At 42.3% G+C, this 125,672-nt stretch overlaps 3 protein-coding genes and 2 long non-coding RNA genes across 10 annotated transcripts; 2 read left to right on the top strand and 3 right to left on the bottom strand.

The window, feature by feature from the left end:
• Positions 1 to 491: 491 nt before the first annotated feature.
• GON7 (GON7 subunit of KEOPS complex) lies at positions 492 to 2,381 on the bottom strand. The gene is made up of 2 exons (XM_083440675.1): positions 2,103 to 2,381; positions 492 to 983 (listed from the first exon to the last, which is right to left on the bottom strand). The coding sequence occupies exons 1-2, from the start codon at positions 2,287 to 2,289 to the stop codon at positions 871 to 873; spliced, it is 300 nt and encodes a 99-aa protein (XP_083296801.1). The 5' UTR covers positions 2,290 to 2,381; the 3' UTR covers positions 492 to 870.
• A 174-nt stretch (positions 2,382 to 2,555) lies between these two features.
• UBR7 (ubiquitin protein ligase E3 component n-recognin 7) lies at positions 2,556 to 16,701 on the top strand. Of its 3 annotated transcripts, none has more exons than XM_083438677.1 (11): positions 2,556 to 2,929; positions 4,842 to 4,975; positions 6,013 to 6,073; positions 9,477 to 9,572; positions 10,419 to 10,472; positions 11,422 to 11,527; positions 12,060 to 12,232; positions 13,136 to 13,267; positions 14,142 to 14,304; positions 15,032 to 15,093; positions 15,546 to 16,701. In XM_083438677.1, exons 1-11 carry the CDS (start codon positions 2,747 to 2,749, stop codon positions 15,636 to 15,638), a joined length of 1,257 nt encoding a protein of 418 aa, XP_083294803.1. In that variant the 5' UTR covers positions 2,556 to 2,746; the 3' UTR covers positions 15,639 to 16,701. The 3 variants fall into 3 exon arrangements, with proteins under 3 accessions (XP_083294803.1, XP_083294804.1, XP_083294805.1); XM_083438678.1 differs by having other exon boundaries at positions 13,139 to 13,267; XM_083438679.1 differs by having other exon boundaries at positions 2,567 to 2,929; positions 12,090 to 12,232.
• On the bottom strand, positions 7,215 to 9,477 carry LOC310677881. The gene is made up of 2 exons (XR_014511490.1): positions 9,037 to 9,477; positions 7,215 to 7,979 (listed from the first exon to the last, which is right to left on the bottom strand). It is a non-coding gene; the product is annotated as an uncharacterized lncRNA (long non-coding RNA).
• A 2,259-nt stretch (positions 16,702 to 18,960) lies between the features above and the next one.
• On the bottom strand, positions 18,961 to 97,206 carry BTBD7 (BTB domain containing 7). Of its 4 annotated transcripts, none has more exons than XR_014509812.1 (12): positions 97,032 to 97,194; positions 65,607 to 65,795; positions 58,666 to 59,745; positions 37,693 to 37,901; positions 36,176 to 36,251; positions 34,718 to 34,878; positions 34,332 to 34,475; positions 32,368 to 32,557; positions 28,736 to 28,914; positions 27,229 to 27,657; positions 21,368 to 24,421; positions 18,961 to 21,143 (listed from the first exon to the last, which is right to left on the bottom strand). XR_014509812.1 is itself a non-coding variant. In XM_083434621.1 (12 exons), the coding sequence occupies exons 3-12, from the start codon at positions 65,686 to 65,688 to the stop codon at positions 23,606 to 23,608; spliced, it is 3,366 nt and encodes a 1,121-aa protein (XP_083290747.1). In that variant the 5' UTR covers positions 65,689 to 65,795; positions 96,030 to 96,267; positions 97,032 to 97,201; the 3' UTR covers positions 18,961 to 23,605. The 4 variants fall into 4 exon arrangements, 3 of the variants coding, with proteins under 3 accessions (XP_083290747.1, XP_083290748.1, XP_083290746.1); XM_083434621.1 differs by adding an exon at positions 96,030 to 96,267 and having other exon boundaries at positions 18,961 to 24,421; positions 97,032 to 97,201; XM_083434622.1 differs by adding an exon at positions 96,030 to 96,322 and having other exon boundaries at positions 18,961 to 24,421.
• Positions 97,207 to 114,171: 16,965 nt separating this feature from the next.
• On the top strand, positions 114,172 to 121,324 carry LOC310677800. Its single transcript, XR_014511462.1, has 2 exons — positions 114,172 to 114,598; positions 116,414 to 121,324. It is a non-coding gene; the product is annotated as an uncharacterized lncRNA (long non-coding RNA).
• The last annotated feature ends 4,348 nt before the right edge of the window (positions 121,325 to 125,672 follow it).

The raw sequence follows: 125,672 nt of genomic DNA on the forward strand, positions 1-125,672 counted from the left end.
CTCTAATGAGAGGATTAGGATATACATAACCACATGCAGGCAGTTTAGCGCAATCAGCTGGCAATTGTGGACACCATTTTCTACTGGTATCTAATCCATCTTGGGAAATTGCTAGATTCTTTGCTACAGCAGTTTCCTACTGGAAATGAATTCTATAGTTCAACTTTTCTCAAGCTAAGTGCAGCTACTGGAAATACTGTGATTCAGCTTCCCCATTTCAGGAAGAATTTGCTCTAAGTGACTTAAAATAGAAGAGGCTCTTTTCTATTTTCCCCTTTTCCACCCCATATATCGCAAAGTATTTTTTACTCATAATTTCTTCTCCCGTTCTTCTTTCATGGTCATACCTTGTTTCCGCTTCCTGTTCCGAAGTGTCATTACTTCCATTCCTCCTGCCTGCTCCTTTTACATTCACTTCTTTCTCTTTTAACAATCTTTCCCCTCTATTACTTCCTTACTTTCTACTCCCAGTTTATTTATGAAGAAAGTCATGAAAATAAACAACTCTTTCTAATTTATTTCAATACCACTACTGGCCCTTTCCCCTCAGAGAAGGGAGATCATTCTTTCTTATATACATGGTCTTTTACTTGGTTGCTTCAGTATTTCACATAATACTCCACAAATGAGCTTCCCTTTTGATTTGTGGTAACGGTAAATAATAAAAAGGACAGTGCATTTCTAGTTTAAAAAGTAGCCCAGAAGTTTCCTCGGGAGGAAAGTGTCTAGAAAAGAAAACTCAAATTCCGTAGAAAAAAACCTGCAGTTTTCATCAGGACTGTTTTAACAAAACATCCCAGAAATTTTCCCAGAGGGAAAGTGTGTATATGATTAAACTCAAGTTCAGTAGAAAAATGTTTGTAGTTTTCATCAGGACTGTGTTTTTATTCGTTTTAATGGTGGTCCGTCAGCACATGCTTTGGCAATGACATGATTTTCTTCTTCTTCATCATCATCATCATCCTGTTCATCATCATAATCACCTAAAAGAAAAAGATTTCATATGAAATCTGCTAAGATAGCTAAACTATTTCCCCATGAATGCCTACACTTAACTTCTCATTCCATTTGCTGAGTTTAACATTTTATGAGGCTGGGTAGCTCAGTTGGTAGAGCACGAGGCTTAGTCCCATGGTTGTGGGTTTGAGCCCCACATTGGGTGTAAGATTCCTGCATTGCAGGGGGCTGGACTAGATGAGCTTTGTAGCCCCATGCAACTCTACAGTTCTATGATTTTCAATTTTTTTATTTTTTTATTTTGGTGTTGCTTGAACTGGGTATAATAAGTCAAGAGATACTAGAATTTGAGTGTACTTTTGCAAGAGGCATGTTCAAGAATTAGAAATGTATATGCAAAGTGTTCGTATACAATGGATGGGAAACTTGTGTGGCCTACCAGATATTGGACTACAACTCTGATCAACCCCACTGATAAGACAGTTTTCTGAGACTATGGTAACTAGTCCAAAGCTTTAGGTCCTCACCAGATCATACAAGAGGTATATTAGCATAGACCTGGTCTGCACATGCAGAATTACATGTTGAGAATAAAGTGGTATAGACTATTGGAATTCTCAAATGGTATTGAACTTAAAGCTCAGGGTAAACCCAGAGACATCAATGTAAATTAGCTAATTATGCCTATTCTACATTTTTATTTTTTTGATTTCACAAAGTCATAGAATTGTAGAGTTGGAAGGGACCCTGAGGATCATCTCGTCCAACCGCCTGCAACCCAGGAATATGCAGCTGTCCCATTACAGGCCCTGAACCTGCAACCTTGGCGTTATCAGCACCACGCTCCAACCAACCCATTGCCCTTTCACCGATTTTATTTATATGCCTCTTTTCCACAACGAGCTGTGCCCAGACATTCAAAACAGAGGACAAATATACAAATACAAACATGGAGACATGTCAGTAAATTCAAAACAGCCAAAATATGAACCGAAAGGCTTTGTTGCGGCATCTGAGGAGGCTCCACCTGCTGCTGATTTCCAAATACCCAAAGGGGCTCTTGGTTGCTAGGAAGCAGGACGAGGCCTCTTTCCTCTCCTCTCGGGCGAGGCGGGAACTCGTGGCCGAGTCCGGGGCCTCCTCACCTCCAGGCCCGGCTCGGTCGCCGGCGCCGCTCTCCTGTTGCACCAGGGGACCAAGCAGCGTGGAGACCTGTTCCCGCAGCTGAGCTAGGCCGCTGAGCAGGCCCCGCAGCTCTCCCGGCGGCTCGCAACGGACCCTCAGCGGCCGCTTCAGCCCGTCGCGGCCCGTCAATTCCGCCCGCAACTCCATCCTCCGCTTCCCCTCTGCCTTTCCCCCGCCCTGGAAACAAGCAGCCAATCCCTAACCGAGGCGGCGGCTTTTCCAACCGCCACTCTGGCCCCGCCTACCCGGCGCACGCGCCTCACTCAACGGCTTACGAGCCCGTTTCATTGTCTTCTCCTCCCGCCTTCGTCTCCTCCCCCTTTTGTGATTGGCTTCCGGAGCTCACGTGGGCCTCGTTGGCGTCGCGTGAACCTCCCTCCCCCCCCCACGCCCTACTTCTCCTTCCTGCTCCTCCCCACCGAGCGCCTTTTATCTCGTAGCGTCTGGGTGGCGGCGGCGCAGGACAGCGGACCCCTCGCTTTCCGCTTCCGGCGTGCGCCGGGCGCTCTCTGGTGGCGGTTTGGCGTTTTCCCGCCTTTTCCTCCCCCTCCTCCTCCCCTTCACCGACCAGGGAGGGAAAGGGAGCTGCGTGCGTTAGTTGAGGATGGAGAAAGAGGCGGCGGCGTCTGGCGCCGGCCTACCAGGCGACGAGGGCGAAGAAGGCGAGAGGAGCGCGGAGGAGCCCGTGGTGTCGCTAGCCGAGGTGCTGGCCGAGAGCGAGGAGCTCGAGAAGGAGGCGCGCGCCGTGCTGGGCGGGAGCGACCACGAGCGCTGCAGCTACTCTCAGGTGAGCCCCGCGGGGGCGAGGAGAGAGGGGCGGGGCCCCGCCAGGTGGGTCTTCCCTTTGCGGCCCCGGAGGGGCTGGGGGGGGCGGCTGAGGTGGTTGGGGGGCGAGGGGAAGCGGGGGCAGAAGGAAAGAGGAATGCCCGCTCCTCTTTATTTCGTTAGTTATTATTTGAAGTAACCCCGCTCCATCGTCGTCATCATCATCATATTATTATTATTATTATTATTATTTATTTTATTGCTTATACTCCGCCCATCTGGCTGGGTTTCCCCAGCCACTCTGCTCAGCCTACTAAAGGTTCATGGACTTTCCGCTCAAATGGATCCCAAAGTGGCTGACAAACAATAAACAAGAGCCTCGCAAGTGCAACGTAAACCCTATAATGCAATTTTTAAAAAGCCATCCGTAGGAACGCATCCGCAGTGGTCAACAAGATGGCAACACGGCGGCCGAGCTCCATTCAGCAGCTACCGAATGTCTTGGTGTTTTTCTCTTCAGCTGACCTCGTGCTTTTGTTAGTTTTGCTTGTTCTTTTTAAAACCCTGTTTGGAAAGGTGGGTGGGATAGGACTCTGTTAACAGATGTGCTTGGATTATAAAGTCAAAGAGTGTATATAGAAAAGGTAGCTAGGCTTTTACACCCGAAAAAAGGTCTTGTGGAGCAATAGTTTCTTGCAGGGCAACCAATTGCGGGGGATCTTTTCTCCATACTTTGGTTTGTTCTTGTGGTCCCATGGTGATCAGACTTGTGGTTAAACGAAATGAAGGGCATGGAATGGTCACTGGAATCTTACTAATGTCTTCTAAAAGATTACAATAAAGGTAAAGGTACCCCTGCCCGACAGGGCTAGTCGTGACCGACTCTAGGGTTGCGCGCACAAATGCCCCCTTTTGCCTGCTCCCTTTTTGCTACAATTTTGAAGTAACTCCGTTCTCACTGCTCCAGGAGTGTATTCTGGCCAGTGATGATCATTCTGAAGCTTGTTGATCATCTGGCTGCATCTCTTGTTTTTCCTCATATTGGCATGCTCCTGGAAAAAAGTTAGGCGTCACATATCTTGGTAGTATCTTGCAGTAACCTCAAGCCGTCTTGCAATAGCTGAAGCAAGGAGGAGGGTGTGTGGGTGTCTTGGTATGTTTGAAAATAAACTGGGATAGCTTTAGACTAAGGTTCATAGACTTAAGATTTAGACTAAGGTTCATGCCTGGCGTGCTCTGGTCCATGGGGTCATGAAGAGTCAGACACAACTAAAAGACTAAACAACAACAAGGTTTATACACCTAAGGGGTACAGAAATACACTGGACAGCGATCCTCATCTGTACATGGTACTCTTTATATACCTTGTTCATTAGGGAAGAAAACCCTGAAATATCAAAATACACTACTTATACATTGCCTGTGAAACAAGGAAGAATTGTGTAAAACAGCAGTGAATGATGGTTGCCTCCTACTGTTGATTAGGCAAGGGCAATTTTGTCCCTTTCCTCTTATTTTGTCTGACTTCCCCCTCCCACCAGTAGCTTGTTATCTAGATAATGAAAATATGGGATTATTTGGAAGCTTATTTATACTGCAGTGCACTTATACAACACCATGTAACACCCTGGTCCTTTTGTTCCCTTTTCAGAAACAAACTTGGCATGGAGTATACAGCATTTTCTGGCTGCCAGTTATTTTAGCTGCCTAAGTGAAATTTCTAATGTGGACACATATTATTGGCTGAATCTGAAATAATCAGTCCTAAGTTGTAGGATACAGCTGCTTGAGAACATGGGAGCCATTATGGAATCTCCTTTGAAAATGAAAGCTGGATTTGGTTTCTGTACACAGAATTCAATTTTGTTCAAATTCAAATTCCCAGACTGGCATTCCCCAACATCTCCATTTTTATGCTGCTGTCTCTTTTCCAGGGAGCTGTAAAGAGGCAAGCCTTGTATGCCTGCAGTACGTGCACGCCGCCAGGAGAAGAACCAGCAGGGATCTGTCTAGCATGCAGTTATGAATGTCATGGCACCCACAAGTTATTTGAGCTGTATACAAAAAGGTAACATTAATTGATTGATTGATTGATTGATTGATTGAATTTATATCCCACACCCTGAAGGAGCCCAGGGTGACAAACAGATCTACAGTTTTAAAAACAGATCTACAGTTTTAAGAACATTATAAATCAGTTTAATTTTTTTAAAAAAACAGTTACAGTTAAAACCTTCTAAAATCAGTTATTCCATCCAGTGATCTCAGGGTTGCCAGCAATAGTAATACCGAAAATCAAATTTGTTTCCTCTACTGTACAACATTAATGCAGCTAAACTAAATGCAGGCTGCATTTTAATGTTTTAATTATTTTAATCTTGTTTTTAAGTTGTATTTCAATCAACTTGTTTTTATTATTGGTTGTTAGCCGCCCTGAGCCCGGTCTTGGCTGGGGAGGGCAGGGTATAAATAAAATTTATTATTATTATTAAACTAGAATTGCCATTTTGTTGCCACTGTAACTCTTTTATACAATCAGTGGCGGAGAGCAGGTGGGGGCATGGCTGGGGCGTGTCCTGGGGGCATGGCATGCCACCTGTGGGGGCATGGCGTCCAGCACGGGTGGGGGGGGGCAGCTGCGATGGCACCCCACCGGGATCGTGCTGTCGGAGGCAGTGCGCTCCCCCACACTCCTCTTCCTCTGCCAGTGTATACAAGAATGCTTTGAAACTCAGGATTGTAACTGCGAGAAAAATGTTACTGAGGTTTAGCAGACATAGAAAACTATTGGATATGTTAGGTTTAAAAGAAAAACCTTTGGCTGCAGCTGTTTGTTTATTAGCCTCCAATGAGACAACCAAAATAAGTAGTGCTATGGGCTCACCAAAATGACATGTTCTTGTTCATGATAGTATAATAATCATCAAATTTGTAAATCAAATGTCTGCTTTGATAAAAACCTTTTTGGGTGTGGTTGAATGATCCTGGTCAGAAGTAGGGATTTTTCATCCATTTATTAATACAGTTAACTTTCCTGAGATATAACTGATGTTCCTAAAACTAAAAAAAGCCCTGTCGGAACTCTGGCTCTTTTTCTCCTCTTAGAAACTTCCGCTGTGATTGTGGAAACAGCAAATTCAAAAATTTGCAATGCAAACTATTTCCAGTAAGTATAATTCTGTTTCCTTTTTGGAGTGTAATTGTAGCTAAACTCTTGTTTCTTTAGTGTGAGAACTTTTACTTGTAATTTCTTTTCTCCTCCCTCTCACAAACATGCATTTCAAAAGTGAGATTGAAATGAATTTTGCAAAGTTCTTAATAGCTGTTAGCCCAGGCTAGCTTTATTTAGTGTCTAGTGACCTTCATGGGTCAGTTCATTGCAGATGTGGACCCACATCCAGATGCCCCTTCACATCTGGATTGACTCTGCATGGAAATGCAGATTTCATTTGCTGGCTTATAAAAATGGTGCCTACTAGGGCTGTGCTATAAATCGCCATATTCTTGAATATAGTGTATTGAAATAACATTGTGATATGTGTTTCAACAATGCAATATACTGGTGAACAAAAGGTGGAGACTTAACAGCTTCCCAGGGGGTAGCTCAGCTGAACAGATACTTTACAGATACTTTGCAGATAATTTGCTGGCACCAACTCTTCAGCTTTGTTTGCTCTCTCCCTCCTCCCTCCTAAATGATGATAAGCCCTCACACAAACCAGCAAACTCTTTCATCTTCACAGGTATCTTTCCACTTAAAGGTAAAGGGACCTCTGACAATTAAGTTTAGTTGCGAACAACTCTGGGGTTGCGGTGCTCATCTCGCTTTACAGGCCGAAGGAGCCAGCGTTTGTCCGCTTCCACAGACAGTTTTTCTGGGTCATGTGGCCAGCATGACTAAGCCGCTTCTGGCGAAACCAGAGCAGTGCATGGAAACACCATTTACCTTCCCGCAAGAGCGGTACCTATTTATCCTTGCACTGCGTGCTTTCGAATTGCTAGGTTGGCAGGAGCTGGGACTGAACAATGGGAGCTCACCCCGTCGCGGGGATTCGAACTGCTGACATTTCAATTGGCAAGCCCATGTGGCACAGTGGTTTAACCCACAGCTCCACCCAGGTCTTTCCACTTAGGGCTCAGCTAATTATGCAGAGCCTGCCAACAATTTAGGAGGGACCACCTATGGCTAGACAATGAAGATCCAGCAATCAAAGATCCAGCTGCAAAATAAAAGAAAGTAAACAAAACTAGAAAGCACATCTTTTTTCCTCACATTCCCTCCCCCCCCCCCCCGGGAAGAGTTTTCATTTTTATTTTTTAGTGGTGTTTATGTTGTTGGTTCCCCCTTAAATAACTTTCCTCCATATCAAAAAGGAAGGGTTTTTTTTTTATTTAAAGGAAACTGTCTTTTTGCTTGCTTGCCCTCCCTCCCATTGATAAAAAGAGATTGGTGGGATGAGAGCTTTTGAGGATTTCCTTCTGTGTGGGGGGTGGGGATGGAGGGGAGAAGATTTAGCTGGCTGCCTTGTGCTGAAATGGGAGAATGATGGGGAGGGTGTTTTTCAGTAACTAGTGCAAGCTCATGTGTGTCTACTCACAAGTAAGCCCTACTGAATTCAATGAGGCTTACTCCCAGGAAAGTAGAAGTAAGTTCAGTTGAACTCTGTGAGGCTTACACATGCATAGATTCCACTTAGACCTCTGAGTGGGGTAGCAGATTCAACCTGAGTAGTAAATCACTTGAATTAGTTGAAAATTATATGGAAGTGTATTTAATATTTTTATTAAAACTACTACTACTTTACATTTTAAGGCCCTCCACCGCAGCAGGGAGTCTCGTCAAGGCCCTTGGCTGCTGTGGGGAAGCGTGGCGCACCCTCCGCTGCTGCAGGGAGGTTGGGCGGAACCATTTTCCAACAAGGTCCTCCTCCATCGCCAATATATGTTGGGATATATTGAGATACAGTGATATTTAGCTGGTGATATATTGTGATGTTAAAAATCAAATATCGCCCATCCCTAGTGTGTACACTGTTGTCTGTAAACATGATATTAATGTGCTTTTTATTAACCTGCTGGAGGAAGAAGTGCAAATGCCATCCTCAGATTATTCAGAAGGAAAGGAGCTGGTTTTCTCCCGATGGCCCTAAAAGTTTTTCAGGCAAAATCCTTAGCTCAACTCCTGTATGGTTCTCAAATTAGCCCCTCTGCCAACCTTAAGACCCTTGAAACAGTACAATCAAAATTCTTAAGATCATTATTTGCTACCCCAAGGTGTACACCTAATGCAGTCTTAAGGCAAGAGGCAGGACTGCCCAGAGTGGAATTAAAAGTCTGGGAGCAAGCAATATCCCTCTGGCTGAAAATCCATTACAATCCTAAGGGCCTGTTACCTTGCTACCTGGCCGCAGTTCCCTATCCTCCTTGGCTTATGCAAATAACTAATAAGATCAAACAAATTGGCCTAAACCCTGAAAATCTTTTTATTGGAACTCTGAATAAGGCAAAAGCAATTATCACTCAGAGACTTTACGATGTCGAATTACAACAGGAAGACGCCCTACTCCCAGAGACGTATAGATGTTTAAAAACTTGGCCTAATTTTGCAGCTGCCCCTTACTTAACCAACATCACTAACGAAGCTTATAGATGGGCTTTCTCTAGAGCCCGCTTTGAGACAATGCCCTCAGCAGTGCTGTACGGCAAATTCACGCGGGTACCAATGCATGCGCGTCTCTGCCCCTGTATGTCCAATAAGGTAGAATCTGTCACTCACATCCTTCTATTTTGCAAATTTTATAGTGAAGAACGAGTTCAACTTATCTTGCCGCTTTTATCAAAATTTATACCCCTACAACATTATTTGGAATCCTCCCCCGAAACTCTACGAAAATACCTTCTGGAAGATTCCTCAAGCTCAATATCATATGAGGTGGCCAAATTTTGCACTTTAGTAATCAGGAAGCGTAAATCCCCACTGTTGAATGACACACTGCGAAGTTCTTTTATGTAATCCTTTTTTCTTCTTTTCTCTTTTCTGATGTCATTGTTGATTTCCTTTTGTCTGATCTTATGGTGTTTAGTGTTACTGGCTTTTGCCGCAATAAAACTTGGAAACTTGGAATTAACCTGCTGGACTCAAGTACTTGGAGAAATATGAGTGTGCTTTTTAATGTAGGACACAGCTTGCAATCCAGAGATGGCATCTGAGTCAGATGGGCACATTGAGTCTCCATTAACTTCAATTGAGGGAACTCTATTCTTTTTCTTTTATTTGACTCTGCCTTCAAGGAAAAAAACAGTTCATCCTCTTTCTCTTCTGATTACCTCAATTTCTTTCCCTTCCAAAATCTCAAAGGTTTATAGAGTATATAAATTTTTCAGGCTTGAAGTGAGATTCAATAAGGGACATGTGATATGCATTTAATATGCCTGGACATAATAGCAAAGTTTAGCTTTCTGGGATGGCTAAAAGTAAGATACACACCATAATTTAACGGTTTTTATTTCTAGAGTATTTGTTTTCCTCTTGTATTTTGTTTAAGACATATGTCCTAACTTATTTCTAGGAGAAGGCAATGGTGAATCCAGCAAATAAATATAACGATAACTTCTTTGGATTATATTGTGTTTGTAAAAGACCTTACCCAGATCCTGATGATGAGGTAAGATGCTGACGTCTTGTACATGCAAATATTTTTATATGCGTGCAGTTCTAGTAAGTTTTAGTAACTTTACTATGTTTTAAAATAAGCAAAAAGAGATGTTTGTCAGAGGTAGTTGGTGGAAAATAAAGCTCCGCAATATGTACAGTGCTACTGATCATGTGCCATGACGCAAGAAATTGCACAAACTGGCAACATCAGGGTATTTTTTATGCAGGGAATTTCATCGTGTTCTCTAGGCTTACCCAGTGCCAAATTGACTTTTCATAATGTTGGAACTTGGAGCCATCCATTATAGCTAAATGTTGGAAGATTGAAAACAGACAGAATAAGTATTACTCACACGGTGTTTAGTTAAATTATGGAGTTCACTACAGTGGTACCTCGGGTTAAGAACTTGATTCGTTCTGGAGGTCCGTTCTTAACCTGAAACTGTTCTTAACCTGACATACCACTTTAGCTAATGGGGCCTTCTGCTGCCGCTGTGCTGCCACTGCGCGATTTCTGTTCTCATCCTGAAGCAAAGTTCTTAAACCGAGGTACTATTTCTGGGTTAGTGGAGCCTGTAACCTGAAGCGTCTGTAACCCGAGGTACCACTGTATTAGAAAATGTAGTGATGGTAGTGTCCCCTAAGGTAATTGGGACCCTAACAATTTAAGGCTTTAAAAGTTAAAACCATGGAAATGAATCTGCAGGCAGGGCAGATGTTTTAATATAGGTGATTGAGGAGATTGCTATCTCAAGCTTCTCAATAAGCAAATTACAGCACCATTTTGCACTCGTTGAACCATCTTCAAAGGTAGCCTGACGAAGATAATTTTGTAATATTTTGGCTCTATTTTTAGATTCCAGATGAAATGATCCAGTGCATAGTTTGTGAAGACTGGTTTCATGGAAGGGTAAGCCCATGTAATAAAATCACTTCATTAAATGGAAAGGGTTGGAAATGTTAAAGTGATAAATTTAACCTGTCAGACCAGATTTTCTAACTTGGACAGGGCTCGCTTCCTCAGCCTCCTTAATTCAAAATAATTGCATAGATCCCTCAAGCAATACTCTGGAATAATTGAGTTTATGTTGCAAACCTATACACTTAAAACTGTTTACAGTTGGATAGTTAAATCTCCTCCTTATTGGAATAGGCAATGTTTAGATGAAGTTTAGGCATTACATGTTCTAGTAAGGATGAAAGATTGTAAAATAAAGTTAACCCTTCATTTACACAAATGCCTGGGTCACACTGTATGCCATGGGCAGAGGTAAGATTAGGGGTGCTCTCTACATTAAATATGGAGGAATATTTGATTCTCAATTTCTAATTAGATTGCTGAATTTCTGGATTCTAAGCTAAGCTCTTCTTTCTCCCCCATCCCTCCCAGGGGGAAATTAGGAGTGGATTTTTGTGTGAAAGGACTGTGAACTCAGTTGATATTAAAACAACTCCTGAGCTGAACATAATATAATAATAATTTATTATTTATACCTCTGCCCATCTGGCTGGGTTTCCCCAGCCACTCTGTGCTCAGAGACACACTGTTACTTAATTTGGAGTGCTACAACTCTCCCAACAGTTTGACGTCACCCCCAGAGGCGCACTCCTCCATTCTTTCCCGAGACAGATGAATGCCACCAGTTCACTCCTATGGACTATTTTGTACCCAACTTCGTTTCTAATAAAACACCAACTTCTAAAGATTCCATAAGTCTGGGGTCTGTTCGTACCTAGTTTAGAGTGTAAAGAAGAAAAAAGATGTGTTCCAGTGCTTGAGGATCACTGGTTTCCCATTTTGTTGTTGAAGAATAATTTGTTAATATGTGTTTCCCGTGTGTTCTCATTTCCACCTCCAGCATCTTGGTGCAATCCCTCCAGATAGTGGGGACTTTCACGAAATGGTGTGTCAGGCTTGCATGGATCGTTGCCCTTTCCTGTGGGCATATGCCTCAGAGATAGCAGGTGAGGAGAATAAGGGCAGCTGTTGTGCTAATATTTTTAACCTGCAGCAGAAGCTCAGCCTCGCTAATGCAAGTTTTTGATTTTACCCATCTTAGTTTCATTAAAATTACCGCAACTTGGACTTGTTTAGGTTGCAGCAGTTTTAATATTGGCTGAGTGAATTGTGCTCTGAGATTTCTTAATGTTAGGTATAGTGTATCACCTGACCTTTTTTGGTGGGTAATAAAAATTAATAATTTTATTATTTATACCCTGCCCATCTGACTGGGTTTCCCTAGCCACTCTGGGCAGCTTACATAATATATAAAACATAATAAAGCATGAAACATTAAAAACTTCCCGATACAGGGCTGCCTTCAGAAATCTTCTAAAAGTTGTATAGTTCTTCATCTCCTTGACATCTGAAGGGAGGGTATTCCACAGGGAGGGCGCTACTACCGAGACAGAAATAACGTTTCATGTTTTTGAGAATGAAATAACATTTTGTAGCGCAGGCATGCCAATATTAGGTGTGGGTGTCTGTCTTTTGCAGTTCACACTGTGACCAAAGTTACTCCTGCAGCTGAAGATCAAGTTGTGCTGAATGTTGAAGAAACTGAAGAAATAAAAAAAGAAAATGGTATAGATAATCAAATAAAGACGGAAGAAGAAAAAGCAGCACACAATAATGAGCCATCCACCAGCTCTGCCTCTGAGTGTTCTGAGGTAAGCTTTGCATTTATTCTTTTGTGGTTTATGGTCAAAATCTTTCTTTTGTTTGTGCTCAGAGCAAGAGAATAATTGTTATTTATTTATTTTGTCTAGCTGGTTATTACAAAGATAAAATATATAAAATAGAATAAAAATGGAATAAAATGCTTCACGCATTGACTTTCTGTTAAGGGACAGGTCTTCCTACAGCTCTGAAAAATTGGCCTGTTTTACCCATACAAAGGCAATTTTTAGGAGAAAGGTTTGTGTCAAAACTATGTGAGCATGTAACTCTTTGTGAAGCATGTAAATTCATGTAATTCAGCTAATTACCTGCCAGACAAACACACCGTTTTGTGTGTATGAGCAACCTAGTGTCCAAGCCATCCGGGAACTGCCTGACACCAGTAGCTACATGTGCAACTGGGCAATGTAACAGGAACCCCAGACTCAAAATAATTATATGTTGTATCCAGTGTTTGTAGACCCACTGAAATTGATGGAAGTAACTAACATGGATCTGTTAATTTTAATGGGTCTTTTCTGAGTAGAACATAGTTGGATACCTTCATAAGTGGGTCTGAAATGAACAGAAAGATTCATGTCAAATGTGCCTGTAGAGTCAGAAAGCAAGTATTAGAAGGATTATTTCCGGTGCTACAGTGTTTGTGCATTTTTTGGCTGAGAAAACGAGAACTGTGAGCTCCTCTTTTTGCAGGATTTATCCAAATGAGGTTTTTTTTCAATACAATGTCTAGGAAGAACATGAAGGCTAATGTATTTTGGGAACCTCAGGAGGAATAAATGGAGTTAGGCTTGGTGAGGTATTTGCTACTCTGCTTGTTTTCCTGGTTCCCTAGACTTCAATTCAAGTCTGACCCTCATGTGCATATTCCATTTTTTCCTTTCATTTTGCAGCAGACAGTTAAGAAAGAAGAATCCACCTGCAGATTCCAAGAACTTAAAGCCAAGCAGTATGTACAGAAGAACAGGGCCACCTTTTGGCCACACAACTGGCGAAGCAAATTGTGCACCTGCAAAGAATGTATGGTATGTATTTTTGAAAATCTCCAATTTTCATGTTTGCTTTAGAACTATCTAGAATGCAGTTCACCTATGAACTTGCAAGTGGCTGAATAAAAATGGAAGGAGTGGGAAAGCGTAAACCTGCGAGACTTAACCTGTTTTTGTCTGAAAAAATATAATGAATTATGTCGGGCAGGTTACAAAAAAGAGTGATGCTTGCTTGTAATTTGTCTATTCATTTGATTCACAATTGGAGTCTCTCTTCTAGTCCTCAAATTTCAAAGCTCTATGCATACATGTGGGAAGAGGAAGTAGAGGAGAAATGTCCCTTTTTTGCTTTTCCTCTTCTACAGCTGTTCTTGTCCTTTAATTCTTAATCCTGTGTGGATGTTTGCTGGCTTTGCATGCAGATATGTTTGCTGGCCTTGTATCCCATTACCTAGGTTTCCTTGCCTGGCTCCATTTGTCACTTCCACCTTTTGTTGGCTTGCGTTGAAATTTGCAAGCTCCAGCTGCACATTGTTACCTCTTCCTTTGAGGTATTTGGAAATATTTAAGGTGGTAGTCAAATAAGTTTGAGCATAACTAATTTAGGTTCATGAATTTCAGTGGGTCTAGTCTGAGTAACACTTAGTAACTTTTCCCCCCAAGAAGGGAAGTGTATATTATTGATAGATTGCACTTGTACACCAGAGGCTCCCAGAGTGGCTTGCATAAACGGGTCAGGAAGGGAAGAGTAAAACAAATGGAGCTGGACTGTCATAGCAGAGGTGATAGAGTGAGCCCTGCTTCCTATGTATCCCATTCATAGAATGGCTGCCCTGAGGTGCCGGTTGAGGGAGAAGAGGCCAAGGTGTTCAATTCATTTCTGTATTTAAAATAAACCTTTGCTTTTTAGAGAATGTATTGTGACTTGGAAGTCCCATTTCTAACAGAGGAATGTGATACAGTATTAGCCTATGAGAATAAAGGGTCAAGTGACCAGGAAGCAGACAGAAGAGATCCTCTAATGGACACACTTAGCAGCATGAATAGAGTCCAGCAGGTGGAGCTAATCAGTGGTAAGTGATGGATATTTTATACTTTTTACCCAATGAGCAGATGTGGGAGGGCACCAGGTTGGGGAATGCTTAGGCAGAATGTTGTGCAGAATGCAGCAGCTTGGTTTTAGACTGCTGGTCATAGAATCATAGTGTTGAAGGGAGCCCCAGGGTCATCTAGTCCAACCTCATTCAATACTGGAATCTCAGCTGAAGCATCCATGACAGATGACCATCCAACCTCTGCTTAAAAACCTCTAAGGAAGGAGAATCCACCTGCTGAACAGCTCTTAACGTCAGAACGCTCTTTCTGATGTTGAGTTGGAATCTTCTTTATTTTAACTTGAATCCATGGTTCAAATCCTACCCTCTGGAGCAGGAGAAAGGAAACTTGCTCCATCATAAGGCTTGGTATTCCAGACCCTTGATCATCTTGCTTGCCCTTCTCTGCACGTGTTCCATCTTGTCAATATCCTCCTTAAATTGTGGTGCACAGAACTGAACACAGTACTCTGTGTAGTCTGGCCAATGCTCAATAGATTGGTACTGTTACTTCCCTTGAATGGAAAATCCATGCTGAACTAAGTTGATATGTTGAGCAAAAAAGCAGACCAGAGGAGCAGGGAGGTAGAGGAGCAGTATGAGTCTTGGACCATATTTGGTTGCAATTAGTCAGCTAAATGGGAGAAAAACAATCCATTAAGTAAATTCACAACTACAGTAACACAGTATTTTTTTTAAAATCCAGAATACAATGACTTGAAAACAGAACTGACGGACTATTTGAGAAGATTTGCGAATGACGGAACAGTAAGTATATAACTCCATAGCGATTCTCTTTTGTTGATTTACAGATTAATCATACTCGGTTGTAACAGGATTGGAAGGTAATAAGGCTTTTAGGCTTAGGTCCTCAGTTTCTCAGGTCACTCATAAAGCTCACTGGTGACCTTGGGCCATATCTTCCTCATAGAAGTGTTTTAAGGATGTTAATGGAGGTAAGAGGAATTTGTGTATTAGCTATCATGAGCCCTTAGGAGGAATTAAGCCATTTTTCAGAACAGACTCTAATTCATTTTAAAGTGTAATGTCTCAAAATGACCTTTAGTAGTTTGACTTTCAAAACCTTGTTTAGCATCCCAAATAAAATGCCTTGATTTCTGCCCTATTAGCGACCACCATGCTTTTCATCCAGGCCTTAACTTACATTTAAAATGTGTCAATTCCATTATTTTCTTCCACCAACTTTTACTTGCCACCAGGTTGTTAAGAGAGAAGACATTCAGCAGTTTTTTGAAGAATTTCAGTCTCGGAAGAGGAGGAGAACAGACCGGATGCAGTACTACTGTAGCTAGACTGGCCTGGAAATCGAAGGACAAGTTTTTTGCTACCCCTTTTCATTCTTCCCTCCCTTCTGATTTAATTCAACTACCTGTTCATCTTGGCTTTTGTCCTATAAGGCAATGCTTGCTGCTTTACAGCTTAAACATGTGCTCTAATTTCATGGCAGCTGTGCTGAAAATTAACAAGATCATGGTTGCATAAAAATGCCAATTAATTTGTGTTGAAGGAATTGGGGATGGGGTTAGTGTCCAAAGGTATATACTTAGAAAAAGATTAACAAGCCTTCTAAACAGCTGTAGGTGATGAATCATTCTTCAATTGGTTAAAAGAAAAACCTAAATCACTGACTGAAGTTTACAGAACAATGTTCTTAATCAGGGTACCCCTTTTTCTTGCAGATCTGTTTTTAAAATAAGAATTCATACCTGTTCAATTTAAGTACACCCTCTTATTAATTTCTAGTACAAATCATGTTCTGTAGGCATTTTGCTTGTTTAAGAGAGTGAATATGGGATTAGAATGTGGGTTAATGAACCTCTCATTGAATGAAGTATAAATTCTAGCTAAACTTTGAAATGAACAGACTGACACATGCAAATTCCAGATAATATTTCCTTGATAACTCCTACTGTATAGCAGCTTTTTACAATGAAATTACTGTAAATGTTAATTTCCTGCCCCCACAGAATGTAAATACATTGGTTGCTGCAGGATGCTACTAGGTTATCATTGTACTTTTTAGACTGCAAGGAATCTCTGGCTTGGAAGCTTATATAATGTAATTGTTCTAGTTTGTATATGTTTCAGAGGGGTAGCCTACAAAGGTATTTACCCACCTGTAAAATAATGAACTTGTGATCTTTTTGTAATAATTTTAGATAATAAAACCAAGGCAAGAATATTGTAAATAATGTTAAAACCAATGTTCAGAAGCAGTTTTCTTATTAGTGCTCAACTTAATGATCTAATTATTCAAGCAAATCTTAAATGTGTGTATTCAGAACCCTTAAAGCGATGTCTTCTTCTGCCACCACTTGGTTTTTTTAATCTCAATAAAGCAGTTGGTTGTCATTAGTGATGTTGCTAAATTTTGGAATGATTGTGCCTGTTCAAAAACTTTTGCAAATATGGTTTACTCAGAGTTGCCTCATTTTCGTTCCAGCAGCCTGAAGAGGATAGTTCCTACTCAGTCTGGTTTGAAACAAGATAATGGTAGGCTTGCTCTAGAGATTATGGGCTCCTAGAGACATAATGCAAGATTTGCTTATGGCAGAGCAAGCAGGTGTTTGATAGCCACGCTTCTAGTCTCATCAATGTTAGTATGCTATTACTGTATCAGCTAGTTGAATGCCAACATCACTTGTCTTTGCATGTGGCTTGTGGCTTCCCTCACTTGGCTCTGCTACCCCCCCCCCCAATAGTAGCTGCTGCAGGAAGCTGCTGCAGCTGCGGAGAAAAGGATTAACCCTCCCCCCCTTCCAAATATGTAGGCAACAACCTTCCATGGATAACTGTGAAGATTCCCTTGCCCAAGCACGCTGTTGCAATATGTCTTATGCTCAAAGAAGGGAGGCAACAGTGGGGTGGGGTAATATGCCCATACTAGAGCAGTTTGCTTGGGGTGACTAGGCTGCATTGTGAGAGAATTTAAAGGAATGTTAAGTAGGAGAATGGGGTACATGCTAGTGATAGTGGAATGGCTGTGGCCTTGCTCACTTTTAGATGCAGCCTTGCCTTTCCACTGGCATGTAACCATAATGTTTCCCATGGACAGCACACACCCTTCTTTTTTATTATTATTATTATTATTATGATTAATAATAATAATAATAATAATAATAATAATAATAAATTATAATAATAAAAATACCCCGCCTATCTGGTTGGGCTTCTGTTGGGGATGGCCCCAACAGAATATTAACTAGGGTGCCAGTGTGTTGTTTTGCATATTCCCTCAGCCAAAGCTCAGGACTACATGGGTAACTTGCACTGTAGTTGATTTTAATCTTGAAGCTGTTACACTACCTGTCTATGATGTGCTAAATGAAATAAATAACTTCTGTTCAGCAAAGGGTCATTGGATGCACATCTTTACCCAGCCACATTGCTGTAAACAAGGGAAGTAGTGCAATACATGAGTCAGATCCATCTAGTTTGACACCGATTGTGGTTTTGCATTTCGAAAAGCACTGTAGGAGGTGGTGAGGAAATCGATATACTAAGTATTTAATACACAATACTCACAGGGTTTGGGTTGGTTCATGTGGGGAAGAGGTGGTCCTCAGCCACATCAGGCTTTGCAGGTCTTACAGAGCACAGCCTTATTAGAATCAAGTAAAATGTATCTGACTACGGAGCAAACTTTGGCATAACCTGAAACCTGTGGGATAACCAGCCTCAGATAACCAACATACTTAAGTCTCATTAATGAATGAAGTGGTTAATGCCATAGAGTAAGCTGTCCTGCCAGGCGTAGGTCACTCCTGCTCACCTTGGGAGTAATCAAGCCTATTGTACCTCAGTCTGCCTGCTCAGCTCAGTGCAAAGAGGTCTGAGCTGATTCCTCCAAGCTCACACCCCATGGCTCTAACAAGACTTTCTTGCGTTCCTATACCAGTCACCTAGGAACTTTCACCACTGTAACTAAGCCAGGTTTTACTGCCTGTGTTTTATGACTGATGCATAGAAAAATCACATAAACCTAACCTTCAGAGAGTTTGTAAGTAAACCATTTTTAACCTACCAAATGTGTGGTCTTTTTCTATGCTAAGGGAAGAGGGAAGTTTTGGAACTCACAAGGGCATATTTTAAAGGGGTAACAACATAGACTTCCATACTTTAGTTTGCTGGGATTCTCTCACCAAAGAGCACTTGCCCCAAACTGGAACCTTGGCATCCAGGAATTCTCCTTTTACATACCAATCTTTTCCCCGCCAATAAAACCTGTATTGTATCTACCAGTCTAATTCTGCAAAGCACCTCCTGTACTCCTCCTTTTATAAACTGTATTCCTATCCTATCCAGGCTTTTCTAACTTTCCTGCCTACCCCTTTGTTTCTTTTTTATACCTAACCTGAAGAAGAGTTACAAAGCTACTTTGCAATATTTTAGTTCCTAATAAAAGTTATTGCCTTGTAGCCTTGAGATTTTACTGACAAGTTGGTACTTCTTTCAAGACAGGAAATTAATATAATCGGAAGGAGTATGCTTTGCAGCCGTGCACAGTAATGTGTTTTCGTCTCAGACAGGAGGAAAAAATGTTACTATACGTTAGCATGCTGCATGCAGAAGTTGTCTTTTATCGTGACTGAATCAAATAAATTTTACACAGGATTTTTCTAGACAAGCCATTTATTTGAAATGCCAACTATATGTAGGATAAAGTCAGTGTTAACATGCTTCTCAGCAACAGTAGAAAAATAGAACCAGTGAAAACCTTTTTACAACTGTAATGGTACTCAAAAGAGAAATGTATTGTTTTACAATGCATCACACAAGACTAGAATTCAATTCTAGAGGTACCTAAATAAAAATACTATATTTTCTTAAAAAACCAATATGTACAATTGAAGCGTAAACAAGTTTTACAAAGTACTGGTTATGCAGGTTGTAGAAAAAACACTTGCATAGGACATGAAGTTGTTGTAAGAAAATTTCTGAGCCTTTAGTATTGAAGGCACTTGACTTTATACCAGTAACAGCACAAAAACAACGCAACATCATGGACACTTAACACCTTCCAGAAATACAAACATGTACGGAAATAGCATCCCCTCCCCCTCCAGCTTCCTCTAGCATTCCACACACAGCCCCTCCACCATTTGAAAGCACAGTCATTGGGAGAAGCTAGAATAATTGTTCCATCCATAGCCCGTTTCAAAATATGTTACATAAGAGATGAAAATATGGTTTGGAATAACAAGCAAGAGCCAGTCTCTTCATTTTCTCTCTTTTTAAAGGCAGAAAAAAAGAGATCAAAGACAGGAATTAAAACATGAAACGTAGATGGTCACTGTACGGTAGTCTTACAGGATAACAAGGATAACTCTTAACAGTATACTTTCAGAAGACTTATTGTAAACACATTGGCTGGGATACAAAATGGCATGTCTTACATGGTGGTTTTTCCACTTCCTTCTCCTGGCAGTTCCCAACCCACACAGCCCTTTGCACCTCTGGAAGTTTAAAAAAAGAGAACAACCCACACAAGGTAGATGCATGGAAACACAATGTGTTTGTGTGTGCACATGCACACACACACTTCTAGTTCCCAATCATGGATTAGAACACACAGTTTTTCCTAGCAGGATAGATACCAAACCAGTTTTGGACACGACTCTTCTGTTGCAGCAGAAATAGCCAAGATTATAGTTTTAAATTTCCATACTGAAGCATCTTTCATCGGTTTACCAGTTGTTCAGTAAGCAATTATTTCTCTTTCAAAGCCACAGCTGTATGGTTACTGAATACTTGGAATTTCCTAAAATGTATTCAAAAGTGCTTCATGCAAACAAAAGATTATTTATTTAAGCTGCTAAAACTGTATTGTGCGCATTGAAGATGCCAAACACACAACATAGTTGTCAATTACTGAAACACTGAATAGCTGGGATTTGCTCATGAGTCCTGATTTTTTTGGAGGACAAAGGGACCAAGCGGTTGAAGTTCTGAGTAAATCATCTGCCCAGCAGATTGTAAAACTAATTTCAATTATGGCACAATACATGTTTGATCAATTTGTTGCCGGGCCAAGTTAACACCCAGACAAAACCGCTGCATTGCACTGTTCCTTTTTGGAATGGGGGGTCACTTCAAATTTTGGGAGAGTGCTGGTGGCTCGAGTCACAAAGTGCCTCCTAAGGTGGGGGTCATGGCAGAACACAAAATTAGACAAGCACCCTGACAACCTTATGCCTACCACAGTCAGCTATGCCCTGATCATGGAGATCACACTACTAATCACACGTGCACTGGTGCTGTCGCTGTCTAATAACAGGGAGCATTTGTCAGTGTCAAGAAAAATATACAAGGTGGTCACGTCACGTTCACTTTCATTTCACAGAAATCACTTAGAAGGTACCAGCACATTTTGCCCCGTAAGTAGAGACTTGCCTCTTTAAAAAAAAGAAAGCTTGGGAGTCTTGGGAACCTGCCCAGAGGCACAAACAAAAGTCTATGTGGGCAACACGGTGCCCAATGTCGCCAGCTTGGCGACTCCTGCTCTATCGAATCATGGATATTAAAGTTTGGCTTTAGTTGGCCAGTTGCTCATATGCCGTTTACAAAATATAGATATCAAAATACGCCTTTTCCTAAGGAAGTGCAAGAAGAGTTGAATGACACTGGATGAATAAATGAGCTACCCAGAGGTCCTGCTAAAACTGCACCAAACCCAATCTGACCACTGCTGGGAAACGGATCTAGTTTAATAAGCCAAAGAATCCGAGAAGAGTTTTGTTGACACATTAGAAAAAGCAAGTTCTTAATTAAAGCCATAGAGGTAAAGAAGCCAGTTTCTTGCCATCTCAAAAATTTCTCTGGGAACATTTGCACCTCCCTTTCTGACTTAATACAAGTTGTTTTACATTGTCTAAATAACTCCGTTATCTCAAGGTATGCTACAAAATTCTGTCTCTTACAAGGATTTGCTTTCATCTAGAACGTTGTCCCATGGTCTGAAATGGCAACTACCTGACTTCAACAAAACGGTACGTTTTGTTCGCTGGGAGCCAATATGCACCTAAATAGCTTCACACAAAGCTTATTCCACAGTAAAAACCATGTGTAAACTAAACCTGGGTGGATTATTTCAGCCAACTCTACAGCCACTATTGAGATCAAGAATTTACCTCTCGGGTAACTCACAGACAGAGCTAGCACACATTACACTACTAACGTACTGAAGCAAACAGGCTCTGTTTCAGACATGGACAAAATGACCTACTTGAAATAACAGAATATCTAAAACCTAGAATATGGACGTTTCTGTGTGCTCTTGTTTGGGAGAGTGGGTTTAAAGATATATTCAGTGTGCATGAGTAAGTGGGTCAAAGGTAAGTCTCGTCCCAAAATTCTCTGGAAGGCAAAGCCAATCTCACAAACTTCTCCTATACCATGAAAGACAGCTAAAAAGCACTAGACAAGATGATATAGTAGATTCTCATCTTCCCTTGTCCTCAAAATTAAAAAGGCAGAGGATAGAAGACTTTATGCTTTATGCATTTGCACCATTGTAGCAAAGTTAATGTAGTGTGAAAATTCTGGACAAGATACTCTCTCACTCATACACACTATCCATCAAGGATCCAGAACTTCTGTTTGCTTTAACAGTGTTTGCCCCCTAAAAGAAATAGGACACAGCAACTGAAAGGCAGGAGCTGGTCCTCTTGTTAGAGCTGAAAACAAAAGTGTGATTAAACATTGAAAAAGTGTACATTTAAAACAGTGTCAAGTATCTAAAATCAAGAGTCAGATTTAAGGTTAGAACAGCCTTTAGTTAATATTCTGACTGAGGTCTTCTGGTGATGGAAGATCTGCATTTTAGAGCTGGCCACCCTGCCAGGCCTGTATTAGGAGATGCCACAGCAGCACTGGAGCTTTCCCCCAATACTTGCATGAGAAAAGACATGGTGGGTGCATACAACTGCTGACAGCCCAAATGGCCATCATTAGCAGCAATCGGCGTTTCTAAGCAATCGGCCCCGTCTCTTTACATTGTGTTCATAAAAGCACGGAGTCCCCAGAGTCTTTTTAAAAAGACAAAACCAAACGCGCACACACGGAAGAGGTTGGGATGAAGAAATTAAGTGCTAAATTGCTTACAGCTAATTTAAGCCTTAGGCATTCCTCTTCAGTTTGTGATTTCCGTCCACAAAGCAAGAGACTCACGGGGTCCAGGAGCCCTCAGTGACATCACTAAGGTTGAAGCCCTTGGTTGCTTAATCACAGGTGGAAGAAAGAAGGCAGAAAGCACTCCTTTGGGTGCCTCTACTGGAGACAGGCAGCTTCCTCTAAGGAGATGGAGCGCTAACACCAAAGTCAGGTGTTATGCAGCATCTTCTCACTGTCCTGGGTTGGTACAAAACCTTCCCATACCTGCATATCCTTACTCAAAGGAAAAATTGATGAGAGTGTTTACAGTACTGTCACAATTTGCAGTACCAGGTGTATTCCAACAAAAGGAGTTAACTAAGTGCTTCTCAGAGGTGTTATGTCAGCCCCCAAGGCCTGCAAGAGAGAGAGAGAGAGAGAGAGAGAGAGAGAGAGAGAAAAGATTTCAAGGAACCCAAAGAGAGTTATACTCCTCACTTCCACAGAAAACCTTGGCCACAAACATCAGTGAGGGCTTGCTACATCAAGATGAAGGCCAGCTGCCATGGACTTGGTAAACAGAAGAAACGTATTAGGCTGGATTCTTGCAATAGTGGTAGACCAGGAAGGCTTGAGACTGAACCAGAGCAGTTACTTAGATGTGCTGTTCTTTGGAATTCCTATAGTCATTCAAAAATAAAGACAGACATTGTCACCATTTGATAAGAAAATACATATCTCAGTGCGCAAACCCAATGCGCACAGGAAGCCGGAAGGTGAATTCTTTTTTTAAAAGCCACCCAAGAGAGCATGAACATTGTCCTTTAAATATAACAGCAAGTTTTAACATACTAGTACAAAAACTAAATAAAATTAATGTACAGGTGCAAAAGGCTACCTTTCATTTTTTGTTAAAGGTGCCGGCTATTTTTAATTTTTTTTAAAGAGGCTTAACAAAATCTGTTCCGGACACAAACTCTGGAGCAGCATTCCAAACAAACTGGTAGCATGCCATCTCTAAGGAAGCCATGTATGTACAAAAATAATAATTAAAAAAGTGATGTGGCAGCTGGCAATAAATGAACTTGCCCAACCAAAGTCAGGCCAGAGGTGGCAAAGACTGGATATTTCATGACTCTTAGGCACAGAGAAGAAGTGGAGGTGGTTTTCAGAGGGCAGATTTTTTGTACAGGAAGTCTGGTTTGCTGGGAGACCTCCTTCCTCTGCTTACTGCCTCTTCCCTTTCCAAATCCACATTTCTCTGTGCTTCGTGCTCCAAGGGCTCGAGGTCTGCCAGCCTCCGGCCGGACTGCTCTTCATGGATCTCTGAGCTGTATGCAGGCAGAGAAGGCCGGCCAGAGGTTAACCCATAGGTTAAGTCAGTTTCTATTTTTGTTCGCCCCCTTGCGTGAACTGGGCCATTTCCAGCATTCTCTTGGGCAGCCAATGCCAAGTCCAACCGCTGGGGAGGTTGTTCTAAGACATCGAGGTGTATCGGTTCATTCTTTTGTCTATGCGGATGCCCTTCTTGAGAAAGTGCATACTCCCTCCGAGAGTCTTCAAGCTTTTTTGGAGAGATGTGGTTAGGTAAGTGGGTGGCCTTTAAGCCGCTGGGTGATGCTTTATTGTGGCTGTACAAATCTGGGCCAAAATAGATACCTTGAGAAGGTGAAGGAGTGTGCCTGCTGGGGGCAGGAGTAGACGGTCTGCATGCAGCGTTGGAGAAATCGTAGAAATCTGGGTATTCCTGTGGATTCTCTCTCGAATCCAGTTTTTGTTCAACTGAATGTTTTTTCCGGGAACTGTGCATGTGCCTTGTCTGAAGACATGAAATGTGCTGGGCTGCTCCTGGCCCAACTTCCAGAACAGGCTGGCTCAGTTCTGTGTCAGCAGTGAGCTCTGGCAGCCTCCTGTCCTTCAGAGACATCGTCGACACACCCATAGCGATATCTGGCATCAGTTCATTGAGCACAGGTTGAGTACCCTGGAAAAGAGAAGAGAACACCCATTTCTACTTGTGCTATTTATTCCCCTGTGTTCCAGCTATAAGCAACATACTTTCGCCTCCCCCAGAACTATTTCAGCATAAGAAAGTCCAAGCTTGCCACAGGCCACAGCTACATGTTAAGAGCACATGCTCCCTTAAAAACACTATTTACGTGGGTTTTTTGTACTATCAGCATGAACAGATGGGTTTAAGATAGGTTTCCAACTACAAGAGTTTTATTTTATTTTCCGTGTTTTCCCATGTATAACACACATCCATGTATAAGACGACCCCTACTTTTTGGAATGGCACCAAACATTTTTTTGGGGGGGAGGGATTTGGGGGGGCAGCTTGCCCAGTTGTGGAGCTTTTTTTGGGGGAGGTGTCACCGCTCTACAGCCCGCCTGCCACTGGAAACAAACAATCACACAACAAATCAGCACTGCCTATCTAATGAAGCTATATAATGAAGGAGCAAGATGAACGCAGAGTCCGGGTCAGTTTATATGGAGAGGCGCGGTCCTTGAGGTGCTGTGGTCCTGAGCTATAAAATCTGTATAGGCCACTCTTGGGGCTTACAGTGGCCAACTTTAGAGCAGTTTGATATACAGATTAGCTTCCAAAACCAATTATTTGGGACATTTAAACTTCAGCGACATAGTTATCAGAGACGATTGACAACAAACCTAGAGACACTGATATCAGTTCAAGAAATCTATGTAACTGAAGCATATACAAGACTCAAAGCTAGATGAATTTAACTCCATGAAGGACTTTTGCAACTGGGCCATCTAATAAACAAACCTATTAGTGGAAGAAGCAGGAGTCAATGTCATCAGAGAAACTGTTTTCATATGTGTGGGCTTGTACAGAATTATTTCCACCTGCTGTAGCAATGCATTTCGGACTGATTATTATTGGTAGGAGTTGCATACTGGATTAGCTAACTCAGATATGAAAATCAAGTTCTGTAAAAAAAATCTTCAGCGCAATTTGTTAGAAATTTAGGCTGCAATCCTATACAAAATTACTTGGGAGTCAATCCCACTGAACGGAATGGTGCTTGCTTCAGCATAAGAAACAGAACATCAGCCCTTCTGATACAGAGCAAACACTCGCCAGGCTGTTAATAGAGTAGACCTCTGCATGTTTCTTTTCCAAACACTATCAACTAAGTGCAAAATAAATCCATGGAAATAAACAATCCTGGTTAATCACCTCCCATTCCATTCCGTGTTTCTGATTTGACCAAAGCTATGGAGTCATCAGAGTTAAGCAATATTTAAACCTTCAGACTCCTGAAAGGGGACAATGCAGACTTTTCAGCTGCAGGGTGCACAATGCACTCAGAAGGTCTAAACATGTAACGACAGATCATTTCCTTCTCCAAATGATTTAACAACAGCTGGATTCCAAGCCGGCTACCACAAACATGCAGCTACAGTCAGCCTTGTCCAATAAAATATTTATCTTGTTACTCAGACCAAGCAAACAATATGGATTTAGCAGGAGGAAATGATCTAGACTAGAACACAGCTTTCTAAAGAATAATTACAAAGGAGACAATTCTTCAAGGAAAGGACGGGAAGTGAATTTGACCTATTTCCATTATGGAAGATGAATTGTTAACTGAACAGATCCTACTTTCAGTGTCGGAAATTCACATTTTGCTCAAATGTTACCAGATTCAGCTGGCTAATGTATCAATGGCCTTTCTTTTCTAATTTATTCCAGACCAGCCTTTATTGTCTTCAGTGTGTTTTATATAACAGCAACCAAAAGCCACTGCGACATATTTATAAAACAAGCCTGTTTTAAATGTTTATACTGGACAATGTATTTTCCTTGCTTACAGCTCAGGTTTGGTCTGTATAAAACAAACAACAACAACAACAAACAGGCCTTAACCTTGACTCATTAAGCTATGCATTTTCTCTTAAGCCTATCCCATCTCTTTAGAACCTTCCCATGCATTATTCAGCTGAGCACAAGCTGATTTAAAAGTATGATCATGAAACAAAAATCCTCAGCTTTGGATGCCATCTATGCTGGTTTCCAAAGCTTGAAAAACCTGATACGTGCAGTAGGAAAAATCCACTTCTGTTGTACCAGAGTTTTTTGTCCCTTGACATCTAAAGGGGGTTGGAAAAGAATGAAACCCTAAGAAGATGGTTTCTTTTTAAAAATAAATTATAAAGGAGAGCAAGAACTCCTTTCACTACCATCTATGCTACTCTGCTTTCACTACCATCTACGCCTTCCATTTAAACCAAGGGTGGATTCTTACTATGCAATTATTTGCTTTATTTTACGCATATGGGCACCATGCATGGCAAATGCCAGAGGGAAATGCACAGCTCAGTGGAAGAGCATGTGCTCTGTAGGCAGACGCTCCCGGATTCAATCCTCAGCAGATCCAGGCAAGGTTGGGAGAGCCTTCCGTCTGTATCCCTGAAGAGCAGCTGCCAGTATACACAACACTGAGCTAGCCAGGCCAATGGTCTGAATGCCCCTGTGTTTATTACAAAGATATTCCCAACCGGATGGTTTGTTGGGTGAATTTGTAACCCACAAAACAAGACAGAAGCTGCAACATGGTTGCACGTGAATGCTATGGAATAACCCATAGGTAGACTTCCAGACAACTACCTAGTTGCTCAGTGACAAAGCCGGAAGCCTTTCGTACCGGCAAATTCCAAACAGCTCCTGTAAACACAAAGTCCTGTTTGCTTCACCAGGGCAATGCATCACTCTACCTTAACATTCATGCATCTGGAGTTTGTGTATGTCTGTGGCATACTTACTACTTGCTTTTCAGCAGCCATCACAGCTGCTGCGGCAGCAACTGTTTGTCTTCCCAGTCCTGTAGTGTTAGTGCAATCGGGAGGTGTGGCTTTGACACCAGACAGGTAGATGGGAGGGGGGCCTTTCGGCGCTGTTCTGGCATGGAACAGGGAATGGTTGCAGGGGTAAGAAAAGGAACGCGAGGGGTGCTGGCTCTGCGCCCTTTGCTTCCAGCCGACTTTGAACTGATTGTGGATTGGAGTAGCCGGCGGGTGGTAAGGAGGTGGGGGAGGGGGCAGCGGTGGATGGAAGGCCACAAAAGAGTCTAATTCTGTAAACATGGTTTCCGCTGTGGGTGTGCTGTTCACGCGACACCGCCCCGGCTGCCTCAAGGTCAAGAGCGGGCTTTCATCCCCAAAGTGCTCATCTGGAAAGAACTTGTGAGGATTCTGCAACAGTAAGAGAGAACACAAAAGAGGCTGAAAAATCCATAGGAACTTCTGCTACAAGGCCTGGGCATTGCTTACTCTGCATTATCTGACCCTGCCATGTGCGTGTGTCAAAAAACAAATAAAGGTGCTTTTCTGGAGTCCTAGTCTTCAGCCCATATTGCAGCAGCAAAAAAAGTTAAGTTAGGCATCCTAATACATGACCACTTTTGCTAATGCAGCTGAATTCCTAAGTTACAGATCTTCCACGTCAGCAATCAGGTATGGAAATAGAGGTTTTGCACTATATAATTATTTTGCAAGCAAAAATACACAACATGTCAGTTGCAATCATTCTGGAGCATATGGCCACAGTTTTGAAGAGTGCAAAAATATACTCGGCTGTGGTGCTCCTGTTCCGTTTTTAAACAGCACAAAACTCTTCTGTACAAATCTCTATTTTGCAGAGCACCACTGGGTGGCTCCCTCTATGATTTCTTTTTATAAAGTATGTTTTCTTAAAAACAAAAGCTCCCTCACTTTCTTGCTTGGAACAGCAATCTTTAGATTTTAACTTTTATTCCCCCCCCCTCTCCAGAACCACATTTTTTTGTTTGGCAAGGTCAGGAGGAATGTTGATGTGACAATGCAGGCTTTAGACTGAGATTCTCAAGTTTGTTATCCTTCTGCAGGCCTGTGGTTTAAAAGCTCTAGAAAGCAGACTTATTATGATCAGCAGCAATTTGCATGCTGGGTGTGGGGTTTGTTTTTCTGAGGCTAATTCATTTGGAACATCCAGGGCAGAGCAGCACCAAGAAGTACGAGGAATAATCTCCTGGCTTCTAATTAGACATGAAGAAATTTGGTGGGCGTCTGTCATCTAACACAGCCTCCTCTTTCCTTGCCTAAAAATATAGCAGCAATGCTACCTAACATTCCCATTATCTCTTCCTCCACTCACGCCTAAACTGCTGCACACTTCATCTTAAAACAGGCTTACATATACAGTCCCGTTTTCAAATAAATCATCATCATCATGATAGCCGATCAACTTGAGGACGGTCAACTGTCTGCTGAGGCTACTGTCCGTGCTTCATACCTGCAAGAGCTCAGCGGCAGAATCAGAAAGTCCAAATTCCCGCAGTACACGGATCTGAATCTCGTAGCTGACAGTGGCCCCTTCTCCACAGTTCAGAGCGTAAGCTCTTTGCACCTGCTCGGTATGGCGGAGCTCCTGCAGCCGCTTGACCATCTCTTTCACAACAGGGAGACGAGGAACTGCAGAAACAGCAACAGACAGAAAACAACCCAAGCTGAAATGACTTCCTTTGCTATTCGAATGAGCAGCAGCTGATTCCATGGGCCAGCAAGATAAGGCTTTTAAGGAACTGAGCCGGGACTTGTTTGCGCTAAGTAAAGCCATGCAGAAAAGTGGGTTAGGAAGCGCAAGTGCTTGGGATACTGAGCTCTGCAGAGGTAGGTAAGGCAGGGCAGCAGGACCCTATCTCCTCCACCAGCCCTGCGTGAACAATGAATAACTGATGCTGAAAGGCACCCCACTTTCCTCTGCCTTGCATATCTCATGTTTGCTGAATTGTTGATTTCTCTTGTGAACTACCCGTTCACATTTTCATAGTAAGTGGGTGCCTGTTGTAAGCCGCTTTGGGCACTTCTAACTGTGGAAAGGAGGCATATAAGTAAACTAAGTCAACCAGCCAACCAATCATCTGGTTGGCCACTGTGAGTACAGGATGCTTGATGTGCCTTTGGTTTAATTCAACAGGGCACTTCTTTCTTCCAATCTAGCTGCTGCGTTAGCCCAGTGAAAGCCTGACACCTTCCCTCTGCCTGCCAACATGCCCCAAGAGCCCTCTTTGCTCCTAGTCCTCTAGCTTTGTCCTTCCATAATAATTTAGCCTGCCCTTCTTTCAAGAGTTATCTCCCCTCCTTCAGCAACCTCCCAGTTAACCCCTCCAGTCAATCTTGCCTTCTGTATGTACTACTTTCAAATGCTTGCTGAGAGGATGGGAATTATATTTGATGGTCGCAGCTTTCATTAAGACACATTTCCCCTTTACACACACAAACACCCCTTGATCACTTATTCCTTAAAACACACCAGCAGCAGAAAAAGCATTTGCTTGGAATGCTGATTTAATAGCATTGTAGAACTGTAGAATTGGAAAAGACCAAAAGGATAATCTAATCCAACCACCTGCAAAGCAGGAATCGCAGCTCAAGAAGCCAGATGACCATCCAACATCTGTTTAAAGCAATATTCTATTTGCTTCTATGTCAGCAAGTTATCTTTGTGAATCCCGCTTATCATGTCCTTATCAAATGTTTTGATGCAGAGTATCTTAAAATCTCAAATTTACACTTCCTCCGGATGGAACCAGCCATCTCCAGATTGGTTTTATTGGCACACACTTGATAGGTTGGGTTGAAGGCTGAAATCACAAGACCACTGGAGAGTCAGTAATAACTTCAGAAATTTTAGGTTTTGTTTTTTTAAAGAACATGCAACTTCTAAGCCAATAGAAGCTTGGGGAAATTCCACTCTTGTTAGAGAACTCATCTGATTTTGACTCTCATTGGAAGAGATCACATGAAAAGTTAGTTAGACACTCTATTAAGATGTCCCAGGAAAATTCTTGACAAGCGCTTATCAATGCTTTGAGGAGCAGCATTTCTGAACCCAGAAGGGACAAAGGGAATATTTATGGTTGTGGAATTAGAAATCAAAAGTAAAGTATTTGTGTATGCATTGTTTTATTTGTTTTAATCCCAAACCACCTTCACCAAAAGCAAGAACAGAACCCAACAAGACATTGCGGATTGAAATATCCAGTTAAAATATATCAGAGAAGAAAGAAATTAAAATGACTATACAGCTGCCTATTTCCCAACCATGAAAAGTGAGTCTGGTTTTACTGCACTGCCATCAAATATTCAAGTATAGGCTATGTCAACTGTCCAGGGGCAGGAAGATCTCTTGCTGGGGAGATGCTACTTAAATGTCTCTTTACATGCCCTTGCGATTAAAAATTGACTCTAGGAGAATACAATGAAAAGAGCAAACTTCCAGATAGTCATCGAGAGCAGTTTCCCATAGGGCACATAGCAAATGGGTTACAGAGGCCATGAATGACCGTGCTGCTAATTCATGAACAGAAAAGAAGGTTCCCGGCTGAAACTGGAGACTTGAGCTATCTCTGTAATGTTTAAAAAACACATTCCAATGTTCCTTTGGAAAATAACTTTCCTCTTTCGACTAGCCTTCAAGGTGGAGACTTTTAATCCTAGTCAGTATCTAATGGAATTGTTTTTCTATGTGTAACTGTTTTAACTGGGGTTTTTTTACATAGAAAATACACACAATTGTTGTACATAAATTTGATTCTTTTGTAAAAATTGCTTCAATATGCATTTCATTTATGAATTGCTTCTAGGAAACAACAGCAGCAGCAACAACAAAAATAACAATAGAAAAAGACCAACCAAGCTGCCCTAGGCCAGGTGTGGGAAACCTTTGCCCCCCAAGATGCTGCTGAACTACAACTCCCAACAACCCCCATAAGCATGGTCAAAAAGGCCAGGGATGATTGAATCTGCAGCTCAGCAACCTCTGGAGGACCGAAGATTCCCCACACCTGCCCTGAGCAATAACCAGCCTATACAGCTTAGCTGACAGGTCATTTACCAGTTCTTTTTAGGTCCTATTTACTGTGGGGAAAGAGACATTGATTAGAATGCAATAAATAAACGCAGCTGAAAATGGCATGAATTAAATTAAAGGAAGAAGGCCCCTCTATGCATTTTTTTGACATCATTAGAGCCCTTGAATAGTATCAACTACTGACCAGAAAATGTGTCCTTTCCCCCCTCTTTTTGACATAGCTCTCGTTTTAAGTGCTTTAAAGCGATTTGTAACTTTTAAGACACTTGATTTTGAGGACACACTTTATTTCAACATCAAAGCTGAAGCCAATTGACCAGGACAGCACAGCTTCACTTCTTCACGTTAACAATCACTGCAGCACTTTTGATCTAAAGTGTTCTTTTGTTTTCATTTCCACTAGTGCCTTCCACCCTCCTGTAATTTAGCTGGCTGTGATTAAAAGCAATTTGCAGTCCATTTCAATTATTGTGTCAGATGCCAAGATCCAACTGGTATTCATGTATCTTTTATTCTACAAAGGTTTTATTTGGAAATGGAGACCCTTGAAAGCAAAAAATCTTAAATCTGTCACTGATAAAACCTTGCAGGTCACGGGGATCAATTATTTTATCATCACATTTTCAAAATCTATTCGTGTAACATATGTGGGATTAGTCTGTTGTTGCTTTTTTAAGACTGGGCGCTTGGACAGACTAACAAGAATTCACAGATTCACACATCAAAGATTCACAAATCAGCATGTTGACACCCCTCATCACAAAACACACCCACCCACCAGAACTGCTTTCCTGTTTTAGATGTTAGAAACAAAAGCATGTTTATCATGTCAACACTATCAACAGGGCTCTGTTGGTTTCTAAACCTACACCACAGTCAAAATGCTCAGTTTCTTCCTTTGACAGCATGAGGACTAGGTTCTGCATAAGGTCCTGGACAGCATCTTATCACTTGCTCGTGAAACTCTGATCATGCGGATTCTGAGCTATTTAACAACATTTTTAATATTGATAACGATAAGCAATTTATTATGGATCAGCTTACAAACTCACCTGGGATTTCATTGGCTACAACTGAAGGAGCGCTGGATTGGTTACTGTTTATTTGCTGGTGACTTATCATATGACAGCACTGTGGAACGGCATTGTTTACCATGTAGAGAGTATCTGGCACATTGGACATTCTAACCATCCGTAAACGAACCAGGTCAGTCTGTTCCACCATCATCTCATCTAGAACCGACTGAAACAACACAGGTTGAAACAAGAGAGTTTACTTAACATTTTCTCTGATTTCCTGTCAACATAAAACAATAAATGCCATCAGTGTGACACTGCATTATCTTCCTTTTCCAGATACGAAACACATAAAAATGACCTGACCATGTTCAGGAGCACATGTTCCCTTTAAAAACATCAAACATTGTGTTCTTTTCAGTCACTGATCCTCATCCATGCTCATAACTTAATCAGAATAATGACATAAACTCCAAAAGCCTCAGCCCAGCACTAGTACTAAAAAACAAATTAATAATAGTAATAAAAACGATCCACTTCTACTGCTGCAAAACTCCACACCTCATTCCCACTTGAGCAAAAGCTGAAGCAGCTCTTAAGTACAAAGATTGCTGGAGGCTGCAATGCTTGCCTTTAACACATCTGAATACTTCTCTGTGAAAGGAAGAGGGGTGCACAATCATCTAAGGGTCTTTCTCAGTAATAGTCCCCCCTTTGTGGAATGCCCTCCCTAGTGAACTGCATCTGCCTCCCTCATGTATTGGGTTTCAGGGGGAATTTAAAAATATTCTAGTTTATACAGGCATTTGATGGCTGAAAGGTAATGTTCCTGGCAAACCTGAAACCACTGACTGAGAGGGTATGATTGCTTTTAGCTGCTTTTATAATGTTTTTACTGATATTGTCATTGATATGTTTGCCACCCTGGGCTACTTTGGGAGGAAAGGAGGGATATAAATCACCACCACCACCATCATCTACATATAAGACCACAAGTAGCATGTTCATACAGTTACTGCGGGAAAAGGGAACCCTAACTTCATTCTCTGTGCTCAAGGAATAGCCCCCTTGTTGCTTCCAGCCCCTTTTTGTTCACCTATGAGTTTCCTAACATATAAACATGAGTCACAGCAGGTAAGTCTTTTTGTTTAGAAAGCAAATCTGAACTTATGGCCCAGGAGAAAAAAACTCAGGGAAACCCAAAGAGGAAATGAAAAACAATGTAAGCCCTTTCAATGTATGTACAAGGGGGCAGCATAACAGGCATGGAAAAGAGAGCTGAAACCTTCTTCCGCTGGGGATAACTGCACTAATGTATCGGTGAGTTACATAGATGGAAGGACTTTTGTCTTCTGTTTGGCCAGATGCCCATATTCTCTGCAGGTGCAGCCAATGCAGTGCCTTCCAGATGTTGGACCGCAACTCCCAGAACCAATGGTCAGGTTTTATGAGACATGTAGTCCACAACCTCTGGAAGGCACTGGAGTGCTTTTAGACACTCAGCTCTTTTTGAACACCATTATGCATCCGGAGCATAAGGACGCAGGTGGCGCTGTGGTCTAAACCACAGAGCCTAGGGCTTGCCGATCAGAAGGTCGGTGGTTCGAATCCCCGCGACGGGGTGAGCTCCCATTGTTCGGTCCCAGCTCCTGCCCACCTAGCAGTTTGAAAGCACGTCAAAGTGCAAGTAGATAAATAGGTACTGCCCTGGCGGGAAAGTAAGCGGCGTTTCCGTGCACTGCTCTGGTTCGCCAGAAGCGGCTTAATCATGCTGGCCACATGACTCAGAAGCTGTACACTGGCTCCCTCGGCCAGTAAAGCGAGATGAGCGCTGCAACCCCAGAGTCGTCCGTGACTGGCCCCCGGTCAGGGGTCCCTTTACCCTTTACCTATGCATCCAGAGCACCTTGTTCAGACGCATTACAAAGCAAGGTTGTTAACTGTGAGGTGAGTTATGAGGGACACATTATCAGAACCTACTAAGTAGTAAGTCTTATTACCTTAGCCTCCTCCACATATGGCGAAAACAGCCTTGGCCTCACATAAATGCCCGCATTCTTTTGTCGCAGCCAGGCATTTGACTTTCCACCTTCCGCTGTCGGCAACATATCCGAAGGAGGAGTGCTGATGAGACCTCTCTTCATCTTTAACAGAAAAAGATGGCATCTTACAAAAGAGTTCAGGAATGTTTATGTTCTTTGTAGACAATAAACCATTTGCAACATATATGGGCAAGCTGGCGAATAACAACCAAGCCCGAATTAAGCTTTTTTCTACACCAAATTTGAAGGTCTGCAGTAAGAGTCATCTGCAACATCCTCAAAAACAAACAAGACATTTATCTGTGTGATATAATGGCCCACAGTGACCTTAAAGAGACACTTACAGAATCAGTCAGGACTTCACTGTTCATAGGCAAAATATGCTCAATGCGGACAAACGGTAGGAGAGGAGAAAGGATCTCTTTCAGTTCTTCAATGTCAAGATCTCGCCTCTTTACACCTCGCTTGTTCACACTGTGAGCTGTGCCACTCAGCAAATTGGGCTCTGCAGGAGGGGAAATAAGCAGACAGTTCCACCTGAGCATTTTAAAAAAATCTATATCTCTTCTACAGCAAGGGATGAAAGCTAACGAGAGATTCCCATACGGTTTGATATAGCTGGCTTGTCTACCAGGATTTTAAAAAGCAAGGACACATATCTCACAGAAAGTCATCTATTGCAAAACTATTTTTCTATCTGACTGGGGTTCTTACTGAAGCTGCAGGTCCATTCTTTAGAGATTCTTCAGGGCTTTACATTTGCACATCATCCCAGGATTTTTTAAGAAACAATAGTCTTTTCCACAAAGGAAATCCTACCATGTGCTTAGGAAAAGAAAAGGAGTGCAAGTCAACAATGCATCTGTATCTGTCGTGTGCAGGGAGAGCCCTACCATAAGCCACTTTGCACACATGGCAGACTGGGAGGGGTGGCATATTGTGTGTCCCTGCTACCCTGTCCACCAATGCTGCCACTCTCTAACTTGTGATGCTTCCTCAGCGTGAGGAACTGTGGACACGGTTATGGAAAGAGCACCTGTAACCTCTGCTTTGCTTCCAATTACTATTTAAAAACCCCTAAAATGATTATAATTTTAAAGGTAATTTTAAATATCTTGCCACTGCTGCACCAAGGGAACAGTGACACAGACTCTGCTCTCTGAGCGGCCACGCTCACAATGCCTTGCTTTGAGGAACTGCCTTTGATAAGAACAGTTTTATTCAAGTGGATTGCCTCATTCATCTGAGTGCAGCAGGCACCTTCCAGTGCTCTTATCTGAGCTGCTCCATCACCATCCATCAAAGAGAATGGAGGAGTTTTTATGGGCAGAGGAGCTCTATGTGAACACTGGAGTTCTTATGTCTGCAAGGAATTTGTGAGAGCGGGGCGAATGAGTTTAAGGCTCAAGATGCCAGAGAGATGTCATGAATTTCGGTACCGAGGCATAATCCATCAGGAACATCTCCCCAAATGGGGAAGAGGTGCTAAAACAGAGACAGGGATAGCCATAAATAACTCAGTGGTAGAGCACATGTTCTGCATGCAGAACAGTCCAGACAGGTTCGCTCTCTGGCATCTCTAGTGAAAAAGATGCCAAGTTAAATAATTAGGAAATCTCTCTCAGACTCTGGAAAACTGCTGCCAGTTAGTGTGGACAAAGCTGGTAGTACAAATCTGGCAGCTTCATATGTATTATACATCTCTACAGTGAAGGATCCAAGGTTTGTTCAGCTTTTTAACTTACAGCTATCAGTTTCTCTTTTAATTATTAGTTTAGATATGCCCGTTAAGAAGTACTTACCTCGGTCTGCTATTCTTTTCATCAGCTGATGTTCACCCCATTTAACAAGATACTTCAGGACATCTTGCTCACTCGCCTATCAGAGAGACATTCAACAAATGAACATTGGAGCATCTATGAATTACACCCAACCAAATTGCTCAATGCAAACAGCATTTATTACTCCTGCTCACAACAAGAGGGACCTCTCAGAATTCTAGATAAACTGTATAAAAATGCAGCAAAAATATTATTCCTATAACACAGAAGAATTATACATGGGTGGTATTCAACACCAAATTGTTCAATTTAAATTTAGACTTACAATTTGCAAAATGACCATTTTTGGAAAAATAAAGCAACAGATATCTTAAAGCATATCCTTGCTCATATCCTTAAGGCTATAAACTTTTGGCAATAGGTACTGAAGATTATAAATAAGATTATACTGTTACCAAAATTTTCAACATCAAAACATGCTTCATGGGGTATCTGAAAGGCATAGTAAATGAGGAAGATCTGAAACCTAGATGACCACTAACCTTGGTCACTAACCTTAGTGATCCTAAGCCAAGACCACTACAGCTAGATTACACCATGCTAATACCATGAGGCTGATTCCCCCCCCCCCCCACATTCTGAATCTGCCAAAGGACAGCAGGGAGGGAAAGGGCAAGAACTGACAACAGATACTGGTCTACGAAGACCAGTAAAGATTTGTGGGCCCCTAACTCTACTTTAAGACATGTGTCTGGAAATATTACTTGCAGTCTGCCTTTCTAATTAAGGATGCTCAGGTATTCTCTTCTGGCATAAGCTAGTTGTATGGACCAAAACAGTTTCCCACTCCTCATGACACACCTAGAACCCAAATCACATAAGCATGTATTGAAATTGCATCAATAGTAGGTAAGTAAATAAATAAAGCTCATTTGAGATGAGGTAACACACACTAATGGTGTTTCCTCCATTGATTAAATTGCAGAATGGGGCTGTGGGGGGCGGGGGGGGGGAGCGAGCACTGAGTAGTTGAAATCAAAGGGATTTTGTACAGCTCCTGCAAGAAAAGTGTTTAAAGGATGAGCTAGATTTTCCCTTTTCTTCCCCAAGACATACGTTTTTAGCGTGAGAACTACTATATAATTTCCATAAACCTCTGAACAGGCAAGGCAAAAATTAAACCAAGAAGAGTTTCAGTTAAAGTAATTTGCAACTGCTTCTAGACTATTATTAGGCTTTCAAGAAATAGTTTATACTGCCAGTTTGGGTTGGGTTATGTGCCAAGAAAGCAGAATAGTTTTCTTAATCACTACCTCTGCTAGAGGCTTGTGTGTACATATGCCAGAATAAAGAGAGAAAGAGTCCATTCTGTACACACACACACACACGACTCCCCCCCCCCCTTGCAGTTAAGATTGAAGATCAGCATGCTTCTGTTCTGTACTACTGGTAAGTGATTAACAAAACTGGGTTCAGGACATAATTGGGTACAATTTGACAGAGAGAGAGAGAGAGAGAGAGAGAGGAGAAATGATTACCTGTAAGTAGTCAGACTGGATGGCAGTTTGCAGGTGGTCTTTGCCGAGTTCATAAAAGACATCTGAAGTCATGACCTGTGTAAATTCCTCACAGAGGAAATGCAGTGCTTGGCGATGAACCCACTTGGAGCCGTACGGCTGAGAACTCCACTTGAGAATGGCAATAAAGGTGTCTAGTGAGATGCTCTCAGCGATAATATCCTCACAGCCTACAAAGAGCAGAACACCAAATACCATTCAGTGAGGTTCAGCTCCTCAGGAAGGAACACGAAGTGCCACTGTGTATAGAACTACGCCTGCCTTTTAAGCAAGATTACAAAGGGATTTAACTACCAACATCTACTTAGTGTTTAACACAGTTGTGAATGGAGTACAAAATTTCAGCCTAAGAATCCAATTCATGGGATGTGTCGTCCTGTAGTGTAAATTATGTGGGCAGCAATTCCCCAATCTCTTGGTCTTTATAACTAGAGATCCTTTTATTGAACTGAAACTGAATCTGGGCTACATACATTCAGAGAATGCACAGCGAATTATGGCTTCTTCATGTACACTTCAGAACTCTATGCTGTAAGTGCCACTGATCTTTTAACAATAAATGTGTCTGCAGTTCACTTTCCACTGAACTGAATTAAGCATTCAGTGTAAATTAAGTTACCTTCAGGTGCTTGTGCTAAAGTGGCACATACCATGTGCAAAGAACTCAGAATTGCCTTAACTATTTTGTATAAAAGCTTAAAGCTTTGGTACTTTCTGCAATGAACTCAAGTACCTATGTTGTCACAAAGTGTTTTAAATGCTATTTTTGTCCAAACTTCAGTTAAACTTCTTAGAATTATGCCTAATCTAATTATTTGTTGACAGTCCTGCAGTATCCTAATGATACATTTGAAAGCTTTTATTAAACACATATTTCAGCCACAAATAGTTTGTCAGACAATTGTTATTTGGAATTCACAGCTGAAGAAACATGATTACTATACATTCATTATGCATATATTTTAGATAACAGGGAATACTATTCAGAAGACCACATCATTTTCTTCAATTGCAGGCTTGAAAAGTGCCAATAATTTTACAAATCAAAGAAGCTCAATCCCTTAAGTATTTTAAAGGACTCAATTGTGAGAAAAGCAGTGAGATCATGAATACCATACAGGAGATTGTTCAAAAGACACACAGAATATATTTATGAGAACAAGGAAGTATACTGTTTTATTTAATCCATTTGGGCTGGTGTATAATGAATTAAGCGGAATAGAAAGGCAGGACATTTTTAGCAAAATCACATGCAGATTTTGCATAGAGAACGGTGTGCTCCAATACAATGCAAATATTTTACACACATTAGTCAGAGTTTGAAAAAAGAGTCAACATAAATGCTTACCCTCTAAAATTATTTATTAGCATATCAGTATCTATGTTAATCACACATGGCATATCAATTGCCTACAAGCCACCTCATTTTCAAAATCTTTCCAGCAGATCATCAGAAGTCTAGCCAGCAAATTTACATTACAGTAGCCAAAGTCACAATGCTGCTTGTAAGCACAAGGACTGCAATAGGTTGTTATTTTCCTTCTTTCAAGAACCGATACAGTGGTACCTCAGGTTAAGTACTTAATTCGTTCTGGGGGTCCATTCTTAACCGGAAACTGTTCTTAACCTGAAGCACCACTTTAGCTAATGGGGCCTCCTGCTGCTGCGCCGCGCTGCCGGAGGCCGATTTCTGTTCTTATCCTGAAGCAAAGTTCTTAACCCAAGGTAATATTTCTGGGTTAGCAGAGTCTGTAACCTGAAGTGTATGTAACCTGAAGCGTATGTAACCCGAGGTACCACTGTATAGCATAGTCAAACCTTGGTTGTCGAACATAATCCATTCCGGAAGTCCGTTCGACTTTCGAAATGTTTGACAACTGAGAATCAAAGGGCGGTCAGCAAAGTCAATGGAGAAAAAAGAAAAAGAACGCCCTGGAAGCCATTTGGCTTCCAAAAATCGTTTGAAAACCGGAGCAGTTACTTCTGGGTTTTCGGCATTCAGGAGCCGAAACGCATGATAACGGAGGTGTTCGGGAGCGAAGGTTTGACTGCATACACCTTCAATGACTATGCCTCTACCAATGTACCTCTTATAGGTATCAATGAAGACAGTGGGATGCTTACAAACATGCTGGGCTTCAAAGTCAAATTCGAGTCCCATCCATCCGTCACAGAGATTATATTCTAGACAAGTTAAGCCACTGCACAACACAGAAATATGATAAGAGAATAGCAGGGTTTCAACGGTAAAGAATCACATGACAGCTTGTCAAACTGTAGAAATGTTGATCTCACAGTCGGATCATTTCAGCATTAAGCTTGCTGACAACTCAAGGTTTCACCTGTTCAGTGGCGTAGCATTGGGGGGGGGGCACAGGGAGCGGTTGCCCCAGGCACAAAATTGTTAGGGGTGCAAAATTTCAACACCCAGCACTGCCTCAATACAGCTTCACACTTCCATCATCGCACTCCACTGAAAACGGTTTCTCCATGCGAACTAGGAAGTGACCTCTCCAGACAATGGAATGACTCTTCTTATCTCTACAGCTGCAATCTCCTGACACAAACGCCATTAGGCAGTTCAATGTACACACATACTCCATCCATTTCCCACCTCACACTCTCCGCACGGCCCTGGCAACCCACGCTACACCACTACACCTGCTACTTGCTTTTTCCAGACTACATCCAACCAATCCAACTTCTGTGTACAAACTGCCAGAATGAGCATACCTCATGATGAATAGAGAATGATTTCTAATCCTCATAGATGGGCTGGAACCTAAAAGAATATCCTGGGTCCACTAGACCAGTAGCCTTTAACCTTTTCAGTCCTGGGACCTAGCTTTAACACAAACATGCCTTATGGGATTTGTTTCTTACACCTTAGATCAGGCTATGACCCACCAGTGGAAGAACAATGGACTAGAGCAGAGTGACATTATAATTTGCTAATTTCAGTTGACAAGGGCATGTCTACTAGTTGTGAAGCTCAATAGATCAGCATTAGTTCTATAAATAAGAAATTTCTTCAGCTTTAAATTCTCATGATTATTATTTTTTGGCGGGGGAGAATCTGACAATAGCAGCATCTAATTTATTAACCCTCAACTAATTAAAGTACTTCCCTCTTGCTAACTATAGAACAGGCACATCCAACTTCCAAGAGACAGCAATCTACTCCCACTATAAACAAGCAGTGATCTACCCATTGGATTGCCCAGAATTGTTGAGCTTTGTGGGGGGAGGCTTCATCAAAGATGAGCCAAAGTTGTTAAGCTTTTTTTTTGGGGGGGGGGGGTGGATCAGTATTCCATGGTCAACCATGACCACAGATCACAATCATCTGGTTGGACATCCCTGCTATAGAAGAAAGCTCAGCTCAAGGGAGCAAACTCATAACAGGTCCACATCCTTTCAGCCCCCCAATAAAATATTTGAGGGTGCCAGCCCCCCACCAAGTTTATGGGCATTGCCATTGCCCCTCCTCTGTGAGAAAGCCAGCACTCGTTCGCACACTCCCCAGCTCCCTCCCTCCCCACCGCCATTCTGTTGCCAGGCTTGGGGATGGGAAGTGACACTAATGGAGGCAAATGGACTGTCTGCAGGGACAAATGATCAGGGTGGGGCTTACCTGCCCAGCACTCAATATTTTATTCAAGTTGCTATCTCTGGCTCGTCTCCTATTTTCTCTGAAAAAGAGGCTCTTCAACTTTATTCTAAAATACTCATTTTTAAAAAAAATCCTAACCATGATGCATAAGGCCCAAGAAACCACTATGACAAACTACACAACCTGCTCCTCCACTGTAACAGTCCTTTTGGCTTCAGGGGGGAAATATCAGAAAAGCTCTACTGGCAAGTGCGATACAAGACCAGCAGGGCCCAGGAGGAGATTTGTCCTAGTATGTTTGAGGAACAGATTAATGTTTCTAAACAAGGCAAATGAATTTTCATCAAAGGCACGATGCTGCATCTAATCTTGCATAAGGATTCTCTTTCTGCTTAATTCCACTGCAATTGTGTACAAGCTGGTTGTAAAACTGTCGTGTTCGCAGGCAAATAACTCTCAAGGTCTTGAAGGAGACAGATGAAAAACATATATTTTTGGTCACAAGGAAAGGAACAAACAGCTGGTCAAAAAGAGAAATCTTGCAACTGTTCTAAATATGTTTGTTTTGAAGTGATTAAAATGGGGTGGCAATTTCTCCTGTGCTAAAAAGCTGCTGAAGAAAAAGCCTCAAGAAAAAGCCTTTGCCCACAATCAATTGCTAACAGGGAAAAATCTGTACTAATGAAAAGCTACTAACCAGCTAATATGTCTGATATGTTTTTAGTAACCAAGAATGTGTGGCAAGGCTCACGTTGACAGTTGACTTCCAAAAAGGAAGATGCATGATAGATGAACCCCAATTCAGCATCCTGAGAACCTCAGCTTTGTTTTTTCTTAAGCATAAATTTCTAGATCTTATGGCTGTGATGGCAGGCTTGAATGCACTCACCCAATATGTGATGACTTATCAGGAGGTGGTGCGGAGAACTAGGTACAGCCTTAAAAGTATCAGTGTCCATCAGAGCCCCTTCCTTCCCTCTCTCCATGGCCAGGAGACCAAGTTGACTAGAGTATGCAAAATGAGCACAGGGAGGGAAGCCATTTATTTCACTTTCGTAATTTATACTGGCACATAATTTTAATATTTTTAGCATATGCTTTGTACATCCTTGACAAACATTTGTTGCTAAAAGAAACTCAGCTTTTGTTTTGCTAACAGAAGCCTCTGCTATCCAATCATGGACTTAACTCTGCTGGGAACAAATGTGCAATCTACAACCCTCTGAAAACAAAAGCAAAGGCGCCTGTTTTAAATAATCAAGCAGGACAGCACCCTTCATTTATGTATAATATCAAGATATATTACATGACGGCAGATTCAAAACAGAGTAGACTTGTTTAGAACTCCAGTTACTGCAGACTTCAGCAACTGGCTTCTTTAACATGCTATGCCTTCTAGCTATGCATGCAGTAATGACAGTGGTGAGGAAGAAAAGTTTATGTAGGTTTTTTTAAAAAAGGTTAGCCCTTCACATGTAGCTCTGAAGCATCTTGGTCATCTTCAAGATCCAGAAGTTGCTTTGATCCTATTAGAATTCAGTAGAACACCCTTCCCACAGATGAGTTTTGCGAATGCGGTAATTCAAAATGGAATGCAACATACAAGAGACTGAGCTAGTTTACACATCACACGAAGCCAAAGCTCTTTAGCCACTAACAGCTCATGGTTAGCGAGGAGAGAACTTAACCACAAGCCAGGGGTTGGACAAAAAGACCTGGGGAGAAGCAAAGTGGCTGTGAGTTCCTTTCCAAGAACTTGCAAGTTCTCATATTCAAGTCGATAAACAATGGTTTATGGGCCCAAGGTTATTGTGTCTAAATTAGGCCTTAGCTTGAGAACTGTACTGCTGCACCTTGTATGAATAGGAGCCCTTTCTAAGAAAGGCATTCAGATTTTTAGTTCCTGCACAGCTTCCACGTGTATCACTCTTCTGGAATCACTGCAACAACACCCTTGTGGAGGAAAGGGTGTGACAGAGCAAGCCCTTAAGTTTCCAACATCACAATGATCACCACCCTCTGCATGAGCTAAATAGGGGGTGGGGAGAAGACCCAGGTAACTACCAACTGGTGCTCTTGATGTTTATACTGGGAAAGGTATCAGATAATTCAACAGTCTGTCTGTGACACTTAGAAAAGGATGCTGCGTCTACTAAGAAATTCAGCATGGATTTCTCAAAAACAAGTTATGCCAGATTAATCTCATTTCTTTTTTTGATGGAGTTTCAAGCTTGGTGGATCAGGGAAATGCTGTGGACATGATTTATCTTGATTTTAGTCAGGTTTCTGACAGTCTTCCATGATATTCTCATGGAGAAGTAGGTAAAATGTGGGCTGGAACAAGGTAACCGTTATGTGGAGTTGTAGCTGGTTGAACCCAAAGTGTGCTCACTAATGGTTCCTCAACATCCTGGAAAAAAGGGACAACTGAGGTGCCAAAGGCTTCTGTCCTAAGCTCACTGTTGTTCAACATATTTTATAAATGACATGGAGGAAGGAATTAAAGGAGTGCTGCAGATAACAGATTGGAGAACTTGGACTACTGCAATGCGCTCTATGTGGGGCTACCTTTGAAGGTGACCCGGAAACTACAACTAATCCAGAATGCGGCAGCTAGACTGGTGACTGGGGGCGGCCGCCGAGACCATAAAACACTGGTCTTGAAAGAACTACACTGGCTCCCAGTACGTTTCCGAGCACAATTCAAAGTGTTGGTGCTGACCTTTAAAGCCCTAAACAGCCTTGGTCCAGTATACCTGAAGGAGCATCTCCACCCCCATCATTCAGCCCAGGCACTGAGGTCCAGCACCGAGGGCCTTCTGGTGGTTCCCTCACTGCAAGAAGCCAAGTTACAGGGAACCAGGCAGAGGGCCTTCTCGGTAGTGGCACCCGCCCTGTGGAACGCCCTCCCACCAGATGTCAAAGAGAAAAATAACTACCAAACCTTTAGAAGACATCTGAAGGCAGCCCTGTTTAGGGAAGCTTTTAATGTTTAATAGGTTATTGTATGTTAGTGTTTTATTGGAAGCCGCCCAGAGTGGCTGGGGAAACCCAGCCAGATGAGCAGGATAAAAAAATTAAATTATTATTATTATTATTAGATAGGAGAAAAGGATCTAGGGGTCTTAGTAGACCACAAGTTTAACGTGAGTCAACAGTGTGATGCAGCAGCAGCAGCAGCAGCAAAAGAAACCCTAATACTATTCTAGGCTGCATCTACAGAAGTACAGTGTCCAGTCAAGGGAAGTAATAGCACCACTCTATTCTGCCTTGGTCAGACCACACCTGGAGTACCGTGTCAAGTTCTGGGCACCCCAGTTTAGAAAGGAAATTGACAAGTTGGAACGTATGCAGAGGAGGGTGACCAAGATGATAAAGGGTCTGGAAACCAAGCTTTATGAGGAACTGTTGAGGGGGTTGTGTATGCTTAGCCTTGATAAGAGGAGGCTGAGAGAAGAGATGATACCAATCTTTAAATATCTCAAGGGCTGTCACATGGACGGAGGAAGCTTGTTTTCTCCTGCTCTGGAAAGCTGGACCTGAACCAATGGCTTCCAGTTACAAGACAGGAGATTGCAACTAAACACCAGGAAGAACCTTCTGATAGTTAGAGCTGTTGGACAGTGGAATGAACTCCCTTGGAAAGTGGTGGACTCTCCTTCCTTGGAAGTTTGAAAGCAGAGGTTGGAAGGCCATCTGTCATGGATGCTTTAGCTGAGAATCCTGCATTGCAGGGGGTTGGACTAGATGACCCTCAGGGTCCCTTCTAACTCTACAAGTCTATGATTCTATGGAAATGTTAAGAGTGGGCAGAAAAGAAGGCAGCAGAGTTAGCAAACAGGGACACAGTCTGTCGATGATCATTAGTATTTGTTTGAAGCCCTGCATTCCTAGAACACAAACAGGCTGCTGCAGGGGGAAAAAATAGGTCATTGCTTTCAAATTGCTTCCCTGCTGGAGTTCAATTTCTTTGAAATGTCAATTATAACTTGACTGTGTAACAGGCCAATCTTCCATTCTCACTGCATTAGTGTATTTACTGTATACCATATTTATTTCTGCATCTCAAAAGATAAGCAAACGATTAAAGCTAGCAACTGGCTTGAGACTAAGTGAATAAAGGAATAAACAGAAAAACAACTGCCTTGTGATATGTGTCCTTTGACTATTTCAGTATTCATGCTCCAGTGATCTACAACTTTGGCATATATCCATTGTTCTGAAGCCAGCACCATGATTCAGTCTATAAGCTTTTCTGCTCTGGGATATCTAACGTTTGGATGTTTCAATCACGGTGAAATCCAGTGAGTTTTTGGGCACAGGATAATACATGCATGCAAATGAACATTTGAAATTGTTAATGCCTCAGAGGAAACAGATACAGCAGGAAAATCATGAAGAATGATTAATGCAAACAACATCGGAATACCAATTTTGAATTCATTTTAATGTTTGGAATACTAAAAAGAAACTTACCGCTTAGAAGTGGTGCAATGCAAATACTTCAAAAATTTATACAGACCCTGTTACAAATATTTCCTCTCTGTGTCATCCAAGATGAGGCATAAGCTACTTACAGAAGCAGGGACTGTCAAAGAAACACTTTGCATACGGTGGGAGGCTGGGATTTGGCACCTGAAGCTAACAAAGCAGAAGCCCACTCTGGAATATAATGATCTCAGGAGAGTTCTTTAGGATTTCTGCTAAGAAAGGAGGGGGCCAAACCATGGTGACAATCACTGCTGTACGTGTTTTTGACACATAGCCCATTTTACACGACAAGTTTGAATCATGGGCAGAGTTTCTTGCTGTGTTCCTCTGCATTCAGCAATGCAGCACATACAGGGCTCTGCCAAAAGCAAGCGCAGACAAAACCTCATGGACGGTCAAAAGAAATTCCATTAACGTGGCACAATGCAAATATATTCCAGCTTGGGCAAAGCTACAGCCATGACCACTACGTTGTGTGTGCTCTGCACACACACAAAACACACTTAAGCTTCTCAAATGGATACAATCATTTTTAGGCTGAAATCCTAAACATACTCATTGGGAAACCACTGGAAATTAATATAATAATAATAATAATAATAATAATAATAATAATAATAATAATAATTTTTATTTATATCCCGCCCTCCCCAGCCGAAGCCAGGCTCAGGGCGGCTAACAACAATAAAACAGTACAAAAGTACAGCACAAACAACACTCTAAAATCATTCATTATAAAATTAATTAATTCAAGCCACTGGCAACCATTGGGCCAGAGCTCTGCGAAGATAACCAAGGGAGGGAGTCAGGCTGTGCCCAGGCCAAAGGCCTGGTGGAACAGTTCTGTCTTGCAGGCCCTGCGGAAAGATGTCAAGTCCCACAGGGCCCTGGTCTCTTGTGACAGAGTGTTCCACCAGATCGGAGCCATGGCCGAAAAAGCCCTGGCTCTAGTTGAGGCCAGCCTAACTTCTCTGTGGCCTGGGACCTTCAAGATGTTTTTATTTGAAGACCGTAAGTTTCTCTGTGGGGCATACCAGGAGAGGCGGTCCTGTAGGTACGAGGGTCCTAGGCCGTATAGGGCTTTAAAGGTTAAAACCAGCACCTTAAACCTGATCCTGTACTCCACCGGGAGCCAGTGCAGCTGGTATAGCACTGGGTGAATGTGATCTCGCAGCGAAGACCCCGTAAGGAGTCTCGCTGCAGCATTCTGCACCCGCTGGAGTTTCTGGGTCAGTCTCAAGGGCAGCCCCAAGTAGAGCGAGTTACAATAATCCAGTCTGGAGGTGACGGTCGCGTGGATCACTGTGGCTAGGTCAGGGCGAGAGAGGTAAATAGTCTTATGAGTAGAGTGTTAATCAAAATGGACTTTAAGGCATTTATATGGTGCTGTATGCCTCTGAATACCAGTTACTGGGAATTGCAAGCGGGGAAGAGTGCTCTATGTGACAGTCACATAGGCACCTGACTGACCATTGTGAGAACAATATGCTGAACTAGATGGGCCTTTGGTCTAATCCATAACGGGTCCACTTACATTCTTTTATAGACCTGAAGTTAGGGTTGCCATATTTCAAGAGGTGAAAATCCGGACACAAAAAGTTGTTGAGTTTTTTTTTTAGGGCAATCGCCCGATAGTCCCTCCACTGCTGTTTGAGCCAGAGCCCAGGTTGCCCGCACCAATTCCCGAGTCTGAACCAGAGCTGCACACACACAATTTTATTTTTTTTAAAAAACAAAATATCCAGAATATTTGCTTTAAAATGAAAAATTCCCCCCGGATGGGGATGTAGGACCCCCAAAAGAGGACATGTCTGGGAATTCCTGGATGTAGTGCAGCTTCCCCATTAGGATCTGTAGCTTCAGAAAGACTTCACTGGAATTGAAGCTGGAACCAGCTGTCTTTGGATTCAGCACAATATTCCTGCCACTCTCTTTTAAAGGAGGAGCAGTTCTTTTTTCTGGGGGAATGCAGGGGTATGGATACCCCTAAACATTTTGTGAATCTAAGTTTGGCCTTATTGAGGGGCAGTATTTCAATATGAGTAGGAAAATGAGAGTACCCCGAAACTTTTATTTTTAGAAAAAAGCACTGGGGAGGAGTATTCTCTCTCAGCTCCATAAAACTGGGCCAGTGGAGGGAGAAGAGGGGACAGCCGTGCTCTGGAGTGAAAGAGATTGTTCACTATGACTAACATGTTATTAAAGAACATTTTCCCCATATGATAAATCTGTAGCAGCAGCTGGAGGAGAGAATGGAATCATGTTTTCTTGGCACTCCAAAGTACTAGTTTGAGTGCTGGGGAAATACCCCAAACAGAAACCCTGCCTTGAGAAAACTGGGTCAGCAACAAGTATACACTACTGTGCTGAAAGCAACAGTCTAACTATGCAAAATGAAACCTAACATGGCTTAATGCATATTTTCTTATTGTAGGGACCTAGACAGCAAAATAGGATGTATAGCTAGCAATCTGCGATAATATACACCCTTGTGCAAATTAATTGAAAAGAGGATGTTTTCTATTTTACTCATAATCCTGTACTCAAAACAAACACGAAAAGTCAGTTGATCATTATGGTGTCAGAAGCCTGCAGCCAATCGAAGGAATGATGCACTCGCCACAATATATTGAGGTTCTACGAAAGAGAGTTATTCTAGAGTTGGAAAATAGGTATCCTGATGGTACTGGGATATTGTAGCAGGACCTACCCTCTGTCACACATCAAAAGTGGTGAAGAAATTCATGACAGAGCAGCAAATGCAGGTACTTGATTGGCCAGGGAATTCCCCAGACGTAAATCCCATTAAGAATTTGTGGTTACAGTGGTGCCTCGCAAGACAAAAAGAATCCGTTCCGCGAGTCTCTTCGTCTAGCGGTTTTTTCGTCTTGCGAAGCAACCCTATTAGCGGATTAGCGCTATTAGTGGCTATTAAAGGCTTAAGGGATTAGCGGATTAGCTGCTAAAAGGCTATTAGCAGCTTAGTGCCTTAGAAAAAGGGGGTGGGGAGCGAAAAAAAATCGCAAGAATCGCAAGACATTTTCGTCTTGCGAAGCAAGCCCATAGAGAAATTCGTCCTGCGAAGCGCATTGAAAAACGGAAAACCCTTTCGTCTAGCGGGTTTTCCGTCTTGCGAGGCATTCGTCTTGCGGAGCACCACTGTATATGCAAAAGTCACCTCTGTGCTGTAGACTGTACAACTATGGAGAAACTCATTCAGGAGCTGATTCAAGTGTGGTACAGGGATCTGAAAATCAACAGCGACTGTTCGAAACTAGTAAAGTGCTACCTCTGGTTACGAACTTAATTCATTCCGGAGGTCCGTTCTTAAGCCGAAACTGTTCATAGCTCAAGGTGCACTTCCGCTAATGGCACCTCCCACTGCGGCTGGTGTGCGACTTCCGCTTGCATCCCGGGACAAAGTTCACAACCGGGAGCATCTACTTCTGGGTTAGCCAAGCTTGTAACCTGCAGCGTTTGCAAAGAGGATGGTACGTAACACGAGGTTCAACTGTAGACTCCATGCCAAACCATGTTCAAATGCTGCTTAAAAATAGCGGAGGTCATATCCATTACTAATGTACGTATATGTGAGTTTTGTACACGTATATGTGAGTTTTGTACAATAAACTACACTGTTTGTTTCAATTGATTTGCACAAGGGTATATAATATATGCACACCTCAAACATGTTTAATGTAGATTTGAACAAATACAGTATCTGCCCTTCAACGGTAGCCATCCAACAACTGTTTTGACAACTGGGTGATGGAATGGCTGGGGAGGGAGAGGAAGGCAGGAGTTTGACAGTGTGTCTAGGAGTGGGAACAGGAAAGAGGTTCAGCAGCAGAGCTAGAAAAATGCACCATAATATTTCAGCAGTGTTTATCTGATCTTCCAAGACTGAGGTCATGTTTCAAGTCTTTCAAGTTTGTTTGCTACCACAGTTTCCATAACAGTTCCAATTTCAGCTCTCTAAGGAAGAATGCAGGGCAATATTTAAACCAAGAATCTTTGCTTTTTTACTGTCACATTTTCTTCCACCTCGTTTCCAGTCCCCTCTTTATGGCAACTTTAAGACACAAGCTTGTATTTGCAAATTGTTTATGCTCTACTTTTTCTTTTGGCCTCATAGCCTTTGTTTCAAAGCAGCATTTCCTACCATAGATTTAGGCATGGAGCAGAGAATTAATCTAGTATTTACTGCAGCAGAAAAAAAAAATACAAAAGCAAAGTGAAGGAATAAAATGCCTTCCTAAGAAGCCAAACAGCAGTTTCCTTTTTCTTATCGGACAGGCTGTAGGTTAGATCATTTGTTTTCGGCTGCATAACTGCTAGGTACAAACATTGCTAGTTTCTCTGAATTACGTTGGAAGTGACTCCTTTCCCCTCAGGATTTCAGAAACAGATATCCATGTGATCTTTTCTCTCAGGGTACATGAGAAACTGTGCAGGAAAGAACACCTTATTTCAACATGGCTGTCTTTCAAGACACTGTGTGATAACAAACTCCTGGTCTCCCCCATAATGTTTCATTGGCCTTAAGAGTAAGCAGCATTTGGGAATTTCCTGGTAGGGTTACAATGAGTCAGCTTGAGGACCTTGTTCCAGCTTGTTCAGTTATTTGGGAGTACATGCCACTGAACGTTGAAGGATTTACTTCTGCATAAACTTGTTTAGAACACTTGTTTTAGCTAACTGCTCTAACGGAGGAAAGCTGAGGGAAAAGACTGTGAAAACACAACATTGATTGCTTTATGGATGATCAAACAAGAAAAGGAAAGGCCACATGTCAGATGCAGAACATATATCTTACATGCGGAAGGTCTCACACTTAACGCCCAGCCCTTTCAGTTAAATTGTTGGTAAAAAGAGATGGGAAAGACCAATACCAGTGGCATAGCAAAACTGTGGCAAGTCAGCATAGACAATGCTGGACTACACAGACCTATGGCAGGGGTGGTGAAACTGTGGCCCTCCAGAAGTTGCTAGGCTACAACACCCAACATCCCTTACTATGGGGCATGCTGACTGGGACCAACATGAGTTGAAGTCTAACAATCATCTAAAGGCTACAGGCTCCACACTATTGACCTATGACCTGACTCTGTATAAGGTAGGGATGAGGAAACCTTTTTCAGCCCAAGGGCCACGTTCCCTCCTGAGCAGCCTTCTGGGACCCACATGCTAGTGATGAGCAGGGCAAGAGGCAAAAGTGGGCTGAATATCAATTGTAAACTTTGCCGCTCTAAAGATGACCTCAACATGATCCAAGTAAACCAGTTTAATAAAGTCTCCAAATTCAGTGTTTGGATTCCCACTTTCTCAAATGGCATTATAACGACGATATTTCTATTGGAAGAAATAACGTCACTAAAAGCTTCATAATGGTTGGCTCTGCGTTCAGCTGCTGTCGAAATGGCCTCTAGCATAGAAAAAGGGGTATGTTTCCACACAATTAAGAGAATGATGGATGCTCGCTTAATCAGTTGATTAGTATAATCAAGATACGTGCCATTTGACACTTTTATTCAAATTGCTGATTTTCAAATTAGAATACAGGATAGTTTACAAAGGGATCAAATAGCATAGTTATTCTGATTACAGGATTCATTTATTAAAACACATAAGACATACAAATAAAAATTCTAGGGACCATTGGTGCCTTAATCCTAATGCCAGAACTAGGACTGATGGAAGCTTTTCAGGGTCTCAGGCAGAGACCTCTTTCAAACCTGTCACCTAAATTTTTCCTCCCCACTCAAAAGAGAAATTACAGTGGTACCTCAGGTTAAGAACTTAATTTGTTCTGGAGGTCTATTCTTAACCTGAAACTGTTCTTAACCTGAGACACCAATTTAGCTAATGGGGCTTCCTGCTGCTGCCGCACTGCCAGAGCACGATTTCTGTTCTCATCCTGAAGCAAAATTCTTAACCTGAGGTACTATTTCTGGGTTAGCGGAGTCTGTAACCTGAAGCGTCTGTAACCTGAAGCGTCTGTAACCCAAGGTACCACTGTAACTTGATTTTCCCCCCAGAAGACATCAAAGCACAGGGCAGCTTATAACTGAATATATGTAAGATACAGATATAACAATTCTAATTTAATGCTCTAATGCAACCTGAGTTAATAGATTTGTTGTAGTGGTGTTATATTATTCTATACTTCAATCAAAATCCTGGACTGCCAACAATGAAAACTTCCCTTGCAGCCCATAATATGTTAAAAACTGTGAAGAACCTCAACAGGAGATGACAGGGAATGAACCCAGGGCTCTTAGCTTGAGTCATGACCCCACCCCTTTAAAGAGTAATAGACCTTATCTTGCCCTCAGCATGGTGCAAGATGTTAAACCTCTAGTTGTGTTTTCTGATCCTTCAAACACACAGCAAGTCATCATTTATACCTGCTGTTCTTAACAAACATAGTTTTGGTTCTCAGTACATTTTGCTTCAATCAAGATGGTGGTCCAAGACCCCAAAAGTCCAAGACCCCAAAAGTCCAAGAGTTGTGGGCAAAAATCTCTAGGTGGCAAAAAGCCACAACTGTTGCTGCTTTATGCCTCCCAGGAGCCCCTTCTTAGTTGCACCTCCCCTCCCAAAAAATCAATACTGCTGCTGTTCTCGCCATGTCAACACCTCCTTCTGCCACTTCTCCCAGAGAGCCCTTCCTGCCATCAAATTCAAGCCAATGATTTGAAGGAAAACTTGGGAGTGCTGCCAAGGCTTCCTTTGCATCAAGAAGCTGGCATTTTAAAAAAATTGGCACTATTTTCTGTTGCCAAGTTCAGAAAGAACTAACTTTTGGATTCAAAGGGAGTGTACTTAGAAGGTACTCGGTCCACTTTAGTTGTGGTTTTAAGTTTCAAGTCACAGCTTGACATTAGGCGTGGGAAAGGCAACCATGGTTTCCCCTAAACAGACTGTTGAACCAATCTTCAATGTCTGCCTGGGTCTAATTGGGCCCACAGGCTAAAGGTTCCCCACCCATGTATAACAGCTCCATTAACGAGAGGCATGACGGCAGTCACAAAGGAGGAGAGCCCAACACTTCTCTCCAGCCAACCGCTGCAACTTCTAATGAGGCACTAGGTTTTGCAAAGCCCATCCCCAGAGTGGAACATAAAACAGAAGCTATCTCATGAATTAATGTGTCCACCTTGATGAATTATCAGCAGCACCAATCTGCACGTATCCATGAAGTGTTCAGGAGCTATAGCCAGCAAACGCCAGGCCTTCCTCACCCAAATCTAATTATTTATTGATTTCCCACCCTAGTCTAATTTGATATTGACATCTGGAGTTTTGAGGTTGCCACTGCACTGTTCTTCTTGCACCGCATTTTAAGTAGCAACAACCAGTGTCTGTTGATTTAAAAGCCTCTTACTGCTCTCAAGTTTCCCAAAATGTCCTCAATACGTCAAGGAAATTATGTCAGCTCTTTTGCATAATCTGCATAGCCAATCGTTCTTTTTTTTTTTTTTTTTTTAAGAATCCAATCTTCTTCAAGGAAACACAATGCCTCCATATGGAAATTTAGTGAATGAGGCTGTTTTAAAGCACCCAGCTCTTCTATGGCTGGGGGAAATGACATGAAGAGTTCATTTACTGATTTCAAAAGCATGTTCAGCACCTTCATATTTTTCACAGAGCCTTGGTGCAGGTTTAGCACTTTTCAGCATAACTGAGACAGGGAATGAACTTCCCCAGCAGAAATCTCCACTCTTTCCTTAAAGGTAAAGGTAAAGGACCCCTGACAGTTAAGTCCAGTTGTGGACAACTTTGGGTATGCGGCGCTCATCTCGCTTTACAGGCTGAGGAAGCCGGCTTTTGTCCGCAGACAAGTTTTTCTGGGTCATGTAGCCAGCATGACTAAGCCGCTTCTGGCACAACGGAACACTGAAACCAGAGCAGCGCATGGAAACGCCATTTACCTTCCCACCAGAGCGGTACCTATTTATCTACTTGCACTTTTTTTGGCGTGCTTTCGAACTGCTAGGTTTGCAGGAGCTGGGACCGAGCAACGGGAGCTCACCCCATCGCGGGGATTCAAACCACCGACTTTCTGATCGGCAAGCCCAAGAGGCTCAGTGGTTTAGACCACAGTGCCACCTGCATCCTCAAATTCTTCCCTTGGTTGCACTAATTATGGTTTAGCAGTATATCAGTTCAGAGCTACCAACCACCACCACCACAGCTTGACTCAGACAATGATCAGGAAAGATACTACCAAGCACACGAGGATGCCAGCATGGTTAATGAGTAGAGTCAAGGAAGTTATTAGAGGAAAGAAGACATCCTTTAAAAAAAATATGAAGTCCTGGCCAAATGAGGAGAACAAAAAAAAACACACATAAAATTAGGCACAATGAAGTTAAAGGTGTGCTTTAAAAGAGGTTAGAGAATCAGAGAAGTTGAATAATTTTTGTCTTCACTGTGGAAGATGCAGGGCAATTACCTGAACCAGAACAATCATTCTTTCCATGTTATCAGGGTTCAACCTTAAGCATCATTTGACAAACCTTGATTTCAAAATCTGGTTAACATGGAAACATTAGTTAATCATTGTTGGTATCAAATCTAAGGTAAACCAGGGAAGAGAGGAAATAATTCATCCCAGGGAAGCAAAGGAGAAAAGAGAGGGAGTGTGCCATTATAAGCCATAATTTGGAAATCTGTAGCTAGTACAAAATGCTCAATTGAGCAGCCAAATTTGTACACATTTGTACACAGGGCTGAAAGATCAATGTTGACTGCCCATGAGCTACTAAGCCAGGTTCAAAATGGTGGCTACTGACATTTGAAGCACTAAACAGCTTGGTACCAGGATACCTAGCAGGCTGCTTCTTCTAGTTCTGTACAGAACAATCCAAATCATAAAAGCTTTCAAGGAAACCTTGCTGGGGAGTCCCTTGGTTTGGAGACTCTGCCTACTCTGAACGGTATGTAAGCCAGCTGACTGTGGCCCCTTGGAGTGCATCAGGACTAGGTTAACATTATTCACTTGTGTAATAATTTTGATTTTGTATTTGTTATGTGATAAGTCTAGATTATTTCAATGTAATATTGATTCCCCCCCAACATTTATCGACAGTTGGTTTTGTCTTATTGTTCCTCGACTCTACTATGGTAGGCATTTTGATAGTGTTAAATGTTTTATTGTGAGTCATTTTGGGCACAGTTTGCTGTGGAAAAGGAGGACATGGCTAAACAAAATATTAACAGGTGGTCAAGGTAAATGTGTGTTCTGCAAAAATCCCAATCTGTGTGTGGCTCTTTGTAGACTCACTGGTTGTTCATCCTTCCTGAAAAACATTCCCCAAAACAAAGTCCTGAAGTACTGTGTCCAAATTTTCTGCATATTCAGTAAGATCTCTGCTGTGCTCCAAAGAATGCCTCTGGAGCTCAAAGAGTTTAGTTGGGGGGTGGGGGAAGAGCTGCACAAGGATCACATGGTGATGTTTTGTAGTTAAAGGAAGAACACATACACACTTTTTGGCCACTGAGTAGTGTGCGCCATGCCAATCCCCTGAAAATTTCTCAGAAAGGAGGCAGAAACACAGTGAGTGGTAGTGGAGGAAGAGTTCCCAAAAATGGTGGATGGGGTTCAGTCCTGTACTGGTATAACCAGATCAAAGAATCTGTGGCACAGCATTTTAATATCTTATGTTGACTTTGTCTATAATAAAGTACCACATCGTTCAGCGTTTCTTTGGAGGGGGTTATGCTGTGATTTTTATTTTTAAAGCTAAGGTTGATTGTAAGTGCAGAAAAAGAAAAGAAAGAAATCATTTAAGAGTTTCTATGAATTACATTGCGGAATGATATTTGAAATAAAATTGAGAGGTGAAAAGTATGCAGATGTTATAGATGACAAATTAACGACTTGAACATAGGGGCATTTCAGGTATTATTCCCATAGCAACTAAAATTTCCCTCTGCCTTTGGTGTTTCCGCTAATAGACATCAATCCCTCAGAAAAGAAATAGTCAATTGGCAGAATGCCATCAACATTACAGTGTATGGCTCTGGAGATTCCTTGTACTAACCCCCCAAAACAGGACTGTGGCTGATCACATGTTTTCCCAGTACAGCCACATACACCTGTTTGCCAAGGGGCTTTGTCTTAATGAGATTTGTATAGAAAGCTGCATTTCACAAAAAAAGCATTTTTTTAAAAGAGTACTATAGCCCTGTTCTATTGCATAAATTATTTTTCTCATCCAACTGGAGGCTAAAAACAGAACAAGCTCCACCCCCTGTAGATAGTCATGAACGTGCTCAAAATGATGAAACTGGGGTGGGGGTGGCAGATGTTTAAATTAAAAACAGAACTCCCTTGCGTATTTCAAAATAATTTTTATTCCCATTAGCCTTTCCCAAAGCACTGGAACAAGTTCCATATTTGCCTAAATGCTTCCCTACTGTAAAATTTCCAAAGGGTTGGTCTGTTGTATCCGAAGCAAACAATACTTTCACCTTAAAGACTAACAATTATCATTACATAAGCCTTTGTGGACCTGGCTTCCACTAAAAAACAAGAATTATGATGATGATGTTCAAGCGAGTTGCCCAAGGCATTTGATATTTTGCATTAATATATACACTAAGAATTTATAGATCATTACAGTGGTACCTCTGGTTAAGAACTTAATTCGTTCTGGAGGTCCGTTCTTAACTTGAAACTGTTCTTAACCTGAAGCACCACTTTAGCTAATGGGGCCTCCCACTGCCGCCGCACGATTTCTGTTCTCATCCTGAAGCAAAGTTCTTAACCCAAGAGACTACTTCCGGGTTAGCAGAGTCTGTAACCTGAAGCGTTTGTAACCTAAACTACTATACAAAGTGCTTTTCACCACCACTACTCAATCCACCCTCACCACAGAACACCCTCTTTCAAGTAGGATTTGAGTTGCTGCTCACATATTTTGGGTTGAATTCCCGAGCACTGGTCAACTATAACAAGCACATACTTGGAGTATGGCATAATTCCTCATCTGAGTTGTGTGTCTAACAAGAGTAATATCCAAACATTCTATACAGAGAACCCTACAGTCATGCATGAACATTGCAATCTCTGCAACTAAAATGAAGATTCCCCTCACTCTTGTGCTATAGCATCAGATCCACTTCCAAAAACATTGTCCAACCTGATGGGGAACCTGTTGTAGCATGATTAAGTCCAAGAACCCTGCAACAGTAATTAACACTGCAATTCACAAGTGCTGTAAAGCAAATATTACCTTCATTTTTTCCCCATGGGCTTATAAAATTTCTTTAAACAGTATACTTTCAACAGGGAAATCCCTCACAAGCTTAAAAAGTTTTCTTATGTTGTAAATGTGAATAATTTGAAAGGGAATCATAACTGACATTGAATCTGCATTCCTGAGAATCTCCAGACAAGTTGGTAGATAATATTCAAAAACACGCAAGGATTTCTGTGAAGGGCTCATGTTTTTGAAATAAAAACAAGTCAGTCCTGATCTTACCCAACACTACTTCTTGGGCCCATGTAAAAAGAGGGGGGAGAAGAGTTTCCAGACTCCTAATTCTTGTTCGAAATAAAGTAATTTAGAAAGAACATGTCAAAAACCATCAAAGGAAGTGCTGTTTCCACACTGACAGAGCATGGTATGTGCAAGCCGTTGCACAAGTAGGTTTTTTTTAAGAGTGCAATCCAATGCACATTTACTTGGAAGCAAATCCACTGTGTTCAGTGCAGCTTACTCCCAAGCACACATATTTAGGGTTTGTTTTGGACGTAGTGTGCCTCCAAAGAGCTGCTAAATCACATGCTAAGCATGTAGAACTTCCCATGTTTAATCCCTGGTGTCTCTAGATCAGGGGTTGGCAAGGTTTACCTCGCCTGGGCTGGTTCACTCCAGCAGAGATCCCTCTGTGGGCCAGACTGCGTGTGCATGTGAGCGTGCGCACGATTTCCGGCGTCTCCAGTGATTTCTGGCACTGTGGAAGTGAGTCCCCACGGTGCATCAGTTTAGCGCAGTTGAGCGGGTGGCTCAGTTCGGGGTGGCTCGTGGGCCGGTTAAATGACCCCTGTGGGCCGCTTGTGGCCCATGAACCTTAGGTTGCTGACCCCTGCTCTAGATAGAGCTGGGAAAACTCTTCCCTGAAACCCTGCAGAGCTGCTGCCAGTTAGTGCAGAAAATATAGAGTTAAATGGACCAATAGGCTGAGTTGGTACAAGGTTGCTTCCCATCTTCCATTGGAGGCTGTCATGTACACATTAGGAATTGTTTAGTTGATTAGTCTTTTTATCAGTTGAAGAGCTCCAGTCAGGAAGCAGGCACCATTAAAACATATTTGTGAAATTACTTTAAAAACCTGGTGCCGTCTTGTAAGAGACAGTACCCCTCTCTCTTACACACATATACAAATAGCTCTTAAGTTGGTGCCTGCTGTGACACATGCATGCATGATCTAAATGCAAAAAAGTTATCCTTTTTTGATAGAAGTATTGTTTATCTTCAACTTTATACATATTAAGGCTGCTATCCTATGTACATTTATCTGGGAGCAAATCCCATTAAAGACAGAGCAAATTGCTTCCAAGTAAGAATGAACTTAGTTAATTAATTATACAAGCTTTAATTAAGATTCTTTTAATCAGTTGATAATTCCAGTTTTGACAGCTTCACTCACAGAAGTCTAACCTTAGACATTTTTGCCTAGCTAGCGTGAGATGGCTATAAGCACAGTCTTCAATATGCGGAAACCAAGAAAACTCTCTCAATAAGAGAGGAACTTAAAATTTGCATTCAGATTCAAGTAGGGCAACAGGTTCTGAAAGGTATAAAATTACTACATACCTTGCGCAAGCATATTGAACTCCAGGAAGAGAGCAATGTGGTAAAGTTCCATAGCTTCTTCAGCCCTTGTCATGTTTGGCTTTCCTGCTACAAGAGCCTGAACTTCGCTTAAACTCCCCACTGAGGGACTGCTGTGCAAAATAGAGAGGTCCACCAAATCTGTGTACATACAGTTTAAAATCACTCTCACATATTTTTTTGGTATGATAGATTCATCCAGTATAATCCTTGTTGGAGTCCTTAGCGTTCGATCTGTGATTTCTTCACCGGTCCGTATTCTCCGCTGTAGTAGATGTCGAAAAAAGGGGGACCGTGATGAAATTATAGCTTTGTGCGCTCTGAGCTCCTCATCTAAGCAGCTCTGACTTCCACCATAAGCTTCAACTAGTTCAGAGTCAGATGAAAAGCTGAGAACCACATCATAGTAACACATGTAGTCCAACAGCCCTCGCATATCAACATCTAAAGAATTTGGTGTTCCAAATTCTTCACTGAGCTGCATAAGGATGTCAACGTTTTGAAATCTCGAGTCCTCCATTCCAAATTCTCCTGTGTACAAGTAGTGTAACAATGCAGAAAACATGGGCAGGTCTATGCCAGCTGTGTTGATATCCATTATAATCTCTGCACCGTACTCCGGTGAAGAAGAAAGTAGGGTCTTAAAAAACGGGCACCTTGCAGCCAAAATTGCACGATGCACAGGGAAGCAAGTCTCTTGAAATATTAGATCTACATCCGTACAGTATTTGAACTCATACAGTTCAGCCATGTCTTTCTGCAACGTTCTGGCTTCTGGTCTTGCCAAACTAGCTTGTAGAGAAAGCTCTTTTAAGGCTAATGTTCCTTCATACTCTTCCACTAGCGCATTGACATCTCTAACATCCCAGCCTGAGAGTAGCTCACGCATCTGCTTGGCATGGTCGGCAGACCGGCTAGACTTTCGGCGCTTAATAAACTTCTTTTTGAGGGTGGCAAGCCCAGAGCTTTTCTTTTTCTTGTCTTGAGGTTTCTCATGGCCATGGTCAAGGCTATACAGTTTGGATTCACAGCCATAGCCTTGATGAGAATAGGAGGATGTTCCTGAAACAAAAAGGAGAACGGTGTGTGGATCTAATACGGAAAACCCTGGAACACATGGTAGTTAAATGTGTGCAGCAAGCATCTTCTGTGCTTAAGATAATATTTTATTCTCCTGCCAATTGTGCTCTTTTAAAAGGTGCATTTTATATTTAACTTCCTTAAGTAATGTTTTCTTTTGAAATGTTAATTTTTTGTTAACTCTGCAGCATTAAATGTGCATTCTGTAGCTGACCTCCTTTGTAATGCTTTAGTCTGAAATCTTTAAGCCGATATTTTAGTTTCCTGTTAATTATGTTGCTATGAATTTATGTTATATAAAGTGGTACAGAAATGAAATAAACAACAACAACAAATAGTAATAATAATAATAATGCTAGCAATTATACAATTATACTAAGTGATCTACAGTATTAAGTGACTTACAGTAACAAATTGCCAAAACACAATAATAAAAACAAAGACCTTCTATAAAAGCACAAAGTAGAGCAAAAAAAGTGGACCAACCAAGTCAACAACCATGGACTCAAAAGCAGTAACACGCACAGGAATAATTTTACATTGGCAGTCATCAACTTGTCAGACCTAGGACCAACACTTAGCCCTAACCTGCAGTACAGAGACACTTTTTAAAACACTGAATGTTCCCATTTCACTCTCATCAGATCCCCCTCCCCCTTTCTGCTTCTCTTAAAAAGAAAATAGCATTGGCAATGTTGTCCTGTCTTCAGTCAGAGGGGTACCAACCTATTGGTTAAAGACCAATGCCTTAGACAACTAGAAGATTGAGTTCCCTCCTTTTCACATCAGCTACAAAAAGGAGAACTGGCCTGAAACTATAATCATTTATCTGGAATATGTGACTAAGTGGAAAAATCCCACTTGCTTTCCTGTGGTTTCACTATTTTTATCTATTTTATGTCTGTTCATTATCCTGTTTCTGAGGACTATCCATGTTTGCTAGTCATATACGGTCTTCTGGAAAGCCAGTACAGTGAGATATCTTACAAAGGATACATTTTTTATTATTTTAAAGCTAACTGCATCCTGCTTGCATCATTTATCACAGAGATAAGTGGCTCCACAGGACAGATCATTATTGGGATTGGCCTCGCAGGGCAAATTTGACAGGCAAGCAGGCAATCACATGCCATTACAGTGGTACCTCGGGTTAAGTACTTAATTCATTCCGGAGGTCTGTTCTTAACCTGAAACTGTTCTTAACCTGAAGCACCACTTTAGCTAATGGGGCCTCCTCCTGCTGCTGCGCCGCCGGAGCACGATTTCTGTTCTTATCCTGAAGCAAAGTTCTTAACCTGAAGCACTATTTCTGGGTTAGCGGAGTCTGTAACCTGAAGCGTATGTAACCCGAAGTGTATGTAACCCGAGGTACCACTGTACAGTGGTACATAACTGCCAGGTGGGCACCGCTGCCCACCTCTCAATATCCCTTGCATGGGATTTCCATGCACCCTGGTTGTCTGGCTCGTGGGAACCTGCAACTGCTGCAAAGCTGTTTTGCTGATTGCAAAGGAATTGAAGACAGCTCCTGCAGTCCCATGTGAGCCTCTGGAGCCTGAAACAGAAGTGTGGGTAGGGCTGTCGGAAAGCCCTTTGCAAAAACACTCTTGGAAGCAGTGCCCCCCCTCCTTTTAACATCACTCAAGCAATGCTTAAAAGGAGGGAGACTCCTTCAAACAGCAAGTTTGCAAAGGCCTTTAAGACAATTCCCACATTTCCACTTGAGCCTGCGAAGACTCACACAGGAGCCTTAAGGCACTTTGCAGAATTGGTCTTTGTAGAAGTTCCGTGCTTCTCCTTTAAGAGAGCATTGGTGGGGAGAAGGAAAATAAGACATGTACAGGCTCCTTTATCTTCTCACCTGCCCTCTTGCTTAAATGAGGACACAGGTGATGTAAGCTGATGGGCAGGTGTTCGAGGAAAATGACTTTGTGGGACAAATTGGACTCCCCATCAGGATATCAGCTTGCAGACCAATTCAGAACCTTCTTCTATGCACATAATCTTCTGGGTAAGCCTAGCATCTAAAAATCTGAGGCTCATTCTTAAGAATGTTATGGTAAAAGTAAAGGGACCCCTGACGTTAAATCCAGTTGTGGACGACTCTGGGGTTGCGGCGCTCATCTCGCTTTACTGGCCGAGGGAGGTAGCACCTAACAATGTGAAATGTTTGTAGTCCCATCACGGACATAGAAAGCACTTCTGTCTTAAACTGTTTGTACCTCAAGGCAAACTGACGCGTATTTATGTAACTATATCTATATCTATTAAATTGATGCCATGCTCTTCCTCATGCAAAGGTTTCATTCAACTTTTATATTGCTTTTCACGCTCTTGTGCTTTTGCGTAAGTATCATATACTTGGCCCAAGTATAACACAGAGTTTTAATCCACTAGCAAATACTACTTTTCTTAGCTGCCACCGCCTTACGGTGTCTTGGATAGGCCACAAAACAAAAACAGAAGGCATGAGAAGCAAGGTCTCTGGCCCTGTCTCATCTAACCAAGCTTCTGAGCTCTCTTGCTGATCTGGGCATGAAGCCAAGAGCATAATCAAGCAGTCTTAAGATGACTGTGTTAACAACATAGGTGAAATCTAATACTGATAACTAGTCAGTAAGAACTCTTTAAAATAAATAGATTATATTAGATTGAAGTACATAGGAACAACATAAAAAACAACCCTCACTTAGGCAAAATCCTTCCTCTGGTGGATTGGATAATACTACTGAGCAGGAGACATAAGCTTGTAAGTTCCAAAACGTTAACTTTTCTAAACTATTTCAGATATGGAGCAAACCAAAAGGTGCCTGGCTCATGGGATCAAAAAAGAAAGCACCCTCCCCTATGATACACTTTGTTTAAAACAAACTGTAGATGATGTGACAAAATTGTTGCTCCACCCCTACAAAATGAACCAATAATTATTGCTAGGGGGAGGTCATGTGAAACACCAATCAAGACTAGGCAAGTCAGGGATGACATCATATGCAATCAAGTCTCCTGAAGTTTGTCCTGCAGCAGCTATTACCATTTAAATGGATGAGTCCAGGACGGAACATGTTTAGAGGATGCCCTGCCAGGGAACAAATTAACATATAACAAATCAACATTTCCACCTGGGAGGTCCAGGAGGATGGGTCAGCTGTGTGACAAAGAGGATTAGGTTACACTAATCTGCAAGCTTTATGATGGAGGGTGTGCTGAATCTCGCCAACATAATGTTATGTTGCAACAGTTTCATTGTTTCACAGAAGGCATGAAACAAATCTGCTTTGCTTACGTATAAAATCCTACATAGATATACTTGTTCTATTTTAATTAAGGGCCATGAAAGCAACTCAACAACAATTCTTACATTTCCACAGAACAATACTTTTGGGACTGTCCTGAAATCCATTTTAAAGATGCTCTGCAAGTTCATTATAATTACTTTCAGTACCCTCTTAATATAGATTTGCATTCAGACTCTTCCCTGTTCAATTCCACAAGTTGGCTGTAGCTTTCTAAAGGAAAGCTTGAAAAAGAAGCCCAACCCTGCCTTGTCCCTGCTACACACACCTGGGGCCATTTTACCATGGATCCTAAAAGGCAGTTCAAACAAAAAAGATCTAACATGACTTTCAAAAAATGCTCCAGAGAAAAGTGAACAAAAACCAGGCTTGCTGCAAGTTGGAAATATTCAAGTAGTAATTGAGGCTTCAAGGGAAGCCTCCAAAGGACTTAGGGTTAATTAATACCCAAGATTTACCTTGAGCAAGGACAATTTTGCTATTAAGTCTGATGGGCTAACAATGAGACGTTATTTTAATAGTCTACTTATTCCAAGTTTGTGCCAGAGGCAAAACCTGACAAAATCATGGAGTTCAAACACCAAACTTGCAGGAAGCCTAGTTTTTAATTCTGAAATCTGCAGTCTCCTACCTGTTTCCAGCCCCACAGTGTTGGGGGGTGGAAACTCATTTTTGTTAAGTGCGTTCTCCTTATCTGATCTGGCCTTTTATTTTGTGGCAGCCGAGAAAATTTTTTTATCCATGAGAAACTGACTTGCATAACACTTTGAACTTTAGAACAGCTTCCACATGCCACAGCCGAGCAAATTGTATTTTAAGGGGTAGCTGATTGCCTAATAAAGCTAAAGTGACCCTTGTTCACTCCTATTACTAATGCACATATACTTTACTTACAGTGGGACTTGGGATTGTGCCAGCCCACCCTGCTGCTTGCTTATGAGTCTAGATGTAACATGCATGTGGAACCTACAACAATAAAATGATGTATCTCCAGGATCAAAAATCTGTAATCTGTGGTTGTATCCAATGCCATCTAAGTGAGGACACAAGTGCAAGGGGAATTTCCTGCCCCTAGACAGGAGACTCACAGCAAAATATTTGGATGTGGGGCAGAAGGTTGCTTGTGGGAGAAACTGAAAATCAGGTCGAGGCAGCACCGTTAACACACTGTTGAAACTGGTAGAAGGGCAAGATGAAAACTAGATTCACAGAAGAAACAAGGAACGAGGTAAAAAACAACAACACAGATTCAGTTTTGACATAACAATAAGCACTGGATTATTGTTACATGCATAAGCCTTTGTCTCATGCATCCCATGTTCTCCTTTGGCATAGCCTTAAGGAGACTGGGAATTTTTACTTCTGATTTCAATTAGCCACAGTTTAGCATTATGGCCACATTCTAAACTGTGGTTGGTCTTAACTATGGTTAGTTGGAACAAGATAGCTGCATAACCCATGTCTTGAAGCTGGCGTGTTTCAGCTAACCATACTTAAGAAGGCCAATGGGTTTGTCAGGCTTCAGACATCACAACAAGTGTGGCTGGTTTAAAAGAGATGTGAAAACTTCCATACACCTTCCTGCTGCATCTGAGGGGAGGAGCTAGTGAGGTAGTCTGGGAGAGGCTAGGCATGCTCTCTTGACATTGAGACCATTGCCACCTTGTCTGCACACTTTTTGATTTTGCCATCCAGGGAGTCTGAATAAGTACTACAATGCATTTAATTCAAGGTAAATATTCCAAATGTTATAATTACAAAGTACATCCAAAACAGATAAAAACACATTTTGCCATGGTAGTTACCAATTATGAACATATCAGACCAGTTCTTTTTCACCTTGGTTGCCTCCAGATTGAGTTCTGGGGCCAAATCAAAGTCATGTTTTTTACTTATTAAACCTGCATGTATATATACCTAACATCATCAATGAATGCCCTTTGTCAAATGCCTCTTAATCCTATTTAGAGATTGGCTGTACAAGCAGAGAATCTTCACTACTGTGCCCCCCCCCCCCATTATAGGATGCTCTCCCTAACCCTACATTTAAAAAAATTCGGTGCCTAATACTTTGCACAGCCTTGATGAGGTTTTGATGTTTGATGGTTGAATAACCTCAATTTAGTGCCGAAAAGAATTTTAATCTCTGCTGGTTGGATGCATGTTTTAACCTTATAAGACTGTTATTTTGCTTTTATGTCAGTGGATATGCTTAGAGTTACATTGTACTGCCCTGGTTGTTGGCTTTTAGTGTTTTCTTGAGTCTATTTATGATTTTGTTAAGTCCTTTTATTTGCTCATTGCTCAGAGAACATTGTTACAGAATGACTCATAAATGTAATAAATGGAAATTGTGTGAACCCACAAAGTTCACAGTATCCTAGTATTTTAGATCTTTATAACTTGCTAGTCTTTCTTTCTTTCTTTCTTTCTTTCTTTCTTTCTTTCTTTCTCTCTCTCTCTCTCTCTCTCTCTCTCTCTCTCTCTCCTTTTTACAGATATCACAACCTATGCCCTGGAAATTAAAACTTAAAGACAGGAGAAACTTACCTATGAATGTCTGTTGTGCCTGAGAATTTCCCCCTACCCTTGGGGAACACGAATGAGGGTAGTTCGAAGCATTAGCACCCATTTTCTTCAGTCACTCAGGCATTCCACTTGCTGGCTCATCAGCACACAGTTCCATAATCCATTATAAAACTTCAAGACATGGCTCAGGTAGGTTCTTTGCCTCCATTTCTGAACAAAAAATAATAATAGTCATAATCACTGCTGTCTTCCCAAGTACACAGCTGTACTTAATACTGTACTTAATTCAGTAAGAGAACATTCATTATGACAAATGCCTGAGTGAGAAAAACACATTTAGAATGCAAAAGCAAAATCAGCAGTGCTGCTACAGTTTAAGAGATTGGTAGCCCAATGTTATGCATGTTTGCATGGAAGTAAATCCCACTGTATTCAGTGGGGAATAGTGGAGCTTTAAAATGTTTAAAATGTTTTCACACATTGCATTTAAACCACAGCAGTTTAAATAAATGCAAAATCTGTGGTAGCCAATATGGACATTTTCAAGACAATCCTATTTCCCAGCTCAATGGATGACCTTAGGTCAGCCACTATTTCCATCAGCTTAACCCAACACGGGATTGCCATGCACGACCTTAAGTACTTTGGAGAAAAGTTTGGTTCCATGTTCAAAATTAGCCAGGTGCTTTTTGCTACCGGTGTGGGTCCAATTGCAAATACATGGAGATTTCTGGGTGCCAGGTTAGCAACCACAGTTTAAAAACCTCTGCCTTACCCCATAGTTAATACCATTTCCATTTCCACTGTGTGTGTTTCTCCTTCTTGCATACTGGGACATTGTTGTAAGAGCAAGCTACAGTCAAGCAATGTAGTTGAGACCACAGAATGATGGAATTGTAGCATTGGAAGGGATCACAAGGGTCATTTAATCCAACCACCTGGTGAATAGATATTCTGTTGGGGCAACCACAACCTAGATTCAAGGTGCTCTTTGGCACCTAGTTTATATACACCCGAGTTTCTAACTGATTGGGTTATAAAGGCAATAAAGTGCTGTATACGAGGGACCAGTTCTTACCACACACTTTCCTTGTGCTGAAAATATGCCATCATCTAATACCAAGTTATCTGTTCAACTCAGGCCCTCCTGGGCCTTTGATGATGCTATCCCAGCTTTAATTGTTGTTTAGATGTACATTTTTATATTCTTAATGACATTTGAGAAAAAATCACTTCCTATAAATGTTTCAGATGTGCAGGTATAGTGGTTTTATGCAACTTATGAGCACACAAAAAGTGCTGTTGAAAATCTATCTATCTATCTATCTATCTATCTATCTATCATCTATCTATCTATCTATCTATCTATCTATCTATCTATCTATCACCCATCCTTCACCCCAAGGTCCAGGGCAGGTTTCAACATTAAAAACCATTAAAAAAAACTTGCACCCATATAAATAAGAGGGTCCTAAAAATATACACCTTCAGGACAAATATTGGACTACTGTAATCTGCTCTATAGGGGGCAGCAGCTCCTAGGCTTTGATCAAAAGCTGCAACTGGTGCCAAATGCTGGGGCCAAGAAGGCTGTTAGTACACTATACCCTTGGGTTCAAATCCGCATGATGAGGTGAGCTCCTATTGCTCTGCTAGCTTCTGCCAACCTAGCAGTTCAAAAGCACACCGGTGCAAGTAGATAAATAGGTATCCGCTGTGGTGGGAAGATAAACAGCGTTTCCGTGCGCTTTGGCACTCATCACGGTGTCCCGTTGCCCCAGAAGCGGTTTAGTCATGCTGGTCACATGACACAGAAAGCTGTCTGTGGACAAACACTGGCTCCCTCGGCCTAAAGCGAGATGAGCGCTGCACCCCATAGCCCAGGGGTCCTTTGCCTTTTTTACCTTTACCCTTTTTTGATTGGCAGTTTGCACTGGTTGCCAATTTGCTTGTGAACCAAGTTTACGGTTCTGGTATTGACTTATAAAGCTCAAAATAACTTAAGACCCCATTATCTAAGGCAATGCATTATCCCACCTGAACCTGCCAAGCCACTCAAATCTTCAGAGGGACCCCTCCTGGAAGTGCCTCAGCCTGCTCTACTTGACCAGGCATCAACCAGGAAAAGGGCTCTCTCTGCAGCGGTGCCTGCATTATAGAACAATCTCCCCACCGGGACCAGGCAGGCACCTCGGTAAGATATTTCTGATGGCAATTAAAAACACTTTTATTCACCTAGGAATTTGTGGATTGGGAATTGCTGGCTCTATTTATTGTGCTTGTGCAACTTATTTGGTATATTCTGTTTTGTTTTAAGCTAACTTTGTTGATCAGCCTGTATGCTGCTTTGGTAAACCACATGAAAAGCAGTACAGAAGTATTTTCAGAAATAAAATAAAGAGTAGAGATGTGTGTGGCTGTAAGTCAATGTAACTGAGTTGTGATATGTATACCTACAAAATGAGATGTACTGCATGTAGGATCTTGTATGTGAAGCAATGGAGGCACTCCCTTCCCTGTAGCGCTTTTGAGTCTAACAAAAAACTGGGTGTGTGAGAGTGAGTAAAATAGCAGACAGATCTTGAGATACTGTGCTGCTCTGGCCACATGACCCCAGTCACCCAAGCCATGCATATGGGCAAGCAGGAACTCTCTTTGACAAAGGGTCACCATTTTTTGTTGGGTCCTGTCTGCAAAGAAAGACAGTTACAGCCATCTACTCAGGTTCAATTAAAACAGACTGTGGTCAGCAATGCTGTGAAGGGGACAAGATCAAATGGACTTGTTCCAGAAAAACATGTTTTACCTTTCTCAAATTGCAACATACCCTACTGCATTATAAGCAGTGCATTATGCCTCCACAACCACAGGGGCCAATCTGTGGGGTACATTTGGCTGAAATGAAACCATTCCTTTTACAAATTAACCGTTCTGCATGAATCTCAAGGGAAATTTCTATAAGATCATGATTCGCTGGAACTTGACCCAACTAGCATGAGCAAAAAACACCCAGCAATAAGCAACCGGTGTTGAAAATGTAAAACTTTCACATGATTGGGAATGCGCAATAATTAAAATATTTTGGGAGCCTGCACTAACAGAAATAAAGAACATCCTTTGTCAGAGCTCCACAGAGACCCTTTTGCAACAGTATCCGGATACTGCAAAAGACTAATTTCAAAAGACAACCAAGAAACAATAACATCAGCAAAGATGGAAAGTGGAAAAATTCCCTACGCTGTCAATAAATTCCTGGCTCTCTAGAGTTTAGGAAATGGGTTATATGTCTAAGCTTGTAAACTTAAAAGTAAGAGAAGGAAGGCAGATAGAAGACAACTTCTTTGTATTTTATTGGAATAACGAAGGGCAAGAACAAACAAATGCATATACAGTAAATTGTTAGGAGACGTTTTGAAACATGAAACTTTGCTTTTATAGCAGATTTTCATTTACTCTTTCACTCTAAATGACTGACAAGAGTGCAATACAAAATATCTTAACATATATACCTCAATTTACACAACTGATACTTATCAGTTATAAATAGGGTTAGTTCAGTATCTAATACATTAAATTATTTAAGATTAAGCACAGTATTGTCTCATGTAGAGATAATTTATATAATACTATTTTATGAATATTCTTTTTCTTTGATCTTCTTGAATAACAAATAAAAACATACTTCTTTCCTAGGGCAGATTTAGAACTGAGTCCTGGCATTGTGCAATTTTCATTTTTATGGCTCCACCATGAGGGTTTGCTTCTGATGCAACACCACAAACAGACAGGAAGTAATAATATTGAAAGCTGCCTTATATCAGGACAGTCTATTTGTCCACCTAGCCGAGTATTCTCTACTGTGACTGACAGCAACTCTCCAGGGTCTCAAGAGGAGGTCTTTCTGATCAGCTGATACTTTTAACTGCAGATGCCAGGGTCTGAAGTTGAGACCTTGTGCGGGCACAGCGTGTGTTGCACCACTGAGCTATTCCACACACTTAACTAATACCCTCTTTTCAGCATGAGCCATAAAGTACCTTATTTTTTTTCTTTCACTTGTCATTTAAAAACCCTAAAATCCAGCGGCAGGTCACATCTGTTTACAGGATGTCTCATCTTGCCCCTGTTCCTGTACTGCTTATGCCATCTACCATAGTTATTTCTATGGCTACTGCGTCTGCAGGAAACCTCATGACCAGGAGCCAGACCAGTTATTTAGAGCTGTGTACACATTCGGGCCTAAGACCTCTCTTCAGGCTCAGAAGGCAATGCAGGTACATAACAACGGCTGCTGAGGCTAGCATGCAGTACAAAAGCTCTGACATGGCTAGTGTGAGTATAAATACTACGTGCATTGGCTTCTGCCCATTTCCTAGTCGGTAAGATCAGTACTTTATGCCTGTTGGACTTTAGACTCACCCTCAATCCTTCATCCTACCTCCAGCAACTGATCTCAGGGCTCAGGTCCTGGTCAGGCAGCCCTCTACCCTAGCCTGGCTCACAGCCATATCTCCCATTAGGTAGAATGAGATTCTTGCTTCAAGCTGCTGCTTTTGGGTGTCATGAAAGGGCATTATTTAATCTATTGATGTTCTATTTTTACTGCCAGAGAGAGAGAGAGAGAGAGAGAGAGAGAGGTGCTTCTGGGATTTTTTTTTACCTGAAATGCCAATGTAGCTTGACCAGCCTTGGTTGGGCACTATGCACCTTGACTGGAGGTACTATGCACCTTGAGGACATCATTTACTGCTCCATTGTAGGCAGAAATATGTATTGAACCACCCCTGCCAGGCTCTGTGAATACATGGGAGGCTATAGCATCAGTTGGCATGGAGACGTACAAAAGATGTTTAGTTTTAGTTTTAACTAGCGTTTAGTTTTAACTTACAACTAAAGTCACTGTTGTAACCTCCATTTCATACAGGTGGAAATTCCTTTTGCCATTTTGAAAAGATTGTGGTTTTTTTCTCTTGCTAAATAAAGAATAGGAGTTCCCCGATTAAACATGGTTAGTTTGAGAAAAACTCCCAAGCTAATGACTCAACTATGCTCTTGTCCCTTCTCTGGAAGGAAGAAATCAACACAGTCAGTTAGCATTATCACCGCTACAGTCTGAATACTTTAAAAAGGAGCAAAGGTGAAAGGCTACTCAACTCAATGTTCTTCTTACAAGGACCTCTTATATGTGCCAGATGAGCTGATTCCCTCCCCTTTTGCACAGTTATTTCAATGGTGATAAAAGACCCGTGAAAAAACACACTGATAACTGCCTTGCGAGATCAAGGTCCATCTAGCCCAGTCACTAAACAATGTTAATATACCAGAGTGAATTCGTCACTGTCACATTAGCAATAGCTACGATTCCTGTGGCAATTAGGAAAATATGTCCATGACCAAAGCTATTCACTAACCAGTCCCTGATGTTATATAGGAGCGCTATAACAATATACAGAAAGCTTGCCTTAAAGTGGCTACTCACTAATGTAGTGAGCAATTCTTCAAAGAAACTCGCCAGACACACAGCTTAGGCTCTCTCTTGACTAGGGATTCACTTTGTCACCCCATACTATGATAAGGGTGACAAGAGGATATAGCCGCCCTTTCTATATTGAAGCTGCAGACCAAGCAGGAATCACCCATACTGTTACACTGAGGTTTTTTGGTGGGGGCTCAATACAACAAAGACGGTCTGCATCCCTCCCCAGCTTCAAGTTAGAGATGTGGATTGCGCTGGCCATTTTGGCAGCCAGCAGCTTATCACCCCTCAAACAAGATCCTGCCTTTCTCTCTGCAATACCCTTGGCTGGCCAGCAGGAACACAAGCTCATGCTGCCCTCCCTCAGTTCATGGACTAAGCTAAGGCAGGAAGCTAATGGCCATTTATTTGGGAGTAAGCCCCATTGAACACAGTGAGGCTTAGGTTCAAGATGAGCATCTTGGCTCAACTATTAAGGCCAGCCAGAATTTGTGTAACCCAGCTTTTCACATACAGTACTATAAATGGAGATAAACACCAAAAATTGCATCTGCCTAACTGTAAAGTTGCCTTCAGCCCCAGTTCCAAAATCCCTGCTCCAAAGTTATCATTTATCACACATCAACACTGGAAAAATGAAATGTGCTCGATCACCTAAAAATGCAACAGTAGCACCCAGGAATTTTGACCATTTACTCAATTCTATGTGCAGTGTAATGCCGGCAGCATAAAAAAAAATTCCAAGGAGTACTGAAGCCAAGGAATCTGAAATATTTCTCGAGCCCTAGCATCCATGTTTAAAAGTTATCCTCCTTCCGTTCTTCAGTTTGGGGAAGAACATAAAACCACAGCTAGTACCTTTCCATTGATTTCCAAGATGATGGTTATATACCCAACATTTTAGCTCACTTGTACTGCTAACTGAAACATGAGGAAGTGCCAATTCCTCCCAAACAAATACAATACTCAGCACATAACAAATGTACATGATTCGTGCCACAATAAATATGCAAATTACTCTCCCACAATTTTTTAGCAGCTTTTCAGTGTGGTACTTAAAAAAAATTAGTTGCATGCAAAACAGTAGAAATCTCTATTTGGGGAAGATGAATTTAAATAAGAAAGACAAACTGTAATATGTCAGCACCTAGGTCTGCAATACAGCAAACATCTCAGGTTCCCACCATTCCACAACTTTAGAATGTCTAAGGAAACTGGCAATAATCTGAGGCATCTGGGCTTATAGCCAGGAGTCCCCAGCCTAACAAAAGCTCTGTGTACAACTGGGCTTTGGGTAACAGCCATGCTTTTGTATACAAGTTTCCTCTCAACACCAGCATTTTCATACTATTTTCCACTAGGACTTCAAAGTGATTAAATGACAAGGTGCAAAACAAAAAATGAATATTGTGCAGCCAAATACTTCAAACTTCTGTTTCTTCCAAAAATGGGTATTCTCAGAAGAATAATGAAACAGCCAAATCTTCAGAGTATGCAAAGCCTGTTAATGTGTGAACTAACGTTATTTAGACAGATTGGCTTTTAATGTTATAATAATGTGAGATTCAAAAAGGGAGAGAGGCAAAAGTAATCCAGATGCACTACACTAGATCGTAAATTGCAAAACTTTTTCCTGTTATTAACTTGTTTTGAGAAATTACAAAACAAAAAAACAAGCACTGTGTTCTTCTAGCAGACTATATCCATTATAATAGCTCTGCAAACCCTACATTTTCCCATGCACATACATGGCTTTGCTTGTTGCTGTGTACATATAACACAACACGAATTGGCCAATATAGGGGTGTCACAGTAAGGTAAAGCCCAATAGGACAAGACCCTAGGACAAGGGTCAGATCTACCATTATTACATGGTTCAGAGCTTGGAGAAAAAAGCTGCAAGTGCATTGCAGATGGCCACCAACTTGGATGCCTTTAAGAGAGGATTAGCCAAAACTCAAGGACAAGGAAATCAAGACCTCCTTGTCATCATAATGGCTATGCTTTACCTCCAATATCCGAGACAGTGTGCCTCTAAATACTAGTTGCTGGGAACCACAGGTGGGCAGAATGCTGTTGTGCTTGGGGGATTCCCAGAGGCAGCTGGTTGGCCACTGTGAGAACAGGATGCTGGACTAGATGGGTCACTGGACTGATCCAGCAGGGTTTTTCTTATGTTCTTACTGTTCACACTCTCATACAATAGACCTGAGACATCTGTTCCCAAACGGTTGATGACTACTGTGGTATAACTTTAGCTTATAGTGGTTGTTTTGAACTGATGCCACTAGTCTCTGTCCTCACTTAAACTGGGAATTGATTTATGCCTCCACACTCCAAATTCTGTTCAGTTCATCTAGTCCCCCAACTGCTTATAATAAATTGAGATCTGTTTTTCCAGCTGCCTAGATATTTCAAGATTGCCCAGAGATGGTATATCTGAATATATGCCCAAATGCAGCAGAGTAACAATCTAAAATTATATTTTAATAATCTCCAATGTCACAAGCACCTTCTGGAGAGCCAAGTGCCTCACATCTTTCCTAGCCCAAATTTTTCCAAGTAAAAAATTAACTGATTTTAAAGCCCTGAATTGGTGCTGTCTAGTGAGGATATGGATACAATTTATGGTTGCCAGTTAAGCTTTTTTGTTCAACTTTTGTTGAATACTGCCTGTATAGTACATTCAATAAGATGAGTAAAACCAAGATCAGTGTAAACTAAGTGAAAGATTGTATTTTTCTAGTTTGACTAAACTAGAAAAAGCTGGATAAGAAGTGGATAAGAAGCTTGGGGAATAATCAGGTGCATTCATTCCCCCTTGGAACTCAAACCATCTCTGTAGTCTCAGAAAATTTCCTGTCCCTCCATTCCACTAAAGCTCAGCTGACATTTACAAGATTCACATTTCTGGAAGCAAAGTAGAAGCTAGGGCATGACACACACTGGAGTGAATAAGAATACTAGGGGCTAATGTGCCTCAAAGTCTACTCAACTATGTGAATTTTTATTTTCTGGCATCCACTTTAATTCTTTAAAGTTAGAAAACGCATGAACTAAGTGAATTATTAGTGTGATTGAAGAGACAGTGATTTCTTATTTTTTCTATAAGATAAAACAGCACCAACCTCTTCTTCCTTGCAAGACCAGCCAAAAGGCATCTTTACCTTTTATAACTTTGTTCCAATTACATGCATGACTACATGTGCTCTGCCAACTTTCCATGTCAGAGAAAATTATCTGTCTCAAAGATTAAATGTCATTAAGTCTGTATATGGTATATAAGATCTATGCAAAGGAATTTTAGTTTCACTGAGCCAATATTTATTTCTATAGCACCCCATCTATATTTCTATGGCACTCCATCTATGCTTCTTTAGCAGAAACATCTTTAGCATAAACACACCGATTTATAAATAGGTTGACAAACAGCAGTACAATGGGTAAATATTTCTTAAATGAACCCATTCCCCACAAGCAAACAATTTTAACACTTCATTAATGCTAGAGTGAGGCAACACACACACATACACACACACACACCCTCTGTACACCCTACTAAAAAAGTCAATGAAATGAATCTTAGTACCTTTTCTACTGTTTCATGTCACACAATGCCTACAGTATACAACCCAAGTTTCCTTAAGTAGAGGGTGCCATTTCTCTGCTTAAAAATCTAAATGTTCCTGAAATTTGTCCTATGCAAATCCTGTATGTGGGTGCCAATGCATTCTTGTATTTATCTCCATTATGTGATCTTTCACTTTTCAGCCCCCCAAATATCATTTTTTATTACCCATTAACACTTAAAGACAGGGGATCCTATTTACAACCCAGTTCTCTATCCCCCCCCCCCCCCAATTGTCTTTACTAGACAATATGGAGCAGAGTTCCATTCAGATACTACATTTCTTCAAGTTGCATTTCTGGAACTAAACACATGGAATCCTTGGCAGAGTGATAGTGTTCATGCAGTGTTTCCTGGATATCCATAGACACTGACCTCTCGTAGTTAATTTTAACTATGTTTGAAGATTGCTTAAACTAAAGATTCCTTCACAAATTTTAACTTTTACAGAAACTGCATGGCTCACAACGTATGTGAACACACTGCAAAACTGGCAATCAGATCACAGTTTGCCTTTATTTATTCTCTAACCACATAACAAACTCCTGCAACCAGAATGCAGGATTCACGGAATGTGCAAGTCTAGAGTTGGTTACTCACTTAGCATTTTAAGCTTATAAGACTATTATTTCCTTTTTATAATTATTTATATATTTATCTACCACTTACTACCAAAATGGTCACAAAGTGGCTTTCAAAAATAAATATACACACAGAAATTGAAAAACCATGTATGATATAATATAGAAGCATGGTAAGCAGGGGGGGAGGGGGAGAGCTCCTTTCAAAGTTTATCACTTGCACCAAAAGGGGGTTGCAAGAATTACCAAATACTAATTCAATACTGCGACGCTGCAAATGTGCTGAGATGAGAAATCATGTTTTTAAGAGTTTAAAATGCCACAGTTTACACATTACCTAGCACATTGACCCTGTAATGGTATACGTTATATGATTTCCCCATACTCATTTTCTATAGGTTGGACATTTATATCTGTTGTTTAAGAATGGTCAATGTCCTGAGAAGATGTAGCTCAAGAATGTCTGGAGGCCCAGAGGTTCCCTACACATGCACCACAGTGTTTTGTTGCATTTGAACTGCTCATTAGCTATCAAAGATAATCTTGGCCTAGTTTTAAAAGCCTGTATGACAACAAATGACATCATTGTTATATACTAGTAAGTGATTCAGTACTCAAGTACCCATGACTGCGGAACAAATGTCCAACACACCACTTTAAAAAGGAAACTATATTTACAATCAATGTTATAAGAAACTAAAGGAATTCACTGATCAAGAAAAACGAATTACTTAGCAGTTCCATCTTCTACATGTCTACTTAAGCTCCACTGAGTTGCATGGGGCTTACATATAAATAAGGTGCATAGAATTGCAGCCAAAGAGTAATTTTACCCGTTGAGATTTCAACTTGGGATATTTGTTTAATTTCTTGGTCCACCAAGAGGAAATTATATCTTTCAATTTGCATCAGGTGACCCTCCCTGTAATTCTGAAATGAACCTTAGCTTGAAGGAAAAAAATATACTTGGGAAAATAAACCTCAAATGAAAATGATTTATGAATTAGCATACAAATGGATCTACTTTCCATTTAAGTAAAACGATATGCTTCACACTAATATTGTGATGGCATAGTTCACAAAATATTTCCTTCCAAATCTCAAAATTCCAGAACTGATGCAACCAATTTACAGCCCTTTATGTCCCACTTATTTTGATGGTAAGGTTAGAAACAGTAAGCATAGCTGATTTTGACTGATTTGTGGCTAATCCACTGAAGTCTGTGCATATGGCTCTTTACAGACCACTGGTCACCAGTGGGAAATAAGAGACATTTCTACCATTTGCAGAGGATTATCTGGCTTGTCTTTTGCAGTGCTACTGTGATCTTAAATAGATAAACTTTGTTTCAATTCAACAGTGTGGACACTTGATCACCAGCTAAGCTTCCCAGTTCTGCTTATCTTCTCAAAGTGTTCAAGTCACTTTCCTACTCTAGTTTTCTTCCATCCTGTGAAATGAAAACAATTCCTAGTCCATGTAAGAAGCACAGCTGTATACTTGAACAGCTCAAATACAAAGTCATCTCAACTGTCTTCCTTGCATAGCCAATGAATTTAGGCTTGGGAGCTAAACTCTTCAGAATAAACACCTAGAAACTGACCACTTTGTGCATTCTATCACTGCAAAGCAATATTTCTCAAGCTGTCAAGGAGACCCCTTTAGAAACAGCAAGGTGGAAATTGAGTTACAAGTCGTACTTGAAAAAAGACTATAAACAGTCAAGGTTCAGGATTTCCAAAAATGTGGGTCACAACACCACAACACAGTAATTGTGATTCTGCAAATGTTGTGAGACAAATATTCTCAGGGGTGCATTCAACACTGGTCAAATTCAGAGTGGACCCATTAAAATTAATAGGTATGGCTAACTTAAGTACATTAATTTCAGTGGGTCTACTCTGAGTTTGACTAACGCTGGATACAAACTCACAAGACTAGACATGAGGTGGCATTTTGAAAGGTGTGGCAGATTAGGAATTGTGCTGTCTTGCAAGTTGGAAGCAGGCAACTATATTCCATGAGGTTTATAGGCTGGCATTGATGGAAGAAAGAGCAAGATCAATCTCATCCAACATTCATTTTCCAAAGGTTCTGGGAGTTCACAAGTGTAAGGATAAAGGCGATCACGCTCTCCTGTAGCTCCCAGCAACACTTTATCACCAAAACAAACTTGAGCCTGGAGAGTGGTGCTGATAATGCCAAGGTTGCAGGTTCGATCCCTATATGGGACAGCTGCATATTCCTGCATTGCAGGGAGGTTGGACTAGATGATGCTCAGGGTCCCTTCCAACTCTACAATTCGAAGGTTCTGAACATGGTACAGTGGTACCTCTGGTTGCAAACGGGATCCGTTCTGGAGGCTCGTTCGCAACATGAGCAGAACACAACCCGCGCCTGCGGGTCATGATTCGCTGATTCTGTGAATGTGCACGACATCATTTCGCGCGCATGCGGTGAACCCCGGAAGTAATCCTTTCCAGTACTTCCGGGTCGCCGTGGGACGCAACCTGAAAACGCTCAACCTGAAGCAAACGTAACATGAGGTATGACTGTACTTTTATTTAGCTAGCATGGCTAACAGCTACCATTAAGCCTATCTTACACTGTTCTTTTTCTAATCCTTTTTTCAAAGCTACCACATGTTCTGCAAGTGCGTTCTGTACATTAATTATGTGTTCTTTCATCTGCCCTAAACTGATTTTACTGGTTGACCCCAAGATCTGTCGTCACAAGCTGGAGTAACAACTTCTTTCCTCCACAGAGGTTAAAGGAGTGCAAATCAGTATCACTACAAAAACCATAGCCTCTTTTAGCCTTTTCTCACAATCAGTTTAAGCCCCCTCAGGACATGTGAAGTTAAGATTTCTTGGCCTAATGTATATCACTTCACACTTGCATTTAATCTCATTTGTTATTCCGTTGCCCATTCATCCACTGTGTAGAGATCCTTTTAGAGCTCTTTACAGTACTTTCTTCTGTAATGTTTGACTCTGGATTGTTTTATTTGATATTGTAATGAAGGTTGTAAACTGCTGTGAGATTCCCCCCCCCCAAAATATATATATATATAGTAGTATAAAAATGAAATTATTATTATTATTAATCCTGAAAAATTTGGTAACATCTGCAAACTTGGCTGCCTCACTGCTCACCCCTGATTCCAGTTCATTTATAAATACCGTATTTTTCGCTCTATGAGACGCACCAGACCACAAGACGCACCTAGTTTTTGGAGGAGGAAAACAAGGAAAAAAATATTCTGAATCCCAGAAGCCAGAACAGCAAGAGGGATCGCTGCACAGTGAAAGCAGCAGTCCCTCTTGCTGTTCTGGCTTCTGAGATAGCTGCACAGACTGCATTCGCTCCATAAGACGCACACACATTTCCCCTTACTTTTTAGGAGGGGAAAAGTGAGTCTTATAGAGCAAAAAATACAGTAACTTAAATAATTCAGGTCCCAATATGGATCCTTTGGGACTCCATGGTTTATTTGACTCCATTTGCTAGTCATTTTCTGGATGCCATCACATTAGTCCTTTACAGCTACAGAGATTGCATAAAGGCCTATTAAATGCCAGGTTCATGAGATCTGGAGATCGGTATTTCACCTTAAAAAACACATCTTTTACAAACGTATTATGTATGGAGCGTGGGCTGCACAATGTGACACATAACAGCAACTTCCAGTTCCCAAGATACTCAAATGGGCTCCTCAGGGACTGTGATGGTTTGAAAGCTCATCTTCTTGACTTTAAAGGTACTTCCTCATAGGTATGTTAATCCTAGCTGCACTGGTGCTAGAGATGAGAGACTCAGAACACCACTTTGTTTTCTCTTTTCTTCTCCTTGCTTGCCTTACTGAGATGTGCTATTAAACTAAGCTGAAACTGTAAGTATAAAAAAAATATATCGCTCATTTGGAACAATTTATTGATTTAAGCGCCAGAAAGTTGCCAGGCCAAAGGCTATTTAACCTATAGGTTAAACATATGGGCAGAAAAAGCCAGTGAACTTCTGGCTGGACATTTAATTCTATTTTAGTTTATTCTGTTTCATTTTATTTTTATATCTTGTCCTTCATCCATAGCCACCAGAACTGGTAAGTTATCAAATTTCTGTAATCCAGGCATACATTAAAAGGCTGGCAGAGGGGGGGCAGATTTTCAGATTGCATGCTCTAGCTGAGAAGGCCTAATGATGACCTATAGCTCTTTGAACTTCTCACAAGGATGGCACTACCAGCAAGGCCTCCTCAGCAGATCCAAGGTAACAAGTTGCTGGTATGGAGAGAGGTTTTTCTTATGTAAGTGGGGCACAGCTTGTTTAGAGCTATGCAAGTCAAAACTAAAACCATGAATTGATAGCCAGTGAAAATGTTGAAGGGGCAACGTTTTATGGTCTCTCACAGCTGCATTTTGCAGTAGGGGCAACTTCCAAACAGTCTTCAAGGGCAGCCCAAAGTACAGCAAATTGCAATAATCCGAACGGAAAGTTACTAAAGCGTGGATCACAATGGCCACCCTTTCCCGGTCTAGGAATAGCTGTAGCAGGTGAACCAGTCACAAATGGAAAGAAACTCTCCACCCCACTGAAGACACCTGGATCTCAAGTGACAAGGTGGAATCCAGGAGCACCATAAGACTATGGGCCTCATCTTTCAGGGGGAATTCAACCCAATTGAGAACAGATCTTGTACCTAATTCTCAGACATGGGAACCACCAGTCCACAAGGCCTCCATTTTGCCAAGATTCAGCTTCAGTTTGTTGGTCCTCATGCAACCCATTATTGCTTCAGACACTGGTCTATCAAAGGGGTCTAACCGGGTATAGTTTTGTACCTCAAAGTAGAGAGGGTTACACATAATTGCATTCCTATCTTTGCCTTGATTTTCCCTTCCCCTGCTGTTTGCCACACTCACAAAATGTACATTAAGCCGCTGAGGCAGGACCTGTCTTTTGCTCATGTTACTTAAAGAATCATGTACATTGTAGGTGCTTATAACTGACAAGGAAACAGTAAGAAAGTGCTCAGTAATCTTGTCTTAATATTGCATTTATCCAAGTTCAAAGAGCAATTTAGAAGCTATTTTCTTAATGGAATAGTGAGGAAAAACTTAACAAATAGGACATTTTCTGTTAGCATACCAAATGTCTCATTTTGTTTTGTCTTGGTATGAGCTCAGTGTACTAGCTCAGACCCTGTCACTTTGAAAAATAATTCTCGGTACAAATATGCAACTTTATAGACAAATAAAGGGCACTTTGAAGGAACAAACTCAACAGATAAGATCCCTAGACACATTAAGGACTCCCAGCCCATTAACTAAACATGGCAAATTACGATCAAACACCGTACAGTTCTACAACAATCTGTCAGAATTGTTTTAGAAGCACATAGTTGAGAGACTAGACTGTTTTGACAAAGACATCTCATTCTGTCTGTCTGCATTCTCTTTAAAGGGTTTTAAAGCAAGGAAACCAACTCCAGACCTTTAGTATATTAGGTTTAAAGCCAACACTTATAAGTACTGATGTTTTCCGAAAGCCAAAAACAGAATGGCTGGAGGAGTTCCGCCAGTTCTGAAAATTATAGTTCTGTCAGCTCCAAGGACTGTAGTGACAAAGTCCTGTGACACTCACAAAAGATCTTGCAAGGGTCAGATTCTAAAGCATTTGCAGAACAATTCTACACATGTCTACTCAGAAGCAAATCCCACTGAATTTAATGGTGTTTACTCCCAGGTATGCATGTTGCTAAATATTCAGTCATGATTCGTTTAGGAAAAGACATTACAAGATGTAGACTACCATAATGGTGACCAAACTCTTCTCAAAGATGGGATGTTTCGGCAGCTGTCAGTAGCAACTGCAGCGGGGAGTGGGAAAGCAGGAGGGGGAAGTGACCATGCCATATGACTAGCAAAGAGACCAAAGCCAACTCAGCAATATTGCAGCCATATTATTCAGGGTTAACTGGCCTACTGATTAAAGTAAGCTCATGTCAGCAGGCATAGCTGTGCCCATTTTGTAGAAATGCAACCTATGGCACTAGACACTTCTCACAAATGTCAGAATCTGATTCCTCTTCTCTAACATACATGATGTTTAAGACTATTCATACTTGAAAGTGGGAGGAATTTTTCAATTAAAAAAAAAATTGTGACAATTTTAGTAGTCAAATGATTGAGGTTTTTCTTATTTCCCATCCTGTTGCCTTCACTCTTCCAATTCTACCATCACATATTCTGCGCTGGAAAATCTGTCTTTGAGCACACATGTGGCTGCTTTTCAGCAGCCATCACAACTGGACACAACCATTCAAGTAAAAACCAACATACCAAAATATTTAAGCCACAAGCAGAGAAAAGGAACTAACGCTCCATGCCCAAGATGGCTGCAGGACAGCTAGCTGCAAATGATTAAAAATGAGCAATGTAATGTGTTATTGGAAACACATCAGTAGGTTTTCTTAACAAGACAGGAACTGGTGCTCATGTTCTGAATACTGTGTAAGAAGCTTTATGGAACATCTTGGCTGCAACTACAATATGCTTGCAATAAATGCTATATAATCAGCTTGTTGACAACAGAAATATTTACATGGGATGCTTAATTTGGCAGGGGCAGTTCCTTATCGAGCTCTTTTTTCCAGTCATCTTCTCTTGACGGGAAACGTTTTCACATATGCCAATACTATAAAAAATTGCTACTTAAATGCCATTTATATCCAGGTTTTTGGCATTTGGGAGCCGAAATGTTTGAAAATGGAGCCGTTCAACAACCAAGGTTTGACTGTAAGTGTGCTGCTGCCATTTTGCTTCCAGCCTTGGAGTTGCAGAGAGAGGCAGGGATCATTCTGGCAGGTATGCAATAATCCCTGCCTCTTCCGCAGCTCAAAAGTTGGGAGGAATGCTGAGAGCTCTTTAGCTACTAGGCTGCTTGGAAAACTCAAATGTACAGTCTGTGTCACCCTTGCCTGCTTTGGAGGAGAGGAAAGTAGAGAAAGTTGAAGATTTTTGCTAACGCGTGACCGAGGTGACTAGGCACTTAGGCAAACTCTACAACACATTTTCCCATCTCAAGTACTCACCTGAGACAGCCAAGCCAACAAGGGGAGGGGCAGCTGACCATAACTTTTAGTTTGACACTGCTAAGGCCAGTCAAGAACTGGGGGAGACTGTTTGAACATGTAGTTTGGAGGTGGGATGAAATATGAATGCAAATTGAAAACAGGAGAAGAAACCAAATACTTGTCAAATTAGGATTTTATGGCAGATTATAGTGGCTAAAAGTGGGAGATGCAAGTCAGGAAGTCCCCAGAACAAACGACCCCTCAACCAGGAACTTACTTAGGCAAAGCATTATTTCAGCATCAACTTCCCATCAGCAACATGGACAGCATACCAGTCTACCTTACAAGCCTCTTGGTGGTATACAAATGCCACATGTTTTTAAGAAGAGGTTTTTAAGCAAAGGTTGGGTGGCCATCTCTAATGGATGCTTTAGTTGAGATTCCTGCATTGCAGGGAGTTGGACTAGATGACCCTCAAGTTGCCTTCCAACTCTCTATGTTATTCACAGATATGCCTTTAGAATAATATATTATTATTATTTTTCTTATTATTCTTAATACCCTCCCATCTGGCTGGGTTTCCCTAGCCACTCTGGGAAGCTTACAGCACATATAAAAATTTGTAAAACACCAGACGTTAAAGATTTCCTGATACAGAGCTGCCTTCAGAAGAATGTATATTTAAGAAATTTTTCAAAGTAGGAGAGAAGAGGCAGAGAAACAAAAGGTTCCCAGTAATTTGATACCAATGTTTAACTTCCGTGCACAACTGAGAATTTAATCATAGAGGTTTTCAGGATAGAGTTCTGTTCCTACAGCTAAAATGACATTAAATGAGTATCAAGTTTTTAATTCTGTTCTGACTGTAGATTGTGTAGTCAAGCATACATAAATATTAGTATCAAATTACTGAAAAAAATGTGAATTGGAATGACCTGCTTCCACATTATAATTCAAAATAGTTTGTTATGTATAACTAACATCGGTTTATAAATGAAAATTCAGCTTCTGACAGAAGGCATTCAGTACCCATGACTACCAAACCCATGAAGGTGCTTCTGACAAGGTACCCAACTGGTCTTGCTCCTTGAAACTAAGAAATGTGCATGCCAGCCAGCCATGCCCTTTGGCCATTATACACTTGGTGCCTGTCTGAAGGGAATCTAGCCACAAACATCCATGTTGTCTAGGGCCCCCTATAGTCCAACACTGACTGCATGTCACCTGCGTCAAGGCTGATGCCTACAGAACAAGACTAGTTCATATTGAACAAATGAATAATAATAATAATAATAATAATTTTTTATTTATACCCCGCCCTCTCCAGCCAAGGCCGGGCTCAGAGCAGCTTACAAGCAATAATAAAAACAATGAAGAGGACTGATGTGTTTTCAAGTTTACAATAATTATTTTTTTGATCATGTGTGTTTAATACGATGCTGAAGCCATGAGATCCAGGTAATTTTTAGCACTTTTGGCTGTAAAAGCCGCTCCCTCCAAGGGAAAAAGCAGCATCCTTTTACATGGGTTTTCTACTTCTGGGCAGATAGCTAATAACACATAACACACTTTACCATTATTCTGTATAGGCACAAATTTCTCCTGCGCTTTGGCAAACAATATTTTTCATGCACTGAAGATGTATTGTAGGACGGGTTCTTTGTATTATGGCCCATAGTGGTAAAACTGCTGTTCCACCAATCTAAGTTTGGAAGTTAATAGTTGAAAAGTGTTGAAGTTTTAAAAAGATGTCCACAATTAACTACTCTAAATTATCTAGTTAATTAAGACACAAGTCACACAGTTAGAAAGTACAATTCACATTAAAAATGTATTAGATAACAGCCCATGCAGATCAAGAATCACTTCTGTTATTTGTAATCACAAGCCCATATCTCCTAGAAACACAGGAAGCTGCCTTATACCAGGTCAAACTATTGATCTGTCTGGCCCAGCATTGTCTGCTCACTTACAGTAGCTCCCTAGAGTCTTAGGAAAGGAGAGAGGACTTTTCCATCACCTATTTCAACTGGCTTTAACTTATTGTCTGAGTAAAAAAGGAACAAAACAAAGAGAAGCTTATCTGTGAAGCTCAGAAATCCAAACAAAAATCCCAGTAGTTGGAAAAGTTATAGCAAATACATGTTGGGATGTTTTAACCGTTGCCCAATTTTATAAAGGAAACTGCCTTCATAACCATTTGCTGAAAATAGCATATAAATATTCTAAATAAAACAGTGCAATAGTGTCATGATTTTAAATTCAGCTCATGTATCTGAGAATGTGATTCACTGGGTTGTAATCCAATGAAGTTGCCCTATTAGTGCAATGCCTTCAATTTGCAGAACAGAACATCCCCTCTGTCTCCTTTTCTTGTTACTCTCCCAATGTGCTATAGAGGATTGGGGGAACCCTCAGAACAGAACTGGTGGAGGGGAGGGAGGGGAAGTTTCTTTGGGCAAGCAGAAGTCCATGCACCAACAGGGCAACTTCACTGGATACAACCCAATCTTTTGCACATTTGAATTTGGCAGTGCCAAGTCTTTTATTCATTCCAACTGATTAATGCTGGGCCACAGCTTTCAGTAAAATTAACAGACATGCAATATTATTTGAAGTGCTGAAAAATATATTTCAAAGGAAAAAAATTGCTGAATTCTACCTGACTTGAGGCAAGGTTCCAATATGCAAGCTTGGCGAAAAGTGAACTTTCACTTCTCAAGCGTATGTAATTATCAGCTGACATTTATAGTAATTGAACCTTCCTAAAACATTAATTTTAGCTCAACTAGTTTGATTATATTTCAGTCAACTGAAATTAATAGCTGTTTTTAGAAACATCTAAAGATCTGCCACTTCTACTGTCATACCAAAAAGAACACAAACCTAGCCAGACATGCAACACGTCCATCATCATGGGTTGTATACTTCTACGTGTGCAATGCCTGGCACCATATTGTTCCCAATCTCACCTACCTACTGTGGCACCCCCTTCCAAGAGACACTCCTGAGGAATTGGGGGGGGGGGCGCTCCAGTACAGAAGGTAAGGTGACTGGCAAAAGCTGAGTGCTCTACCTTCCAAGAGGACAAACGGAAAACCACCAACCTTATGTGACTAAATTAAGCTCTTCCAAAACAGGTAAATACAAAAATTGGTATTTAATTACAGTGGTACCTCAGGTTACATGCACTTCAGGTTACATACGCTTCAGGTTACAGACTCCACTAACCCAGAAATAGTGCTTCAGGTTAAGAAATTTGCTTCAGGATGAGAATAGAAATCGTGCTTTGGCGGCGCGGCGGCAGCAGGAGGCCCCATTAGCTAAAGTGGTGTTTCAGGTTAAGAAGAGTTTCAGATTAAGAACGGACCTCCGGAACGAATTAAGTACTTAACCTGAGGTACCACTGTACTCATATCACAGTACAAGAGCAGATTCATTATTATTATTTTTATAGTACATGCTACTTTACAAAACAAAAGGACTGGCCTCTACCCTGAATAGCTGACAAGACAACTTTTGACAGCAAAAGGATAGGAATATGAGACAACATCTTCTTCTTCTTCTTCTTCTTCTTCTTCTTATTTCCTGCCTTTTCCCCTGATGGCACTCTAGACAATTTACAGAACCACTACAGTTTCAGATGGTGGTGAAAAGGGCTGTAGCCAAACATTTAACAGAAACGGTGAATTTTAAGACAGGTACTAAAGGAAGAGCGGTGACAAAAGTGACATGGAAAGGTGGACCAGGCAAGAGGGAAAATAACAGAGGACAGAGTCCCTTAAAAAGACAGAAGAATCTGCAACGGCAGAACCTGAAGGGAACAGGATAGGAAATAAGAACAAAGAGCTAGGGTGGGGCAGTAAGTGCAGAGCCTTAAAGGTACGGCAAAAGAAATTGTTCTGGATTCAGAATAAGACCTGTACAGGGATTTGAGCAGGGGTATTACACATTGTTTGCAATGTAGTGCACACCCTGAGTACATTTTCAAGTGGAAAGGTAGAAAAGAAAATATTTAAATAAACAAGGTAACTCAAAATGGTCTCAACAGTGAGAATGGTAAATAACCTGGACAGCAGAATCTCAAATAGAGGTGAGAAATATGATAAAGGAATACCAGAAAAGGTTTTCCAGCAGTCAAGGTGAGAAACAACCAGAGCCAGGACCAGAGATTCAACAAAGGGAACAAAAAGCAAGTTGTCGATATCTGTTGTGCTGTACAGGGGGAAGAGACATGATTCAGTAACAGACTGATTATCAGGAGCAAAAGCCATGCATTTGGGTCCGGATAGGATTGATGCCAATGCATAGAGAAGAAAGGAAAGCTTAGGAAGCCTGGGTGAGCTGTCTGAGATAGTGATGGAACACCTAGGGAGGGACAGATAATAACAGCTGGAGATAAAGAATTGGATACCTGGAGAGGTATAACCGGGTGTCAACACACAGGTAATACAGAAAAACTATATTTTGTTTTGTGTCAACCGGGGTGGGAAACTGGATCTGACTGGAAGAATATAGTCAATCCTCTGTGGGCCACCATGACAGGTAGGAGGATATTTTTGTTGAACTGATTTTTGTTCCAAGAGCTTGTATATGTGTATTTTATTCTGTTTTCATCATATATACTGCTTTAATGAAGTGGTCTGGTAATAATAATAATAATAATAATAATAATATCATCCAAGGCCTGTCAGGCATAATTAGGCCTATAGGCAAAGTATTCCCCACCATTGGTGTGGACAGAGCTGCAAGAGTCCAGGAGTAAAATGCTGATGAAACCCAACCAGGAGTAAGCAAGGTTGGGTTTCCACCATCAAAAAGAAGGCAAAGACAGATTAAAAAATCTTAATATAGAGCTCATCAAGGTAAACCAGAATAATTATTCATATATAGGTGACTCCTTGTCAGATCTTCCACAGTCACAGACTTGTATGTGTACACTTAAAAAACAAAGGGTGAATACTACAAATACATCATATACCGTAGATAGTTCAGTTGGTTTGAGCATGGTGCTGATAAGGTTGCAGGTTCGATGCCAGTATGGGATGACTGCATAGCCCTGCATTGCAGGGGGTTGGACTAGATGATCCTCAGGGTCCCTTCCAACTCTACAATTCTGTGATTCTGTAAGATCAACTCAACAAGGAAACAATATTGTGCCCTCAATAGGGTACTGCAGCCACTTTGTGGCAAAACCTAGCACATATTATGCTGTGGAAAACTGTATTTCAGCTTAACCTATACCCCAGAGAGGTTGAGAGAAGGAGAAGAATTTTTTAAGCATTTTGTGCACCGAAAAGAATACTAAAATAATAGAAGCGAACAGAAATGAATCTAAACTTTGCACTTCCATACCATTAGCCAAGCAAATGATCACTTATAATGTTCTGAATTACATCATGTGAAAATCAGTGAGATCAACACTTCAATCAAGTTATCAGAAATGCTATTCACAGCAGGCACAGAGCTCGTGTGTCCCCCTCCCCCACCACTTGCAAGAGCAATGGTTTTGCACTTGGCTAGGGCAGTGGTGGGGAACCTGTAGCCTACAGGCCTCACACAACCTCTGGGAATATAATCCTGAGGGAAAATAAGTGTTTTCAAATAAATGTCTAGCCCTCATAATTGCAGAGGAAAAGTTAGTAATATACAATGCATAATTTGCTGATGCAATCTGCCACACTGAACTAGTTTCCCATCCCTGTTGTACCACGCAGCCTTGCAAGAAGTGGTTGGGAAGACATACGGATGTACTCCTCTGTTGTCCCGTCACAGTTTACACAATCATTTAAATGGTGTCTGTGTCAGTTAGAGAAGCCTATTACTACTCTTCTCGGTTTTTAAAAAAGCTTTACCCAGAGGTAATGCTAGGACAGTCCGATAAGGAGAGTTCCATGTGAGCACGTATTTACTCCTCTCCCACCACCCCTACTACTAGTTTTCTCTATCTGTAAGAACATGAGAGCCTGCTGAATCAAACCAGGGGTCCAACTAGTCCAGCATCCAGTTCTCACAGTGGCCAACAAGATCCCTATAGGAAGCCTACAAGCAAGACCTGCATGCAACAGCAGTCTCTCCTATAGGTTAACCTGACATCCTAATTGGCAAACTATGGTTAATGTTAACCTCTAAAACCATTGTTTGCAAACCTCTTTCAAATAGAAACTTCAAACTGTGCTTCGGAGGGAAGCTATAACCATTGTTTGGCAATTCATAACAACAAGAGACCGAGAGGAGCTATGATAGCTATCTTAAAATATCTCAAGGGCTGTCACATGGAAGATGAAGCAAGCTTGTTTTCTCCTACTCTGGGGGGTATGACTCGAACCAATGGCTACAAGTTACAAGAAGGGAAATTCTGACTAAACATCAGGAAAAACTTTCTGATAGGTGTTCCACAGTGGAACGGTCTCCCCTGGGGAAGTTGTGGGATCTCCTTCATTGGAGGTCTTTAAGCAGAGGTTGGATGGTCATCTGTCATGGATTTGCAGTGCAGGGGGTTCGACTAGATGACCCTTGGGGTCCCTTCCAACTCTACGATTCTATGAAATCAGGGATGAAGGAGCATAAAGAGCTACAAGAGTATTTCCTAAACCATGCATAAGCACTATCTCTGAACGGAGTTGATATGCTGAGTTTGTTAAAAAGCTCTTTGGACACACTTTTCTCAATGTAGAGTTTACTATCAGATATAATTTCATGGCAACAAATTCCTACCTAGGAAACAAATGCGATTTGGTTTAACAAACAAGAACTTGATTAGTAGAAAAAGAGTTACTAGATCTTTAAAAAATTATCTACCATGTAAAATGCACTCAATTACTGTTACACAGAAGGTGAGAGAATTAATTAACATTTGCAGAGAGCTACCACATCATCAATACATACCGTATATCAAACCTCTAATATAAAAAACACCTTAAATCAAACTATATCTAGGGAGCACAGACAAAGTGGCCACTAATAAATGCAGACTACAAAGGGAGCAAGAATTACAGCAACACAAAAGCACAGCTGCTTCCACTGAATGAAATATTTTAACTACTTCCAATAAACGACAATGGAAAATGCTACTGGTAATTGTGTTATCCACTACACACCCAGGAAAAAAATCATGTTGCAGCAAAATTTATCCAGTACAAGAGAAATGAACTGTATCATCATCATTCTATTCCAAAAGGTGTTTATATCTGCAGTCTGCATCTATAAGCCTTCCCGGCTTTTCTGGATGCTAACAGCATAATAGCCCGCTTTTCTGTATTGCCTTTCATGCTTGAGAATCTCAAGAGTCTACAGAGAGTCTGCCTCAGATACGGATGAGAAACTTTGCGCAAAATGAGAAAAGTCACCCTAGAACCTTGATTCAAGGAAGAAAAAAATTATTATGTGATCACAGAACAAGAAAGCTCTATAGACAAAGATAGGATTAATCCAGTGACATAAGTGTACTACAGTGTGACCTTTGTGAAAAATTAGCTAATCCAAGAGATCCTGAAACAATTGAAATTGTAGCACTAGAGCTTCATATATACTGCACCTCACCAGTGAGAGAATAGTAAAAAAACATAGAAATAAATAAATAAAGTCAGTGTCTATAAGGCCCTCTCAAGCATCAATAGGGTAGGGGACTTCAGTTTTGTAGTGCTTCTGAAGTCCGTAACAGCAGAAAAGCTTTAAGTAAGATTCTCTCTCTACACTACACTTTGGACTGTAATTGCTTACTACATGGTACATACTAAATGATTTCTAATCACTGAACTCAGCAGTTCCTCTCCATGGTGTGGTGTATTGATTCAATCTCTATCCCAACTTTTAATTAGTGATGGCCAAGTCTGGTAACAAACAAAAAAACCTAACAAATACTGCACAAAGTAAGGGATCAACAACTTCCATATCCATTCCAAACTCCACCAGCAATTTTCAGATAAACTCTAACTATCCTACCAGTCTTTGCACTGCCATCTAAACTTTCTCAGTTCAGATGTTGGCCTCCCTGGAGAGAGAATACCCAAGCTGTGATGTGAAATGGTTGTTATTACCACAAAGCTCTTAAGCAAGACCATTATTGTACCATACACAAGCAAAACTAATGAGGTGTCATCTAGAAGAAACACAATTACCTCTGTCAGGGAGGTTAACAGAATAAACTCGCTCCAAGTAAACACTGAGCTGCCTACTTTTCTTTTTCTTTTTTTTTTACAATTTATCACTCGAGCAAACAACAAGATGGCGACGTGAACGGCAGCCTTGTCCCACGCCCGGTAAAGCTTTGTTTTGACTATCTGCCTTGACGGGTCCTAAAGGCTCTAAGATGCCTTAAGACGTTTATGTTAGAAGTCTATGGTTTTATGGATCAGATTATCTTTACTTTTCTCATAAATTTTCAAGAAAACGCGGAAGTTAAAGACTGTTAAAGGGAGCAGGGCTCATTAACAGCACAACCTGCCCTGACCTGCAGTTCTGAGAAATTCCCTCCCTATTTTCTTGCTGATATGAGAGGGAAGAAACGCTGCAGGCAGCTTTCTAATGAAGCTACGAGTGCTGCCAAAAAACAGACAAATATCAGGGACTTCTTGCCTGACAATGACCTAAATGAGATCTGTAGAAATTTCCCTACAGCAAACAGTTATGAGGCTCTTGCTCCCAGTACTACTCATGAGGAGCCTGCCGGCATTGTGGATGGCCCACAACTAGCCTCGAGCCTGTGTATGAAGGAACAGAGGGAACAGACTCTTGAGTCCCTGCAAAAAACTTCACCTGAACTATCCCAGCCACCAGCCCAGTTAAATAAGGACCGTGAGGTACTGGAACTGCTAACTTGCCAGACTGAGCTGATAACACACACCATCACCAACTTATATAAAAGGCTGGATGGGATCGAAAAGAAGCTTGAAAATGTTTTTGGCTTGTTCCGCTGCCTCCCCTCACTTCCTCAGCTTAACAACACTGTAAACTCTGCACACCCCTGCCCAAGTGTGCAGGCCAACCTTGCACAAAAACAAGTGAGATGCCTGCCCAACCAAGTACAAAACTTAAGTTTGCAACTCCAGATCAGCAAACTTGCAGTACTGGTGGGAAACCACCCCTTGAATTATAATAAATGGGCGGATAAACATTCGGTCATAAATTCCCTGACCCAACTGCTGGGGCAGGCACTTCGCCGCGCAGATATCGCGGACATCACATGGCTGCCTTCTGGACCTTACATGAGACGTATGGTTATTAACTTTAGATCTGCCCATCTCGTTGCAAAGATTCTAAAACTAAGAAACCATACAAGGAAATGGCACATTTATTTCACAAGGGTATTCACTAACCTGACCCGTACACCACTACGCACCAGGACAGGTGCTGTCTGTGACGATGCTGGGCCTGTGCGCCATAAAGAACAAATAGACAGGGGAATGGAGCCGGGGACCCCAAATAAGGGCAAATCTATTACCCCACAGGGAGTGGCAAGCCTGCCCGCAAATGACTTAATTGATTTCCTACACCCCCCGCTTGGTACCTTGGTCTCTACGTGCAACGAGCCTGACATTGGACTACCCAAGCAAGACCAGTCTGAAATGCTCTCGACCTCATATGCCTCGATGCCGGAACTGGAGGCTTCCATTATTCCAAGCCCAATACGCAACCAAGATCCACAGCTTTTGTCAATTTTTGACCCACTAACAGTACCGACGCAAGATACAGCTGTTGACCTGCTACCTGTACAGACTATACGGGTCGGCAAAACCCTTGCTCTCCAAAAACCTGCTGAACATCATATCGGCAACGATGCCATCGAAGATCCTCTGGGCCATATCAACCAACTGGCCCCTCGGTTAAAGCCATCACACTTACCTAGGGTCCAGCGACCTCAAACCTGGAACCACCAAGCAGGGCAGAAAGAGGAGGAGCCCAACTTAGGAGCCTCAAACCACCGGAAAAGAGATTGACTGCCACTATTTCCACCATCACCCTATTTCCACATTCTATCTTGGAATGTGGCGGGATGGCTATCTAAGCAGGGCGATGTCGACCTTCTGGATTTCCTTACAAAATTTCAGATCATATGTCTACAGGAGACGTGGTGTTTAGATCTCCATGCCCCTTCTCTACAGGGATACGAAGCCTTTGTTACCCCCGCGTTAAAATCAAATACCCGAGGCCGACCTAGTGGTGGTTTAGTCACTTTTATATCCACTAAGCTAAAGTGCAAGGCCCGGCAACAGCAGTGGGTGAAAAGTAACAATTTACAAATCTTACTTGTTTCTAGCAGGGAAGGAGGAGATTTTCTCTGCTTTAATTTATATATCCCTCCCATAGGCTCCCCTCCCCATTCGTTACAAATCTGGGAAGATTTAGAGCTATGTTTGGAGAAGGCTGAACTAGAACTCCCTGGCATGGATATCCTGCTGGCAGGTGATTTCAACGCTAGGATAGGAAATAACATTAATACGTACTGTTCTAAATCTCAGTTCCTGCCAGAGGCAGATTGGTTTATTCCCTGGTCCTCTGACGACAAGGTCTTGAATAAGGCAGGCATTACATTAATGGAGACTGCCTTCAAACATAATTTGTATAATTTGCATGGTACCCATATGGACAGGTCAGGGGGTTTCTTTTCTTTTCTTGGGCCTAGAGGTGCGAGCGTTATTGATTATATCCTGGTCTCCCCAAAACTCTTGGAGAGGTCACAGGGCTTCAGCACTTTCAATAGAATTGAGAGTGATCATCTTCCTATATCAATTTCACTAATTCCCCGTGGTTTGGAGGACCCGCAATGCCGCAATCACTGTGCAGACCCACCTCTAACTCTGGCCCTTCGTAGACGTAAATGGAACAGCGACCTGGATTTTAAAATCAAACAACACCTGCATTCATCAGACTTACTGGCCTTGAGAGACCAGTGTATTTTATCTAATTCTGATCCCTTTTCAATATTTCAGCAGGTCTCAGAGTCGCTCTTCCCACTACTTACGAGCTCCAATCCTCCCAAACAATTAAACAACTCGAGGACCTGGTTCGACAAAGACTGTAGGAATCTAAGATCTTTGCTTAGGAAATTACAAAATAAAGTAAAACAGGAAGGGACCCTGTCCTCAATAGAAAACCTGCACAGGTGGCGCTCTCATTATAAAAACACTCTAAAACTCAAGAAATTCCTATACAGAAAGGAACAATGGGAGGCACTTGACAAAGCGATCAAATTGCGGGACGACAAAAAATTCTGGGAAATTATTGCTCAGGGAGTTTCACCCAAAGGGAAAACTATAATCAACAGTATTTCACCCAACTTATGGTACCAACATTTCTCCCGGCTATATACAGCTCCAAACATTGCTAAACCGAGCCAGTTCCCTTCTCTTAAAAATGATCTATTAATGGGCTGGGATCCTGTTACCGAATTAGAATGTCTACAGCTAATTAAAACACTCAAAAATGGCAAAGCTCCTGGTGAAGATATGATTCCTCCTGAGGTGTTTACATTAAATGCCCAGTGGTGGGCTGCTTTCTTGGCCCAATTTTTTACGGTAATAAATGATACATGCAAAATCCCAGAAAACTGGAAACTGAGCCTGGTAGCCCCCATCTATAAGAAGGGAGACCCCCAAGACCCCTCAAACTATCGCCCCATAAGCCTCCTGGACATTGTGTATAAACTTTACACTCGCTACCTGCTAAATAAACTGGTTGACTGGGCTGACCACTCTAACTTGCTTAATCCGGAGCAGGCAGGGTTTAGAAAGGGCCATAGTACAACAGGCCATTGCTTGGTACTACAGACAATGATAGATAAGTATACAAAGGTACACAAGAGCAAACTTTTTGTGGCTTTTGTAGATCTTACATCTGCTTTTGACTCAATCTGTAGGGACAAATTATGGCAAAAACTATATGAGACGGATATTGATAGACGACTTCTTAATATACTTAGAGAGTTACATTCAGACACCACAGTTAAAATCAGAACCGGGATGTCAGGCAACTATACTGACCCACTGCCACTGGGGAAAGGGGTAAAACAGGGTTGTTTGTTAGCGCCGTTCCTCTTTAATTTCTATATAAATGACATTGTTCAACATATGGCAAAGTATAAGTTAGCAGCTCCCGCCCTGGAAGGCAAACATCTGAATATATTGCTATATGCTGATGACATGGCTGTCATGGCACTTACTCGTAGGGGCCTACACAGCATGCTGGAGGGGCTCGCAGCTTATTGTGCCCAAAACTCTCTAAAGATAAATTATGACAAAACAAAAATTGTGGTGTTTACTAGAGCTCGCCAGACATTTAGATGGTCTTTAGATGAACACGTAATCGAACAGAGACTTTCTTTTAAATATCTTGGTATCACTTTCCAAGCTACATCTAGCTGGCTTGCCCACTTCAAGACTGTAGCCCTTCTAACACGTAGGACAATCGGTGCTCTGCTCAGCTTTTTTTATTTGAGGGGAGGGCAATTGGTGATCCCGGCACTAAAAGCTTTTGTAGGAAAAGTGATTCCCCAGATGCTATACGGAGTAGAACTCTGGGGATGGAATCAGAAGCTGCTAGAACGGCTTGAAATTCTTCAAAACTATTATCTCAAGAGGATTCTAGGCCTTCCTCAAGGAACCCCAGCAGCTCTCTTGAGGGTGGAGGTTGGATTACCCTCTGTGTCTGCCAGGGCCCACTTAAGATTCCTACGATTTTACATCAAACTTGCAAATACCACAAACACCTTATTGGCCAAACAAGCCTTTGTATCTCTTCAAAAGAATACCACTTGGCGTCAAAACCTATCTGAGATCCTGGTTAGATACACCCTACCGGAGTTTAACACCCTCAAACTGTGGTGCCCAGACAAAGTTCGGGAATGGATCCTGGAGAGAGACGCTCTATTAGATATCACAAAAATTCAGAACCCAGGGTCCTCCCACTGGCTTCCCCGACTGAAAACAGTCAAAACCTGTGCCAATTATTTGGCGAATATCACCAATCCCACCCTTCGGAGAGCCTTCACCATGGCCCGTTTTCAAACCATTCCTACGGCCTACCTGACAGGCAGATATGCAAAAATCCCAGCAGAGCAACGTATATGTCTTTGTCATATGAGAACCCAAGAGGATCTCACACATTACATGTTGTATTGTCCCATCTATTCGGCCTTCAGGGATGCGATGTTACAAACTATTCCCAAATCAATAGTCAACTCTGAGGACCAAGTAAAGTTTTTACTGGTGGACGCTGATCCACGGATTTCTCACGTGGTAGCGGTCTTTGTGGTGAAGGCTATGAAAACTAGGGTACGGTTCCTGGACGAAACGGTGAGGTCCCTCCCATTGTTTTCCTAACCTGTTGCTGTATCTTCTTTCCTGAATGGTGGGGGTTTTTGGGTAGTCTCCTTGCTGGGATAGCATGGCATGAATTTTAGCTTACTTTTATAATCTTATTGTTATCTTTTAATAATGTTTTATGGTATTTTGTGTAAAGGCATGGACCTCACAAATTTAATAATAAACAAAATTTATCACTCATTTTCACAACTCTAAAAAGCAAACCTGAACTGAGAAATAATGAGTTGCTTAATGCTTCTGAGCTTAAATCCACAGGAAAGAGAACAAATGAATAGGAAGGGGGGGGTGCATTTTGGATACACACATCCAGAACACACAAATCACACTCGGAATCTTCCATGCCAGTTCTTTGCAGACTTACAGCACAATCATGTCTGTGTTTATTCAGAAATAAATCCCACTACGTTCAATAGAGCTTAGTCCAATGTGCCTACAGAAGGCTACAGACTTCTTCAGACAGACGAAAGAATGCAAGCGGGCGCAGGATCTTCCTGTGCTGCGATGTTATTATGGAAGGCCCACTACAAATCATATCCTTTTGGGAAGAGCTCTCTGCTTTGGCACTTCGGTGGCAACTTAAAAGAGTAAGGAAGAAGAGCCTGTGCAAGTACAAAGAAGAGAGAGAACACTTGGACCCAGGTCCACATTCGAACACTATGAAACCCGAATTATTGCAAAGGATACCGAAAAGGGGAAAGTTGTGGAGGGGTGGGGGGAGGAGGGAGAGAGAGAAAGAGAAAGAAAGAAAGAATTAGCATACCAAACCTTAGTTTAGGATGTCAAATGCTCAGGACCCATCTCCCTTCAAAAAAAGTAAGGGAGCCGGGCAAAAAAGCAAAGCCCGAGGACGTGAAAGGGAGTGGGGGGATGAGCTTGTGGGTCACCCCGGGGGATAAAGAGGCAAAGGATGAAAGGGGGAAGATTCAAAGGGCGGGCGTTCGCCACAAGTGTAAAAAGAAAGAAGCTGTCAAGGAGCGCACCGCCGGGGCTCCGAAGTGTGCCTGGCGAAGTAAAGTGGCCGTCGGAAGAAGAGAGGGGAGCGCTCGCCGGGAGCCTCGGGCATTTGGGGGGGTCGCCTGTCTCCCCAGACCCTCGCCTGGGTTTTGAGGGAGGGAAGCACCGGGGTGGAACTCGCTGCCACCCAAACACCGGGGACAGGAGCGCAGGGGCAGGACTCCGGGAGGTGCCTAGAGGCAGCGGAGGGAGGAGGACGAGGACGGCGGCGGTGGAGCGGGGCATCCCCCACAGGGCCCGGGGAAAGGGAGGGGAGATTCGGGGGGCTACATAACAACCCCCCCTCCGCGCCATACACACGCCTCGCAAGTGCCCCTTTGGACCCCCTTCCCCTCCTCCCTGCTCTCACCGAGCGCGTCTTTCAGCTGCAGCCCGGAGCCTCCATGATCCCCGGCTGGGCTGCAGGGGCCGGCCCGCCTCAGCGGCTCTCGCTACTACCCCCTCCTCGGTCTGCTCCGGCCGCCGCCGCGGCCGCCATTTTGAGCCACAGACTCCGGCCAGACTCGTTCGGGAGGAGGAGGAGCGGGAGAGAGGGAGGGGGGAGGCGGGAGGAGCGAGCACAGAGCATGCGCAGCGTCGCCCTGGACACGTGGTGCGCTGAGGGAGGGAGGGAGGGAGGGAAGCGGCAAGGAGAAGTTGCCTGCGAAGAGGCGCTGGGTGGGTTTCCCGCGCACGTCGGAACGCAGGGAAATGCGTTGGTTCCCCGGAGTTTGAGGCAGAGGTGGAGTCTCTCTCTCTCTCCCTCAGCCCTTCCTAGGGATTGAACGAGGGGCTTCCAGCGCGCAAAGGGCTGGCTCTGCGTGGCTCTTCTTACTCGCCAGTAAAACGCGCGCAGGAGTGCGCTTGCCATGCAGAGCGCGATCCTATGCACACTTCCCAGTGCACCTTCCTATCACTTACTGCAGAAAGCCCAGGAGCTAATTCTGAATGCAAGTTTGTTGCCCAAGAGTGCCAAATCCATTTTACACCTGCTGTTATTCCATTGAATCTCACCTGCAAAAAAGTGACAATCTACAAGTGACATTCGTCTTTTTCTAGACAGTTAATCACTTGGTCTCTATGGTGCCACAGGACACGGCACCTTTCTTGGCATTTGCTGAAACAGATCAAACATGGCTATGCTGCTGGTGTTGGTTCCACCAGTAAAAGAGGCTTGAAACTAATCTGGGCCACCCTAGAATTGCATGTATAAGAAGACACTGAAATTTGTCAAACACCAAAGAGCAGACAAGTGTCTCCAGCCATATTTCCCACAATGCTGCTGACAGAGGTCACACGCCACACATTTAAAGCACATGGCATCCCTTCTCCCAAATAACCCTGGGAATGGTAGTATGTTAAGAGCAATTGCGGGAATTGTAGTTCTGTGAGGATAAACTCTTGGGGGAAGCAATTTGCTTCAAATATATGGTGTGAGTGTGACCAAAGTAATCAGTTTCAGGGCATTTTGAGAAGTTAAAATGGCTAGGCTCCAGTCATGAAGAAAAATAAAACCATTTAAAGGAGGTCCCTGGACTCAGCAGTAGACTGCTAGGGTATTGAGGCCTTGGCATTGACCAAGGATGCCAGGTATTGGTGGAAGTAAATTGTCAGGTAGAAAAAGGTACTTAATTTAAAAAGTGCTTCCTAATTGAGGTTTTCTTTTTTTAAAAAATCAGGCATGTGACACCTATGAGCCACCTACAAGCTGCCAGCTCCCAGGTTAACTGCTAGTCCAAACTTCAGAGCAGGACTTCCAGGTTCACTGATGGTGTCATGTTCTAAAACAGGGACTATAGGCTGGCCCATTAGGATGAATGGGGCACTGCCTTGCAGTCTGCCTCTAACCAACCCCACCTGCCTTCCTTCTTACTTAACATCCATTGCAGGGGATGACAATGGCTTTCAGCTTCCTCCTCAATCTCAGTGTTGCCTTTGTAGAACTCCATAGGGAGGATGATGGGGGCAAAACTAGAATTGGTTGGCTCTGCCCATCATAGGGTTCTGGGAACACCTACAGATGAACTCCCTGCCTCCAGAAGCGGTTTAGTCATGCTGGCCACATGACCTGGAAAAATATCTGTGGACAAATGCCAGCTCCCTTGGCCTGAAGCAAGATGAGTGCCACACCCCATCGTCACCTTTGACTGGACTTAACTGTCCAGGAGTCCTTGTACCTTTACTTTTTTCTTTTTACCTTCCAGGATGTATGAATAGATTCCATGTCCGGCTATTCTTTACATCCATTTTTCAAGACATGTCTTTGCATATGTTAGGCAGCTGTGTGGTTGCATCCTAAATCCAGGGGCCAATCAAGCAAAACATTTTGCTTAAGTCTTTAGTCCAGAAGGATTGCTTAACAGCACTAAGAAATACAAAACTGAAATTAAGGCTGCAATCCTTAGGCTGAAAAACAGGAATAAGCTTTATTTTACAGTGCAATTCTATGCTTGTCTACTCAGAAGCAGATCCCACTGTTCAATGGAGATTTCCCCCTGGTAAGTGGGTACAGGGCTGCAGCCTAAAAATGTAGTCACAATATTACTTTCTTGCAAGTAAGTCCTATTGAATTTAATAGGATTTATTTCCGAGTAGACATGTATAGGATTGCACTGTAAAATAAGACTTACTCCTAGATTAGTATGCATAGGATTGCAGCCTTAATTTCAGTTGAGGGTTGTGATAAATCTGAGTAAATTTACACAGGATCAAGCTGTATAACTGCTGACATTCATTTTATCATTCAGAACTCAAGACTTCAAAACCAGCACTGGTACCAATAGAAATTTATTACCTGGAAAGACCTTATATTCGGCATTATTTTGTTTTATATGCCAACATCTTGAAGTGCATCTGTAGGATACGGTTGGAAAATTTTATAACTAAGCAATGCCTGCAGTTTGGAGTAAAGGATCCTTTGTGCTGTGCGCTGCAGAGATATAAGTAAAAGATAGCTCATTCTCTCAAAAGCATGCTGTCTGTGGTCTTCATTCAGCCAATAACCACAAGGCAACCACTGAATGGAGAATCACAGAGTGTTAGGTATCCATTCTGAAAAATAAACAGCACTTGGAGTCTGTAGTCTTGGTGCCATAATCACTCACAGACCTGTCATTTTACTCACTGTGCTCAAGACTGCCTAATTTGGTTTTTCTCTGCCACCTATGCTGTGACTAGGTGTGAAGGATCAAAGAATTTTAGTGTAATTCAGCATCACTTTTTTCTTCTTCCTGGATGAGTTGGCAGTTCAGTTTTTTAGATCACTGTGACAGTATATCAAAGCAAGAAAGCAATGTCTTGACAGCCCTAGTAATTAGGCTTGAATGCAGGTAGTGAGACAGACCTGGATTTACTGAGCTTTGCTGTGCTAACTGTGCATTATTAGCTAGGAGACTTGAGTGGTGATATCTGGGCACACTGACTGAAGCGCTGGGAAGTTTTTCCTCTAGGCCCCTTGCAAATATTACTTGATTATTACAACAGAACAGTTTTAATTCAGTTCATTTTGTTCCCTACACTGACAGACTGCATACACACAATATATTTAAAGCACCCCTCCTACAAGAATCCTGGGAACTCTAGTTTGTTAAAGGTCCCCAGGATTCTTGGGTGTGTCTATGCACTTCAAACATTTGGTGCACTGTCAATCTCACACACATTCACCCCACAGCTTCTATCCAGTGTGAAAACAACATACAAAAATGCATTATATTAGGTGAAAGTGCTTCCGAAAATGTGCATGTTAGTCAAAACTGCACCAAACTGTGTTTATTAGGGGAAATTCTGAAGAATTTTCATGAGATTATTATTATTATTTTTTTGCAAATTGCTGCAGAAATGTAGAGAACTGAATTTAATATTAAAACATGAGAAACTGAGAGAACCAACACTGACAAATCCTTCCATCTCTGTACATAATAATAATAATAATAACAATACCGTATATTATTTATACCCCACCCATCTGGCTGGGTTTCCCCAGTCACTCTGGGCATCATCCACTTATACCACACAGTACTGTTTCCAAAGGTGGACACCAGTTATGGGAAACAAGCCAGGCAAGTGCTGTTATGCTCATGCCTTGCTTGTGGACTGGCCCCTGGTTGGCCCCTGTGAGAACAGAATCGCCATCATCAGTTTATTTGTGTGCCATTTCCCAAGCAAACTGCCCAAAGTGGCTCACAACATGTCAAAGAAACATTAAGTATGGTGGAACCTCAGTTGTCAAACATAATCCATTCTGGAAGACCGTTCGAATTCCGAAACTTTCGACAACCGAGGCGCAATTGCCAGTCGGCAAAATCCATTGAAAAAATGGAGAAACGCACCTTCGACTTCTGAGGCGTGTTCGAAAATGGAAGCATTCGACTTCCGAAGCGTTCAACAACTGAGGTTCCAATGTATAACAATTTGAAAAACATATTAGAAACAATGAAAAACAATCACAGTATCAATACTGGACTAAATCAGCCTTTGACCTGATCCGGAAGGACACTTTGGATGTTCTTACTTCAGGAGGGTGTACGGCTGGACCATTGAGGGGTGTGGCCTGTGGGCCAGGTAGAATTGCCTGGAGGGTCTCATTCAGTCCTGTTGCCTGGGTTTCCTTGTTCTCACCTTGTTCTCTTCTAATGGCAATGGCACCCACCTGAGAGCTGCCGGAGCTGAGTTCCGGTGAGTTCCGGCTGAAAAAAGCCCTGTCTAAACTAGAGGATGAAGGAGGATGGTGGGAAATACAGCTGGTAAAACTTATAATGCCGATCTGTTTTTAGAACAGGAGAGGAGGCAGAGGAGGGAAGGTTGTTGGTTGCTCACCGAAATATGGGGAGTGAATCAGCACCTTCTGGCTAGGTGTGGTTGCCATTCCCTTTGTACGGAATATGAATTGTGCATCATCCACTTAAGCCGCACCTCAGTGAAATCCAATATAGCTGAGATTTGTCATAGTTTGACTTGAAGGCGCCTGGGCCCCAAACCTGAAGTCCTTAAATAAAATCAAGAATCGCTCCTTATCCCTGCTTGACTGCAGGCAAGGCAAAGCTACTGCTAATTTGACTGCCGTGTCCTAATTGGCACCAGCCATACAAAAGAAATCATGGAGCTGGAGATTGGTCAATAACTCTTCCTGCAGCAATCGGAATGTGCCTCACGGCAAACGCCCTGTCTCCCTCAACCTGCCCAACATGTCTATTTTTGGGCTGCTGTGTAGCAGAGCATAAGATCAGGCTTGCAGTCAGTAGATCAGAAGGCCAAGTTGTGATGTGTGTGTTTAAATGTTTCTAATGGACTTTTCAGTGCATCATCACAAACTTCAAATTCAGTTGTGGCGAGCCTTAGACACACAAATGTGAGTGGGGAACATTCACAAAAGAGGGGGCGGGGAGAGAAGTCAGTGAAGGTTACCATTAATGGATCATACACAACTATAGGCGCCACTCAATATGTTAATTTTATCGTGCATTCATGATGGTTTGTGCTCATGATAGTATCAGGGCAGTTATTCACAGTTCCTGCTTGCAGTACTGTTTGTACCTGCTGAAGTTTTGAGAGGCCTCATTTTCAAGCAGTGCGTGTCCCATAACATCCTGCTGAAATCCTGTAACCACAAATGTTCCAGGATTGGAATTATTCTTTTTGTTCTCCTTTTGTTGTGCTGTAGTGCAAGAGCACCCTTCCAAACAGCAATGATGTGATAACATTGGGGAAGTGGAATTATGTGTGAACAGTCCAGTATGCAGTAAATCTACTACAGTGGTACCTCGGGTTAAGTACTTAATTCGTTCCGGAGGTCCGTTCTTAACCTGAAACTGTTCTTAACCTGCAGCACCACTTTAGCTAATGGGGCCTCCTGCTGCTGCCGTGCTGCCGGAGCACGATTTCTGTTCTCATCCTGAAGCAAAGTTCTTAACCTGAAGCACCATTTCTGGGTTAGTGGAGTCTGTAACCTGAAGCGTATGTAACCTGAGGTACCACTGTACTAACAAACTATTATTGCATCAGTGGTGTGTTACAGAACACAGCCGCACACCAAGTCTGAAGGGGCCCCATGAGTTATTGGGGCTTCTCTGTTAATCACCAGTGGGGCCACATTAACTGTTTGGTGCTCCTCTAAAAACAGTAATATGTAGATATTTGGGAAGGTAAGTTCTACTGTGCGGTGTAGGCGTGTAATATGATAAGCAGAAGTTATGCTTTACCTCCTCTACTCATGGTCCAAGGAAAAGCTCTTCCCTGTTTTGAAGGCTGGGACTGGCTAAGATTGCTAACCTCAACTGAGGAGACTTCAGCTATAGTGATTTGCTCAGTGGAGAAGCAGTCCTTGAGAAGACATGCAGAGCTATCTAGAGAGTGCCTCCAAAAAGGGTGACCCAAATGTCAAACCACATATTTCAAGTCCCACTGGTATGTTATGTGTCACAATATTTGCCGTTGTTAGTTTAATTTATTTTACACATTATTTTTTGAAATGCACACCCCACTTAATCTTCAGAGAAACTCAAGGTAGCTTACAACAACAAAAAGCACAACAGTAAAATATATAACAAATCCTGTTGAAAACACAAATAACTACATCAAAGGCAGTCCTGGATAACCAAGCCCATTCTCAAAGCAGCTAGCAACCCTTGTTGCATAAAATTGACATAAAACTGACGGAGCAGATTTAAGATCCAGTAAAGATGATACAAGGCCATAAAGTCTGTGCTTGAACTTGGAAGTTCATTTTAGGCTTGCTGGGTTATTACGATTCATCTTGATCCTATCTTAGCTCCATTAGCCAGATTTTACAGAAAGAAGTCCAGTGGGATCAAGAAAAGGGAGCAGGGTTTGCAGAAGCCAAGAAATGTCTGAAGACATCCACCCTTATTCATTGCAGCAGCCAAAAAGAGCTTACTTTGTCTCGCAATTATCTCTCCATATGGACTGGAAGCCGTGTTAGTCCACTGAATGACTGATGGCACAATCTTTATGCATCAGGTTGGCTTGAGACTTAAACTGCAATCTAAAAAAAGGGAGGAGCATAACGTTCGTAATGTTTTGTGCTTGTTGCCACCTTGTGGCCAAAAGTCAGATGAGTTTGTTTAGCACGGAACACGGTACAAGTCCCCTTTTCCCCAAGGCTCCCAAACCAGCTGAAGGTTTTTGTGATGTCAGAAATAAATAAATGCTAGTGATTAGCTGGCGTTTCTAGTGTCGTCTCCATACACTTCATGGAGTCAGAGACATATTCCCTATATTTGTTAATTTCCATATTCTAAGAATAGTCCAAAGAATCGGGCCAAGTCCTGATACAAATCAAGCCTAGGTTCTATATTCAGATAGGTTTCGTTCAATTTTCTCAACCTCCTCCAGAGAATGCTGGGAATTGTCATATAGCTCATTGACCATTCTCTGTTAAATCTACCCTCACAAGAACTACAATGCCCAGATTTCCATAGGAAGCGGACCCATATTTCAAAATAAGCCCATAACTATGTATTCTTATCTGGGACCTATTTTGGAGTTAATGTGGACACGATCTAGCTGCATGTCTGTCCTAAAGAAGTGTTTTTAGGCAGATAGATCAGCTTGAACATCAGTAATTGGCAAGAGTTAGCAGCCTGTCCATTCAACCTGGAATAAGCTGCTCTCTAAACTCAAATTTGCCAAAGTAAATGGAATTTAACCTTTATAAATTATGTCATTTGCTGGAATGTAATTATTTGTACCTAAAGCCCGAGCAGCGTATTTAATCTGCGTACTGCTCAAAACACTTTACTTCTGAGCCTCCTCTGTTCTCCCTCCCCTTCCACCCATCTCATGTTAATTGTTAGCTGCGATCTCCAGATTGTATTCTGAGTGCGTGATAATTCAGCGCCATCTGCAGTCAGGACATTAAGAAGTGGGTGTGATGCCCAAGCTTCTAATTAAAAACAATAACCCAAAACGGAGATGGAAGCAGCATTTTAAAGAGGCAGCTGAAAAGATGGATGGAAAATTAAAGCAGTGTAGCAGATTTCTAAATGAGTAACATAAGGGTTTCCTGTTACTTAATAAGCTTCATCTTTTGTAATCCCAACTTTGATATGGATGAGTGCGTTCCTCTTTCAAGAGGATTCTGTGCCATTTTGTCTGTTTGGTTTTGGTACTCTTGATCAAGTCAGACGGACTTAATTCTAAGCCAACGGAAAATCCTGCTGTCGTCTTACTGCATTCACAGGAGTGCAGGGAACAGCCTTAAGAACATAATAAGAGTCTGATGGAACTGAGCGCAAGAGCACTCTTTCCCCCTGTGGTTTCCAGCAAATGGTACTGAAAGCATTGCTCCCTCCAGCTGTGGAGGCAGAGGGTAGTCATCATGGCTAATGGCCATTGATAGCTCTCTCTTCCATGAATCTGTCTAACCCTCTTTTAAATCCTCCATGTTGGTGACTATAACTCCCTCCTGTAGGAGCAAGTGTCATAGTTCTCCTATGCACTGCATGAAGAGAAACTTTCTTTAATCTGCCCTGAATCTTCCAGCATTCAAGATTCAGGTAGGTAGCCGTGTTAGTCTGACGCAGTCGAAATAAATTTAAAAAATTAAAGAATTGTCCAGTAGCACCTTAGCGAACAACTAAGTTTGTTCTGGGTATAGGCTTTCATGTGCATGCACACTTCTTCAGATACAGTGGTACCTCGGGTTACAGATGATTCAGGTTACAGACACTTCAGGTTACAGACTCCGCTAACCCAGAAATAGTACCTCAGGTTAAGAACTTTACCTCAGGATGAGAACAGAAATTGTGCAGCGGCAGCGGGAGGCCCCATTAGCTAAAGTGGTACCTCAGGTTAAGAACAGTTTCAGGTTAAGAACGGACCTCCAGAACAAATTAAGTTCTTAACCCAAGGTACCACTGTACACTGAAACAGAAGTCACCAGACCCTTATATATAGTGGGAGGGTGGGGCAGGGTTTTTCTCAGAAGAGTAGTGGGAGATGGGTGATTGACTCAATGGGTATGGTAAACCTGTTGTCAACTGTTAACGACTGCAATTAGTCCTACAGGAAAAAGCAAGGGATAATATGCAGATGATCAAAAATAGCTTTAGTATATGTAATGAGACAAGAATCCAGTATCTCTATTCAGACCAGGTCTTTCCATAGTTTTCAGTTTAGTAATAAGTTGTCATTCAACAACTTCTCTTTCAAGTCTATTTCTGAAATTCTTTTGTAATAAGACAGCTGCTTTGAGATCCTGTATTGAAAGTCCTGGGAGACTGAAGTGTTCTCCTACTGGCTTCTCTGTCTTGTGATTCCTGATGTCAGATTTGTGTCCATTTATCCTTCGGCGTAGGGTATGGCCTGTTTGTCCAATATAGAGACAAACAGGACAAACCCTACGGCAAAGGATATACCTATCTAGCTGTCAGTTCCTCCAAGCCCTACCTAGTAATACCAGAAATTCAACAAAATACACTCTCTTGCTTCGTGTAATTATTCAAAACTCATGCTTTCCGCGAAGCCTTTGGCTTAATCCCTGATAGTCAGCCTGTGTTTATTCTTCACCCGTTACATTCACTTCTTGCTTCTCCCTGCGCAGAATTTTAAATCAGAGCAGGGACCCATAAACCATCATAAAATGAAAAGTCAAAGAAGAAACAGAGCCCAAGGGTAGGCTAGACCGGAGTGGTGTGTTGTTGAACTCTTACCTCCCAAAAGCCCCAAAGCAAGAACATACCGCCCAAACTTTGCAGATTCAGGATGTTCCAGGATGGTGAGTCGTGTGATCAAAAAAGCAGCACCAAAAAGCACTCTTTCAGGGTGAAAGTGTGGTGCAAAAGTAGTGGAACTCCCTCCCTAATGTACACATTACAATTCACTCCAGCTCCAATGCGCTACCAGCACTGGTGTCTGGAGCCAGCTACACATGACGATAGCCACAATCCATGTGGGACCTTAGGATGAAGGGTGCGTAAGTAAATAAGTTAAATAAATAAGTAGTCCCACAGATCTCTCGAGAAATACTGCTGCTTGGGGCCCTCAAACCAGCTTCCATCCAAAATGTAAGCCTCAGTTAAGCTGAGGTGTGTACATCTGAGGCAGCCACTGCACATGTGCAGATGACAGCTTTCACTGAATCGGAGGTCAGAGGACAAAAAAAATCAGGTCGTGACCTCCCCACCCTCTCTTTGATGTGTACAGAAGGGGGAAATGACCTTGCCGTGTTTCTAGCTGTTAATGTATACATGGCCAAAGACAGCTTTAGGAGCATTTTTCAGTCCCAACTCAAATTCATTTTTATGCCTCTATATGGTAAAGTGTCTCAAAATAAAGGTGTGTGTGGCTTGTTTGAAGATGGGCACTTATTTGCTGTCAGGAATGGCCTGAACCATCTTGTCACCTCAAGCAAAGGACAAGCTGGCACATCCTGTCTGCTTCATGGGCTGATGGCTGAATCTAACCTCAAGATTGGTGATGGGATGGTGATGGGGCAGGTTGCATAGCATATATAGCTGAGCTCTCCAGCAGGGTTGACTTTTCCTTACTTTACCTAACAGTAGCGCTGGTCCTGTCTGTTTCTCTGGGCAGGTATAGGAGCTCTGTCCTCTTCTTCATCTGGCCACCCAAGAGAACTGAAATGTTTGTCCATTTCTACCATCTTTTGTGTGTACACACGCAAGTGTCCTGTAATATTTTTGCTTGCTGATAAATAAAAATGCACACACTTCTCCCTTTCAACCCAAGGAAAGCTAGCACTGGAAAATATACAAACGTTAGCACAAGTAAAAACCAACAATAATATAAAAAGGTTGAAACACAGCGCAGCTTAAAACAACAAAAGCTTCCTACTGTGAGCAAGGAATGGTGTCTTTTTGTACTTGTTTTGCTCATCTGCTTTGTCTTAAAAGTTCCCCCCCTAATTTTTATTAAATTTTCTGTTTTACATTTTTGAATATTAATTTAAACAACCGTAAAATATCAGTGACTTCCCTTCTTCTCTTTCCATGGTTCGTTTTGCATAACATAAATCCCTGCATAAACCAAAAATTCAGTATTCCATTATTACATCCATCAAAACTTATTTACACTGTTGAATTTATCTTAATGCTGCCAACATTTTCAAGTGCACACAATTCCCCCCCATATAATCAATAAACATGTTCCAATCGTCTTTAAATGTATGTTCTTCTTGTTCTCTTATTCTATATGTTAGACCCGCAAGCTGCGCATATTCCATCGGTTTAAGTTGCCATTCTTCTTTAGTTGGGACCTCACTTGCTTTCCATTTTGGGGCTAACAAAACACAGGCCGCAGTAGTGGCATGTATAAGTAACCTTTTTTGACACCTGGGAATTTCCACCTGAATTATCCCCAAGCTTTGTCTTAAAAGTTGGTGGTTTTGAATGTTCCCCTCCTTTATCTGTGTTAAAATGAGGGTTAGCATCATGGCCTGGCCTTAAAAGTACGGCACAAATCCTATGCAGTACAAGCAGGGAATCACGAAGTGGTGCTGTTTCCAACAGCTGGATATGCCTTTTGGTTTTGGCATGAATTAGGTTGGACAGGTTGTCAACTTTTCAACCAGACACAGCACCTGTGCCTTAAGAGCTGCTTGATAGTAGCACAACTGAACGTTTAATCTTCAAGCTGTGAAAAGCTTCACCTGCTGGTTTCTGTAATTCAATCTGGTAGTGGGCAGAGACAACTTTTTAAAAATGTGGCCAGTGGTAGCAACCTTACAAACTGTGTGTGTGTATGTGTGTGCATGTAAATATACATGTGTATATATGTTTTTCTTCCAGAGAGTTGAAAGAGATTTGCAAAAGGGTTTGCTGCTCATGGCATGTAAGGTAAAGGTAAAAGACCCCTGGACGGTTAAGTCCAGTCAAATTTGAATATGGGGTGTGGTGCTCATCTCGTTTTTCAGGCTGAGTGAGCCAGTATTTGTCTGCAGACAGATTTCTGGGTCATGTGGCCAGCATGACTCAACTGCTTCTGGCGCAACGGGACATTCTAATGAGTGTCAGAGCACATGGAAACGCCGTTTACCTTCCAGCTGCAGCAGTACCTATTTATCTACTCACGCTGGTATGCTTTGAAACTGCTAGGTTGGCAGGAGCTGGGACAAAGCAATGGGAGCTCACCCCGTCACATGGATTCGAACTGCCAACCTTATGATCGGCAAGCCCAAGAGGCCTGGTGCATGTATATTTATTTGGCTCTTGCCCCCGGTGAACAGCTTTTGCAGACCCTTGAGGCCAGACCATGTTGATCATAGGCAAGAGTAGGACAAAGTAACTGAAAGTGTATCAATGCCTGGCATTGGCATTCAGTATTCTTGGGCATTTGTTTTCAAGGAACCAGGGCCTCATTTGTGTTAATGCTTACCCTAGGCCCGTTTGTTTCATTCATTCATTCATTCATTCATTCATTCATTCATTCCCCTAAGCCCATCTGCACTGGGCAACTCAGTCTGTGCATGGCCAAATTTTGTACATGCGCTTCCCACCCCACACGTAGAAGGAGGCCCACACACTCAAGCCTGGAGCTATCTCTCTGTGCCTGTTTATTGGAAGCAAATCATCTTTCAAACCACTTTCATCTTACCTGTTGCCATTCTCCAGTCACAGACACAATTTATTTCATTCTTAACTTATAGTTAAGAATGCAGTGGTTAAAATTCCATCTTATTTAAGTCAAATACTTTGAAAAATTTAGCTCTTCTTGTAATTATCACCCTGATTATAACTGCCTTGACATTTATTTGTTAATTCTAGTTTAGGTGCAAATCACAACATGAACGTTAAGGAACTGTCTGCAAACTACTTACTTCGGTCTTGCAATTTGATTACGTTAATCCGAGGATGAAGTAAGTTGAGAAGGGGTTGGTGGATGCAAGGAGAGAAGAGCCTTGATTAATAGGAAAAGCAGAGTCACAGCATACATAACACACAATGCTCTCCGTTCTATTTTCCAGTGCAAAGAGCAACTGACATGCAGTTACAATTCTCCAGTCAGGCTGTGCTGGCGGCAGCTGATGGGCGTTGGAGTTAGGCTACATTTAGACCATACATTTAAAGCAGTATTCTATTACAGGCGACAACCATTTTCACGGGTGTTCCGTTCCTGGCCCTCACACACATTGGTGAAGCACGCATACGCCTGTTGCATTACACCCCCATTCTGCCCTCTTCCGGGTCCAAAAGGACCCACACATCAGCAGTCCCATGTTAATCAGACATACACAAAATGGTCGCCGCCTGTACTTCAACAGTTGCGGCTTCCCTCAAAGAATCCTGGGAACTCCAGCTTACCCATCACAGAGTTTCATTCGCCAGCCCCCTAAACAAACTTCATTTCCCAGAATTATGTGGTGAGGGTAGAAGCCATGACTATTAAAGCGGCATAATAGTGCTTTAAATGTGTCTTGGGGATGCAGCCTAACAACATCTGAAGGGGCAATTGTTCCTCATTCCTGCCCTATGGGATGAGACCGAGGAACTGTGGCATTCAACTAGAGATTTCTTCAGATACTGTTCTCACTGTAGAAGATAGGGTTGAAGAGGGCTTTTGCCTGTGCCTCAGGCTCTTGGCTCAGGGAAGAGGAGATCAGTATGCAGAGCCAGCTCTGTTTGCCCTTCACGCCTTGCTCAATCAGGTACGCCTTTCTTCATCATTTTTATGATCCACCTCTTGCAGCGTAAATGCAATCAATACATACAAACAACCCCAAACAACCTGCAAAGACAGAAACAGCCATGCATGCATGGGAAAACCCTAAATAGGCCCTTAAATACCATTTAAAAACATGTGAGAGCAGGAGAAGCTGTGCCTGGTGCCTAAAAAGAAGAGATATGACACCAGGTGGGCATATCTCTCGAGGGACAGTGTTCCAGAACTTGGATGGACCATCTGAAAAGGGCCTTCCTGCTGTATCAACCTGACCTCAGAAGGAAGGAGTACGCAGAGGAGGACCTGAGGGGATGACCTCAGTTGGCCAAAGGTGGTCCTTTAGATATCTCAGCCAGTACGCTGTTTAGGGCAGGGGTGGTGAACAACTAGGGGTGGGTCTACACACAAGAGGGGGGGGGATGCTATAAGTAAGTAAGAAATTAGATTTTTATAACAAAAGAAGAAAAATTCCTATGGAAAACCGTGTTAATTTTTTTTCCTGCTCTCTGGCTCCATCTCGTGTTGCATGTTTATAGCGCATTCAAATTGTTGTTTCTTTACTAATGTAGCTGAGTCCTAGGCCTCTCTTTCTGGCCCTCAGGACTCCCCCACCCCAGGCCATACCCCTCACTGGCCTTTCTTCATATCTTGATGTTTTTGCCTGGATGGAACGTGTCCTTGATCTCTGGGTATGTTCACGTTAAAGCCAGCAAGGTCATCCCCACTTGCAATGCTTTTCAAGCTGCATTTGCCTGATGTTGTTCACATCAGAGGCGGCAGGGATCCTATTGAACTCAGTGGGACTTAGTTCTGAGTAAAAATGCTTAGGATTGCAGTGGAAGGCTACACCGTCTTTGCTCAGTTACCTCGGAGTAAGCTTCACTGAATACAGTGGGACTTACTTCTCGGTAGACAGTGTAATGTTCCACTTCAGTAAAGAAATAAGCACTCCACGCATTTCCTAAAGAATGGTTGGCTGCTGAAGCTTTGCAATTAAATAAATTAAAGTGGATTGGTGACATTTTCCTTCAGAGCTATAGGAAGGGTTTCACCATTTCCTTCATTTGGTGCAGGAATTATATTTTCAGTATAAACAGAACTCCGTTTTTTGCACCTACACACACACCACTTTTAATAGTTCTCTGAGACGTGGAGGGGAGGAAAAAGGAAAACGGGGACTTTCGGAGATCAAATCAGAAACCGGGGTGGCTTCTGTAGTTCAGGGACTGTGTCTGGGAAATAGGAACACTTGGAGGGTGTGATAGCACTTTCCCCAGCAGAAGCTGGTGTTCAGAGGCATATGGCCTTTGACAGTGGAGGCAGAGAATAACCTTTGTGACGAGTAGCCTGATTCAAAGCCATCCAAAGTAACGGAGAAACAGACTAGTAAAGCACTCGTTTCAAATGTGTGCCAATTATTTGAGCAAATAAAAGTCAGCTTCCTCTTAATGGCACCATCCGCCAAGGCATCAAAACGTCTGAAGCCGCACGTCAACGATCATCAAATGCAAGAATGCAGAGCCCTGGGAATCTGCTTCTCAAGCCTCCGCTGTGTTGAGAGGTCACCGCTTCCCAGCATTCTCACCAAAACAGTGGGAGGAAATGGTGAACAAAGCTCCTGGGGGAGCTTGATAATCCAGCCAGGGTTTATAACAACTTGCCCTTTTCCTTCTGTGCAAACAGTGCAAATGAACAGACGGCGTATCGGGGGTGCCTTTGCTCTATGAGTCATTAACAGCAAACGTTTTTATGAACCAGGAAAACCAAGCCTCTTAGGATGGCAGGTTTGCTGGAGATTGAAAGAAAATAACAATACAGGCGACACCTGTTCCAGGAAGTGACCTGGAAACATCATAAAAGATGTCACTAAAAGGGCGGAGCAGGGGCAGAACGGGGTGGGGGCACACAATTTCACGCAATTTGAATGGCAGTGCCCATCAACTGGGGGAGGGAGGGCTGAAGGCACCTTGGCGCTTAGGAATTGGCGCCTACGATGGCAGCAATAAACATTTACTGGGTCATTTACTGGTGGCTGTAAGCCTCACATTCACATTGGAAAGACCTTGCATGTTGGTACCAGAAGGTATGTGTAGTGTATGGCGAATATGGAGAAACTCACACATAGGGTAAGAGTGATCAAAGATGCTTCCAAGATCGAAAGATTAATTAAAGTTACTCTGTTTATCTATTTATACAAATATTTATACAAATAAACTGATATTTCATTTTAGAATATCAAAGAGCTTCACAACAAAAACACACAAAACCATGTATGTTAAAAAAAAAAGATGTATTTTAAATTGCTTGCGTAGGCCTGGTAGAATAGAATTTTTAAAAGAAGGTGTTTGAAAGTTAGAACAGGACGGCCTGCTGAATTGTAGAGTTGGACAAGACTCCAGCGTCTCCTAGTCCAACCCCTGCAATGCAGGAATCACAACTAAAGAATCTCTCTTGGCAGCGTATTCCACACTATAAAGCCAATTATAGTAAAGGCGATTTCTCTTGTTATAAAAGAGAATGGTATCAATCCATTCTGTTATGCCTCTATCTGGAACTCAAAATGAACTCTAGTCTTCCTTGTATTGCTTGTATTCTCTGTTTCCCTACTTTTAGAAAGGTGCCTTTTTATTCCACTCCTCTTCTCTACTCCTTTTGCTGACCTTATAGCTTTAATTATCGGTTATTTGATTTAGGGGGTGGTGGGAGGGGTGATAACAGTGGGAAACGTGCTACAACAACTGTGCAGATGCTACTTGCCCAAAGATGGAAGGAGGACAACTTACCTACAAAAGAAGAATGGCTGATATAGATGGTGGACTATGCTGAATTGGCGAAAATGACTGGGAAAATCAGAGATCAAGAGGGCAATAAATTTAATAAAGAATGGGGATTTTTTAAAAAGTTACTTGAAAGAACACTGTAAACAACTGAAAACACTGGCAGGATCTTAAGAACACTTGCAATGAAGCGGTATGATGATAAAAATTGAGATTTAAGAAAACATGGAGAACATGATAAGATGCAGCTTGAAAAGAATATCTGGGGAAACCGTGGAGGAGTGGAGGGAAGTTCGGAGATTCTGAGATCCTATTTGTAAAATTAGTATGATTTGTGTATGATGACAAATATTAAAAGTGAAAATGAATGGGGGGGGGGGAGATAACAGTGGAAAATGTACACAGCATTTTTAAGGGCAGCAATGGGTGCTGATAGGGGACCTCAGCTCCCAGAGCAAACCTCAGCCTTATGTCTGCCTGACTTTGGCTGTCTCCCTTACCCTGGAACCTGCCTTGTCAGAGTCGATGGAAGAAGATTGGAAAAAGTTTAAAGTATATTTACAGAAATATTGCAAAATTAATGAATGTTAGAAGAATATTGGAATGAAGCTACATGGTTTTAGCAGAAGTGTTATTAAGAATTATATGAATATTAAGTGTTAATGTGATAAAGTGGAAAATTTAAAGTTAAATTGTGTTAGGATAAATTATAGAACAAAAATTGAAGAAGAGGGAAAGGATTTGTTGAACCAATTAATTTGAACCAGAATACAAAAAAGGGAGGTGCGAGGAAGTTGAGGAAATAAGCTAATGAAAGATATAGATATAAAATTTGGATGTGTGTTTTTGTTTTTTGTCTTTTTTATTTTTATGTTGTATTGTTTTCTTTTTATTGTTGATGTATTGTTTGTTGAATTCATGTATTTTTTATTGTTTTTTCTTTTTATAATTATATAATATCTAATAAATATTATATATATATATAAAAAGAACCTGCCTTCTTCCAGCATATTTGGCTGACTGCGCCTATCTCTAGACTTTATCCAGCCATCTCGCTTGTACCACTGTCTCCCTCAGCAGCAGCAGCAGCAGCAGCTGGCTGATCCTCTCATCCCTTGGGCACAACAGCTGACACTGCTAAATAAGCTTGTGGGAGGCGACTGATCCAGAGGTCTGTCTTTGGAAACAGCAGAGCTGAGCCTTAGAGCAGAAGCCTCCTTGACCAGCAGACTATGCAGATGTGCTAGAAAGCACGTTCTCTCTTGAATGTACAAGATCTTCGCTATTGAGTTCCTGGGCTTCCTGCTTACCTGTTGCTGAAGACCATTCTGTTCAACAGAGCCAGAGCTGCCAACCAGGCAGAGGTCTGTTGATCGAACGCTTCATCCTGCCCGCTTGGACGATGGCTCTGGCTGCACTCCAAGGCTCCCGGCTCCGTTCTTCTGGGCTGCTATCCTTCATCAGGTCCACAAACAGCAACCTTTGTCTCATCCACAGCAAGCCAGCCAAGGGCAAAGTAGGACCCCTGGTAAGTTGTCTTCTTGTCTGTCGCCTCCTTGTCTAGGGCAGAGCTAGCCAATGGGGTACACTTCAGATGCTGCTGGACTCCCACTCCCATCAGTACCAACCAGTATGGCCAATGGTCAAGGATGATGGGAGCTGCTCTGAAGCGTTTCGAGATTGTCACTGTTTCTGGATCGAATTTGGTTGCGCATTGGCAAATTCAGGTGGCGCTCTGAAAGTTTATTTGGAGCTCTTGCACCACAGGCTTGCTCCCCCCTTAGAACTGGACTTTTTGCAAGAAGGAAAGTGTCAGGAAAATGCTCTGGAAAGTGTGGCGTAACTCTTGCTCGAGGCAACATTGTCTAACCGCCCTGAAAACAAATCATATTAAATAGTCAATAAATAGCCAATGCTGTCTGACCTGCTTGCTGATTTTGTCCAAGCAAATCAGGATGAATGCTGAATACGCAGGTCACTGAGAGCTATCCTGATCTATATATCAGGCAAGGCAAGCTGTCTCTCTTGAAAACCTACTCTTGATCAGAACAACTGTATGAGTGTGGATCCCTGAGACAACTCAATGAAGGAGCGTTTCTTGTTCCTAGCTCCCCTTTCTGATGCCCAGAAAGCCTCTCTCCAAAGACACTGGGGAGATGCCTGACCACTCTGGAATAGGACTAAGAGCTCCTGGAGGAAAGAATTCCTTCCATGAGCTCCCTTAAGTTAATAGAGGGGCTCCAGACTAGGGATGGAAGGATTTGTCTATTTCATTTCTCTCCGTTTCTAATTTTTTCAATCTTAAATTCAGTTCTCCACATTTTGACGCAACTTGTGATTTTCAGTCTGTCAGACGGAACAATCCTCCCTCTTCTCCCCCTGTGCGCTGTTCTGAGGGATCTCGTGACACACAGCACTTTGGGGAAGTGGGTGCAGGGACAGAAGGAGGGAAGCCCCACCGCGCTAGCGTAAGTCATTGCAGGGGCTTCCACTATCAGGACTCATGAGTTGAATCACACCCAGAACAACCTAAGATGAGTTATTGGGTCCTGAAGCTTCCCATCTACAGTGAGCACAGTGTTTTTCAAACTTGGTTCCCCAGAGGTTGTTGGACTACAACTCCCATCATCCCTAGCTAGCAGGACCAGTGGTCAGGGATGATGGGAGTTGTAGTCCAACAAAAACACTGAGCTAGCTCCTGAACAGCAGACTGAACAGACACACATGTGGTCACAGTCTTCCTTGAGTAGATGCCTTGTATCCCTTCTTAAATGATAGCAATTATTTCTCAAACTGAGTATGTAAATTTAACTTAGCATGTGCAACTGTTTTGCAAATACACACACTTTTTTTTAAAAAAGCAATGCGTTTTCTTTTGTTTTGGCAATGGCAAGGAAACCTGCTTCGGTTTCCATGTACCCATCTGCATGCATATGGAACTCTGGAGCAGTGAAAGATCTCGTGCAAAAAGGTTGTGTTTCTGCTTAGCTGTGGCAGCACACCCTCAAAATGTGCAAAAAGCTAGAAAGGAAAGCGAAGCCACTAAGCTGTAGTGCAGCTTTGAAAGTAATCCCCCACCCCCATTTTTAACCCATAGTGACCTAAAATGACAAATCACACTTTGCTTTTCAGTTGACATGAAGTACTTCAGCTGGTGACTGGATTTGTAGGATAATCAACTTTCACTGTGGTTGGTTCTTTGCATCTATCACATTACTGAGATTACAGCTTTAAAAGTTCAATAGCGTTGGCTGTACCTGTAAGGCCAAAAGCTCCCCCCCCCCAGGAAGCCTCGCTTGCGTCTCTGTTTTGCCTTGCATGACCCTTCTTTCCCTTGATTTAGGAAACCGTCATCGGTTTAACAGTGTTTTCATTGGCTATTCTCGGACCAACTGGATGGTTCCTGAGCCATATTTCAAGCTATAGAATGAGGTAGAAGACATCCTTCTGCGTCCGAGATGCTTCAGATTCAGATCTGCTATCAACGGCCCTGGAAAATAAAGTCACCTTGAAGTCCTACCAGCTAAAAATAGAAGCACCAATTCCAGGTTCTGCGCCTGTTGTTCTTACCTTACTGTTGCTTTGTGAAAACGCAAACGCTTACGGACAATAACTGTTTAAGATTCTGTTTAGCATTTCTTTTGGCATTTTTTAAAAATGTAACTGCATTTTCTCATATATCAATCTGCAGCAAAAATCACCATTCATCTTGAATCATGAGTAGCATTTCTGTATCCCTTTTAGACTGAGCCCTGGCCCCTCCTTGCCCAGGTGGATTGGCGCAGGTGTCCATTGCAGCTATGGAACTACTGGGTAGCTTCAGTGTTTCTCCTTAGAAATGGGAATTCTAGCCTAACTGAATGGGTTAATAACAGTCATGCATCAAGGAGACAAAAGAAGAGCCTGCTGGTTCAGGCCAATGACCCATCCTGTTCCTGCAGTGGGCCCCCAGATGCCTGCAGGAAGCCTACAAGCAGGATGTCAAGAGCGAGCCAGCAGTAAATCACAATGTGCAAACTGGAGTTAACTCTTTATTAGCAAAAACAATAACAGGAGTGCCAGGCCTAATGAGCACAGCAGTACATCTTCGGTAGTTCTTGTCCCCGTGAAACAGTTGCTGAGACTGAAGTTTCCTGCCTCCCCACAACTGCCTATATCCCCTCCTCTCCAGGGTTACCCCCAAGCAATCCGAGACTGTGTCTGCATGTCACCAATCTCTCCTCCGCCCTTTTCATGTCTCTTCTGGTTCTGGGAGACAAGGAGGGAGGGGAGCTTGTTGCAACAGGAGCGGGAGGCACTCAGGACTCTTCACCAGGCTAAATAATCTCTGCCTCTCGGCCTTTCTCCTTCCACCCTCGTGCTTCAGTTTCTGTCTCTGATTCTGTCACAGACTCTCCCAGCTCACGAAATCCTGTTAACTCTTCAGCTTCCAACACACCCTCTTCCCAGTCTTCTCTCTCATTGTTGTCTGACCACTTATTTTTGTCCCACCACAAATCCACGGGCTCCGGACCTTAATCCCTTGGTTGTTCCCTAACTGGTTCCTCCCATCATTCCTCTTTGCCCAAGCCTCTCATAACACAGGACCTGTGTACAAGGACCCTCCCTCCTCCTGTGGTTTCCAGCAACCGGTATTCAGAAGCATTGCAGCTGGAGACAGAGCCTAGCCATCGTGGCTAGTAGCCATTGATAGCATTGAATTTGTCTAATCATCTTTTAAAGCCACCTAATTTGGTGGTCAGCACTACCTCTGTGGGGGTGAGTTCCAGAGTTTAACTATGTGCTACATGAAGAAGAATGGATGGCGCTGAGGGTTAAACCACAGAGCCTAGGGCTTGCCGATCAGAAGGTCGGCGGTTCGAATCCCTGCAATGGGGTGAGCTCCCGTTGCTCAGTCCCTGCTCCCACAAACCTAGCAGTTTGAAAGCACATCAAAGTGCAAGTAGATAAATAGGTACCGCTCCGGCGGGAAGGTAAACGGCGTTTCCGTGCGCTGCTTTGGTTCTCCAGAAGCGGCTTAGTCATGCTGGTCACATGACCTGGAAACTGTATGCCGGCTCCCTCGGCCAGTCAAGCGAGATGAGCGCCGCAACCCCAGAGTTGGCCACGACTGGCCCTAACGGTCAGGGGTCCCTTTACCTTTACCTTACATGAAGAAGTACTTTCTTTTATTTGTCCTGAATCTCCCAAAAAGAATGAAGGAGTTTAAAAAAGTTGTGAGAATTGGCAGTAAAGGGTGAAGTCTGTATTTGTTGATGCTGCCCTCATGCTGGATTCTCCTGCACGATCATTTAACTCATCATTACTCAATGCCAGCCTTCCACGAGGATTAGAGTTAAAGTCTCTGGGGGTGTCTCAACTGATCTCATATTGAGCTGCTCAGCTCCTAGGTGTAGGATAGCTCTCTCACCACAGCCGGCCTGATTACAGACTTATTAGGTCCATGGGAAGATTCCCATAGTCTCAAGCCTGTGCTCCTCAGTGCAGGCTGCAAAACAACCCAGTGTTCATTAGATAACACCAAAGAGATTTTGACAAGGCGCAAACACAAAACTCTGATTTTACCAGCATGATCACGCTTGAATTGAGGACACACGAGTAGTAATCCGTCGAGGTCAAGGGGATCGTTCGTGCACTTTGAGTTAATGAGCGCTCCTAATTGCTTAGAAGATTTGGGATTTAGTTGCATTTCACACACACACACACACACACACACCCCATGTCTTTCCCTATATATATCATACAGGAAATAACTTGATGAGTATTTGCCTGTTATTTATCTTTCATTAAAGTGTTGCTGATAAGCAATAAGGCTGTCTGCTGACAGCCAAGTAAACAAAGGACATGGACCAGAGGAATGGGAATGGCAGGAGATGAAACCGTGGTGTTTTGGGGTTTTTTTTTTAAAAAAGAGATAAATAACATATTTGGTAAAGTACATCAATGTTTATATATTGTTCTGAGGTCTTGAGCAGTTGCTTGAAGTATGGATTGGAATAAAAGGCCCTGGTGCAATCCCCCCCCCCCCGCAGTTTTCCTCTGGTATTATAAAGCATGTCTATTACACGATAGGAGAAGGGGAGCTGTTGTCCTTAATTACTTGTGATTCGCTGGCCCGGCTCCCAATTTTTGTAGTTCCTTGCCCCAGAGAGAGATAGGCAATTCAGCTGTTTGTCCCGGAGGTCCTCAAGGAAGATGCCTGAATCCAGAGGCAAGAAACTTGCTATTCTGTAGCTTAGCAGTAGCTCTTAGTTCACCCTTCTCCACTGGTCTCACAGTCATCAGAAGAGGCGATAGGAGGCTGCCTTTGTACTGGATCTGGGGAAATACTCTTTGTGCAGTGTGATCACCTGCGGTCTCCAGCAGCTGCCCCGTTTTGCTTAGTGCTATCCATGCGGGCACTGCCTACTAGGTGCCATTTCAGGGACTGGCTGGATGAGGAAGACTTCGATCCCAGATCCTGGTGGTGGGACACTGGGGAGCAGTCTGGAGAAGGGACAAGCTGGGAGGTGCTACAAGCAAGGGGGTTGAGCAATCAAGGGGGGGGGGGAAGCATCAGAAGAAGGAGGCCCTCCAGGACAGAGTTAAAGTCTGAGAGTCACAATGTGAGTGCAGACAGCCCCAGTCCTGCTCATCTGCTTGGGAGGGATCCAGATTAAAAGGTTAGAAGGGGAGGGAAGAGCTAGTGGTCAGTTTCGGCAAGGTCTCAGCCGGATTAATACGAACCGGAGGACTCTGCTGTGATGGTATTTTCTGTTGATAAAGACCTAATTGCAACCTGTGCCTCCCATGTGTGTGCCTGCCCTGTGGTTGACCTGGCTCGTTGACAACAACTTGACATGCCCACAGCAACATTGCTGTCATGGCGATGTCAGGCACGGAATGTCCAGAGTAAGGAATTAAGTCAAAAGTACAAGTTAGGAAAAGGCATGTCCATCAGTATTACTTTTCAGCTACTCCTAGGTGTGGACCCAGTGATGCAGTTGCCGCAACAGAGAGGCCCCGTGTCAGGCTGCTGCCAGCAACTCCCAAGGCCGGTTGCCCAGGAACATACAAAAACAAGGAATGTTCTTACCATCCATTTTTTATTCAGTATTTACAGAGAGAGGCCATAGAACCCAGCCTTCTGGAAAAGGACATTGTCCAGAGTGAATCTCCTACTTCCTCCTTCATTACTTCTATGGGTGCTGCTATGTGTCCTCTGTCTTTGAGCTCTTTGCTCTCCTACTTTCAAGGCTCGCCAGGTTCTGGGAGGGGGTTCTGTGTCCGCCAGCTGTTGCCCCCTCTTCCTCCTCATCCTCTCCAATTAGTTCCCAACTTCCCCCCTCGTCTGCCTCTGAGCTGTGACATCCCTCCAACCCCTGTGGTAAATCTATACTGTCTTCCTCTTCCTCCTCCCTGGAATGGTCAGGCTGGGGAGTGAATCTCCACCATTCGTCCTCTGCCCAGTCTCTGACACCCTGCCCCCAACCTTGGTTTATGTATCTCCCCTACCTGAGCTGCACACAAGTAGGTGAAGACTCTACCTGTGTATCACCTGCTTCTGCTCCCCCCCACTCCACTCCACTCCTCTCCTGGTCCTGGGAGACAGTGGAGCAACAGAGGAAGCCGCAGAAAGAGGAGGCATAGTAGTGTGGTAGGAGAGCTGAAAACAATGCCAATATATTGCACATCTAGAGCAAAATATACAGCAGGAGGCATAGTTTGGTCAGTATGCACCGTATACACAGAGTTATTGCTAAACACATTACTTCTGGTAAATGAGTCACCATAGGCACTAGAGGGCCATGAAAATCTGTGTTCCTTGGGAGCCGAAATCTCAAGGGAGCAAAAAGACTATTTATGTAGGCGACCATGGCTGCGCGGATGTTTTTGGCCCAGAGATGGAAAGAAGATAAAAGTCCCTACCAGAGAAGAATGGGAGATCAAGATGATGGATTATGCTGAAATGGCTAAAATGACCGGAAGAATCAGAAATCAGGAAGACCAAAATTTTAATAAGGAATGGGGGAAATTTATAATTTATCTTAAAAACGAGTTAAAATTGTTAGTAGGATTGGAATAACACTTGTAGTTTAATGGTGAATTTTGGACACAATGGATTTGGATTATTATAAAAGATGCAGGAGAAAATGATTTAAAAAGGGGGAGGAGATTCTTTGGAATCTTGTTTCTATGTTTTATGTTGGATATGGGACTGTCAAATTTTAATCTGGAAAACCATATAAATTTATATATAAAGAAAAAAAGAAAATTTGTGTCCCGGGCTTTTTAGACTCTACTACTACCCATGTGGGACATGGGTGGCGCTGTGGGTTAAACCACTGAGCCTAGGACTTGCCGATCAGAAGGTCAACGGTTCAAATCCCCACAATGGGGTGAGCTCCTGTTGCTCGGTCCCTGCTCCTGCCAACTAGCAGTTCGAAAACACGTCAAAGTGCAAGTAGATAAATAGGTACTGCTCTGGCGGGAAGGTAAACGGCGTTTCCATGCACTGATCTGGTTTGCCAGAAGCGGCTTAGTCATGCTGACCACATGACCCAGAAGCTGTACGCCGGCTCCCTCGGCCAATAAAGGGAGATGAGCGCCGCAACCCCAGAGTTGGCCACAACTGGACCTAATGGTCAGGGGTCCCTTTACCTTTACTACCCATGTACTATCTGAAACCAAAGGGGCAGAAACCAATGCCTGATGTGAATTCCACCCCCTTCCTCAGCTCTCCTACCCCACTATGAAAGCCCTGGATTCTCCACTAGTCTGGCCTGTTCCTCCCTCCTCCTGCAACTGTTGTTCACTCCAGAATCCTGCAGCTTCTCTTGCCTCTGACTCAACTCCTGGCTACTCCTGGCTCTCCCAGGTCACTGACCCCTTCTTCCAAGCCAGTCTCCAACCTCTCTTCTCCTGGTGCCTGCTCATCAGAATCCAGCCACTACCCTTCAGTATCCAGCCCATCACTGACAATTATGCAAAATGCCCACAAGCATAATGGAAATCCTAACTAGCTGTCACCTGCGTCACAGACAGTTAAACAGGCCTTATAAAGTTGTTTTGAAACTGGGGTTCTTTATATTCTTCTTCTGCTTTGCATCTGATTTATATTTAATAGTGTTAGAATATAATTGATAGAATCTGCTGTACTGCATATATACTTTAAAGAGCTAATTGGCAGAGAACACTCAACTAGCCTGCAGGGGGATCTTGCTTTCGTCCATGATCAGCGAAGAAACACAACTTCCCCCAAATTAGCAGTCTGCACAAATCTCATTAGATGCTGCTGGAACACACATCTTAATTTGTTACCATAGGAATAGATAGAATTATGTGATCTCCCACACTGATAATTAGGACACAGCTAATGAACACACATGCTTAGTTGGTTGGGAATTACAAATCTGTTTTTATATGTGAAACAAAAGCACTGTGGGCCATCTAGGAGCTTCAATGTAAAGGGGAAGAGGCAATGTAATAAGCAATCTTTAAATATTTGAATGGCTGTCACATAGATGAAGGCGAGAATTAGATTTCTGCTGCACCAGAGGGCAGGATCCAAACCAACATCACAAGAAAAGGGGTTTAAATTCAACATTAGGAAGAAGTTCTCCTGGACTGGACTGTTTGACTGTGGAACGGACTGGGACTGCCTCAGAAGGTGGGGAACTCTCCTTTGTGAGAGCAGAAGCTTAATTTCATTCCCCCCCCCCCCATTTCATTTTTAATTTGTATACCACCTTTCTATATTACTATACACAAGGCGGTTTTCAACAACACAATATACAGCAAAGAACACACATCTTCACAGGCATCTTCACAGAGCTGCCGCCCTTCCTCAGCGAACTCTCCAAAGGAGTTGCCATATTGATTTGTTTAGAGGTTTGTTGTTTTTTAATCCTCTTTAGGAGTCATGAATTGGATAAAATTGATGGAGAACCAGCAGCTATCTTTAAGACAGTCTAAAAGACAACTGAATTATATAGTTACGGAAGAGCTCTTTGAATGAGTGACAGTTTAGTTATCATGGATACTGTATTTGTAAAATCAATTGATGGGTCATCAATTTGTATTTTCCATTGATGACGTTTGTAGAATTTAATATTATTAATAAAGTTTACAAATAAAAAAACTTTTTGCTATTTTTTTGGGGGGACAACTCTCCTTCAACCTTGTAGCTTAGCTGATAGAGCATGAGACTCTTAATCTATGGATCACGGGTTCGAGCCCCAAATTGGGCAGAAGATTCCCACAGGGTTGGGGTGTTGGACTAGATGACACTCGTGCAGTGGCGTAGCGTGGGGGGTGTGGGGGGCCGGCTGCACCAGGCGCAACATCTGGGGGTTAGGGTTAGGGGGCGCAAATCCACGGGTTAGGGGGCGTAAATCCACGGGTTAGGGGGTGCAAATCCATGGGTTAGGGGGCGCAAATTACTTGCCTTGCCCCGGGTGCTGACAACCCATGCTATGCCACTGCACTCGTGGTCCCTTCCAACTCTACAATTCTATGATTCCATGATTCTATGAAATCTCAACATTCTTCCCTTAAAGTGTTGTGGTTCTTAGGCTACACAGAGTGTCCATTTCTGCATGTTTCAATTGCTGCCACAAGTGCATGATGTCTGCGGCCTGTGCGGGAAGTCTGAGGAAAATGAACACAGGAGATTGGTATTGGGCTGAATTAGCCCACAACTTTATTGTTTACAGGTAAGACTAGGTTTGGCTAAGGCCCGCCTACAGCCTGATAGGAACCCGGTGGGGCTGGCCCTGGGAGCCAGTGTGGTGTAGTGGTTAAGAGCGGTAGACTTGTAATCTCAGGAACCGGGTTCGCGTCTCCGCTCCTCCACATGCAGCTGCTGGGTGACCTTGGGCTAGTCACACTTCTTTGAAGTCTCTCAGCCCCACTCACCTCACAGAATTGTTTGTTGTGGGGGAGGAAGGGAAAGGAGAATGTTAGCCGCTTTGAGACTCCTTCGGGTAGTGATAAAGCGGGATATCAAATCCAAACTCTTCTTCTCTTCTGGGCTGGAAAGTTGCCACTGTCGTGGATTGGGTGCCACAACCCCATACAGGCCACCATTGGGAGAGGTGCATTGGTCCATCAGTGCCTTCAAACTGAATACAAAGGTACCTCAGGTTAAGTACTTAATTTGTTCTGGAGGTCTGTACTTAACCTGAAACTGTTCTTAACCTGAAGCACCACTTTAGCTAATGGGGCCTGCTGCTGCCGCCACGCCGCTGGAACACGATTTATGTTCTCATCTGAAGCAAAGTTCTTAACCCGAGGTACTATTTCTGGGTTAGCAGAGTGTGTAACCTGAAGCGTATGTAACCTGAAGCATATGTAACCTGAGGTACCACTGTAGTTGCTAAGAATTTCAAATAGCATATTTTACAGGAGGCATTTGAACACTGTTATCGTCATGAATATACTATATATATATATATATATATATATATATATATATATATTTGCTACATAGTTGAAAATGAATCTTTTTTGGTTTGTTCTCAAGTACAGTATACCGTAATGTTTTAGTTCATTTTTATAGCTGTGGACCAGATTTCACCGCACCATAAATCCTTATTTAATCCCTCTAGATATTTCCATTTTCTTGCAATAGCTATTCTGGCTGCTAGCAAGAGATACAGAATCAAATATTTATTCAAGCCATCCTCATTTTGCCCTGTCGCATATCCCCATTCATGCTAATGAAGGAATTGATATCAGTTCTTGCATGCTTCCATTCTGAATATAATTTCATTCTGAGCAAAGTACAGTCATACCTTGCTTTTTGAACACCTTAGTTCTCGAAGGTTTTGGCTCCAGAACGCTGCAAACCCGGAAGTGACTGTTCTGGTTTGCAAACTATTTTTGGAAGCTGAACGTCCGGCGGGGCTTCCGATTGGCTGCAGGAGTTTCCTGCAGCCAATCAGAAGCGGCACTTTGGTTTCCGAATGTTTGGGAAGTTGAACGGACTGAGGACCATTGGAAATTCTGGCAAGCTGCCAACAATAATGAGTTAGATGGATCAATGGTCTGACTTTCTATGTTTCAAGTCCTAAGGCAGAGATCTTTCCCAGCAGCTTCCCCACATCTGCTCTAGGTCTCCGTTTCAGAATGATTTTTTTTCAAAGTTTTTTTTTAAGTGCTTTTATTGATTCTTGTTTTATTGGAATTGCGATTTTTAATCCATTTTCACAATCCATTTAGTCCCAGAAAACTATTGCTATTGGATGCCTGATGAATGGAATAAACGATCAAATAAATGAGACAGCACTGGCTCTCACATACGTAATTCAGGCTTCATTTGATCTCCACTGTGTTTTCTTTGCAGATGTATTGATTTTCATGTTAGTTGTGCATTCAGACATCATACAGGGGATATAGGAAGCTCCTTCTGCATATTCTCTGGGAATGCCTGCATCAGAAATCCAACCAAATCAGGGCATTAAAGGATTTAGGCTTGAGAACCTCTCTCTTTCAAATAGCAAAATCAAAAGTTGTCATGGTACAGCTTATTCTTAAGCTTCTTCAACCCCCATCTATATCCAACTGAGTATGTGGAAAAATCCAACAGTCTTCTGTCTCCTGAGAAAAGGGAGCGGCATTAA

The sequence above is a fragment of the Podarcis tiliguerta genome, assembly GCF_965153285.1.
Source record: "Podarcis tiliguerta genome assembly, chromosome: 1".
NCBI lineage: Eukaryota > Metazoa > Chordata > Lepidosauria > Squamata > Lacertidae > Podarcis > Podarcis tiliguerta.

What these genes read in the sequence shown, in the direction of transcription:
- BTBD7 (XM_083434620.1), bottom strand. Translation starts at nt 65,688, where the DNA reads ATGGGTGCTAATGCTTCGAACTACCCTCATTCGTGTTCCCCAAGGGTA. An exon ending in GGCACAACAGACATTCATAG is followed by an intron (nt 59,746 to 65,606) that starts GTAAGTTTCTCC and finishes TTTTTGTTTCAG; the next exon opens with GAACATCCTCCTATTCTCAT. An exon ending in CATATGTGGAGGAGGCTAAG is followed by an intron (nt 32,558 to 34,331) that starts GTAATAAGACTT and finishes GTGTTGTTTCAG; the next exon opens with TCGGTTCTAGATGAGATGAT.
- UBR7 (XM_083438677.1), top strand. Translation starts at nt 2,747, where the DNA reads ATGGAGAAAGAGGCGGCGGCGTCTGGCGCCGGCCTACCAGGCGACGAG. An exon ending in AGCGCTGCAGCTACTCTCAG is followed by an intron (nt 2,930 to 4,841) that starts GTGAGCCCCGCG and finishes TCTCTTTTCCAG; the next exon opens with GGAGCTGTAAAGAGGCAAGC. An exon ending in GCAGGTGGAGCTAATCAGTG is followed by an intron (nt 14,305 to 15,031) that starts GTAAGTGATGGA and finishes TTTAAAATCCAG; the next exon opens with AATACAATGACTTGAAAACA.
- GON7 (XM_083440675.1), bottom strand. Translation starts at nt 2,289, where the DNA reads ATGGAGTTGCGGGCGGAATTGACGGGCCGCGACGGGCTGAAGCGGCCG. An exon ending in CGACCGAGCCGGGCCTGGAG is followed by an intron (nt 984 to 2,102) that starts GTGAGGAGGCCC and finishes TTTTTCTTTTAG; the next exon opens with GTGATTATGATGATGAACAG.